Source organism: Gobio gobio (genome assembly GCF_949357685.1).
Source record: "Gobio gobio genome assembly, chromosome: 4".
Lineage (NCBI taxonomy): Eukaryota > Metazoa > Chordata > Actinopteri > Cypriniformes > Gobionidae > Gobio > Gobio gobio.
In genome coordinates, this window is record NC_137100.1 from 59,622,076 (window position 1) to 59,766,254 (window position 144,179).

At 38.5% G+C, this 144,179-nt stretch overlaps 6 protein-coding genes across 8 annotated transcripts; 4 read left to right on the top strand and 2 right to left on the bottom strand.

The window, feature by feature from the left end:
* Positions 1 to 17,731: 17,731 nt before the first annotated feature.
* On the top strand, positions 17,732 to 21,668 carry LOC307125761 (glutathione S-transferase theta-1-like). The gene is made up of 4 exons (XM_079815843.1): positions 17,732 to 19,339; positions 19,801 to 19,951; positions 20,066 to 20,239; positions 20,353 to 21,668. Exons 1-4 carry the CDS (start codon positions 19,290 to 19,292, stop codon positions 20,527 to 20,529), a joined length of 552 nt encoding a protein of 183 aa, XP_079671969.1. The 5' UTR covers positions 17,732 to 19,289; the 3' UTR covers positions 20,530 to 21,668.
* A 791-nt stretch (positions 21,669 to 22,459) lies between these two features.
* On the bottom strand, positions 22,460 to 28,888 carry LOC307125758 (glutathione S-transferase theta-3-like). The gene is made up of 5 exons (XM_079815840.1): positions 28,679 to 28,888; positions 28,377 to 28,464; positions 28,103 to 28,253; positions 24,290 to 24,466; positions 22,460 to 23,460 (listed from the first exon to the last, which is right to left on the bottom strand). The coding sequence occupies exons 1-5, from the start codon at positions 28,800 to 28,802 to the stop codon at positions 23,314 to 23,316; spliced, it is 687 nt and encodes a 228-aa protein (XP_079671966.1). The 5' UTR covers positions 28,803 to 28,888; the 3' UTR covers positions 22,460 to 23,313.
* Positions 28,889 to 29,485: 597 nt separating this feature from the next.
* On the bottom strand, positions 29,486 to 46,615 carry slc2a11b (solute carrier family 2 member 11b). 2 transcript variants are annotated; one of them, XM_079815835.1, is made up of 12 exons: positions 46,302 to 46,615; positions 42,994 to 43,092; positions 42,405 to 42,565; positions 42,191 to 42,315; positions 41,802 to 41,931; positions 36,004 to 36,152; positions 34,638 to 34,825; positions 31,492 to 31,602; positions 31,178 to 31,279; positions 30,900 to 30,975; positions 30,656 to 30,783; positions 29,486 to 30,557 (listed from the first exon to the last, which is right to left on the bottom strand). In XM_079815835.1, exons 1-12 carry the CDS (start codon positions 46,362 to 46,364, stop codon positions 30,369 to 30,371), a joined length of 1,521 nt encoding a protein of 506 aa, XP_079671961.1. In that variant the 5' UTR covers positions 46,365 to 46,615; the 3' UTR covers positions 29,486 to 30,368. The 2 variants fall into 2 exon arrangements, with proteins under 2 accessions (XP_079671961.1, XP_079671960.1); XM_079815834.1 differs by having other exon boundaries at positions 45,852 to 46,419.
* A 3,183-nt stretch (positions 46,616 to 49,798) lies between these two features.
* Positions 49,799 to 72,496, top strand: wdr31 (WD repeat domain 31). Of its 2 annotated transcripts, XM_079815837.1 has the most exons (11): positions 49,799 to 50,028; positions 50,571 to 50,702; positions 50,818 to 50,944; positions 56,588 to 56,647; positions 57,511 to 57,585; positions 59,529 to 59,673; positions 59,765 to 59,865; positions 62,036 to 62,103; positions 64,234 to 64,375; positions 64,462 to 64,624; positions 69,426 to 72,496. In XM_079815837.1, the coding sequence occupies exons 2-11, from the start codon at positions 50,656 to 50,658 to the stop codon at positions 69,584 to 69,586; spliced, it is 1,089 nt and encodes a 362-aa protein (XP_079671963.1). In that variant the 5' UTR covers positions 49,799 to 50,028; positions 50,571 to 50,655; the 3' UTR covers positions 69,587 to 72,496. The 2 variants fall into 2 exon arrangements, with proteins under 2 accessions (XP_079671963.1, XP_079671964.1); XM_079815838.1 differs by lacking the exon at positions 56,588 to 56,647 and having other exon boundaries at positions 49,803 to 50,028.
* A 4,317-nt stretch (positions 72,497 to 76,813) lies between these two features.
* Positions 76,814 to 87,135, top strand: LOC307125760 (E3 ubiquitin-protein ligase RNF183). The gene is made up of 2 exons (XM_079815842.1): positions 76,814 to 77,044; positions 85,628 to 87,135. Exon 2 carries the CDS (start codon positions 85,697 to 85,699, stop codon positions 86,276 to 86,278), a length of 582 nt encoding a protein of 193 aa, XP_079671968.1. The 5' UTR covers positions 76,814 to 77,044; positions 85,628 to 85,696; the 3' UTR covers positions 86,279 to 87,135.
* Positions 87,136 to 103,436: 16,301 nt separating this feature from the next.
* tor4ab (torsin family 4, member Ab) lies at positions 103,437 to 117,811 on the top strand. The gene is made up of 4 exons (XM_079815836.1): positions 103,437 to 103,576; positions 103,664 to 103,702; positions 113,731 to 114,090; positions 115,891 to 117,811. Exons 3-4 carry the CDS (start codon positions 113,767 to 113,769, stop codon positions 116,704 to 116,706), a joined length of 1,140 nt encoding a protein of 379 aa, XP_079671962.1. The 5' UTR covers positions 103,437 to 103,576; positions 103,664 to 103,702; positions 113,731 to 113,766; the 3' UTR covers positions 116,707 to 117,811.
* The last annotated feature ends 26,368 nt before the right edge of the window (positions 117,812 to 144,179 follow it).

Consider the following 144,179-nt stretch of genomic DNA (forward strand, 5'->3'; position numbering starts at 1 on the left):
ATTTACTTCTTTTCCTGGTTCACAACACAGTCATGTCACCCAAGAAGACACAAATACACAAGTTTGGATTTTAATAGTTCTATTGTAATGTTACCTAATTCTTATTATTGTTACTTTTAATCTTGTTTGTGGTGTTTTAGATATTGTTAATTTTGTTTATTTGAAAAGTTAAAACATTTAAATGTTCTATTTATTATTTTATATAATAGTTTATTTAAATGTATTAAATATTACTCTATTTGCTCTATTTCATTTCAATTATATATAGGCTGTTGTTTGTGCCTCTTAAACTCTTGTGTCAATTAAAAATGTTTCTTTGATTGTCAGTGAAAATCACTTTATCAGTCTTTTTATTCAGCAAGTTCAGCAGTGTGTTCATTGCACTGCACTGCCATTCAGCTCAGTGGTATCATAATTTTACTGTTAGACATCAAACATGGAACTCAACTCAAGAACTCAAGGTCTTTTATTGTCATTCTGTACATGTTGCCACATAAGAACGAAATACGTACTCAGGACCAGCAGCGTAAAAAAGAAAATTAGCATACAGTATACATAGAATAATTAAAACATAATTTAATAGACTAAAAAATAAAATAAAAACATAGTAGATATAATATGTACAGTATAGTTATAAGGTAGTCATTGCTTTTCTTTAGGCCTTACTTAAAACAGTCAAAGGGGCCTCCAACCAAATTTTGCTTAGGGCCCCCAAAGGTCTAGGGCCGGCTCTGCGGTGAAGTATCAGGAAAAGATGTTGAAAATTCTGAGATTCAGATGGAATCAGATAATGTTGATGAGTCTCAATCTGCCCCAGAAAGTGGGAGTGATTCTTCAGGATCTGTGAGTTCAGCCTCACAAAAAAGATCTGCTAGAAGTTATTATACGATTGACAGAATAAGAAAATTCTTACAAACAACTAAGGGAATGAAAGGAGTGAGAGTGGAAGATTATTTCCCGGATCGAGAATTGTTTGTCAATTCAGCCAAAATGTCAATGAAAAAGAAGGGTGCAAGCAGTTTGACTGATCAAGAGATTTACAGATTGAAAAAATTTGTGCAAAAGATTAAAATGAATATACTTAATGATGAATTTGAAACAGATTGATTTCTTTATTTTTCTTGTTGTATTTTTGGTTGTTTTGCCCAATTCTGGTCTCTATTCATACATTTATGAGCACGCTAAGATTGGGCACACTCAATGTAAATGGAGTACGAGAAAGTGGGAAGAGAACAAAGCTTTTTGAATTAATAAAACAAAAGAAATATGATGTGATGTTGGTTCAAGAGACCCATAGTGATGCAAAAAATGAGACTGATTGGAAAATGGGATGGGATGGAGAAGTTATTTTAAGTCATAAAAGTTCATCTAGTGGTGGTGTAGCTGTTCTTTTTCAAAAACACATGAAACCTTTATCATATGAAGTTGAACACATTGTTGAAGGGCAACTATTGAAAGTTTGAGCAAAATTTGAAAAATTTGTTTTAGTTTTTTAAAATATTTATGCTCCTGTTTGTGGTCCTGAGAGGGTTTATTTTTTGAAAAAATTGAATGAAGCTCTCTCTAGTTTGGAACAAGAAGAGTATATGTTTATGGGAGGAGACTTTAACTGCACAGCAGATGCTAAAGTTGATAGGAACCATAAAGAGCCTCATATTGCATCTCTGCATGAAATGTTGAAAATCATTGCTGAACATGATCTCTATGATATCTGGAGAATATTGCATAAGAATGAAAGACAATATACATGGGCACAGGAAAGAGAGAATTTAATTACTTTGGCTAGACTTGACAGATTTTATTGTTGTAAGCATCATTTTAAAGTTATAAAGAAAGTGTGATTTTACCTGTAAGTTTTTCTGACCACTGTTTAGTTGAATGTAATATTTATATAGCAAATATAAAACCCAAAAGTGCTTATTGGCACTTTAATGTCTTATTGTTGCAAGATAAGTCTTTTATTGAGACATTTACATATTTTTGGAAGCAGTTTGGGTTGAAAAAGCATGAATATAGATCTTTACGACAGTGGTGGGATTGTGGTAAAGTGGAAATACAGCAACTGTGCCGGCAGTACACACTCAATGTTTCCAGGGACATTTCCAGGTCAATGAAAAACCTGGAGATTGAAATTGTGGAACTGCAGAATTCAACAGCATCCACGGGAAACCGAGGGCATAGTGAGCTCCTCAAATCCAAAAAGAGTAAGTTAGATGAACTGTTAGGTGTTAAAGCACAGGGCGCACTGGCACTGGTCCGCTCTCGATTTCAGAGCATTGAGCAGATGGATGGCCCGACTAAGTTCTTCTTTGGTCTAGAAAAAAAGAATGGTCAAAGTCGCTATATTCACTCGCTATACTCAATAACTGGAACAGACATAACAGAGCCTAATGAGATTAGAAAAAGGGCGGTGTCTTTTTATTCAGAATTGTATAGGAGTGAGAGCCCAGAAGTGGATGAGTCAGTCAATGAGTTTCATACAGGGTTGCCAAAAGTGCCGAATGAAGTGAATGCTGAACTTCAGAAGCCCATTTCCATAGCAGAATTGCAGATTGCACTGCAGAGCATGGAATGTGGCAGGGCACCTGGGATGGATGGTCTCCCCATTGACTTTTACAAGGCTTTTTGGGCAGTAATAGGGGATGACTTACTTGCAGTACTGAGTGAGAGCTTGCTACCACTGAGCTGCAGAAGGGCAGTCATAACCCTGCTGCCAAAGAAGGGAGATTTGAAGGATATGAAGAATTGGCGACCCGTTTCACTTCTGTGCACTGATTTGAAAATTGTATCCAAAGTTTTGGCAATAAGACTGAGGGAGGTAATTGGTCGGGTCATTCATCACGATCAGACATACTGTGTGCCTAAGAGGTCTATCTTTGATAATATATTTTTGATTCGAGATAGTTTGGAAGTCTCTAGGTTATTGGGTTTAAATACTGGTCTTATTTCCATAGATCAGGAAAAGGCGTTTGATCGGGTTGAGCACGGCTATCTCTGGCGTACACTGGAGGAGTTTGGGTTCAACTCAGGTTTTATTGCTGTGATCAAGGTTTTGTATCAGGACATTGAGAGTGTGCTGAAGATAAATGGAGGTTTGTGTGCACCCTTTAAAGTCAAAAGAGGGATCAGACAGGGATGTGCATTGTCAGGTATGTTGTATGCCTTGGCGATTGAACCTTTGTTGGTAAAAATAAGAAATAATGTTGAAGGCTGGTCGATACCACAATCAGGTGAAAAAGTCAAATTATCAGCTTATGCTGATGATATTATTGTTATGATTAAAGATCGAAATGATATATTGATGTTAAAGAAAATTATTGATGATTTTGGCATTATTTCTTCAGCCAAAGTAAACTGGCCTAAAAGTGAGGCATTGGTATGTGGTAAATGGGATGGAGTTCCTCCTAGTTTATCAGGAGGCCTGTCCTGGAGAAACGATGGAATTAAGTATCTGGGAGTTTATCTTGGGAATGAGTCTTTGATAAAAAAAAAGTAAAAGGGAAATTAGACAAATGGAAGTGGCTTTTGCCAAAGATGTCATTTAGAGGGAGAGTTATAGTTATTAACAATTTGGTTGCATCAATGTTATGGCACCGTTTGACTTGTATTGATCCTCCTATTGGGCTTTTGGCAAAACTACAAGCCATTTTAGTAGACTTTTTCTGGAGTGGATTTCACTGGATTGCCCAGAGCGTACTGTTTCTCCCCACGGAGAAGGGCGGACAAGGACTCATACATCTGGCCAGCAGAAGAGCGACTTTTCGATTGTTGTTTATACAGAGATACTTGACTGGACCAGAGAATTTGGTATGGAGGAAAGTAGCTGACATAATCTTTAATCAAGTGAGTGGATTGAATTTGGAATCAGGACTCTTTCTAACAGACTTCGGCAAACTACAGTTGAATACGTCGATTCAATTCTACAAAGGACTTTTTAATGTCTGGCAACTTTTTAAAAAACAGAGGCAATACACAACATCTCTGTACTGGCTGCTTGAGGAACCTCTTGTTCATGGAGCGAGGTTGGATGTGACTTGTGAAGCCACACCAGGACTACCTCAAATACTGTGTTCATCCAAAACATTAAAGTTACATCATTTAATGGACATTGGTGGTCCTGAGCTATGTAACGCTCAAGCAGTGGCATCTCATTTGGGAATTCAATCTGTACGACAAGTTGGAAAAGTGTTAGATTTGTTAATGCAAAGGTTGTCAGTAGAAGAAAAAATGTTGTTGAAAGAATATTATAACGGCAAAGTGGTTTATACTACTACAGATCCATTTCCAATAATGTTAATTACTCCTGATTTAAAGGGTTTAAGTGGCGTTTTTTTGGATTTGAAAAGTCTGGAGAATTTTAATTTTCAAGATGTTCAAAGTAAAGTGTTATATAAATGCTGTGTAAAGGTTTTAAACAAAACAATTCTTAAAGAACGAAAGGATACAGTGTGGAGAGAAAAACTGGGGTTGGAAGATGATGTTAAACCTGTATGGAGAATTCTTTATAAGTCACCATTAGAAAAGCACACTGGTGATCTTCAATAGAAAATATTGCACGGCACAGTTGCTGTTAATGCATTTGTGAGCGTTATTAATTCCAATGTGTCTGATGAATGTCCTTTCTGTAAAATAAGGGAAACGATTTTTCACTGCTTTTTAGAATGTTTAAGATTAATGAATTTGTTTAGTATACTCAAGTTAATGTTTCTTAATTTTGGTGACAACTTCTCCAGTCAGAATTTCATTCTCGGTCCGTGTTATAGAGCGGCACAAAAAAGCAAAGGTCAACTGCTAAATTTCTTGGTTGGACAAGCTAAAAGAGCTATATATATATATCAAGGAAAATAAAACTAGAAGGTATAGTGGGGTAAAAAGTTGAGACTGTTTTTAAAAATTTTGTGAAAAGTCAGGTTCTGATTGATTTTAAGTTTTATAAGTTGGTTAATGATTATGAAGGTTTTTTGCAAAGGTGGGGACATAATGAAGCTATTTGCACAGTTGTGGATGGAATGTTGGTTTTTGATTTGGCATTGCAATAAGTATGTGACAAGAGTGTGATTAGAATGTAACAGTTACAATGTGAAGCTCTGAGAAATAAAAGTTGTTGTGAAAAACTCAAAAAACTCTCTCTCTCTCTCTCTCTCTCTCTCTCTCTCTCTCTCTCTCTCTCTCTCTTCTCTCTCTCTCTCTTCTCTCTGTCCGGGTCGGGTCTCTCTGTGCTGACCGGTGTGTGCTGATTCTCTGTGTCATGAGACTCTGGGGTGGAGGGCAGTGTTTGACCTCAGCCACACAGTTACTCATTAATCTCTCTCTCTCTCTCTCTCTCTTCTCTCTCTCTTCTCTCTCTTCTCTCTCTCTCTCTCTCTCTCTCTCTCTCTCTCTCTCGCTCGCTCGCTGTGTATGGCATACATGACAACTGTCCAGTACTAGTACTAGTACCAGTACAGTACTATTACTAGCTGCTGGGACATCCTGATATTTGGTAAGCAGTTTTGGTGTTCATCCAAGCACACAGAAAGGAACTCTGGCAAATATACACATAAGTCACATGACTACCAAGTTGTCCACATAGCTTGCTTGCCAAAGCTCACATTTGCTTTAAATAAAGAGTTAGTTTGAACACTTTATACCCTGGCACATATGCATTTTGGTCGATCGGATCACAAGTAGTCAATGGAGACACATTCAATCATTTTTGTCCACTTTCATCCATTTCTGTCCTGATTTTTTCGAGGGGAGGGTATGGGCTTTCATCAGCTTTCGTTTCTGCTCTGACAGCCTGAATGCTGTGAGTGTGTGTTAGAAATCAGGAATTGTGAAAGAGCATTGTGCTTGGTACGTTTTTTTATTTTCAAACCAATCTTAGGTCTTCAGCCGACAAAGTTTATATCTAGCACGCCTCTCATATTGTTTACACATTAGGTCAGTAGGCGGAGAGTAGATGGCCGTTTTCGACTACCTCTGGAATTGGTCGAAAGTGGACAAGCTCAAAATGTTTTATACCCCATTTACACCTGTATTTAGCGTCATCCACTTGTGATTGGATTGAAGAAAATATTAAAATTATCTTCATAATTATCTTCATAACTCTGTTCTGAATCCCCAAAAGCGCTATCCTTTTTTAAAAATGTATTTATTTTTTATTTGTATGGCACATTACGTAGACTCCCCTCTCCTCTCTGTCTCTCTCTCTCTCTCTCTCTCTCTCTCTCTGCATACATGGCATACATGACAACTGTCCAGTACTAGCTGCTGGGACATCCTGATATTTGGTGGAATTTTAGACATGTCCTGCACGGAACATCGTGGTCCTGTATCAAACCCGAAGCCCTAAACCCTTAACATATCCCCCTCCCTTCCCAACTTAAATCCCTTCACACGCTGTACGTACACAGTGTTCAAACAAACTCTTTATTTAATCACTGGACTACATAAAAAGAAACAGCAAGGTGTTTTGGTGTTCATCCAAGCACCATCTTCAATTGTAAAAACACAGGAAGGAACTCTGGCAAATATACACATAAGTCACATGACTACCAAGATGTCCACATAGCTTGCTTGCCAAAGCTGATGGTATTCCAACCGCTCACATTTGCTTTAAATAAAGAGTTAGTTTGTTTGTTCAAATCTGTTTCTGGGACAGGGAATCCGTGTTTAGCCCATTCCCATCTGACCCAGGCCTTTCTGTGTGGAGTTTTCTTGTTCTCCTCATGTTCTTGTGGGTTTCCCCCAAAATCTAAACACATGCAGCCAGAAAGGTGAATTGGAGACTGTTAGAATAATGATGAAATTGATTCTTTTATTCCCAATGTATGTACAGGGAGACGGCCTAATGTATGGAGGTCTTGCCCCCAATGTGTAACCAAGGGTGATGCCAAATGTAAAGAGGCATATGTTAACCACACAGATATGTTATGCATGGTTTTATGATGTTGGAAATATATAGAAAATGTAGTGGAGGTTTTATAGAGAACCTTTATACTGGACTTTATAAGAGCCACATGTAGAACAGAAGCAGCAAAGTGAAATAAAGAAGTTGTTTATATGGCCAAGAGACTTTTATAAAAAGTTTTTATTTTACAACTTTTATGTATTAGCTGTTGATAAGGCCGAGGAGCCTAAAGGAGGTTTTTTTTATATACAACTTTCATGAATGATTTTGTAAGCATGGGAAAACATGACAACATGATATTGTAAAAATGTTTTACTTTGATTCATAGCAAGAATGCAGACACATGATTTGGTAAAAATGTTTTATTTGGTTTGATAGTAAAGACATGGAGACAAAGACTTTGTAAAAGTATTTGATTGAATAATTGAAATGAACACGCTGAGATATGTTTTAGGCAATCTGCTTTATTAAAAAGATGAAGAAAAACACTAAGTCATATGTATAAAAGTCATTTATAAATGTAACCAAGTATTGAATGAAGAAACAGGTTTTACCCAGGATGATGTCTTGCAGACGAGACGAAGGAGGAGATTAAGGAAACAAGCCAGAAGAAGAAGAATGAAAGAATACAGAGCGTTATATACTAAAATGTTGAAGGAATTGAGGGAGTGGACAATCGTTCAAAATCTAGGATTGGATGAACTGTGCCTGTGTAATTGAATATGTGATGAAGAGGTGTGATAATGAAATGGTATATAAGGTATTGATCTCTGTATGAACACCAGAAGCTGAGAGCGTTATGCTGCTTCTCCATTGCTTGATGATCCGAGCCTGACATCTGCTGGTGACACTTGTGAACTGCCGCTTTTGTTACTTAAGACTTTTTCTTTTTGTAAACTTTTATTTGATTGTATGTAAAACTTTTTGTTATTGGAAAAATAAATCTACTTATAATTGATTTATAAAAAGAAATCGTTTGCCACGTCTCTGCTTTCTAAACGAGTTGATCTGAACCAGACACGGAGGGGGTCTGTTCTTCTAGAAAGTGAGTATGAATATATATTTATGATCTAGTTAAGGATTTGACCTGCTTTACCTAGCCTGAGGTTGTAAACTAAAAATAGGTAGAAGGTGTGTGGGATCTAGGCAGATTGTACACCGAATAACATGGCGCCCAACTAGCGGGGCACGATTGCTTATTGATTTCTGGCCAAAATCAATAAACAAAAGTGCTAACGAAAAACGTGACTATTGTATAGAAAGTACAAAAGAAAGAAAGCTTAAAAATAGGATTAGTGAAAAATCCTAGAAGGACTTATAAAGTCAAACGAAAATATAATTTAGAAACGAATTATATTAAACCTAATGAAAGGTTAAAACTAACAGTAGTTTTGAAATCTCGAAGAAAGAGATAAAAGTCTAAAAAGGAAGGTATCCTGTAGACGAAAAATAATTCAGGGAAGAATTATTATTATAACCTGGGAATGGGTTATTAAAAAGCCTAAAGATAGGATTAAGGAAAAATCCTAGAAGGACTTATAAAGTCAAACGAAAATATAATTTAGAAACGAATTATATTAAACCTAATGAAAGGTTAAACCAGTAGTGTTGAAATCTCAAAGAGTGAGATGAAAGTCTAAAAAAGGAAGGAATCCTGTAGACGAAAAATAATTCAGGGAAGAATTATTATTATAACCTGGGTAGGGTTATTAAGTGCATGCACGACACTACTAAAATCTCTATAAGTATTGAGTCGGAATATAGAAAAGCGTTGAGAGCTCATATAAGAGAAGCGCGCTCCGATAAATACATTAATAGGCTGAAAAAATAGAGATTGGCTAAATCTTTAGTGAAAGAGATTTAGTATAGACTATGTGAACTGTTCAACGAAGTGCACATCGTTGAATGGGAATCATAGTGAAAAGCAGATCCATATTAGAGTGTAATATTGAAGATATACTAAGTACTGACATGGATAGAGAAAGCTTGATGAAGTAAAATCGACAATAAGAGCAAATTGCGATTTTAGCTGTGACTTCCATCCAGAAAGTTGTTAAACAAAAGTATATGAAATCAATTAAAAAGTTTCTGAAGAAAATGTCCGAAGAACAAACAATTGATGAGAGAAGTAGCTAATACTCCTGAAAGGCAAGGAGCAATAAATAGAGACATGGAAGAAGCTAGGGAAGAAACTGAGCTAGGTGAGCGAAGAAACCTAATTTCTGAAAATAGAACTCCGATTGGAGTAACAGGAAAAAGAACTGACAGAGAAAACAATTCAAGTTCTGAGGAGAGTGAAGATGAGGAATTAGATTCCACAAGGATTAGTACTGATTGTGATATCAGTGAGGAAGAGATAGTGCTCAGAAAAGAGACTAGATTAAAGCACAAAAAAGGTGTGAAAATAACATTACAGAGAGTAACAAAACAAATACAGAATGATTGGCCAGAAGTAGAGTTAAGGGGAACTAAGTATAGAAATCCCAGTGGAAAGAAAAGAGATCAGGAATTGTTAAGTAAATGGAATAAAAGAGTAATACCTGAAAAGGAATTAACTTATGGTCAAATAAAGACTGCCAGTATGTCCCCGTCTGCGACAGAAATAGCCGAACAAGAAGGTTGGTCGAAGGCAGGCAAACAAACTTTATTCCAAGAGGGATATGAGTATAGTAGAAAAATAGTAAAAGAATTAGATAATATGATAAAAATATTGAAGAATCAGAATAAACAATTACAAAGAGATTTAGAAACAACTAGAGCTTTTAGACAAATTGAGAATCTGAACAAAGCCACAGAAGAAATCTGGGAGGAAGAGAGCGAGGAGGCCGTATATCAAGAGAGACGGGAAACCCCCAGTGAAAGGGAAACTCCAGTAAGGCAGCTGCAGTTCAGCACTCCACGGAGAACAGAGGGAGAGAAAAGTGAGGAGCAAAATGTCCAAGCAAAGTTATTAGAGTTAAAATTAACTGACGTTGTGAGAAACCAAATAGGTTCAAAGAAATCAAATGAAGATTACTGCAGTTATATGGATAGAATCATTAAAGCGGCAACGCAGGCTGGCTTAGGTTCTGAGGCAATAACAAGATTAGTGCACACGTGCACAGGACATGCCATAACGGCGAAGGCCTTAGAAAAGGTTAGAGACCTTACAGGAGTTGAAGACAAATACAAACAATGGAAAGATATGTTAGTAAATGCAAGCAGAGAGCAAATGCCCTTACTTAGTGTATGGTTATCAATTGAGGATGAAATCCCAATGTCAGATAAAGTAAGGCTGCTACGAGACGTAGGACATAAAATACCAGGAGGGCAAAAGTTAGGAACCATACTGAATAGCACGACCAAAAAACAGATAGAAGAGAGACTAGCTGAATATGATTTAAATAGTCAGTTTGTGAAAAGAAAGGAACCACAAGGAGCTAGGGTTCAAAAACAACAAAAAGATAAATTAATGAATAAACAGAGAGCCACCGTGGAGAACGCGAGACCATATAACACAAGATTCCAAGCTAGGCATGGTGAGAAAGGTCAGTCTAATAGGCCCAGAACCTGGAATGCAAGGAAGCCAGCATGGCAGAAGAATAGTAGTGCCAGAAAACCCTTTAAGGATGACAGATATGGTAGTGCGCAAAAAACAAGCTATGTTCCAGCAGGAGAGTGGGAGAAGTTAACCTCAGCACAGAAAGATCGAGTGATTCAAAAACGCACAGGCACTGATTCCAGTGTGAAAAGATTTGGCAGAAACAAAGTGACTCATAGTACAGAAGTACAAGAAGCCACGCAAAAAGGACAAAATGTCCGAGATAGAGACAACACAGAAAATAATGAACAATGAAACGAAATTGGCCTGTTAAAGGAGCATATCTGTGATAAGAGAGTTTTGGAAAGAGATGAAGATTTGTTTGTAAAAGTGAAAGGTGTGGAATTCCTGTTAGATACAGGAGCTCAGATATCCTCCACGACAGAGCCAATAAATTACACAGGAAAAGTGCTAGTTCAGACATACAATGGAAATATAGAAGAGGAACCAATGGGAGAAAAGTTTGGTGTAAAAATGATAAAAGGTAATGAGAATTTACTTGCAGGAAGAGATCTTAAAAAGGTGCTGAGATTGAAGGAGGTAGATACGGAACAGGAGTTAACTCGCATCAAAAAGAAGATGATTGGTAGTGAAGAATCAAAGGAAGAATTGATACAAGCATTGAGAGAAACTCCATGTGGAAAATATAAAAACGACACTGGTTTGGTTGACCAAAAATACGCACATGAGATTTTGGGCGGAACACATAAACCACAGAGACAATATCCGATAAACAAATTGGGTAAAGATGAATTGGATCAGACAATAAAAGAATTAGTGGAGCAGGGAGTTATTAGGGAAGTAACTTCAGCTATCACAAACAGTCCCGTCCAATTAGTGGTGAAACCTGGAAATCAAGGATTTCGTATGGTGACAAATTTCAGGGCCCTTAACAAACTGACCCGTCCAGACCGTCGATACCTGATTAATGCAAGAGACACAATTGAGAAAATGAAAGATGGCAAATTTCTAACGAAATTGGATCTGATTAATGGATTCTGGGCTGTCCCAATATCAGAGAATAGTCAAGAGAAAACTGCCTTCACTGTTGGAAATAAACATTATCTATACCAGCGTTTGCCACAAGGGTATGTGAACTCATCAGTTGTGTTTCAGGCAGTAATGATGGAAATATTAAAAGATCTGCCCGTGGAAGTGTACATAGATGACATTTTGATTACGAATGAAAACGAAGAAGAACACGTGAAAACCGTGAAAGAAGTGCTGAAAAGAATAGCAGAGGCAGGACTAAAAATCAACATAAAGAAAAGTGAAGTCATGACAGACCTAGTTGAATTTCTAGGATTCTGGGTGTCTGCAGGGAATCGAGGCATTACACAAACGATGAAGGAAAAAATAGCTGAGATAAAGACACCAGAGAATGTCAAAAACGTACAACAAATGATGGGGCTAATGAATTATGTCAGAGACGTAATTCCTAAATTTAGTCAAATGGCAAAACCAATCTACGCAACGATTAAAGGGGACAGATTGAGCTGGACTGAGGAGGCAGAAAATGCACTGTGTGCTTTAAAGGAAGCAATCTTATGTTCAGGACAGTTGGAAGGCAGAGAAGATGACAAAAATCTCGAGATTGATCTGGACATAGATGAGGCAGGCTACCAACTGATAATGCGAAATGAAAAGAGCTGCATACCAATACGCATTATGACAGGAAACTGGGAAAATCCTGAGAAAAAATTTCTGCCAGTTGAAAAGAAATTAGCAGCAATCAGCAAGAGATATGCAGAGATAAAAGGTCTGGCTAGAGGAAGGCAAATACTGATTAATACAGATGAAATGGTAATGGCTCATCTGAACAAAAACAAGATCAAGGATGCTAAGGCCCAAAATACCAGATGGCAGAGATGGCAAAACATAGTGTTGGATCCCAGTATAACTGTAATAAACAAAGAACGCAAGAAGTGTCAAAAGAAAAGTTTACCATTGTTTAAAGGAATAATGGTATATACTGATGGATCTAAAACTTTGGCAGACAACGAAGCCCATTGGGCGTATATAATCAAAAAGAAAAAAGGTAACGAAGTAACAGACAAGGGATCTTGTCCTGGTACAGCCCAAACAGCGGAAGTAATGGCAGTGCTTAAGGCACTAGAAAAATTGAAAGAAATGAATGCCAAACAAGTTGTTATAGTCACTGACAGTAAATATGTAGAGGCAAGTCTGAATGAAAACTTGGAAGTTTGGGAACAGAATGGTTTCTGTAAGTACAATAAAAAGCCCATTGAACATGAACAGCTGTGGAAGGACATAAATTCTTTAGTGAAAGATTTAGACTTGGTCGTAATCCACCAGAAGGGTCACTCGAAGGAGAAGACAGAATTATCACAAGGGAATGAAGCAGTTGACAAATTAGCCAGGCTAAGGAGAGTGGTTATAATCGAAGATAAGGGAACAGGTGCGCTTCAAAAGCTGCATGACTGTTTAAAACACCCCGGTGTAAATCTAATGGGGAAAATACTGTCAGACAATAACATAAATATTCCTAATTGGAGGAAGAAATATAGAGATATCAAGCTGAAATGCGAGAGCTGCATGAGAAAGGGATATCACAGAACAATCAGGAAAGATTATGGCAGGATACTCCCAGACAAGGCAAATGTAGAGTGGGACTTAGACATAGCTGGTCCACTCAACCCACGCACTAAAAAGGGTAATAAATTCTTTTTAATAGTAGTGGAGGCATATCTGAATAAGATTTGGGCTAAGCCATTAAAAGACCCTAGTGCTAAAAATATAATCAAAGCACTTAGTGAATTAATGTCCGCGTGGAATAGACCAGAATTCATCAGAGTAGATAATGGATCGTACTTTGTAGGAAATCAGCTTGAAAACTGGCTAGCGGAGAAACATATCAAATTGATTAAGTCCGTGCGTTATCGTCCAGAAAGCAATGGATTGAGTGAACGATCAATCGGCAGCTTGAAAAGCTTTTTTCGGGCAAACTATAACAATACGGAATGGGATGAACATATGGAAGAGGCTTTGTACTTCGTTAATATGAATACGGGGATTAGAGAAGCCAAAACAGACATCGAACAACCTGAGGATAGATGTCAGGTGGGAGATTCTGTGTGGATAAAATTAACAAATAAACATCCAACTAAACCATTCAAAGATTTAATTACTAAGAAAGACAGAGTAATGAAAATCATAGATAAACACACGGTCCAGCTGGAGCAGCATGGCGTGTGGAGCAAAAATAACCTCATTTTAACTAAATGATAGTGAGTAACCATGAGATTTCAGTGTGTGAGCTGTAAATTTTCTGGATGGAAGGTGAAGGTTATTAGAATCAAAGAACAAAAGGATATAGCTAAAAGACAGCTATGTAACCAAAGTGTAAAATGAAAGCTATGAAAGAGACTGTGGCTGGCAGAAAAGCCAAAATAGAGAAATACAATTGCAATAGTAATATACTGAAGAGTGGGCAGTAAGAAATGGCTCGGATCATCAAGCAATGTAAGTATGGAACTATATTTTTTATTAACCTTGCAACTGCAATGAAGGGGAATGGATATTGAAGGATTTTTAAGAAGGGGAAATAAGCCCAATTGAAGTATTAAAAATCTCTTCAATACTCCATACACAAGACTTGTAAGGAAGACTAGAGTGGATGAATTTGTGAACCACTTGAGAATTAAAACACCAAGGGAAGCTTGATGTATTACAGGAATGGAGGCAGAAAGCCAGAGTGGGCCTTCAAGGTCAAGAGATCCCAGGAGACAACGAAGGTGGAATCAGCCGTGTGTACAAAGACCTGCTGTGGCGGGATTGGTAATAACCATTGCGATAGCCCTAATTATATTATGGACTAAGACTAAACTAAATGATAAAGACACAGATGAAATAGACACAGTACACATTGATCCAGATTATGAGGTGGACACTACCTTTCTGATAAACGAAGGGCAGAGTGAGAAAGGGAGAGAGCTAGAACAGGCGAAGTCGCCTGAGACAAACGGGAAAAAGATGAAAAGAGTAAAGGACAGAAATATCATAAACGAATGTAAAGAAGAATTCACAGACAAAAAATACACGATGTATGAAACAAGAGAGAAATTAAGCAATCCAATTCCTGGGTTGAAGTGGTATAGCGAAAGTACAAGAATGGCTGAAATAGCATTAGGACGAAATAAATTCGGAGAAAACGAGGAGAAGCTTTATCAGATAAGCATTAATACAAATAAATCCTGGGAAGAGTGTAGTGATAGTGACTTAAAGAAATGCACTGAAACAAGCTATAATTGGAAATTGCACAATATATGGAGAAGAAAAGTAATAGAAAAATTGATTGAACAATTTAATGGTAAAAATTGTAAAGAACATGAGATGAGTTGGATCGGATGTGCATGCATGCAGAAATGGAAATGTGAGGCAGACGAAGACGGAGCAGAAAATAATTACGATGACAGAGAACATTGGTTGTTGTTTAGTAATGCAAATGGAATCATAAGTCAAGGTGTAAAATTAATGACTATGTTGGAGCACTCTCAAAAATGGATAGATATAATCACGGAAGATAGCACAATGACAGATCAGATGATACTTCAGTTTAGATTATTTGACATATTGGAAGATGTAGCCACAAGAGAGAATGAAAAAGTAATTCCGATCAAAATAACAGATATGGAGAAAGGAGAAGGGGTAGTTATCAGTTATGACAACAACCTATTAAGAAAATATTATCCAATTCCAATTGTAAGGGTGAGAGCGAAAAGAGATAAAGAAGTTATGTTGTGGAAAATTCCTAAAGAAATAAAGGAGTACCATGGAAAAGAGAATATCCCTGAGCCCGCATTTATGATGACATGGGGTGATAGGGGAAAACTGTCAAAAGAGGAAAAAATGGTTGACTTCAAAAGATTTTGGACAGTAGTGTGGAGTGCAAGTATCTACCGATGGATGTACACGGGATGGACGTGTAACAATGAAAAGGTAGATGGGAATTGGAGGAGAAATGAGATAAATCAAGGAATATGCAGAATGGTTTCAGAACCAGTAGCAACTGAAAAAACAATTTATGCTGACACCCTAGGAACCTTCAGTTCACAAGAGAATGGTAGATGTATGCCACCATTTCCTTTCTATTTTATGTTGGCTAAAAAACTATTCTTCAACAAACAACTACATGACATAGAGCCCAGAAGAGCAACATTGAGAGAGGGAATTCAAAATATAAATGATAAGGTGAAAAAGAAATTTTTAAAAATGTCCGGAATCGGAGAGAATACCTATGAATCAATAAAGTGGCTGATGAATAACTTTAAACTGATATTGACCATGATGACAGTAGTATTTGTACTGATTCTAATCGAGTGTACAGGATTAGGAAAGGTATTACGATTATGTATGGTAGCTGCGTGGAGATTGGGCAAATATATTAAGTGCTGTGAGCAGGACAGACCGAGATCAAACAGTTTGGCTCAAGGGCCCCGGGACTCCCCTCGGGGAATAGTCAAACCTATAAGGAGTGTGAGCAGAGTATAAGACTGGACTATTGTGAGTATATATGAGTATATATGAACTATTGTGGCCGGAGACAGAAGTTATTCTGTGCATGGGTAGCCTGTGCAACAAATGCTTTGCTAAAAACCAATAATGTAATATGGTACAATGAACGAGATGTGATGGAATACTGTGTTGATGTGTTTAAGATGTTAGAGGTGATTAATGTACAAATGATGGAGAAACTGAAATATATGTTCATGGAGCTCCACCCAGTGGAGAAAGAAGTGTATAGCGACCTATTGGCTCATAGACTGTGGAGTAAGGAAGAGCAATTATTTGTACATAAATTGTATGCAGAAGGAAGGGGCCGTGATTTGAAAGTGATTAAACATAATGGGATATTTTATCTTATAGCTAAAAGAGATGCGGGACTTCCAATTGAGAGAGAGGCCGAATGTCAATCCCCAATTGACCTATTGGAACCCCAGGAAAGTGACGACGGCCCAGAGCGAGGTAGTAATACCGGAGACTTTTATCCCGAAATTCAGCCAGTGTCAAGCTTGTCTGAGTAATGGGAGGGGCCGCACCTTTATCTGTGAAGCTCCTGATGGGCAGTTAATTGGGGCATGTCCGCATGAAATAACTAATGGTAAATGGATGCGTAAGAGATTTGGAGCATACCTGACGATTATTAAGCAGAGTACAAAAAATTGGCCTTCCACAACCAGAATTAACGGAAAAATAATAGGTGGTGAATTAATCAGACCAATGAACAGGAGACCCTGGGTGGCGAGATACATGAACATATCTCAAAGAAATGTTTATACTGAAACTGGACAGGTTTATGCTCAATTAACCAAGTATGATAAGAAAAGGAAGTGTTATGTGAATTATCTTGATTTGGAAATAAAAGACTAAAATTTGCATAAGGGGCATGTTAGAATAATGATGAAATTGATTCTTTTATTCCCAATGTATGTACAGGGAGACGGCCTAATGTATGGAGGTCTTGCCCCCAATGTGTAACCAAGGGTGATGCCAAATGTAAAGAGGCATATGTTAACCACACAGATATGTTATGCATGGTTTTATGATGTTGGAAATATATAGAAAATGTAGTGGAGGTTTTATAGAGAACCTTTATACTGGACTTTATAAGAGCCACATGTAGAACAGAAGCAGCAAAGTGAAATAAAGAAGTTGTTTATATGGCCAAGAGACTTTTATAAAAAGTTTTTATTTTACAACTTTTATGTATTAGCTGTTGATAAGGCCGAGGAGCCTAAAGGAGGTTTTTTTTATATACAACTTTCATGAATGATTTTGTAAGCATGGGAAAACATGACAACATGATATTGTAAAAATGTTTTACTTTGATTCATAGCAAGAATGCAGACACATGATTTGGTAAAAATGTTTTATTTGGTTTGATAGTAAAGACATGGAGACAAAGACTTTGTAAAAGTATTTGATTGAATAATTGAAATGAACACGCTGAGATATGTTTTAGGCAATCTGCTTTATTAAAAAGATGAAGAAAAACACTAAGTCATATGTATAAAAGTCATTTATAAATGTAACCAAGTATTGAATGAAGAAACAGGTTTTACCCAGGATGATGTCTTGCAGACGAGACGAAGGAGGAGATTAAGGAAACAAGCCAGAAGAAGAAGAATGAAAGAATACAGAGCGTTATATACTAAAATGTTGAAGGAATTGAGGGAGTGGACAATCGTTCAAAATCTAGGATTGGATGAACTGTGCCTGTGTAATTGAATATGTGATGAAGAGGTGTGATAATGAAATGGTATATAAGGTATTGATCTCTGTATGAACACCAGAAGCTGAGAGCGTTATGCTGCTTCTCCATTGCTTGATGATCCGAGCCTGACATCTGCTGGTGACACTTGTGAACTGCCGCTTTTGTTACTTAAGACTTTTTCTTTTTGTAAACTTTTATTTGATTGTATGTAAAACTTTTTGTTATTGGAAAAATAAATCTACTTATAATTGATTTATAAAAAGAAATCGTTTGCCACGTCTCTGCTTTCTAAACGAGTTGATCTGAACCAGACACGGAGGGGGTCTGTTCTTCTAGAAAGTGAGTATGAATATATATTTATGATCTAGTTAAGGATTTGACCTGCTTTACCTAGCCTGAGGTTGTAAACTAAAAATAGGTAGAAGGTGTGTGGGATCTAGGCAGATTGTACACCGAATAACAAGACACAACATTTTCTGTCCACCCCTGGATCCAACTATTACGTTATTTGTCAAAGTTTACACAGTTTAAAATCCTGTCATTTTTATTGAAAAAAACCCAAAAAACTGGCAGCTGTGTTTGCCAGAATGATTTTGTACAAATACAGTAAAAATGTAAACATATTTACATAACCTGTACATTTTAAAATATGGCGCCCACAGCTGAATCATCCATTCTCCAAGCCGCTGGTCCAATGCAGGTACAGTGGATTATCATATAGGTCTAAATTCCTTTTAATTGATTATTAAATTGTTTAATGAAGGTTTATACAAGCTGGAGTAGTTTATATTTCATATGTTTGCTAAGTGTCAAACGTATGAAATATAAACTACTCCAGCATGTATAAACTTTGTATAAACTTGATTGCATGATTTGATCCAGGTTTTAATTGGAAGTTTTAATTGGTTAAACCATGATTTTATGGCATAAGTGCCCTCTGGGCCCTCTCATTCAAGGCTTTTACAGCTAGACTAAACCCCCCTAATTCTGAGATCTCAATGCCAGGGGACTGCTACCATAAATGAACTGCTATCTATTTCTCTCCCTCTGCCAACTGTCCTAGCTGAGACGTCCGATGATTTAGTTAAATTTAACAACACCCTGGTCCTGCATCAAACCCAAAATCACGTCACAACCACACACCCCCTTCCACACAGCCAGTGTCCTATTTAAGTGTCAAAATGACTGAGTGGTCCCACCAAACAGGAATACTTGTTCCTATCTAGAAGAACTCACCCTTGCAGTTGACTATGGCTGGCAGACAGGCAGTGAAAGCGTACTTAGATCTCGTGTCTCAGGCCTGCAGGGCTGTACTAATATTCCTCAAAGACAACAAAATCCCACATACGGTGGAAAACATTGCGATACGCAAAGGTGAGCAGCTTTATTGTGTGTGTTGTTCAGTGGAGGAGCTAGAGTTGTCTTGGATGCATTTGTCAACCTGTACAAAAGTTATGCCGCATATACATTAGTCTGTTTATATTCAGACTTAATTTCATTAGTTGAACTTTAACCTTCTCAACTTTAATGTCCTTGAACCTCTAGGGCAGCAGAAGACACCCGAGTTCACCAAACTCAACCCCATGCAGAAACTGCCAGTGCTGGAGGACAATGGATTTGTTCTGACTGAGAGGTAAAGAGAGCGTGAAGATAGAAAAACAGATGAAAGCTTTGGATAAAAGAGCAAATGAAAGTCAGGAGAGAAAGCTGCAGAGATTATAAGGCATTTAAAACTATGAGGACAAGTGTATTATCAGTATTTCTTAGGATTTATTATTTGTATTGGCTATTATTACTAGTAATATTTTACTTTACTCTTATTAACATTTTTGTTATCATTATTAATTTCTCTCTTCTGTCAATGGGACTTCTGGGAAGTGTGATTAGAGCTGGTGAAGTCTGGTTTGCATGTATTCTAATTGCATGTGCAATTAGTCTGTTTGACAAAAAATATTTATTTCAAAGAAAAAAAATATATATATATAATATTTCTCATTCACCATTTACACAGAATGACACGAGGCTGAATAAATGATGACAAAATTGTCATTATTTGGTGAAATGTTTCTCTTAAGCGCTCGTTTTCTGTCACAGTGACGCCATACTGAAGTATCTGGCATCAGCCTATAATGCCCCTGATCACTGGTATCCCAAACTGCCAGAGAAGAGAGCGCGAGTGGATGAATACACAGCCTGGAATCATGCCAACACACGCACACACATTTCCACAGTCTTCTTGCATGAGGTAGGGTTTGATATGTGGCTAGTTGACGTGACATTATCTTTCTCTAAAAGTATTTGAAACAACATTTACCCATTTCATTCTGGCAGCCTTCACAGGTTTTGTATTCCTGTACAGGTTTTACTGCCACGCATGGGACAGCCAACAAATCCAGAGATGCTTAAAAAGGCGCTATCAGACCTGGATGGCACAGTAGACAAGCTGGAAAACATGTTTCTGAAGAGACAGGCCTTCCTGTGCGGGGATGACATCTCATTGGCTGACTTGTTAGCAGTTTGTGAGCTCATGCAGGTAAATACTTAGACATACTGTGAATGTTTCCACAGACCAGTTCAAAAAACCTTCTAAGCTAGTCTAAGTTATAGGCTGAAGATCTTTCAAATACGTTGACTTGTCTCTTTCAGCCCCTGTGCGGCGGGAGGGACATTCTGAAGGACAGACCCAAACTGCTGAGCTGGAGGAGTCGAGTCCAGTCCGCGCTCTCGGACTCCTTCGATGACGCTCACGCCATTGTCTACCGTATAAGAGAGAATCTAAACACCGCTCAACGGTCTCCCTATTCAAACCAATCCCCTCTGTAAATAATTCATAATTAATATGGCAAAATGTTTCTGCAGTTTAGCTTATGGGATCAATGATGTATCTGTCTGACATATGCAGTTTGATTATGTCATGTTTGATTAATATGTGCGATGAAAATGTAAAAACACTATTAGTAGACTCAAACTGTACAAATATGTATATAATAGTGGTACAGTGTCAGACTTTTTTGTTTTTATTAAACAAATGAAAATCTGACTCAAGTGTTGTGGGATTAAATTTCAGTGACTGGAGTGATGTACACTCCAAAAAAAATAAAGGTTCTTTGGCAGTGTGTATGGTTCCATGAAGAACCGTTAATATCCTAATATCCCTTCCATTGCACAAAAGGTTCTTTATTGCATAGAAAGGTTCTTTAGACTATAAAATGGTTAGGAAAATATGGTTCTTTAAAGAACCTTTCACAAAACGGTTCTTCAGGGAACCAAAATGGTTCTTCAAAGGCATCACCATGAAAACCCCTTTTTGGTTCTTCGAGTTTAGATTACATTGCATTGCATCTCATTTCCTGTACAAGGTTCACAAACAAATTGTATATTGGTAACAACACCAATCTTCTAAACTTATTTGGTCTATTTGCCTATAAATTGCCTATAGTCAAGTTATAATCGTTTCACCGTTTTACCTTACATAATATGAATAGCAAAAGAAGTCTAATGTCAGAGTTGCCAAAGTTTTGTATCAGTATTTTAAAATGATCTACATGACAAAACTATCAGCATATAAGATTCAGTACTTAATTGCTCATAAAACATATTTAAAACAGACACAAACACACAACAAGTAATGCATTACAATATTGTAAAAGTAGTATAAAACTAACGCTTTACAATATTGCTGTCACATTTATATTCTGTACGTTTCATTATCATGGACTTTTCGTTTTTTTTATTTTCCATCGCATGTTCCTTTGTTCAGTTTCCCGCCACTCTATCTGTTGTCATGGTTATTCATTTAATGTGCTCAGCTCTCACTGTATCATCATCACTGTGTATTTAAGTTCCTCTTTGTGTTCACTTCAGCGTTCCGGTATTGTTTGTGTATGTGTGCTACATGCTGTTATGCTGCCTTACTGCATTGGATTTACCTAAGTTTGTTTTATTAAAGAACCTTTTCTTTGTAGAAACCTCTTTTAATCTTTTTCATCATGTTTATCTGAACCCAACGGTGACAGAATACCAGACCAGAAAATGGATCTTGTTGAGGAGCAACTCAGATCCCTACATCAAGGAGACCAGCCACTGGAGGATTTTTTAGAGGACTTTCTGGAGCTGTGCCATCAGGTATGTTGGGATGAGTGCACTTTAAAACTGCACTTCTTGAGCGGGGTAAACGACGAACTGCTCCAAATAATGCTCATGGGGAACGAAAACTGCTCATTATTTGAGTACATAGAGTATGCACTGTAATGGGGCTGGTTCTCCACTTGTTGGGGAGGAAGCCCGCTCCGAACCATCTATATTCGTCCCAGCCCAACCTGTCCTCCAGTGGACCACTCGCAGCCCAACCCAGAGCTCAACCCACCATCATACTTCAACACGACGAATATGGAGCCAGAGACAACTGTAGACAGAGACCCAACCATTACCCACCGGCATCGAGCCTGAGCCTAAGCCCGCAACGGAGCCGGAGCCAGCGCCAGCTGCCAAGTCCATCCCGGTATTCTCATTGCTTCATAACATTACAGTTGAACCACCATCTCTTTTCTACTTTTCTGGGCCTTAAAAGTGGTGATTACATTGCAGTCTATCAAGGGTAAGAAAGCTTTTGGATTTCATCAAAAAGATCTTCATTTGTGTTCCGAAGATTAACTGAAAGTCATACGGGTTTGGAACGACATGAGGGTGAGTGATTAATGACAGAATTTTCATTTTTGGGTGAACTATCCCTTTAAAAAAGAAAACACTAAATCGGTTCAAGATTTTATTGATGTGTCAATCTATTTTCATCACATTTTTTGTTTCTTATATTCTCAGAGAGCAGAATTCTTAGTGTCTTTGGAAATATCATTTTTCAATAAGTTATTCTTTACAATTCAGGAAACATGAACATTTTTTGTAGATGGATATTATGCTGCATTCATGTCGTAATTGCCGTAAATAAAGCTCTGCATGCTTTCGAATTGCTCTCGCAGTGATGTCATACACTGATCTGTCTGCACAGCGCCGCTTCAAGTCGAACACACCTTAAACCTGCAATGGTCAGGTGGTACAAGTCGTAGCTCTCAGCTAATGACTCAGAAAAACTTCTAACAGCATGTGAAGGCTTTTTACAGTTCACAATCATTACGGTAATTACGGCACGGCATGAACGCGCCTTTACTGCAGTTTGTGTCATAAGTGAATAAGATGTGCAACTTTAAGTTTATTAACTGATACAGTTTTAATTAGCATTTTCAGTACAGAAAGGTAAGGCACAAGAGAGGACAAATCATTGACAATCATAATTCTTGATGTTCACAAACATTCACTCTTGTAAATACATATTTAAACCATTTCCTGTCAACAATAAAATGTTTTTACAATTTCTTCACCTTAAGATTATAAAAAAAATATTAAATTATCACAAACCATTACATTTAATCATTTAGCAAACCACGCTACCTTTTGTTATATCCAAACTTGTGGATAATATATGCCTCACTTCAAACCATATATGAATCAGACATGACATTGAGCAAACTGCATATCCATGTTAGTCATATAGAATGAATAGTTTTATCAACTGTATAGAATTAATAGCTTTGAATAGAGAGACTTGATTTTTCACAGTTTAGCTGTGAACTTCTCTCTTAAGCGGTAGACAATGGCGTGAGCGTCATCGAAGGAGTCCGAGAGCACGGACTGGACTCGACTCCTCCAGCTCAGCAGTTTGGGTCTGTTCTTCAGAACGTCCCTCCCACTACCGAGGGGCTGAAAGAGACAATCAAATTATATCACGGATTTTAGGCACATGTACAATTGTGTATGAATATTCAATTTCATCTTGATGAATGCTGCATTACTATGGAGGACCACAAGCGTTTCGTAAATAGTAAATATTGAGTCTGGTCATTTTGTATTAACTACAGTATGTTTAACTATTTATTGATGGATTTCTTTTTATTACTCTTTTTATAACCCATTAAAATATCAAGTTTGTTTATAAATTAATATATTCATTTAGAAACAAATTTAGTATGGCTAATGGCTATGTTGTACTTTATTGTACAAATTAGTTATTAATTAATGCTTTATTACTTATTTACTAATGCTTTATTTAAATGCTTTATTACTATTTCTGTGACACTTGTGGTCCTCCATTCATAACAGTCTCTAAATGCAATCAACTAAAGCAGTGATTCACTGTTAAAATTGTTAAAGTTGCCATGAAATCAAATTTGGCTATTATTGTTTTGTTTTTTTAAGGAACACGCCACTATTTTAAAAAATAGGCTCATTTTCCAACTCCCCCACTAAACAGTTGAGTTTCACCGTCTTCAAATCCATTCAGGCGATCTCCGTATCTGGCGGTAGCACTTTTAGCATAGATCATTGAATCTGATTAGACCGTTAGCATCTCGCTCAAAAAATTGTATCATCTTGCTCAAAAAATATTTAAAACTTGAGAAACATTCTTCAAAATATCTTCTTTTGTGTTCAGCAGAACAAAGAAACTCATACAGGTTTGGAACAACTTGAGGGTGAGTAAATGATGACAGAATTAAAATTTTTGGGTGAACGATCCCCCTTAAGTGTTTACCTGCATGAGCTCGCAAACTGCTAACAAATCAGCCAATGAGATGTCATCCCCGCACAGGAAGGCCTGTCTCTTCAGAAACATGTTTTCCAGCTTGTCTAGCGTGCCATCCAGGTCTGATAACGCCTTTTCGAGCTTCGCAGGATTCGTTGGCTGTCCCGTCATGAGAGGCAGTAAAACCTGTACAAGAATACAAAACCTGTGAAGTCTGCCAGAATTAAATGTTTTAGAGGATAAAAGGTAAATTAGGTTAAATCAGGGGTGGCCAATATACCAGTAGGCACTTTTAACCGGTAGAAAATTGTCAACTGTTGGAGATTTTACGGCTCTATATGGCAGTTACGCTCACGTGATGTTCCCGTTTTTGTACCGTCTCAAAAGCTTATCGTTTGAATGCGTTTTAAGCCTTGCCGTTTAAAAACAAGTGACTTTTCTCGGTATATGCATGTTCTGTTTGAGAGACTGTTTTTGAACGTGCACACCTGAAACGTGCGCACATACAAGCTGCTGCTCATACATAACGTGAGTACTGAACTCAGTGCCTCACTGGGCCTGAACAGTCAAATACACACACTCATAGGTCAAAATGCTCGTCTTTGTAAGTTTCCTCATAAACACAGTGGTTTATGTCTTAAGTGAACATAAATGGTTGAGAAAGAAAGCGCATATGTTTCAGTATATTAGATCAGTGCAGTCGCTCTTAAAGTGACAGCAGCCTAATAAAGCTGCTTTGTTCTATTGTAGTTTTTTTGTGCTTGTAATTATTTCCTTTGTTCCTATTTTTTCACTGACTGGTTACTACAGGGGTTTTCAAACTTTATGATGCCAAGGACCCCCAAATGTGATGAACCTTTATGAGGGACCCCCTTCCTAAACTCCATCTATTTTTATGTACAAAAAAAAAACATTTAAACTGTTAGATAAATAGTAAGTGTGACATTATAAATACAACATATTGTTTCCCAACTTAAACTGGATATTAATATTGGATGTATAAACCTGAAGTTAAAATGTATTTGTATAAGCAACTTTCACAATAAATGTATGTAAGCAGCTCACATATTGCGTTAAAGGGTTAGTTCACCCAAAAATTAAAATTCTGTCATTAATTACTTCTCCTCATGTCGTTCGACACCCGTCAGACCTCCGTTCATCTTCAGAACAGAAATTAAGATATTTTAGTTGAAATCTGATGGCTCTGAAAGTCCTCCATTTGCTCAACGGTACTCTACACTCTCAAGACCCTTAAAAGGTACTAAAGACGTCGTTACAAAGTCCATCTCACTACAGTGGTTCTAAAATAACTTTATGAATCGGCAACAATAGTTTTTGTGCGCAAAAAAACCCTAAATAACGACTTACATAGTGATGACGATTTCAAAACAAAGTATCATGAAGCTTCGAAGCGTTATGAATCACTGAGCCGAATGATGATTTGGATCGCGTGTCAAACTGCCAAACTGCTCAAATTTGGCGATTCAAACCGCTGAATCGACTCAGTGATTCATAACGCTTCGAAGCTTCATGATGCTTTGTTTTGAAATCGTCATCACTATGAAAGTCGTTATTTAGGGTTTTTTTGCAAACAAAAAAAAATATTCTCGCCGATTCATAAAGTTATTGTAGAACCACTGTAGTGAGATGGACTTTGTAACGACGTCTTTAGTACCTTTTAAGGGTCTTGAGAGTGAGGAGTACCATTGAGCAAATGGAGGACTTTCAGAGCCATCAGATTTCAACTAAAATATCTTCATTTCTGTTCCGAAGATGAACGGAGGTCTGACGGGTGTCGAACGACATGAGGGTAAGTAATTAAAGACAGAATTTTCATTTTTGGGTGAACTAACCCTTTAAGAAAACTGCTTTACAACCCCAGTGAGCGAGATAAAGAGGACTATAGTCAGAAATACTCACTAAAGATACAAAGCAAACATTTACAATTCTGGAATGTATACAGCAAGAAAGGAGAGAAACATTTAGAAATGAAACTGAATGAATATTCGGTAGACTTTATCCATTTTGCTTTGTCTTTATATTCTCTGAAATTTTCTGGGGACCCCTTAGAACCTTCTGGAGGACCCCTGGGGGTCCCCGGACCCCAGTTTGAAAACCCCTGGGTTACTACTTCAGTGAGCTTTTTTTTTTTAAACTTATGTTAGTTAGGCTAGTATGGTGATGAGATTTATAAAATTTCAATTCAATTTTTATATCATACAAATGTTATTTAAAGCAAAAATAATTATATTGTGATTGATTTAAGGTTTTGGTCATATTGCCCACCCCTAGGTTAAATGGTTTTAAAAGTAAAAATATTCAATGTAGTTTCTCACTGAATTTGATGTCGTCATAACTGCATTTCCAACATGACATCATAACTTTGCGTAAACATACATGCCACTTTCTAAAGCCAAATGGCGTGTTATCTGTACGCATTTTGAGCTATCCGCGTGTATGTGTACATCGTGTGATTCCGCGTGTATGTGTACACTGAAACGAACATCATCTCCGTGAGTATGTGTACGCCGTGTGATTCCGCGTATATGTGTACGCTGTGTGATTCCGCGTATATGTGTACGCTGTGTGATTCCGCGCGTATGTGTACGCCGTGTGATTCCGCGTGTATGTGTACGCCGTGTGATTCCGCGTATATGTGTACGCTGTGTGATTCCGCGTGTATGTGTACGCCGTGTGATTCCGCGTGTATGTGTACGCCGTGTGATTCCGTGTGTATGTGTACGCTGTGTGATTCCGCGTGTATGTGTACGCTGTGTGATTCCGCGTGTATGTGTACGCCGTGTGATTCCGCGTGTATGTGTACGCCGTGTGATTCCGCGTGAATGTAAATGGATTTATAAACATACTAAATGATGCTTTTTTTTAAATGTAAAAATGCAGAATGTTTCTTGTGATGGGTAGGTTTAGGGGCAGGGGCAGTGTATGTGTGTGTATGTGTGTGTGTGTGTGTGTGTGTGTGTGTGTGTGTGATGGGTAGGTTTAGGGGCAGGGGCAGTGTGTGTGTGTGTGTGTGTGTGTGTGTGTGTGTGTGTGTGTGTGTGTGTGTGTGTGTGTGTGTGTGTGTGTGTGTGTGTGTGTGTGTGTGTGTGTGTGTGTGTGTGTGTGTGTGTGTGTGTGTGTGTGTGTGTGATGGGTAGGTTTAGGGGTAGGAGCAGTGTAGGGGGATAGAATGAAACGGCGTTGATAAACACGCTAAAAAGCGATTATGCGTCTTGATAGCACGCCAAAATGGCATAGCGAATTGACGTGTCATACATACGCTATTTCATTAGATCAGTCTGGCATTTCTGTCATGACAACTCTCTGAGTGTTTGGCTGGTAATAGATATGAAAATGTTGATATATTTGGTCTTGGCGGAATAGATCTGCTATTGATCTGATTATTGCTGCTGCAGAGCAAGTACGGGACTTTCTAATGCACGACACGCTGTTGTGAGCAAGTAAGACATGCTGCTGCTCTACAATATAGCGTACATGAGTAGCAGATCTATACAGGTGGAGCTGGGGAAGGTGAGGGGTTTCTGAAAGTGCGCTGCAAACTGCTTCAGAAAATGCTGACCAAATATTTTCAAAGTTGAGCAGCAAGATCATTGGCTACTGATACAGCAGGAACCATTGGCTACTGATACAGCAGGAACCAATCAGCTGTGCCCTGTAGAGAACGGTGTGATTGCAAGAGTTTCACGACTTGAACTTTGCATGTATAATAATGTTGTTAATAATGTTTTTTGATGAAGTATAGCATGTCACCTTGCTGTCACTGCTTTAAAATAATGCCAACTCGCACATATCAAATCCTACCTCCTGCCAGAAGATGGTGGCAGCGTGTAAACGTGTGTTGGCATGATGCCAGGCTGTGTATTCATCCACTCGCGCTCTCTTCTCTGGCAGTTTGGGATACCAGTGATCAGGGACATCATATGTTGTAGCCAGATACTTCAATATGGCGTCACTGTGACAGAGGATGATAAATAATAGTATAGGTTTACAATAGAAAAAATAGTTCAAACTACAGCTACTAATAGTAATACTAATTTCGATTTTAAACTTCCAAATGCTCTTTTTTTCCTACTACCTCTCAGTCAGAACAAATCCATTGTCCTCCAGCACTGGCACTTTCTGCATGGGGTTGAGTTTGGTGAACTCAGGTGTCTTCTGCTGCCCTACAGTTTCGTGGTTAAGGGCATTAAAGTTGTGAATGGTTAATGTAGAATAAAGTTCAGTAAATTAAGTTAACATTAAATGTGTACAACGTTCTGAAATAAATACAGGACTATATAAATCGGCAGGATAACCTTTGCACAGGCTTGGATTCAAGCCAACTGGACTTTACAAATGCATTGCACAGCCTCCACCGAACAAATTCCTCCTGCTCACCTTTGCGTATCGCAATGTTTTCCACCGTATGTGGGATTGTGTTGTGTTTCAGGAATATTAGCACAGCCCTGCATGGCTGCGACATGAGATCCAAATAAGCTTTCACTGCCTGTCTGCCAGCCATAGTCAAATGCAAGTGTATCCTCTTGTAATGTAGTGACAGAAACAACACGTAATCCTGCTTTGCCAGACGTCACTGGTCGATAGTCCAATCACAAGCTGCTAAAAGAAAATGATACAAATGTGTCTTCCAGCAGGGGGCGGATGGTGGCCTATGATGGTGGCTCACAAACGCATCTAACAACCGAGAACGTTGTCTCATTTGATACATTTGTTCACTAAATAGTTTTTAAAATATATTAAGTTCAATTATTACAATTGTCATTCGCCTCCTGTAATCTCTATAAAATAATATTTATAAAAAATAAAAACACAAGTAATTGTAAACGAGTGTTTGGTCAATCTTTATCAGCGTTGAGAAAGGTAACAGATACCACGTGGAATAATTTATATCTGAAAATGACACTGCGAGACTTTTAATTAAACGATATTGATTATTATTGTTCAAAATAATAAAGTTAAATAGGTTAAAAAATAATACATCCCTGATTTGTGGAAAAAATATATATAAACCTTTTTGCATTTTTGAAAACATATTTTATTTAACGTCATAGATTTATATTTAAAAAAAATTGTTGATATTAAAATGAAGTAAATGATTCAGTGAGTTAGTAAAATATCTGCAAACTTTAAGAATGTTGAAAATAAAAGAAAACTGACTGGAAAAAATACAAAGCATTATGTCTTGTGAAAACATTTCCTTTTATTGTCATGTCTTTTATTTGTGTTGACATTCAAATAATTTCAAGCATGATTTATGCAGAGATTTCATGAGATAATTAAACGATATTGATTATTATTGTTCAAAATAATAAAGTTAAATAGGTTAAGAATAATACATCCCTGATTCAGAAAAAAATATATATATAAACCTTTTTTGCATTTGTGAAAACATATTTTATTTAACGTCATAGATTTATATTTTTAAAAATTGTTGACATTAAAATGAAGTAAAAGATTCAGTGAGTTAGTAAAATATCAGCAAACTTTAAGAATGTTGAAAATAAAAGAAAACTGACTGGAAAAAATACAAAGCATTATGTCTTGTGAAAACATTTCCTTTTATTGTCATGTCTTTTATTTGTGTTGACATTCAAATAATTTCAATCATGATTTATGCATAGATTTCATTTGATGTCTGTTTCTCGCAAAAGGCCATAATATGGATCCATTTTACAGAATTAGAGATAAAAGTAATTACAGAAACCTGTACCGTACAAGTACACTGATTCTAAATAGTTAATATTTTTCCATATTCATTTCTTTAAAACACCCAAGATGTACTGATACTATTGAAAGTCCCTCATCATGTGACTCCCATTGATGTAAAAGACAGTATTCATTTTGAAGGCACATGATTTAGTGCAGTCTGTGTGTGAATAACTGATCACATGCTTACAAACCACTATACTATAGTACAGTATTATTACTTGTTTGTTTATTTCAGATATTTGCTGCTCTCACATTTCCATGCATTTTGTCACATTTTATGCATGCAAATACACTGACTTTATAACGCCCTTTCAAATAGCCTATTCAAATGCAGTGCTTTGTGAATGTATTGTGTGTTTCACATTGGTGTGGACAGTAGAGGGCCCTCAGTACCATTGGCAGCCTTGAGCTTCTTTCTAGAGCGAAACTCATTCTGAATCTCCAGAAATGTCTTGTTCTTGGTCTCTGGGACCACAAAGAAGATGTACGTGGCCACCAAGCAACAGACAACGAGGAAAACAAGGAAGCAGTACTGCTTTAGGCCATTCTGGGGGAGATAAAGAAAAATGTAACATTGTTAAAAAAAACTTTTTAGATAACTATGCACTTCTCTAAAACGGATGAAAAAAAGGCATTTGTATATACCACAATAAATGGGAAGATCATGCCGATTAAGAAGAAAGAAGTCCAATTGATAGAACCACTAATCATGTACGCGGCAGGCCGATCGGTTTGGGTAAACAGCTCTGTTGTTAAAATGTTTGTCACACCACCTACAGCACAAAGTACAGATATCACTGATCAAACTAGTGTGTCAATGCACCATAATACAACAATATTTAGAAAAATCTGTCTTTGCTTTCTTTCTTTTTTTTACTAATTCATTCACCTGGTCCGAGGCCAAAACTGAGGATAAAGGCAAAAACACAGATCATACTAAGGTAGGGAACCCAAGGGCTAGACTCCTGTGAGGGAGAAACAAACACACATCAATAACTTGCGTTTTACGATATTACAACATATATTTGATACATGTATGAATTGAATTGAACACAGTTCATTAAATCTGCATACATTCAAATATTGAAACAAATAAGATCACAAACGTTATGCAAGTGGTAGTTTTAGCATATAGAATTGGTTATAAAGTATCAGGTCACTATTAACCTGAAAAGTCAGTGCGATGGTGAAACAGACACAGCACAGGCTCATGAGAGAGTATCCACCGATAATCAGAGCTCTTCTTCCCAAAGACTCAATCAGAAGACCCTGAAACACACACAAACATCTTTAACATCTGGTTCATATAGTGTCATTTTCTAAAATCTTAATACATCTAATTCTAAAGGCTGGAGCACAATTTGTAAGATCAGCCCTATGTGGTCTCTGGATCAACACGCATATGCCAAACTATTTTATGCCAAAAAATGCTTTCTGAGATTAACAAGGACTTTGAGCTGGTATACAAACCCCAGACTTACACACGTCAGTGCAGTGATGCACTCACAAGCTCCGGTTCCCACTGTAGCGTACGGAATCTTGTCAGCTGGAATCCCAGCCTGGGTGAACACGTAGTCTGCATAGAAATAAATCTGAAGGGAGAGAAATCTCTATCAACTGGGGTCACACATGGGCACAGATCTAAAATTGTGTGACTTTGAACAATGACAATACATTTTCAAGAGCAAAATCCAGTCATTTTCAATAGGAAATTTCCTTTTCAAGTTGATCCCGTGAATTTGAACTGTTTTTAACCCTCAGGTTGTGTTTGGGTCATTTTGACCTGGAGTTAGCTAATTAACGTTATCACATTGGACTAAAATTTTACTTTAGACACAGGGTATAACTACTTTTCAGGGCCGTCACAGTATGTGTTAAAGTGGACATAAGGCCGGGGTATTAGGGAGAGCCTATACTATTGCCATAACGAAAGCCACATTTTGAGCAAATACAGCTTTATTAATTATTGTGCATCCATATTCTCGCTTTCTTCATGTGATGCACAAATGAAATAGGTAAATTTCATGTGCGCATGCGAAAGTTTCTTGTGAGCATGCGAAAGTCTGTATATTTTTATTTTTGCAAATGTCCCTTTAGTTTAGGGGTTCCATGTGTTGTTTTATATATATATATATACACACACACAGTTAAAGCAGCCCGAGAAGTACTAATGTTAAAGAGTCAAGGGTCAAGAGCCCAACTAAAGCAAACACATCTCCATCATGGTGACTTCCAACGAAATTATTATTTTCATTAAAGGGTTAGTTCACCCAAAAATGAAAATTCTGTCATTCATGACCTCCCCTCATGTCGTTCGACACCCGTAAGACCTCCGACCTTCGACCTCAGAGCACAAATGAAGATATTTTAGTTGAAATCCGATGGCTCAGAAAGGCCTCCATTGGCACAATGCACTTTACACTCTCAAGACCCATAAAAGGTACTAAAGACGTCGTTACAAAGTCCATCTCACTAACTTTATGAAGCGACAAGAATAGTTTTTGTGCGCAAAAAAACCCCCGAAATAACGACTTATACAGTGATGACCGATTTCAAAACACTGCATCATGAAGCTTCGAAGCGTTATGAATCAGTGAGTCGATTCAGCGGTTTGGATCGCCAAAGTCACGTATTTCCGAATTATGAATTAACTCGCTAATTCATAACGCTTCAAAGCTTCATGATGCTGTGTTTTGAAATCGGTCATCACTAAATCAGTCGTTATTTAGGTTTTTTTTGCACACAAAAACTATCCTCGTCCCTTCATAAAGTTATTGTAGAACCACTGTCTACAATAATGTTTTACGGGTGTCGAACGACATGAGGGTAAGTAATTAATGACAGAATATTCACTTTTGGGTAACTAACCCTTTAAAACAGAATTAAAGTCATCTGGTTAGTTATAAGTTAGTTCACATATTATTGTTAGGTTTAGTAACTTGCGATTTTGTGACATCTGAAGTTTTCTACTCATTTTCTACTCAAAATGACACAGTCATACTAAAATCGATATATCGAATGTTACCGACATTGTGTATTGTGTACCAAGTATTGAAGTCTCTGTGTTCATATGGTGTATTACTTACTTCTATATGGTGTCAACATGATAGCTATTGTATTATTTACTTGTAGATTTTTCAAAGTAAAACTTGCACAAATAAAATCATGGTTTGATTCTATATATATTATTTGAGTTAAGAGTATGTAAATGGTTTTTTTTAAAACTTAACTGTAAATTGCTTTGCAGTACAGTATTATTCTAAAATAAATTTTACATCAATTAACAAATTTTTTTACAGGATTTTTTGCTAGTAAATTCCTGTAAATTGTACAGTACATGTTTTACAGTGTACATACATTATTTCTACTGCAATTTTACAGTAACAACTGTAAAAAAGGGAGTTAATTTTACAGTATGTATTCAGGAGTGTGCTGTATTTTTACAGTACAATTGTAATTAATGATTTACAGTACCCTTGTAAATTTACAGTCTTACTGGCAACCAAAATTGCCAGTAAGTTGCTGTAAATTTACAGTACATTTTTTACAGTGGGTTTTAGTTCATTTATGAAGCCACTGTAAACGTAATAGTTCCACTCTGTGTTGTGCCTAATGCTGCCTTCACATGCTATCGGAATTATCGTAAAAGCTAGTTAAAAAATTGGACAAGAACGCCCTCCCAAGTCAAAATTTGAATGCGATGAGCTGAAGTCATGATTACAAGCTCATTGCATTCAAATTTTACAGGTGACGTTCCTAAAAGGTAAACACTGGAGTGAACGCAGTATGGAGGATGATGACACATCGTCTTGCAAGATAAACGTTCCCAGACAAGCTACAAAGGACATAATATTATATGCATAATACTATATATACATTGTATGAGTTTATCAGCCTCGAGAAACCCAGGTTGGAAACAGTTTGTAATCGTGTTGTGTGGAAATGCAACTGGAACCGTTCGTGCAATGGTGGAAAATCACTGTAAGGTTATAAGTTAAAGTTACATTTAATTTAATAACAAATTATGATTTATAGCCTATTATAACCGTTTGTCGATTATGCTATGATGAACAGTTTTTGGATAAAATGATTTATGCATGCATGGTTTTTCTGTAATTTTAATAATGTGTCTATCATCCGTTTTTCTTTTGAACGGTATATCTTTTTTATATATATAACAAAAGTGTTTCTGAAATGTGCATTCGTGCTCTTTTCTTCTCTATCTCTTGGTTTGATATTTTATCTAATGCAATGACATTCATATATTTCCTTTTCAATAGTGCTTAAAGTGTCTAAATAATGTTTGGGCCCATTGTACATGGTTCAGATTTGACTATCTCACATGACATTCCAGAAAAGCTTTTAAGTATGTGTGCAAAATCACTTTCATGCCCGTTATATGAGCTGAGATAAATGTCAGCCTCAAAGATGAAATCTAAACGATTCATTTGCTCAGAGAAGAAATCAGGGTTTAATCCACAGCAGGCCGGTCACATGCCATTTTGGAGGACGGGTGTGTTATTTTTGTTTTAACAGTGCACATATTTAGCAGTCTAGCCTAATCGTTTTATATTTCGAGCCATTAATGTGAAGTTATTGTTTCTGGGTGTCTGAGTGAGATACACACCGCATTGATGCCGTTGAGTTGCTGGGACGTGTGAATCACGAAGAGGGTCAGTAGCTGCCAGCGAAGACTGCTGTCTTTAAAAAGCTCCCAAGGCTTCTTGGGTTTAATGCCTATCGCACTGTCCCTCTCTCTCTCTATGTCCTCCTTCTCTCCATGGTACTTATCCGACCCATGGAACCACATTAGAGCTGAAAGAAAGTGACAAAGGGCATAACATTCCTTTACTCACAAGATTCTGTTGTTGGTTACGGCTCAACTGGTTTGATTTAGCTTCCTACAGAGTGCTCACATCACAACATCTGCTCAAGAGTGATCAATGAGATTTTTCGCTTCAGTCTTAAAATGTTTAGATTTTTGGGTTATACACGGCTGAGATGAGAACATCATCTTCACTTCAATGGAATCATGCATTTGGAATCACGTCTTATGACCTTGCTTGCCAGCAAAACATGAAAAACAGATTAAAAACAAGCAGGAAACAGACATTTTTGACCAGTCATTTCCTGGCACGAAATCTTACATGCTGATTTTGTGGTTTGTTTACCTGGTTGTTGATTAATATCTACTATATCTTAATACATTCATTCGGTTTTTTTTCAGTTAAATGCAATCTTACCCGGCACTATTTCTGAATTATCACATGAAGCACATTGGGAAAGTTTGTAGAACAGTTGATATTTCATTCTGATATTTTCGAACTTCTTCATTTGGCATATCACTCCCTATTTAGTAAGATTGAGCTTTTTTTAAGAAACTAGTGCATTTGTTAAGCTAGGATGCATTTAATCGATCAAAAGCGACAGTAAAGACATGTATAAAGTTACAAAAGATAATAAAAAAATGCTATTATTTTGAACTGATTAAAAGAAAGTGCCACAAAAATATTAGGCTGCCATTTCGTCAACATTGATAATAATAAGAAATGTTTCTTGAGCAGCAAATAAAACACTGACACTGAAGACTGGCGTATGGATGCTGAAAATTCAGTTCTGCATCAAAGGAATAAATTACATTTTAAAATATATTCAAATAAACAAAACACTTATTTTAAATTGTAATAATATTTCACTATTACTGTTTTTATTTAACTTTTTTTATCAAATAAATGCAGCCTTGCTTACCGCCCCCAGACTTTTGCTATTTCTTTAACTGACCTCAGCAATTCATCAACTGATTCCACAAAAAAGGTATGTTTATTTTGGAGGAAAGCAGACAGACAACAGGAAAACTAAGGACAAATACGTTGAGCTTTATCACTGTCTTTAACAACCAGTAAAAATGTATATTAATGGGTATATCCAATCCAACCACATGCCAATAGCACTACAACGTGCAATTGCAAACACATTATTAAACCATTTTGTACCCTTTGTGCCGGCGACATCATCTCCACGGTCGATGAGCAGATAGCGAGGGCTCTCAGGGAGCCAGGGCAGAATCAGCAGCTGCATTACGGCTGGAATACAGATGGTGGACAAGAGTATGGGCCAGTACTCCTCCTTACCTAACAACTCTCTGACAAACAGACACAAACAGAGAGAGAGAGAGAGAGAGAGAGAGAGAGAGAGAGAGAGAGAGAGAGAGAGAGAGAGAGAGAGAGAGAGAGAGAGAGAGAGAGAGAGAGAGAGAGAGAGAGAGAGAGAGAGAGAGAGAGAGAGAGAGAGAGAGAGAGAGAGAGAGAGAGAGAGAGAGAGAGAGAGAGAGAGAGAGAGAGAGAGAGAGAGAGAGAGAGAGAGAGAGAGAGAGAGAGAGAGAGAGAGAAGAGTCTTAAAACCTTTACTTCATGTCGATTTAGTGAAGAGGAATATTTTTTATGCTACTGTAAAACATAATAAGTTGACTTTACTTAGAAAAAGTGAGGAAACCGATTGCCTTAAAATTTTCAAGTAAAGCAGAGTATTATTTTTTTGTCGGTTAAACTTAACACAATTTGTACAGAAAACTTGTTAATGAAGTATACTTAACTCAAAATTACAGTATTAGTTATGTTAACTTGTTATTAGTGCTCACATTACTAGGAAAATATTAGGAAACCGATTGCCTTAAAATTCTCAAGTAAGCTGAACTTAAAAAAATAAGTGAAGACAAAAGCAACAACTGAACTCCATTCAACACTTATTTATTACTTATCTATAGTCTACAGGTACTAAAAACAATTAAGTAAGCATTACTTAATTAAGCTTAATTAAGCTGCATTAAGCTGTTCTTACTTAAACCGTTTAAGTTTTGTCAACTTAAAGGGTTAGTTCACCCAAAAATGAAAATTCTGTCATTAATTACTTACCCTCATGTCGTTCGACACCCATCAGACCTCCGTTCATCTTCAGAACAGAAATGAAGATATTTTAGTTGAAATCTGATGGCTCTGAAAGGCCTCCATTGGCTCAATTGCACCGTTCACTCTCAAGACCCTTAAAAGACACTAAAGACGTCGTTTCAAAGTCCATCTCACTACAGTAGTTCTAAAATACCTTTATGACTCGGCGACAATAGTTTTTTTGCGCAAAAAAAACCCTAAATAACGACTTACATAGTGATGACGATTTCAAAACACGGCATCATGAAGCTTCGAAGCGTAATGAATCACTGAGTCGATTCAGCAGTTTGAATCGCCAAATTTCAGCAGTTTGGTGGTTTGACACGCGATCCGAATCATCCATTCGGCTCAGTGATTCATAACGCTTCGAAGCTTCATGATGCGGTGTTTTGAAATCGTCATCACTATGTAAGTCGTTATTTAGGGTTTTTTTGCGCACAAAAACTATTGTCGCCGATTCATAAAGTTATTTTAGAACCACTGTAGTGAGATGGACTTTGTAACGACGTCTTTAGTACCTTTTAAGGGTCTTGAGAGTGAACGGTGCAATTGAGCCAATGGAGGCCTTTCAGAGCCATCAGATTTCAACTAAAATATCTTAATTTCTGTTCTGAAGATGAACGGAGGTCTGACGGGTGTCGAACGACATGAGGGTAAGTAATTAATGACAGAATTTTCCTTTTTGGGTGAACTAACCCCTTAATTATATCTGGGATCTGAGGAAGTGTACTCCCAGAGTGCATTGTGGCATGAATAAATTAATTGCTTTGTTTTACTATTTTTAGCTTTATTTTACTATTTGTCTTTTGTCAGTATAACCCAAATAATGACAGCAAGTAAAATAGTAAAGGTCGTATTTTTAATAATAAATAAAAAAATACAAAAATCCTTGTTACCATTGTGTGACACACTCAAGCATGGTCAAATGATATTGTGACAAATATAGAGGGATTATATCAACTCAATTAAAAGGTTATGCCATAAATATTAGTAAAAATAATGTTAAAAGATCATTATTTAACATTAAATATATTTATGTTATACATCATTAATTAACAAATATTATTTATGTGTATATATATATATATATATATATTATTATTTTTTTTTATTTTTTTTTTTATATATATAACTTCCCTTCTTTTGAAATCATACAACTATGATTTCTTGTTGCATTGCTGCATTAGAAAGTTAATTACTATAATATGAATGAAGTTCCAAGTGTCCAACCAAAGGGAACACTAATCACAATTATGGTGAGAGGAAGTGGAGGAAATTAGTGATAAGTCTATACAAAATTGCACCACCTCAAAAACACTTTGCCCGTCCGCCCATCCACCTGCTTGTTTTTTTTGCTTTGGCAAAATGGTACTCAAACCAGTCAAGTAATGTTTACTTGAGTTTTCTAAGTAACGAAGACATAGCATGCAAATAGTTCAGATTACTTAATTGTTTTAAGTAAGTTCAACAAATTATTGGACATTAAGTAAAGTTTACTAAAAAATTCTTAGTAAGAACAACTGTTGGATTTTACGGTTAAAAATTTGATTTAATCAAAAATACAGTAAAAACTAAAATATTTTTATCTGTTTTGAACATGAAAAGCTGAATTTCCCTCCAGTCTTCAATGTACATAAGGCTATTTTTTCTGTCACTTGATCTTGGTAACCCTCCTATTATCAGACATTCTTAGTTGAGGAATACACTAATAATGGGTGGTAAATACTCCTGGGGTATTTTTAGTAAATTAAAATGTTTGCTTTTATGTGATGCTGCATCCACTTTGGCTTGTGGCAGTATAAAGTCAAAGATTGCATGTTTGCTTGATGTGCGAGAACCAATGAGGATCATTCTCGTGTTACGCAGCACGTTTGAGCTCCAGCAAGAACCAATGAGATTCATTCTCGTGTTACACATCATGTTTGAGCTTCAGCAAGAACCAATGAGGTTCATTCTTGTGTTACACATCATGGGCACGTTCAAAGCTCAAACCGGAGCGCAACGTTTTGCTGCGGTTTCCGGCTGAACGTCATGTTTCCTGGAAACGGTGTGCAACAGGTTTGAGATGCGTTTGATCTCGTTTGGTGGGTGTGTCAAAAATGTCACCCCATTCAGCAGCAACATGTATATAAACCACTCGGTATTAAAGAGACAGCTCACACAATGGATCCAAGTAAAGTTTTTTTTACAAATGTGTCAGCTGCAGCTCAGTATGTATATACAACAATTGAAGATATTAGAAGACATGATTGTCGTAAAAAAAAAAAAAAAAATTATACAGTATATATATCAACATGATGATGTATTTATTTATATTTTTAGCTTCATTGCAAGGCAAATTTCATATATGGTAATTAAGTGCTTTACATAAAAATGAGAAAGAAAATACAAGCTATTAAAAAAGTAAGAACTAGAAATAAAATAAAATTAGAATTGATTACCAGGAGATAAAAATGGTTAATTAAATGGGATTGGAATGTTGTCTTTTATTCTCGAAGGCAAGGGCAGTGATTGTATGTATTTTATAGTATTAAACACGTATTTATATCAATTTCATCAGGCTCCGAAAATTCCTCAAAAAGAACACAAAGAATGGCCTTCTCAGCTGCCATAGTTGCAACTCTTGCTTCAACATAACAGGGTGTTCAACGCAGCACCGTTTCCATTTAAAAAAACGTTTTGCAACGTTTTGTCGGGGCTGAACGCAGCCCTCGTTTGAGCTTCAGCAAGAACCAATGAGGTTCATTCTTGTGTTACACAGCACATTTGAGATTCAGCAAGAACCAATGAGGATCATTCTCGTGTTACGCAGAACGTTTGAACATCCGCAAGAACCAATGAGGTTCATTCTCGTGTTACGCAGCACGTTTGAGCTTCAGCAAGAACCAATGAGGTTCATTCTCATGTTACGCAGAACGTTTGAGCGTCCGCAAGAACCAATGAGGTTCATTCTCGTGTTGCGCAGCACGTTTGAGCTTCAGCAAGAACCAATGAGGATCATTCTCATGTTACGCAGAACCTTTGAGTGTCCGCAAGAACCAATGAGGTTCATTCTCGTGTTACGCAGAACCTTTGAGCGTCCACAAGAACCAATGAGGTTCATTCTCGTGTTACGCAGAACCTTTGAGCGTCCACAAGAACCAATGAGGTTCATTCTCGTGTTACGCAGAACCTTTGAGCGTCCGCAAGAACCAATGAGGTTCATTCTCGTGTTATGCAGCACGTTTGAGCTTCAGCAAGAACCAATGAGGATCATTCTCGTGTTACGGAGCACGTTTGAGCTTTAGCAAGAACCAATGAGGTTCATTCTCGTGTTGCGCAGCACGTTTGAGCTTCAGCAAGAACCAATGAGGATCATTCTCATGTTACGCAGAACCTTTGAGCTTCAGCAAGAACCAATGAAGATCATTCTCTTGTTACGCAGCACGTTTGAGCTTCAGCAAGAACCAATGAGGTTCATTCTCGTGTTACACAGCACGTTTAAGCTTCAGCAAGAACCAATGAGGTTCATTCTCGTGTTACGCAGCACGTTTGAGCTTCAGCAAGAACCAATGAAGATCATTCTCATGTTACGCAGCACGTTTGAGCTTCAGCAAGAACCAATGAAGATCATTCTCATGTTACGCAGCACGTTTGAGCTTCAGCAAGAACCAATGAGGTTCATTCTCGTGTTACACAGCACGTTTAAGCTTCAGCAAGAACCAATGAATATCATTCTCTTGTTACGCAGCACGTTTGAGCTTCAGCAAGAACCAATGAATATCATTCTCATGTTACGCAGCACGTTTGAGCTTCAGCAAGAACCAATGAAGATCATTCTCATGTTACGCAGCACGTTTGAGCTTCAGCAAGAACCAATGAGGTTCATTCTCGTGTTACACAGCACGTTTAAGCTTCAGCAAGAACCAATGAATATCATTCTCTTGTTACGCAGCACGTTTGAGCTTCAGCAAGAACCAATGAAGATCATTCTCATGTTACGCAGCACGTTTGAGCTTCAGCAAGAACCAATGAGGTTCATTCTCGTGTTACACAGCACGTTTAAGCTTCAGCAAGAACCAATGAGGTTCATTCTCATGTTACGCATCACGTTTGAGCTTCAGCAAGAACCAATGAATATCATTCTCTTGTTACGCAGCACGTTTGAGCTTCAGCAAGAACCAATGAGGTTCATTCTCGTGTTACACAGCACATTTGAGCTTCAGCAAGAACCAATGAGGATCATTCTCGTGTTACGCAGCACATTTGAGCTTCAGCAAGAACCAATGAGGATCATTCTCATGTTACGCAGCACGTTTGAGCTTCAGCAAGAACCAATGAAGATCATTCTTGTGTTACGCAGCACGTTTGAGCTTCAGCGAGAACCAATGAGGTTCATTTTCATGTTACGCAGCACATTTGAGCTTCAGCGAGAACCAATGAGGTTCATTCTCATGTTACGCAGCACGTTTGAGCTTCAGCAAGAACCAATGAGGTTCATTCTCGTGTTATGCAACACGTTTGAACTTCAGCAAGAACCAATGAGGTTAATTCTTGTGTGTTATGCAGCACGTTTGAGCTTTAGCAAGAACCAATGAGGTTCATTCTCGTGTTATGCAACACGTTTGAACTTCAGCAAGAACCAATGAGGTTAATTCTTGTGTGTTATGCAGCACGTTTGAGCTTCAGCAAGAACCAATGAGGTTCATTCCGTTTTCTTCAGAAAATGTGGACTAAACTGCTCAATTCATATGGATTCGTTTTACAATCTCTTTTCTGCGCTAAAGTGGTAATTGCATAGACTGTCAGCCTCTTGTGCTAGACCTTCCTGTTATGCTTCATATTGTGTTAATGCCTTTGTTTCTTACTTGAGTCCAATCACTTGTCCTGTTAAGATTCCCCCGGTGATGAAGATGGAAGTTCCCATGGCCATGGCTCCACGCAGAGCTCTGGGTGCGATCTCGCCAATATACAGAGGCTGCACACATATCGCGATACCTGCCATTCAAATGAGATGTCAGTTATGGGATCGCAAACAAATGTTCATAATGTTTTGCAACTTATTTAATTCAATAAGCTTCTCGTTTACGTTTAGTCATTTAGAAGATACAAACAAATTAGGAAAAACACATGCAATTTATCATAATGGCACCACCAACAAATTCTTTATCCTTGCTTGATAAAAGTATTAAAAAGTTTTAACTGTATAGTGTATGATATTAATGGTGATTGAATAAAAAATGTGCTTTAAACTTACCTGCGTTTACTCCTGTCAGGAAGCGTCCAATGATTAAAAGCTCAAAAGTGCTAGTAGGATAACTCAAACCCATGAAGAAAGCAGCCAACAGAGCAAAGGTGTTGTTAAACAATAGTGTCCCTTTCCTGAAAAAAAAGAAGGAAAATTAATCTCGAGGCTGTCCCTAAAAACTTAATTTGGTTCACATTCTACAGTATTTCTGTCTTCCGTTCACCTTCCAAATCTAATGGCCAGAGTTCCCCCAACGGACGCTCCCACGAGTCCACCAAGAGTGAATATGGACACTATGGTGGACCAGAGGAGAGTGAGCACCTGTGTGGAGATTTCAGTGTTGTAGCGCTCTGTCCATGTCTGATTGATGAAGTTCTGTATGGCCTGATAGAAAACACACAAGCCAAAGGAATAAATACTGTCTATGTGAAAGGAAAGGGTGCATTTAACATTGCAAAAAGTGACTGAGTTGAAATTGACAACCAAAACAGGGCCCTCTACCCTGTCTTTAACAATATTTTATTAGAATATTTTCTGTCATGTTTCACAGAAGAAAGAATGTCTTAGAATGTCAATTGCTAATCTAGGGTAACATATAAACAATGTGAAACATGGTTAAATTGACCCTGGGTTAACAATTAAAGAGTCCAAAAAGCCCAAATGTGGGTTTTGGATTTTCAGCAAAAATGTGACCAGGACCAAAATCCATATTCACGTAAAATATTAACTAACTACAGATTGGGATGAATTAACTACAGAAAGGGATGAATAATCAGGTAAAGACTTGATGCACAAGCTCACACATTTCTTACCTTGGTAGGTGCATTTATGACAGATATATTGTACCCATACTGAAAGGTTCCACCAAGGCCAGCCGCCCAGACAGCCAGAAGAAGATACTTACTGGGAACCTGGAGTTATTAACACAAAAGGCATGTTCAGAAGCGATTTTGACTTCACTAATGTCATCATTTTATATAAAGTCTAGCCATATATGATTATCTAAAATACTTTTAATAGAAGGAAATGTTTTGTTGCCTCACCAAACTCAAATCTTACAAGCTCCTAATGCCTAACCACTGGCCTAGTTTAGACTCCTCTTCAAATAACAAAAGTGTAGTATCATTGTTAAACTAAGGCCACAATAATTCACAAAAGCAGCATAAATTAAAGGGTAAATTATTATATTATTGTGTGCGTGCGTGTGTGTGTGTGTGTGTGTGTGTGTGTGTGTGTGTGTGTGTGTGTGTGTGTGTGTGTGTGTGTGTGTGTGTGTGTGTGTGTGTGTGTGTGTGTGTGTGTGTGTGTGTGTGTGTGTGTGTGTGTGTGTGTGTGTGTGTGTGTGTGTGTGTGTGTGTGTGTGTGTGTGTGTGTGTGTGTGTGTGTGTGTGTGTGTGTGTGTGTGTGTGTGTGTGTGTGTGTGTGTGTGTGTGTGTGTGTGTGTGTGTGTGTGTGTGTGTGTGTGTGTGTGTGTGTGTGTGTGTGTGTGTGTGTGTGTGTGCGTATTCAGAAGTGATTTTGATCTAAACTTGCTCTTAACAACTAATATTTATATTAAAAAAACTGCAACATTACAAATATAAAATAATATAGTAACACTTTACAATAAGGTCTTATTTGTTAGCATTAATTAATGCTTTAGCTAACATGAACTACATATTTTTAAAGCATTTATTAATCTGTTAAAAATCTAATTGTTCATGTTAGTTCATGGTGCGTTAAATAATGTTAACAAATATGAATTAGTAAATATTGAAATGAACATTAAGATTACTAAAATGCTTTAGAAATATTGTTTATTGTTAGTTCATGTAAACGAAATAATGTTGGAACCTAATTGCAAAGTGTTACCAAATATATGCATATGCAAAAATGCCACATAAATTCAATAATCTAAAAAAAAAATTCTGCAATATGCAAGATAACTTCACATCCTATCCATCACTGTTCATTATAACTAGTGCTGAGTAGTATACCTTAACCTGCTAGTAGTGTTGTATAGTACTCAAGACCGGTCTTGGTCTTGAGACCGGTCTTAAGACCATTTTTTGAAGGTCTTGGTCTTGTCTCTGTCTCGAGCACATTTGACCACGGTCTTGTCTTGGTCTCAGACTAAGAGGACTCGGGATTTTGTTTCAAGACCGGTCAAGACCACAACTGCTGGGATATTACTAAATTGCCAGTGCATTGTCTGATTTAATTATGAATATCATTAATGTGATTGGATGTAAAACATACTGCTCCAGATGCAATCAATAACTTATTTCCACTTTGATTTATTTATTGCGCCGGTTCAGAAATGAGGGATTGTGTCAAAAATGACACCAAAATTAATACAAATGCTCACAAAATTCAAGATATTGTTGCAAAAAAGTATTTGTATGAGATCTGGATTTTTATATTATAACGTGATATAGTTAAACAATATCACAAGAGCAAGAGAGCTGTTTTCACAAATTTGAGCATGACTGCAAACATTATATTGCTTTTATGCAAACATTAAATAAAAACATTTAAACGTTATTCTCAAAATTATTTATGCATTTGTAATTTACCAATTCAGATGCATCTTCTGTACCACCACCGCCAGTGCAAAGATGAATTTTGTTGTTAATGATTTCATTTGATATTATATGTATATATATATATATTCTAATTATGTTTATTGATTAAAAATAAGTCATTTCTCAGCCAGTAATGTGGATCTTTTTGAATTTAAGGAGTGCTGGTCTGATCTTGACTCGGTCTCGCCTAGCCTTGGTCTTGGTCTCAACCCCTCGAAGTCTTGGTCTTGGTCTCAACACACATTTGTCTTGGTCACACATTGGTCTTGGTCTTGACTCGATCTCGCCTTGCCTTGGTCTTGGTCTCAACCCCTCGAAGTCTTGGTCTTGGTCTCAACACACATTTGTCTTGGTCACACATTGGTCTTGGTCTTGACTCGATCTCGCCTTGCCTTGGTCTTGGTCTCAACCCCTCAAAGTCTTGGTCTTGTCTTGGTCTCAACACACATTGGTCTTGGTCTTGACTCGATCTCGCCTTGCCTTGGTCTTGGTCTCAACCCCTCAAAGTCTTGGTCTTGTCTTGGTCTCAACACACATTGGTCTTGGTCTTGACTCGATCTCGCCTTGCCTTGGTCTTGGTCTCAACCCCTCAAAGTCTTGGTCTTGGTTTCAACACACATTGGTCTTGATCTTGACTCGGTCTCGCCTTGCCTTGGTCTTGGTCTCAACCCCTCAAAGTCTTGGTCTTGTCTTGGTCTCAACACACATTGGTCTTGGTCACACATTGGTCTTGGTCTTGACTCGATCTCGCCTTGCCTTGGTCTTGGTCTCAACCCCTCAAAGTCTTGGTCTTGTCTTGGTCTCAACACACATTGGTCTTGGTCTTGACTCGATCTCGCCTTGCCTTGGTCTTGGTCTCAACCCCTCAAAGTCTTGGTCTTGGTCTCAACACACATTAGTCTTGATCTTGACTCGGTCTCGCCTTGCCTTGGTCTTGGTCTCAACCCCTCAAAGTCTTGGTCTCGACTTGGTCTCAGATTAAGTGGTCTTGACTACAACACTACCTGCTAGTACTGAGTATTTTTAATAATAATAATAAATAAATAAAACAATTTGTTATATGTCTTTCAAAAATGAAAAACTTGCAAGAATAATTTTAAGCATACCTTTATTTGTTGAACAGGTTCTTTGAAGTCTTTAAGTAAAGGATGATATTCCTTAAGTTCTTCATTTTCTTTGCCCATTTTTGAAACTCGTCCAAAATATTTTAACATTTCACTGAATATTCCAAACGTCTCTTAATCACGGATTCAGAGTGTCTCTGAAATGTGAACTCATCCTAGGACAGAACTGCTCTTAGAGCTCTAGATGAGGTGCATAACAGATATACTAGCAGAAACACAATCATGCTGTTGTTCGGAGCATGACCAGTGCAAACTGCATGGGTTGAGAGTTGATTCAGGATGAAATTCCCTTTAGAGCCACGGAGAAGTCTTTGGGATATTTTTGTCTTTTAACACATGCATGTCAATTGCTTTTCCACACTCAGTCCTGTGGATAATGCACTGAGAGCCCTTGTGGTGGACCGTAAAATCAAAATTCAAATAAAAGCTTACCTTTCTTCTTAAAGTCGTAGACTCTTCTGGCTCGTTCATTTTAAGTTCGTCCATTAATAGCATCTTTAGAGTGCGAAAGAAAGGAGTTTATTCCATCATGCCTTCTAGGTCTCACTGCAAAGATTAACTTTGAAGGGGCGGTAGGTCTGTGTGCAGTCATTAGGGCAATCATAAGCTCAGTTGACCACTGGATCAACCTAAGGCGCAAGTTCAGAATTCTGCATGTGAGATTACAGTTGGATTGTCCTCTAATGGTTATTTATAATGATGACTAATGAACGACTTCGTGCTAGCTGGCTCTTATTTGTGAGAAGAAACATTTATTCAACTATATCACGCATTGAGTTGTTTGGCCTTTGATCACAAAGAGCACATTGTTGCTGTTTCAGTCAAGTGACCTGCAGAGCCCATAAGCCTCTTTCTGATTCAGAAAACTCAACCGGTTCGGAAGGCTCTGACCACCAGTGTCATCATTTGAAACAAGTGTGCATTTCAATTCTAGGCATACATTTCATATAAAAAGCATGGTAGTGGGTAGGCTTATGTTATAATAAATCATTATCTAAAATGCCTGTGACACCAAACTCAAACCTTACAAGCTCATGCCTAACCACTATTCCTCTAGAAATGTTACAAGGAATTAAATGGCTTTTAATAAAATAGATTTTTTTTATATATAACCTACATTTTAAAAAATATTCTTGCTGAATAGGGGGCATACCAGGAGGCAATATTAGTCTGATTTATATTCTACAGATATTATGTGCCTAAACATTTTCTCCAACTCAGAGCATAATGTCTTGAGCTTATTTATTAGATTGCTTTCCACTGACTGATTCCTTCATTTCTATAAAGAACAACTGTACAGTTTTGAATACATCTTTGTTTTTTGTTTTTAAATTCATGACTGTTTCGCCAAACATTCTTACATATTCGGGTTTTTAGGCCTGTCGCAATGATCAATATATCGATATATCGCACAATATATGTACATGACCTTAATAATTTTTTGTGATGCAATATATCGCCCATTATGTTTACATGATAATGAATGTCACCAACATTTTACTCGATTGTGCTCTCATCTTGTATGTTTTCCGTGACGGAGGCGAAAGTGGTTCTCGGGCAGTTCCTTCACACACAGAGCGGTTATCGACAGGTGAAAAAATGGCGCCATTTGAGGCGTTATAGTGTTTTCCTGACAACTACTGACAGTTTGGAAGAATAAGCCCAAATGGACTCGATTTCAAAGCCGAATCCCCTGTTCCGGTGCACATATAAATGTCAACACAGAATGACGAGTGTTAAAGCCATTATTTACTATTTATTCAATTTTTTTATTTTTTATTTAGGATAATATATTTTTTACCCTTAATTTCCATGATCTAAAGAATTAAAAGGTTATCATTTGAAAATGTGTAGGTCTACTTGCATTATTATGCTGTTATATTAGGATTATATATTCAGTGGCATAAAATAGTCTTAAAATGACAATAATATCGTTTATCGCAATTATTTCTGGGACGATATATCGCGAAACAAAAAGTAGTTATCGTGACAGGCCTACTGGGATCTATATCTAACATGGACAGGTCTCTACCTGTCACGATAATATAAAACTCCTGATATTAGAGTAACAATTACAGAAGAATAAAATAAAACATATTGCGTTACCTTTTGGAGCTTGTAAGGGTTCAGTTTGAGCAGATGTTTTATACCATCACCACTGTCCTTGTCAGAACTCATTTCCCAGTACATTCTGCATCTGGATCATATTTGCGATCTCACGCATATTCTCAAAACTCATTTTCAACGTCTTGAAAATCAATATTTTGATCACTGACAGCTTCCTTCACCAGATCCACCATCAAGTGACAGTGACACTATATGATTGTGTTCAGTAAATCGCTGAGCCATTTCAAGTTTTGCAGATTATAATTATTATTGTTTCGTTTTCAGTCTGCAGTAAGTATGAGTGAAACGTCACTTCATCATTGTGTAGACATTTGACTTTGTGAGTGGTAAATTGCAGTTATTTCGTCATTATAGATTCATTTATTATTGTGCAGAAAAAAAAATACATACAATCTTACAAACCTCGGGTCGTTAGCGACCCTATACAATTTTGACAAAAAACTAGTGGAAAAACAGGCATTCAATTATAATTGTATTATTTTTTCTTGTTATATTGTTTAAAATTGATTTATTGAGGAATACTAAGAAGGTTGATGTCTAACTTTAAAAAATGAACGAGGAGGAGGGTAGTGAAGGACGTCTCGGGTCGCTAAAGACCCGAGGTATGTATTTAAGGGTTTTAATTATGTAATAGTTATTTCTACGAGATATTTCTGTTCCATTATAATGCATATGGATGTAGTTTTGTAACTGTTTCCCCTGTTGAAAATGATAATATGAATAATAATCATGTGGATTAATATTATAATGTCGTAATATTTTTGTTTAATTTAATGTAGTATATTTTCGTTTAGTTTCGTTTAATGTTTATTGTAGCCTATTGTTTGTGTTGTATATAAATTAATAGTTTGTGCATACAGTCAAACCAAAAATTATTCAGACAGATAGCCTATATATATTTTTTACTAATGGGTGCAGGACACTAGTTCATTTATGTAAGTGAGGATAGCAAAATAAAGTAAACTGACATATTATACCCAAAAATTCTTCATACAGTGAATACCAGTAAAATTGATAACAATTTGGGACCAAGATTATTCAGACACTTTGAGCTGAAGTGTTTTTTCTTTAATTGCTAATGTGACCTTTTACACCACAGACTGAACAAAATGAAGCATTGCTTGGCAATTGGTTGACCTAAATTGGTATTATCTAATTGTGACAGCCGATTGGTTGATTGTAATTCATTACATACCTTTCTATCAAAGTTATCTAACATTATCAAGATATATGGAGGTAGTGGGCATTTCTCCTGTTGAAAATCAATAATAATAATAATAATAATAATTTGGATTAATATTATAATGTTGTTATATTTTTGTTTATTTGTTTAGTTACGTTTTCTGATTATTTTATTGTCTGTTTTGTTGTAGCCTATATAAATTAATCGTGTGTGCATATATATGGATTTAGTAGGCGTTTTGTTATACTGTTTCCCCTGTTGAAAATCAATAATATTAAAAATAATTTGGATTAATATTATGTTGTAATATTTTTGTTTAGTTTAATTTAGTATATTTTTGTTTAGTTACGTGTTATGTTTATTTTATTGTCTGTTTTGTTGTATATAAATTAATAGTTGTGCAGATTTATGGACGTAGTAGGCGTTTTGTAACTGTTTTCCCTGTTGAAAAAAAATTTGGATTAATATTATAATGTAAAAATATTTTACTTAGTATATTTCGTTTAGTTCGTTTTCTGTTTGTTGTATATAAATTAATATTTAAAAAAAAAATAGTTTGTTGTACAGAAAATCCAATGACCTGAAGCCCATGTCACCCCGCCCCCTGTGTGTTCACGTCACGTGATCTCCGTGTGCCTGGTAACAGCGAAAGCGTCTCTCACGCCATGGAGAAGCTGTGCGCGAGGAGCCGCGGAAGATTTAGAGCCGAAACGGATCAAGATGCGCGATAAATCCTTTGTTCACGTACTTTCAAAAAGCTCCTATATCACACACACACATGCGAGACGTTCACAATAACACTGGCACACTGATTGGCAGACCCGGCTAAGCGTCGGAAGGCTTGGGACGGTAAGTTTTGTTTTGCTCTCGCGAACTTCACTGAATTTAAAATGCGTCTACGTGTGTCTGATGTAGTTTAATAGTAGATGCACGGGTTAAAAGCCAGGTATGTTGCATGTATGCAGTGCTTGCAGGTTTGCCTTCAAAGGGGCAATGCATTTTGCACCGGCACCTAGCTATAGCCTATATATAGGCTATACACATATATGTGAATGTCTGCATATAGCTGTTTAATTGCATATGAATGTTTATTGCAGAAGATGTGTACTGGAGATTTTGATTTGGCCAAATATTGCCATATTGCATCTTTCTTGTTACCTAATGCGATGAGGAACTAATGCACTTAATAGGATTCAGGTCGCCCTCCCTGTCTTCCTGTAGCTCTCAGAAGCAAGCTGTGCCCATATACATAACTGAACCCAGTACATAACTGATTACCAGCTTATGCTAGAGACAACTTCAGCATCTGTTCTTGGCAGCTAATAGCTCCCTTGTGAGGTTGCCAGGGACTGATGTCTTCATCAACATGTAAAAAACTGTAATTCTCTCAGATCCCGAAAGAGTCTGTAGATGGCTTGCAACGTGGGGAGATGAGAAAGGCCTCCTGATATCAGGTGATCGGACACCCATACAAACATGGGGAAACTACAGAGCAAGTTCCGGCGGCGCTCAGACCTTTACAAGTGAGATATGATGAGTAATAACTATTTGACAGATGCCTGTGATGAGGTTATGGTCATTGAGTCTCTGTTGTTGTTGTTGTTGTTGTTGTTGTTGTTGTTGTTATCACCTTGACAGGGTCAAAGAGGGTGCGGAGACTGCACTTGTGCCCCAGGTAGTGCAGTATGAACCTGCTCACACAGGTGCCATCAACTGTGTCGTCAGCCTGACCTCTGACCTGTGCGTGTCAGGGGGGCATGACCAGGTGAGCTGGAGAAGCATTGAATTGGAGGGAGGTTTTGAGATTAACGGGTGTAGCGGCGTTGAGTGTGGAAATGCAAAAACAATTGACCCTTCACTGCTTTGCCCTGTTGGTTACTGTGGCTGGCGGATAATAAAGCAGTTAAAACTGAATGGAATCCATTTCAAAGTTAAATTATACAGTAGTGTTATAAAACTGCATCATTAGTGTAGTCAGTGTTATTGTAATTTAAACTATTAAAAATTGTTTTTTGAAAACGATTTTTGATCAATTTACAACCATTGGCATATTGGCTGTTGCATGAAAAAGGATGATATAACAAACCTACGGTTTATTTTAGAGGTCGACCGATAGTGGATTTTACCGATAAGTAAGTAAGTAAGTAAGTAAAATGTATTTATATAGCACTTATCACAGATAAAGATCACAAAGTGCTTTACAATGTATATACAATTTAACACATCAGAACAAAACCAAAACAAAACATGAAAGCCCGAGAATTAACTAAAAGCTTGTCTAAATAAAAGTGTCTTCAGCTGCTTTTTAAAGATACCGATAACAAGGTTCGACCGCACTTGCCGATAACCGATTAACCGGCCGATAGTTTTTAAAATGGATACTGGATTTAAAAAAATAACAGTGCTGAACTTTTTTACAAAAAATTAAATAAAAAAACAGTACTGAACCATGAAAATGTGTTAAATTACATATGTAAATATGAACATATCTAACAGAAACAATTTTACAGAAAATAATTTAAACATTCAAATAATATTAGGAATAAATAAATATTTAGCTATAACCTAGAAACATGTATGTAAATGTCATAGGTAACAGACTGCCAGTCCCATTTGTTAACAAGTATGTATTAGCTTATTTAGCTAGCTTACATGAACTAAATGCACTATGCAATATACATTTTACAGCATGTATTAATATTTGAGCAATACAATTGTACCTTGATCATTCATGTTAGTTCATAGTGCATTAACTAAGGTTAACAGATATAATTAACAATGGATAATACCTCTACAGCATTTATTAACCTTAATGTTACAAATGGAATATTATTTTAAAGTGTTAACATTACATATAAATCCAATCTTTTTAGAACACTTTTACTACATAATTATCTAATCAAAATAACACAATAAAAACGCTTGGGACAATTGAACTGTGCAACACTGTCACTGTCCCTACATCTCTGCAAAAGTTTATCCTTTGCATGTGGTTTTAAAGAGCCCCTATTATATGGATTTTTGAAAATTACCTTTCATGTAGTGTGTAACATAGCTCTAAGTGAATGAAAACATCCTGCATCGTTTTAAATCTAAAGTGCACCGTATATTAAAAGTAAGAATCGACTCTGAGTCAATTAAACAAATCGTTTTTAAAAACAAATCCCAAGCCGTTTCGTTGTGACGTCAAGATGAAACATTAGCCTATTGCCCGCATTTTGTTCCCACACGTGCACCTAAATAAATTCGGCAATTAATTTGCTCCGTTACACTGAACTAACAAATGGCGACAGACAGCAAGATTAATCAGATTACAGCACGTCACTTCTCAGACATTCTCACAACGATTCTGCATGTTCAATCGGCCTGAAGTGCCATAAACTACACTGACACTTATCATTGAGAAAGGTCCTGCTCCTTTCTGATTCATCAGCAACTCTAGACGTTTCCTCGTCGGACTCTGGCTCAAATTGGAAAGGCAAAATTGATACCATGTCTGTTCATACACTTTTCAACACTTGACAAGCCGCATATGGAAGTAAAACAATGCCAAATATATTTGTAACAAAAAAGCTTGTTGAATTGCTCTACTTGAAAAAATATGCATTGCATTAACCATGCTTGCATTTTATTGCATTGAATTTTTAGGGCTTGCATTTTTATGGGCTGAAATTCAACATGGTTGTATATTTGAGATGTGAATATTTCAATTCAAAACATTTCACACACATTTTCATTATTAAAAATTAAATAATCCATAATATTCACCTCTCAGATTTCGCTTCCAAAATATTAATTCTGTTTAAAAAATACAGCCCATAATATTCGACAGGCAATTTTCGGTCCATTTTATTTTGCTTTACAAATTTGCTTCCACAGCTTCAGTGGTTCATATGTGACAGAAAATTCAACAGTTACCATCTGGGAATAGTGATGTGTCATTCATGAACGATTTGTTCATTTTGAACGAATCTTTAATATGACTCGAGAACAACGAGTTGTCTCAGAGAGCGATGATTCGTTCATTTTGTGTTGACCACGCATGCGCAACCTCCCATAAGCTCTGTACAGGAAACAGAAAAGATTAGTTCATCTCTCGAGTCTCGTTTCGCGTCGTTCATCAAGTCCCAGCCCCATAGGCAAGGCTATGCAGTCACTGGAAACAGAAAAGATTAGTTCATCTCTCGAGTCTTCTCGTTCGAGTCGTTCGTTCAAGTCCCCATAGGCTGAATGCAGAAACAGTTCAGCTCTCGAGTCTTGTTCTTTTGTCACATGACGTGACAGCCGTGTTGGAGACAGAAATGAATTAATTCATAAACTTCCTTACAAACAAAGGCATAGTTTTTTTGTTGTTTATTTCAGTTTTTTAGCTAGTAAAATTATTTATTTTCCTATGAAACCTGGACATATTGGGTAGGTCAGAATGGATAGGCATAACAAAAGTTTATTGCACATATCTTCTGATGATTTTATAATAATAAATATATTACAACATGCAGTCAATAATACGACTGTTGTATATGTTGCGAGACACTGAACCGGGAAGCGGTCACGTGAAAAAAGAACGAGACATGAGAGATGAACTAATCATTTCTGTTTCTGCATTCAGCCTATGGGGACTTGAACGAACGACTCGAACGAGAAGATTCGAAAGATTAACTAATCTTTTCTGTTTCCGGACGCATGTATTACATATGAGGCTGTCACGGTGACAAAAGAAAGAATGATTTGGATCGGGAGGTGAGGTGAACTAACAGACTGCATACATAGCCTGAAGCAAGATATCGCAATTAATTAATCATTTCTTTCTCAAAGTTTGGCCATGGCTGCATTAGCTTATAGTTTATTTTTTATTCCAAAAGTACTAAATGTGTTGAAAAATGTAACATGTAACATTTTAATTAGATTCTGCTGAAATAAACAAAATTACTTGAAAAAAGATTTTGCTGAACGAGATTCAAAGATCTGGGTCAGTAAAATGATCTGAACTTCCCACTACTATCTGGGAACTGCAGGAATAGCGAATAGCAGTAGATTACCGAGCATAATCTCCATCTGCTGTTATTCGACCTCAACAGCAGGTGGTGCAAGCGACTGTTGACGAAGACCATGTAGAGAGAGCATAGACCGGAAAAATATATGGACATCCGTGACGTCACCCATAGGATTCTGAAGAGCAGTTTTGAAGCGTAAAGTAGGATTGAGCTGGCCATTGCCATCTTGGCAGCGCGTCACTCCCGGATAACAGAAAATGGGCAAAGAGGCGGGATGTGGGCGGAGCTGAGGTGACGTGATGACTGACAGACAGCAGACAAACAGCAATCCACCTGTCACTCAAAGTGGCCACGCCCTTAATTATGCAGGACTTTAAGGCTTTATATAATGTAAACGAATGAGTCAAAAAAAAAAAAATTCACCCCCCTCACAGTTGTCATGAAGGGCAAAATTAGATATATAGACCAAAGCCACAATTTCTACCAGGCTGTAAACATGTTTTTTCTGCTGTAAAGTTGGGCATTTTAACATGGGGCTCAATGAGATTCTGCTCCCTTCTGGAGCCTGTCCCTAGCGGCCAGTCGATGAATTGCAGTTTAAGTCACTTCTGATTGGCTTCAAAAGAAACTGGGGGAAGTTGCCGCTTGAGAATGAGTCATTCATTCATTAAATGGATTTGCAGAAATGGAGCAAGCGATACGTATTTGATATTATTATCAGGGCCTGTATATATGGAAAAGCTGATAAAGACACAAAAGCAGTGTTTACATTTAAGTCTTCACGGTTACTTTTGTACACGTAAGCAGCTTTCTCTACCGCACATAGATAGTCGCACATTTAGGTCTCCGTCTCTAAAGTTACATATGACTTGTGTATAATGCATATTATAAAACATTTTTAAGTGTTTTTTGACCTTGCATGCACGTAAACTTTTTATTGGAGACTCTCAAAACAAAAATTAGGAACCTTTCAAATGCCGTAATAGGGGCACTTTAAGCCTTGTGAATTGAAATATTCAAGCACAAAAAGATGCAAAAGAGAACTCAATTCTTCACACTGTGTGAGAAGTTCGCACACATCAATAATGCGTGCCCGGAAAGCAGCTTCTCAGACAGTGTGCAAATACTGAATAGAGTTGTCTTGCTTCTAATTTACACAGAATATATTAAAATGGCCGTCTTGGATGAACGTAAACAGCTGAGAAATAAAACACTTGTGTAACAGTATATATGATCCGTGCAGCTCTTAAAGTGACAGCAGCCTCATATTCACGCTGCGCTGCTCTCTGCGTTTTAATGTTAATCAAACAAGACAAAAACAAAAACATTTTTACATTTTCTTTACTTAATTTACGTACCTGAAAACTACTGTTAAACCTACCTAAAAGCATTGTTTATTTCATATGTGTCATTGTTCCAATCCAAGTTCATTATAGAAATGTTTTGATGAATATTATTAGTAGTGAGTATCGCTGCAAATGCTTATTATTTGTAGCAATAAACTAGCTAGCATAGCTTAATGCATGTGTTTTTGAACTTTGCTCATTTAAAACATGTTCAAAACACTATCTATTTAAATGAAGTGAACAAATGACAAATATCGGTATTGGAATCGGCCAATAATTGTTTGTTAAAATCGATATTGGCCCAAAATAAATCCTGTCGATGCATTAGCTTTATGCCATTGTTTGAAGCGACTGCAGGCTATATTGTTATATCAAAATAAACAAGCTGAAAACACTCTTCCTGAAAAACTTGTATTGATTTTTCTATAGCATTAAGACTCAGTAAAATATACATTGGTTTCTTTAAGAATGTGCATGGTATTATAATGTTATACTAAAAATAAAAATAAAACAATGGGGAAAAACTTAGATAGAAAGAAAAAACATTAAGCACACTGAATAATATAAGTAGACTTTTATTTTGTAATTGCAGAAAAAAAATTAATTGCAAAAAATGTAATTCGATTAATTGTGCAGCCCTAGTTGAAATAAAATAAAATGCATAAACTTATGTAATGACAACTTTAAAAAACTTTGAGATAATGAAAATTTATGTTTTTAGAGAATCCTGAAATAAGTACTAAAACTGAAATAAAATTATAATAGAAGAGAATAATATAAATATTTAAACAGTTATTAAAACTATATATAAAATTACTAAAACTTAATCTGAAAATTAATGAATAAATACTATAATAATATATAATTAATTCTAAAATAACACTGGTGTAAATGACCTAACCCTTACTAATTTACTGTAAACTCTTTAGTTACTATCAATGCATAAATCAAATCATGTACATTTTTCTCATGGTCTCAATGGACTTCTGTATTTTTGTAAAGCATCATTAACAGTGCTTTATTGCTCATAGTAACAATGAACAAACCTTTAAATCTTGATTATTACAGCTCTGTGGAATACGTGATTCTGATTGGTCAAAAGCATCACGGTCAAAGGCAGCAAGCATGGTCTGTGGTCAAATATATTTGTATATTGACTTTGTGACTGTCTTCATAACTGTATTTGTATTTTTGACTGTTGTCTCTGACGTCTCAATTTCCTACTCTGCGCTATAGCTTCATGTCGCCGCATTCTTTGTTCTCACATAATAAAACAATGTGTCAAATCAATCTTTTTATTGAAATACAACTACTATTAAAAATGTTGGGTTCAGTAAGATTTGTTTTCTTTCAATGAAATGAATACATTTATTCAGCAAGGACACATTCAATTGATCAAAAGTGACAGTAAAGACATTTATAATGTTACAAAAGCTTTCTAATAAATGCTGTTTAAAAATTGGTACTATTTCCACACACAAACGAAGTTTTCCACTTTGATAATAATCAGAAATGTTTATTTAGTAGCAAATCAGCATATTAGAATGATTTCTGAAGGATCACGTGACACTGAAGACTGGAGTAATGATAAATTACATTTTAAAATATAGTCATTTTAATATATTATATGTTTATAATTCAATAATGACATTGAGTTATACACATTCAATTTGGCATGTAACTCCTCCCTCACCGTTTGTGAAATGGACATAAATGATTTCTCAAATCATGCTGCTCATTGAGAAGAGATGTGCTGGAACATTTCTAAGTATTTTTACCTGGGGTGTGTTAAAACTGGGAAGCAGCCACCTAGCAACCACTATAGCAACACGCATAAGCCACTATGAACATCATATCAACATCAGACAACATGCAAGCATGCTCCACATTTAAGGCTTTATATAAACTGGCAATAGTCGTCATAATATCTTGTTCAATGTTTGATCAAAATATGCATTTTAATGTGATTTCTGTTGTTGTTTTGTGGTCAGGCTGTTGTTGTCTATGACTGGAAGGCTGGAAAACTGTGTAAATCATTCCCGGGCCATAGCAGAGAGATTACAAAGGTAATAAAACTACAGTAAGTCTTTCTAATTAGATTCAACGAGCAATGCCGGATCCTGCTTTGACTTGTTTTGGAACAATTTTCATCGGTGGAACAAAAATAAACAAGGTTACACTTGTATATACACACTATGTAACTTTTGGCCCTCTAACAGTTAAAAAAAGAAAACCGCATGCATTTTGCAGAAGAACATTGTTTTGGTTTTTTCTTCGGGTCTGTGTGATGATTATGGTTATCCCACTGCTCATAAAACACTCACTACTAGGCTTAATAGAGACAACCAGTTTAGATGGAAAGGATCTCAAGCTGACTAGCTTTACCCATTAATAGACACGGGACTTCCTTGAAAATGAATTCCAGCACAGCGCTACAACAACCATAATGAAATGAGCCTTCACAATAAATAATACTTTATGCTGTGTTCACACCAAACGCGAATAGAGCGTAAAAATCGCGTCAACCGCGTCTACTTTCACACGGGAACATTTTGAATGCATTCGTAGAAATCGAGCGCTGGAAGCGAAATTGACGCGCGTTCAAGGCACTCCAGGAGAAATATGTCATAAAACACCACTCTGCCTCTTTTCATTTTCATTAAAAATATATATTAAGCATGAAAAGCCACACAAATGTGGTCCAGGCAACTCCTACATTATCTTCACTGCATGTATGTTTAAATATCCTTAAAATATAAAGTTATGAAACTTCTCTTTGCCCTCAGTCAAAACGATTTGGCAGACAACAAATTATAGATTCATGAGAGCAAAGCTCGGCCGTTAGATCTACACAAAACGAACCACTACAGGACATCAGAGCCAGCGGCAGACGCCAGAAGGACTGGCCGAGGAAAGGCTGCCTTCGCCGGGGTTATGAGCAGTGATTGCCCGGTGATCGCCTGGATCTCACAACTCCAAAAACACAAGATTATTTTTTTTAAATAGGCGCTCTCTTTATAAATAAACCACAGATTTGAGCTTTAAACAACTACATTCCCACCTAAAAAAGTCTTAAAACTACATTTTGTGACACAATAGTACTATTTTTAATTTATGCAGGGTTTCTCATACACGTCACTTTACCACGTGACAGCAGCAAGCAGGCTCCTGATTGGTTAACGCGGCGCGAATTGACGCCAAAGTTCAAATTTTTCAACTCGGGCGTCAGACGCGAATTCGCTTCAAACGCGTGAATGCACAACAGCACCATTCGCATGTAACGCGCATATCGCGCAAGACGCTCAATTCGCGTCCAATTTGCGTCATTCGCGCGAACTGGACGCGCCTTTCCATTGACTTAACATTGAAATCACTCGTGCCAGACGCTCTATTTGCGTTTGGTGTGAACGCAGCATTACAATGAACTCTGTTAGAGCTACATATGGCAATTTATCTGTTCATTACAATACCTTACTCACCTGTTAAGTAATAAAAACACCATCTCAGAAAAGCCAAGCCGATGTTGATTCTTGTTTTATTACAAGCTCTGTCGGGTTTTCTTTTTGCCAGACTCCTCTTTTTGCCCATTTATAAAACGGGTGCTTTCCCCGGAGGTTGGAGGTTTAGTTGCTCCATGTCAACCTTTCTCACTCGTTGTGACAACTAGCCTATGCCACTCCCACACCAGACACACATCAAAGAAGCCGGAGCAACTTTTCTCTATTTACGGATATGATGAGACACACGAGTGACGTACAGTATGTACGCAATTTCCTCCAAAAACTATCCCGACAGGTCTAAAAGAAGCACTTATAATTAGCTTAACAGTGAATAAGGGTAAGACAAAAACACGTTTTGGAAGAAGGATTGACGATGTATTATTAATTTTGAACAAAAAAAATTACATAGTGTACCTTTTTATATATTTTGCACACATAGAGATGAAGCAATGAACAAGTATGTTTTTTTATATATATGTACAATATAAATCTCTCTTTTTTTCCTTTAGTTGTGTTGTTTTAAAGGAAGTTCGTTAATCTTCAGTGCGTCCCGGGATAAGACGGTGCTGATGTGGGATCTGGGTCGAGATACAGAACCCGTCCAGGAGTTTTGTGGCCATGAACTCGTAGTTAACGGGGTAGTGGTCAGCCCAGGTGAACAAACGCTCAAACGATTAACATGCAACATGCACAAAATCTCAGACACAATGCTGTAATGTGTTTTTTATTTGATTTTGTCTTTTAGATGGCGCAAAGCTGTGCACGGGCTCTCGGGATAACTCCATGCGCCTCTGGGACATTGAGTCGGGAGAATGTCTGCAGACAAACACCATCTCACGTAACCTGGTTAGAAAAGCCAGTCTTCAGAAATATATTCTTGCGCATAGCTATTACCTAGACTATAAGGTTGTTAAATGCTTGATTCTGATTGGTTGACGAACGTTCAAAGGTGTGAAATTATTTTCCAGTTAACACACAGCTAAAGTAGTTCCAGGCAGGTCTTGACTGCATTACAGTTCCATATCACTTCCAGGGCTCCAGACTAACTTTTTGCCTTGGTTGCACTGGTGCGCCTAACTTTTTTATTTTGGTGCACCCAAAAAATTCCCCGGCTCGCGTCGCCTTTAACACCACAATTTCAAGGTCGCCTTTTTATCACGCTCCCTATACATTCATATATAGATTATGTAAATGACATAATATATGCATTTAAACAGGAATTAAAATCAAGGGAAACAATGCTTTGAACACTACTATTTTAAAACTACAGTGTTATAAATTAATTTAAAAAATAATGAAATAAACAATGAAATACAACTCATAATAAATAAAAAAAAAATATATATATATATATCACGCTTTGATGATTGTCATAATTATGTGGTAACGTTACTATAGTTTTTTTTATTTTTCTTAATAAAATTGTGCCAGCTGGAACAAATGCTATAATGAAATTATGAATTATTACGGGTAGATCACCGCAGGATTAAGAGTGGTTGAAAGTTTTTTCAAAGAGCCAGAAAGTAACTTTGCAGCAGACACAACAAATTAACAATTATACTAATGTAAGCGTTTCGGGTAGGACAGTAGATATATCAGCAAATATCGTTCTCAAAGAAATTTTTTTTGGAATATAATACAACAATGCACAATGAATCACAGTAGTGACGCAGACTGGGTTAAGCATTTACTGTATCTGAGGGAAATGTTGCCGCACGTTCTGCCAGTCTCTTCAAAGGAAGATTACAAACGGCGAACGCCAAATGATTAGACACAACAATTTTGTTTTGTTGGTTTGCTTGACGATGTGAGTACAGGACTCTTTTACTTTAATGGTAACGTTAGATATTTTAAAAAATTTGCCATATGGAGCTATTCCTAGATGTTTTGATTCTCGTGCCGCCTGAGCAGGTGGTTGTCATGACAATGACGTAGTTTAGGGCGGATGCGCGCACTCACTCACTCACTCACACACTCTCACTCTCTCTCACACACACATGCACACCTTCAGTGAAATGGACTCACAAACCGTTTCAGCGTTTAGTTTGCTGATGCTGATTGCCGTAACTGTTTCTCTGGTGCTGCTCAGGTCCCAATTTCAATCACACACACAGCACGGAGCAGGAATATCTGGACCACAGCCAATCAGAGGCAAAGACCCGCCCCATCTCTGTCTCTGATTGGTTTAGACCATGACATGATCCAACCATGAGTGTGTGTGAGTTCAGTCAAAGGAGAACAAACGCTTCGTTCGTGGAGAGGCAGCTGAGCGGATGTAAGGACGTTAGGTGCACTGGTGCGACCTAGGAAAAATTTTAGTCGCACCCTTACAATTTTTGGGCGCATGTGCGACTCTAGAGCCCTGACTTCGCCAAATGATTTCAGCATTTTCAAAGCATTTCCAAAACCCACAGAGACACTGACCAAGCAAGTAACTATAACCAACAATAGAATACAAACACATTCTCTCCCTCCCTTAAGCACACATTCAGCATAGACACACTGACAGAAACATTCACATGCACAGAAACTTGTTGTCTGCGCTGCCCTGCGACTTAATCAATAAAATAGATAAAGTGACGTCAATGACGTTTTTCAGTAGCGAGGTAGTAACGTTGCTGTTTTTGAGGCAGGTAAACTTACAACTTTGCTATTATTAGAGACGCTGCTGTCGAACACTATTGAGAGACACAGATGCAGGTAATTCATCTATCAAACTCTCTCCAATAACCGCTTTAGTCTGCATATCAATGGCTCAACTAGCTCTGAAATGACGTTTTGGTATTAGCAACGGAGGTTTGGGATGAGATGCGTAAGTTTAAGGACAAAAACCTGGCAAATGTTATGAAATAAAACATCTGAACAAGTCTTGAGACATGGTAACCGCTTCATGAACCCGTTACCATAATTTGTCTAATAATTCAACGCCCGGAGTCAATTATTTCTTACTTGGGCCTGAATATTATTGTTAGTCACTGAATATGAATGTGTCTTGTCCTGTTGCCCTCTGTTTCAGGTGACCCATGTGTGCTGGGTACCAGGAAGCTCATCTATTGTCCAAACCTCAGAAGACAAAACTATCAGGTCAGAAGTGATATGTCGTATGATCCATTACGTTGGTGTGCTGTCATTGTTTGCAGAGATCTGTTTCTCTGGAAAAATTACTAAACAAATAAGCTGCGTGGTTGATTATATCATCGTAAAATGTAAACTATATAATTGCAAAATGTAAACTATATCATCACACAGTGTTTATTTTTTTCCACTGAGGTGCATTAATTAAAATTAACTAATAATGAGTTACAGCATTTTTTAATCTTAGTTAATTATTAAAATTCAACTGTTCAATAAAAAATACCTGTTCATTTACAATAAGGTCCCATTTGTTTAATTTAGGTAATGCATTGACTAAAATTAACTAACAATGAGCAAATCACTGGATACAGTATTTTAAATATTTGTTCATCATTAAAATGCAACTGTTCATTGTTAGTTCATGTCTATTGAATAATATTAACGGAAAAAACTTTTGATTTTAATGTGTTAGCAAATGTTGAAATGAACATAACTAAGATTATTAAATACTTTAGAATGATTTTCACTGTACTCATGTAAAGTCAGTGGCGCAAAAAGTGAGTATGCGCTATATGCGGCGCATAGGGGCGCAGCATCTTGGGGGCGCCAAAGCGATGGTATAAAAAAAAATATATATAATTTTTTTGGTATTTTCTATATGTAGCTGCTGTTGTGCGTTCCTAAATCATTTCTGTATTTCCTCAATATTATATAACATTTTAGAGGACTAACAGGCTAGAGTAGGCGCCCTCATAAGATTCCATAATAGGCTTTTGGATAATAATGGAATATCGCGAGTGGGCGCGCCTGGCGGCCAACGTGTTCACGCTTGGGCGGGTGTCTGATTGCGCATTGACACGTCAAAAGCGTGCGATTTGACAGCAAAACAGTTTTGACAGTTTCCGACGCGTGTTTTTATATCAAAGTGCACGTCCTCGATGCGTGATTTGCTATTTTAAAAACCGTGACCCCAGCGCTCATATGGTAAATCACGCGTCGAGGACGAGCGCTATGAGTTGGACAAAACACACGTTATCAACGTGTAGCCTATAGGCTAAACAGGCAAACCAAACAGGCAGTGCAAACTTGTGTTTGAAGTATCCAAACAGACGAAAAGAACGTGCTCTTTCCTTAGTGTTCTCAAAATTGCAAAAATAAAATTGATATTGCATTTTGCAATCGTGCTGATATAGGCTACTCTAGCACTCTTGCTCGTATGATATTGCTTACCTCATAATTTCCTCTTTAATTACTTTCAAACAAATGTTTATTTTTTTGTTCGTTATTAGCCTATTTTTAATTAAAATACAAGAACAAACAATAAACAATAAAAAATATATTAAACTTTTGTTCAAAAAAAAAATAAGACTGATAACATAAAATAGATAGGCTAAATAAAAGATATTTGGAAATTCATGTTACAATTTAGTAGGCACTAAAGAGCGCTCTAGAATGTTTGGTAGCAACATTGTTACTAGTATTGGGCATCGAGAACCGGTTCCTACTTGGAATCGTTATAAAAATTCAGATTATTTTCGTTCGGGGGGGGGATGGGGCGCCGCCAAAATTGTTGCTGCATACCCCTCTGGCATTGGGTAGTTACGCCCCTGTGTAAAGTTATAAATAACTATATAGCAAATCTCAACAGCTTGATTGCTTGTATCATCACAAAATGTTAACTATATTGGGTAACACTTTATTTCGGTGGTCCACTTTAGACATTATACTAACTAACTAACTATAAGTAACTTTTGCAACTACATGTCAACTAACACTCATTGGAGTATTAGTAGACTGTCTGCTTAATATCTGCTAACACTTTATTTGTATGCTTCCCATCAGACTGAATATAAGTAACTACATGTCAACTTATTCTACTAATCCTTACCCTAACTGTCTACTAACAGTATGAGAGTTAGTTGACATTGACGATGTCTAAAGCGGACCATCAAAATAAAGTGTAACCATATATTGTTGCACAGCTCTAATCTGCTAAATACGACTATAAGGCATTAAGATAATATATATCATCATGATTTTAATGTAAAGCTTCTTTGTAAAAATGTGTGAAATATATGCTTTATAACAAAAAAAATTGTTTGACTTTGTTAGTGTGTTGATGTGTATTGTCTGTCGCAGGGTGTGGGATAGTCGTACCTGGCAGGTGACTAACACATTTCCAGCAAAGCAGTACATTCAGACACACTGTGACATCAGCTCCAACTGTTACCACCTGCTGTCGTCCAGCAACGGTTTCGGTGGGCAGGGTTGCGAGGCCACGGTGAGTGTGTGTACGGATACTGCCAGGACACAGCTGTGCATGTGCATAAATGTATATAGTTTTTGTGTGTTTATGCTTGTGTGTAGCTGTGGGACCTCAGACAGCCTGGCTGTAAGGTGGCCGAATACAGAGGACACCTGCAGAGCACCGCGTGCTGCGTGTTTGTGCCTCCCCGTCCCGGGTGTCCTGCCCTTGTGGCATCGTCATCGTATGACAGCTCAGTAAAAATATGGGATCAGAACACTGCAGGTAACAGGCACACATATGCACTTGTATTCTGTTTTTTAAACACAAGAGGATTAACCAGGTGGCTTGTGGGTTAACAGCTTCCTGTCTTTGGAAGACAAGTCAAAAAACTGTTTAGTTAGATAAAAAGGAAACTTTAAGAGGAGACGAACTCAGCTGGAGAAGCCCATCTCTTTTGGATGGCATATATTTAAATAAATATGTAAATATATGCCACCAGAGGTCGACCGATTCATCGGTTTTGCGATTAATCGGCACCGATAGCTGATTGGTGGAACAATAGGTTATCAGCAAAAATCCACAGCGTTGCTGGAGCGGCTGAGTCGGGTGCGCTGTCATTACACAGTACAAGAGCCCTGAGAAGGATCTGCTGGCATTAGATAGCACAAGAGCGGCCTCTAGAGGCCAAATAAAAACTCACTGACGCCTTGTGTTGTTTACATTCACACGTGAGGCTGCGCGCGACGCTGCACGGAGAGCGCTGACACATAAGATGTGCGTTTAAAACATGACAGCGAAACGGTATGAATACAGAACACAACAGTACTTGTTTCCAAATCATTGTAAAGTAATGCATTTCTTGACTAGATGCTGTATTAACAGGTCCATAACAGCAGTGTGTATGTTTGTCAGCGAGGCTGAGAGGACCCTAACATTAGCAGTACCTCAAGCAGTTAAAACAATGTGATAAAAACACACGCAAGTCACACCTAAATGTTTCATATATAAAATTAGTGATGTGAGAATGCAAACTGTATCGCCACGCTGCCGACAGAAACATAAACAAAGCAGAAACGCACTCATTTTTTTTATTAGATAATCTCCTTCTAAAAAAGCAGACTGTTTGGATTTGTATGAAATGGTAACACTACAATAAGATTCCATTTGTAACATTAACTAAGGTTAATAAATGCTGTGGAAGTATTGTTCATTATTAGTATGTTAATTTCAACATTAAGTTGAGTTTGAATTTTTATTTTTATCTGTTAACCTTGGTGAATGCACTATGAACAAACATGAATGATCAAGATACAATTGTATTGCTCATATTAATACATCCTGTAAAAATGTATATTGCATAATGCATATAGTTAATGTAAGCTAATGCATCCTTGTTGCACAGGGACTAGTGTTGTCATCTAGTGTTACCTATGAAATGTACATGCATGTTTCTAGGTTATAGGTAAAGACACAAATTTGACCTGTAATTTTTTAATGTTTAAATTATTTTCAGAAAAATTGTTCTGTTAGAACTTCTTATTTTAATATTCATATTTATGTTTTTAATTGAGCAAATTTTCATGGATCAGTACTGTTTTTAATTTTTTTTATTTCATGTTATAACGTTCAGCACTGTTTTACTTATGTTTTTTCATCCAGTATCCATTAAAAAAATTAATCTGTCGATTAATCGGTTATCGGCAAGTGCGGTCCAACCTAGTTACCGGTATCGGTAAAATCCACTATCGGTCGACCTATATATGCCACACATTACTTTGCTTAGAAATCCAAATAAAAATCATATAGTATATATAAATATATTGGGCCCTATACGGACTACCGGCACATCCGGGAACTTAACTGTCAATTTCGTCAACGCCCCTTTTTAGGGACGTAATAAACTAGACTTCCCATAGACTTCAATACAAAATAGCGGCACAAAACAACGTCCGTACACAGCCGGCAGGCTTGAATAACTTAAGAAATCACTAAGATTAAACATGTCAAGTAATTATATGTCCAGCCTGCCATAGAGCGTGAAAGATACATCCACACACTTAATTTTGTAGTTTTAAAAAACATGTCCCTTCATTCTCCCACAGCTACACAACAATCAAAAGCGAAAATTTATATTTCAAATAAAGGCTGTTTTGAACATTTTGTTTTGAACTTCATGTTTTTGATGATGTGGAATTGAAATGCAAACGTTTTCCAAATATTAAAAAAAGGACACTTCATCTTTAAATAACACTTGCTATGTTTCCATCCAAAGTTGCGAATTTATGCGCAGAATTGGAATAACACATAAATAATTTGCGAATAAATCAGCGTTTCCATTCCATGTGTTCAAGAGAACAAAATCGGTACTTCCTGGGAAATCGGTGCAAAACGTGTAATAAAAATGGAAGTTGAGGCAATTGGGGAAGCCACTGTGGCTCTTTTATGCATCTCGGAGCGTGCAGACGAAACACAACAACGCTGTCATTTTATCTTGCTGTTGGATGCTAGTTTTTGGGAACGCAATTATGTGAGACTCTTCTAGTAATTTAAAAAAAAAATCATTTTGTTGACAGACTTGCTCAGGCATTTCAGAATGATCAACCTATCATTTGAGATGCTGTGCGATGAAATTGGCCCACTGGTTAGTTGAGCCTGGTTTCTCCCAAGGTTTTCTTCTCCATTCTGTCACCTGATGGAGTTTGGGTTCCTTGCCGCTGTCGCCTCTAGCTTGCTTAGTTGGGGAAACTTAATATTCAACAATATTAATGATCTGACTGTACTGATGCTGTTGTATGAGAACTGAACTGAGCTGGACAATGACATACATTTTTGCAGCACTGCTTTATCGATTAAATTAACTATATTTAATAATTGATGATCTTTAGAACGGAACTGAATCAACACTGAACTGACTTCAGATGAACAATGACATTATATTTAGAGCTGCTTTACAGCCAAAATAACTGTTTGCATCATTGAATCATTTTCTTGTTATCACTGTAAAGCTGCTTTGAAACCATTTGTATTTTATAAAGCGCTATATAAATAAAGGTGACTAGTCCGCAGTTGAGGCAAAATCACGTGAGTTTTTTTGTTGAGCTTCGAGGGATTTATTCAGTAAATTTGTTTCCATCATATTTGCTCTTCTTATCAGAAAACTGAAGCAAAAACAAATGTGATGTCCGCACTGATATAACTGCTCCAATTTATTGCAACGTTTCGACCGACAGGTCTTCGTCAGGCACTGATTCTTATCAGATAAAACATTTATCCACCTCACTTGAGCACATCTGTTTTTTAATACAAATTTTTAGAATTTATGCGCATCTTGGCATGTCATCCAGCGTTCATGTCATCCAGCCATACAGTGAGGAAAATAAGTATTTGAACACCCTGCTATTTTGCAAGTTCTCCCACTTAGAAATCATGGAGGGGTCTGAAATTGTCATCGTAGGTGCATGTCCACTTTGAGAGACATAATCTAAAAAAAAAAGTCCAGAAATCACAATGAATGATTTTTACTATATATTTGTATGATACAGCTGCAAATAAGTATTTGAACACCTGTCTATCAGCTAGAATTCTGACCCTCGAAGACCTGTTAGTCTGCCTTTAAAATGTCCACCTCCACTCCATTTATTATCCTAAATTAGATGCACCTGTTTGAGGTCGTTAGCTGCATAAAGACGCCTGTCCACCCCATAGAATCAGTAAGAATCCAACTACTAACATGGCCAAGACCAAAGAGCTGTCCGAAGACACTAGAGACAAAAAAAATGGTCTAAGGATTAATGTGCTACTGGGTTCATGAATATTAATCACGTTGTCAGCACTCATTCAAACTGATTTGCTGAAATCAAAACAGGCAAAGTAATAGTATAGTAAAAGTAATAGTAATAGGTGCGCGCCAGCCAATGAGATTGCGTTTGTGCATTAGTTAATTGCAAACTAACGCCATTATTTTACAGGAAAATACAACAAAGAAGAATATTGTTTACATGTAGCACGTCAATTCTGTGTGGTATAAGACTCTCTCGCTCTCTCTTTGAGTGTGTGTGAAACACTGAGCGCTCGCGCACGCGCGCCTCACACTAGTATTTACTGTGCGTCAAATACACTGTGCATTCATTGAGATGAACTGAAATAGTGTGCTTCACCGATCGATTGAGAAAGAGAGCGAATCTCTTAAGCGCTCAGTCCAAGTGCTCAGCGAGTGAAAATATATCTGTGTGTACAGGTTCCAGATTGTAGAGGTAGCCCCTCTTTTAGCTATGAACTCCTCCGTACCTTCCGCCATAGTTGTTTTCGCTCTGCACGTGAGATGCGAATGGGTTGTGTGCTGCGTCATCAACTAGGCTTAATCGTTAATGAAAAGCTGTTCACTTTTCAACGTAAATGAAATAAAAAAATAACATTATTATTTTTAAACTGGAACTAAATACGTGTTTTAATGGCTACAAGTATAGTAGGCTACAGGACAGAGAAGTCATTTTACCGGTGAGCGGTTTTTGCATACATTTTTATTTCCTGTTGCTGTGCTAGCTCTTTTATTGTATATGACTGTGTAAACAGCTCAGTAAACCTTTTATTTAAATGTGGTGGTTTTATTTAAATAAAAATTTTGCATTTTTGCAGTGAGAGGCACCTTTTTTGAATAGATTTCTGTTGGCAGAGAGCGTCACCGCGTTTTTTTTCTATTGTCCAATCAAATGAATGGAGAGGCGGGCCTTCCGTTGTGGCGACCGTTACCTTGATGAGACTGACAGGACAGCTGATTCGGGGGTTTCCTAGCAACATAAAAAAACCGCAGCGCACTGCTATTTTCTAAATTGAAAAACGTCGACCAATAAAAGGCAGTGCAGTGCGCCTTGCGTTTTCGAACCTGAAAAAAGCGTTCTGTGTGATCGGGGCCTTAGGCTAATTTGCCCTGTTTAGTAAATCTGGCCCTTAGTGTATGTCATGCTTTTGGAAACGAATAGCTTTTACTAAAAATGTCAGGCCATACAACCATGAAAAAAAATGAGCCATATCAGCTTTAAATCCACATGGTTTGATTCTTGTCTCCTCCATATTCTCTCTGCAGCATGTTTGTACACATTAACGCTGGACGGTTCGGGGCCTTTGGTGTCTCTGGCTCCGTGTGACTCCAGCAGTCTCCTGTGTGCCAGTTTTAACACAGGACTGCACCACCTGCATCTGGATCAGGGAACAGTGCCCAGCCTCGCTGAAGTGGCTCGCTTCTGACGTCCATCTGGACCACCTGGAAAATCAAACTGACGAGTTTAAACGAACAACTTTAATAACTGGAACTCCTGGAAATAAAAAAGTACACTACGTCGACAAAAGTATGTGGACACCCTATTCCAAACAGCTTGGACATTTCAGCTACACCTATTACTAACAGGAGCGTGCCATCTGCTCGTGTCTAAATGGGAACAAATCCCTGCTTTTATGTTCCAACATTGTCCGCATGTTTTTGGCCATGTAGTGATCACTTGACTACATGAACCACTAACATGTGTAAAAACGTCCCTAAAGGAAAGAGACTATGGTGGCTGTAAAACTCCCTACCTGCAGGGATGATTTAACTGTATGGGAATTTTTTTTCTCCATTTCCAGATACATCCATGAGATGAGATAGGTGCTGTTGTGTGTGTTATTGTGTAAAAAAAATACAGGCAATAAAATGCCACTCCACTTCTGCTTGGCTGCTGAATATGGTTGGATATATTATTGTAGGCCAGGGGTGTAAAGTACTGGAGTCATTGTACTCAAAAAAGTATTATTTTAGGACATTTAGAGCATCAAATACAAACACGTTTTGCATTAAAATTGGTTTAAATCTTTCCAAAACCATTCTTCCAAAATTCTTCCCCTTTTTTTGTTTTTGTTTATTGAGCTAACAAATCATTTGCCTTAACTTTTTTTTTTGAAACATCCAAATCCATTCCATTGTGAAATATGACCACAACAACATCTGAGGCAGGATTAACTAAAATAAGATATGCCAACATGACTTGAGATGGGTTTCAAAATATACTTTTTGCTTAGTACTGTGTGTACTCAGCCTGTCTTTAGTAATTATTATGTTTCTAGCATTTTATATGTTTGGCAACAGTTCCTCTAACCCTAACTGATGGCGTGTGTAGATTTTCATTTCTTAAATAACCATGTAGGAAGACACATCATGGCCATATTCCAGGATGACCATGTCAAGATTCATCAGGCTCAGATTGTGAAAGAATGGATGGGAGGGAGCATGAAGAATCATTTTCACACGTGAATCGGCTCCTCTGAATCCAGACCTTAAATTCAGTGAAAGTCTTTGGGATGTGCTGGAGGAGACTTTACAGAGTGCTGGACTCTTGACCAAACATTGATGCACCTCTTGATGGAAACAAATTTCCATCAAGAGGTCTATCAATTTTCAAGATCTTGTATTACCTCGCAATCTTACATAACACCCCCGAAGCCTTGACGCCGGGCATGACCTTGAGTACAATTTCTCTGTACATTTACACCCCTGATGGAGAGCTTTTATTTGCACTAGGTAATGGCTAATGGGTCAAAATGGTTCACTTCCAAAATCATGCAGAAAGTAGCGTAGAAGGATATAAAAATCTCAGGCTCTCTCTCTCTCTCTCATATGCACACATATTCACAGCTACATATACACAGACTCAGGGTTTGGCATGAGACAGAAACTGAATTATTTTTCACAGAGAAGCTGCTAGAATTTGCATACACACACACATTTAAACATTTATGTAAACATTCGGCTCTTGCGTTTCCTGAGGCCGGTTTTGAGATGATGTGACCGTTTAGAAAATTAAATACAAAAACAGCAGATCTCAATATTCTTCCAGAGAGTGGCCAGACAATGGAGAATGAAAATCAGTGATGCAATCTGTTTTCTGTTGTTGTTTTTAATATTTCTTTTTCTTTAATATTAGTTCTAGAATATTGCAGCTTTTTTTCAGCGAATACTGTCCTGCCAACACCGGCAGTGTTGATTCCATATGTATTTAAAAATGAGAAACTGTCATTATTTTGAAACTTTTTCAACCAAAGAGTTTTTGTTTTATGTTTTCTTTTATTTCTGCATAATGCACAGTGGCCCCAAAGTATTTTTACACTTAAGTCACACTTAAAACTGCCTGAATGTCATTGCCTTCTTGCACTCTTAAAAATAAAGGTTCTTTATTGACATCTATAGTCCATAAAGAACCTTTGACATCCATGGAACCTTTCGAATGCACAAAAGGTTCTTTAGATTTTTCAAATGTATTTAAACTAAACTAAGAAAATATGATTCTTTTAAGAACTGTTCACTGAAAAGTTATTTGAGAAACCCAGAATGGTAATACATTTTAAGAGTGTAGAGCTTTTCTCAAAACAAACTGCATTACTGAGGCTTTTACTGAGGTACATTTTATTTAGTATTTCATTTTAAGTAGTGTAAAATAACAGGTTCATCACATTGTTGTTTAATGCAATGACATTCATTCAAGTGTCCAAATACATTTTTCAGCCACCATATAACATTAGCAGTATATGAACAAACAGTGGAAAGTCGTGTACTGTGTAATGTTGTTTTAATGATAGGCTGCAGAAGGATGTGAAGGTTACACTGATGTGTTTATTTGACTATTATGTAAATTCTGTGGTGTCGAGATATCAATTTGAAGGAAATGTTAATGTATTTTCAGCATGTTACGTGATAAATTATTTCAGTTCAATGAGGAGAGTCCTTTTTTGGCTCTTTGTTTGCATACAGACACAACAGGACATGGAAACATCTGTGGGATAATACGTGTAGCTTCATATCAGTGCTATAAGAACCATATCAAATGATAGTACAATGATATTTATTAACAGCTCGGAATATATCATAATTAGTCTGTTCACTGTAAAAAGTGACCAGTTGACTTTAAAAAAATGAGGAAAAGTAAATAAACCATACGTAATTGAAAAAAAGATGTGGAATTGTCAAGTTCACATAACTTATTTTTTTCAATTGCGCATTTAGTTTATTTCCCTTATTAATTTTAAGACAACAGGTTTCCTCACTTTTTTTTAAGTTAAGTCAACTTTTCACCCAAATCCAGAAAAGTTGGGACATTTTGTAAAATCCAATAAAGTCAAGAATCTGTGATTTGTTCATTCTCTTTAAGCTTTATTTAACTGACAACAGTTTTCACTGACCAACATAATTGTATTTTCTAAATATAAACACATTTCACACTCCAAAAAAGTTGGGACAGATGCAAAATAAAAGTGAAAAGCTTATAGAATATACACTCACCTAAAGGATTATTAGGAACACCCTACTAATACTGTGTTTGACCCCCTTTCGCCTTCAGAACTGCCTTAATTATACGTGGCATTGATTCAACAAGGTGCTGAAAGCATTCTTTAGAAATGTTGGCCCATATTGATAGGATAGCATCTTGCAGTTGATGGAGATTTGTCGGATGCACATCCAGGGCACGAAGCTCCCGTTCCACCACATCCCAAAGATGCTATTGGGTTGAGATCTAGTGACTGTGGGGGCCATTTTAGTACAGCGAACTCATTGTCATGTTCAAGAAACCAATTTGAAATGATTCGAGCTTTGTGACATGATGCATTATCCTGCTGGAAGTAGCCATCAGAGGATGGGTACATGGTGGTCATAAAGGGATGGACATGGTCAGAAACAATGCTCAGGTAGGCCGTGGCATTTAAACGATGCCCAATTGGCACTAAGGGGCCTAAAGTGTGCCAAGAAAACATCCCCCACACCATTACACCACCACCACCAGCCAGCACAGTGGTAACAAGGCATGATGGATCCATGTTCTCATTCTGTTTATGCCAAATTCTGACTCTACCATCTGAATGTCTCAACAGAAATCGAGACTCATCAGACCAGGCAACATTTTTCCAGTCTTCAACTGTCCAATTTTGTTGAGCTTGTGCAAATTGTAGCCTCTTTTTCCTATTTGTAGTGGAGATGAGTGGTACCCGGTGGGGTCTTCTGCTGTTGTAGCCCATCCGCCTCAAGGTTGTGTGTGTTGTTGCTTCACAAATGCTTTGCTGCATACATCGGTTGTAACGAGTGGTTATTTCAGTCAAAGTTGCTCTTCTATCAGCTTGAATCAGTCGGCCCATTCTCCTCTGACCTCTAGCATCAACAAGGCATTTTCGCCCACAGGACTGCCGCATACTGGATGTTTTTCCCTTTTCACACCATTCTTTGTAAACCCTAGAAATGGTTGTGCGTGAAAATCCCAGTAACTGAGCAGATTGTGAAATACTCAGACCGGCCCGTCTGGCACCAACAACCATGCCACGCTCAAAATGGCTTAAATCACCTTTCTTTCCCATTCTGACATTCAGTTTGGAGTTCAGGAGATTGTCTTGACCAGGACCACACCCCTAAATGCATTGAAGCAACTGCCATGTGATTGGTTGATTAGATAATTGCATTAATGAGAAATTGAACAGGTGTTCCGAATAATCCTTTAGGTGAGTGTATAAGTTAAACTCCTTTAAAAACTCCCAATAATACGTATAGGTGAACTGGTAATAGGTAAGGGTATCATGATTGCACTGTAAAAAAAAATCGTGTCTCCAATTGAAAATTTTGTAGTGAGCGATCACATCTAAAATGTTCGGTTGGCCAAATTGAATTTCTGTGAATTGATGCAATTTAATTCAATTAAAATTCAAGAAATTCAATTTGGCCAACTGAAAATTTTAGATGTGATCGCTCACTACAAAATTTTCAAATTGAGACCTGATTTTTTTTTACAGTGTGGGTGTAAAAGGAGCATCTCAGTCTTTGTAAGCAAAGATGGGTCATAGCACATCACTTTGTGTCCAATATCATGAGGGAATTGTCAAACAATTCAAAAAACACTTTTCTAAATTCAAGATTGCACCATCTTTTACCATCTACCATAAATAATATTGTGAAAAGATTCAGGGAATCCAGACAAATCTTAAGCCGCTTTTCCACCGTCGGGCTGAACGGTTCACATTACATAACCGTTCCATTCCGTGCCGATTCAGGCCAGCTGAGCTGGTACAGTTCTGGTCTCATTTTCCACTATGGGGCTGATAACGGCCGCTCTTTGGAATGTAATTAGTGCTGTCAAACGATTAAAATATTTAATCGCGATTAATCGCATTAATGTCATAGTTAACTCACAATTAATCACAATTAATCGCACATTTTTATTTATTCTAAATGTCCCTTGATTTCTTTTTGTCCCATTATTTTTTCTTATTTTAATGCTCTTATCAACATAGAAAAGTGGATCGGCTTGCTTTGTTCAAATGTTTGTTTTATTGAAAACAACATTGGCATACTTTAGTGTTCGATTTCACACCAACATTCTCACTTGGAGCAAATAATCTCACACAATGTAACACTGCCCATCAATAAAAGGGTGAAACAAATACTTTGTTGCACAAACAGCCCCTTCAACAGCCCTTTCTAAGGGATCAAAACAGGGTGATACAAAATAAAATTACAAAGTGCACATGCAAGGTAAACTAGGACTCCGCCTATAGTGCAGTTAAACCAGGGGTCGCCAACTAGTGAACTCCGGTCCGAATCCGGACCGCGAGATGCGTCCATCCGGACCGCGAAGCCTTTTGACATAATGAAACAGTTAACGTTGCAATGCTCACTGTTACTACGTTCAGACCCAGACGCGCGGTCAAGCATGCAGTGAAGAAGAGACTGATGGTGCGCTCACACCGGACGCGAATGACGCGACATGCACACCGCTTAATCCGCGCCGCAGAATGTCTATTTGCGTCTTTGCATTGACTTAAATCACTCGCGCAAAACGCTTCATTCGCGTCTGGTGTGTAGGCTACGCACCATCAGAGCAGAAAGCAGCGCTCAAGACAAGCACTTTTAGTTGAAGACCCCTGAGTTAAACCATGGCTTAATACGTTTCTCATTTCGGCGTCTCACGCCTGCCATCCACGTCTACTCTTTTAATGGCCCAAACGAGTGCGGGCAGCCAGCCGCAGCGTGCCTGATGTTTTGTTTCCGGTCTAGCTACATCCGGAGTGGTGTTGTAGTTTTTCTAACGTTACTAGTTGTTGCAACAGCATGTGAAAAAACTACAAAGTTTGTTAGACCAAAAAGAACGTTAATCTCGCGATAAAAAAATTGACGCCGTTAAAATAGGTTTGCGTTAACGCCGTTAATAACGCGTTTAACTGACAGCACTAAATGTAATACAAAAGTGTCAGTCGTTGGCTTCATAACACAACTGTTCACTGATGATATGAGATGTAAATAACGACTGCATTATGGAGGATGTTTGTATTATTAATTTGTGTTTTCATCGCTCAAATAGAGCACTTAACCAGCTACAGAGAAACTGGTAGCCAGGCAACAGACAAGTGACCAATCCTGAGTGGCGACGTCACTTCACTGATTCTATCAGCACGGTTAGACAACGGTGGAAAAGCGGCTTTAGTCTGTGTAGGGCAAGGCAGGAGACCTCTGTTGAATGTGCGTGACCTTTGAGCCCTCAGACAGCATTGCATGAGAAACAGTCATTCTACTCTGAACTCTATTCACGCTACTACCAAAATACCGAAATAACATCACAACATTTGTTTCCATCAAGAGGTGCATCAATGTTTGGTCAAGAGTCCAGCGCTCTGTAAAGTCTCCTCCTGCACATCCCAAAGACTTTCAATGAATTTAAGGTCTGGATTCAGAGGAGCCGATTCACATAGGAAAATGATTCTTCATGCTCCCTCACAACCATTCTTTTTTGACAGGGCAGTGTACTTTACAGTGTCCTTGTTACATGTACTTTCCATAGTAATAATGGTAAATTATGCATAATTACATGCAACTAACCCTCAAATCCTAATCCTATAATAGTAAGTAAATGTTCTTAATTATTATTACTAAGTGCTAATAACACTGTAACAACGATGCCTTAAAATAAAGTGTAACCCACTTTTATTATGATTTTTTTTTACGATTATTAAATAAAAAATACTAATATGGTACTATCACTGTACTTTTAAACATATACCAATATGTTCATGGGGTCCGGAACACATTGGGGGTTTTCTGTTTTAATTGAAGATGGTGTTGTTTAAGTTGCACCAAATTAAATAACTTAGCAATCTGTGTTGCAAAAAGCGCCATATAAATGAAGTTGACTTGACTGACTTCTTTTGAAATACCATTAATTGTCATAATTTTACTGTCAGTCCTTTTTTAAAGGTTATTTTAAAAAATATGCTCTTCTGTGAGATGTGGAACGCTTTTCTTCACTTCAGTCTTTAGATCAGGTGTGGTTTCCCTATTCCCTATTTGTTTCTCTGTTTTTCAGGTCAGGGTTGTATAGTTTATACTGCCGATCTGCCTGGCGGCCGTATTTGACTACACGCTGTGCATTTCCTCCTGCCCGATGCTCCAGTATTCAAATGCTGCCATTCTTTACAACACAGTGGTAGAGAGAGACTAAGAAAGAAAGCTGAGCAACAAAAAAAAAAATTGGCAGAGTGACTCTTGGTGTTTTGTTTTTCTATGTAAAACATGTCAGAGGAACCGTGGTAGATGTCCAAAGAGAGACACCAACGCATCTCATTCTCTCTGAAAGGCAACAAAGACGCAAACTACAGCCTCGACTTCCAGGACACAAAAAGAAGAGACATCTTTCCAGAACATGAGTGAGTTATTTTGAATCTACATATGTAATATATTTTTGTATTTGGTTTCACTTTTGATGGTCCCAACATTCTATAAGTAGCGTTGCACCTAATGTCTTCTAACTCTCAGTAGAGTGTTAGTATTAGTAGACTGGTAAGGTTAGGGTTAGAATACGTTGACATGTACTTGCAAAGTTACTTATAGTTAGTAGAATGTCTGTTGGGAAGCATCAAAATAAAGTGTTACTGTGTATTTTTATGTCTACTGTCTTTATACCAAGTAGAACTGGTGATATTAACACATGAGAGTGGCTTTGATAATAGTCAAGCAAAAAATACGGCTCAAAGCCAGTAGTTTATTAATCAACTATTGAAATGCAATGTCTGTGGTGGTTAAATGAGATCATGCAATCAAACTTGTACGCCAACAAAGACGTTGGATCTTATGCCTTCAGTCATAACCTTCAGGTATGTTCTGAAATCATCACATATGTTTTAAAAACCAGGCTTTAGTTCACCCAAAAATTCTGTCATTAAAGCCACAATATGTAATTTTTCGCCGCTAGAGGTCAAAACAAAGGCGTTAATGACGCCTTGCATTTCGCAAGCTTTTATCATGCCGCAGACGACGCTTCCGCTTCTTCTGCTCATGTGTATGTGGGGTAACGCAGTGCTTTTTTATCATATTACATACATTTGAGTGTAAAAGTTATGTTATAATGCTACTCTGTGCGTTTGCTCGGCGGCTACTATGAGACACTTGTTGCACACTGCAGTGAGCTAGATCGATATTAGGCATGGTAAAACATGGTACTCGCGGTAAATCAAGAAAACGAGATTTAAACCATAAGACCCAATTCGCATACTATCCGTTCAAATAGTATTAGAAAATAGAATTAGTATGTCCCAAATCGTAGTATGTTGAAAAGAGTATTCGGTAACACTTTACATTAAGGTTCCCTTCGTAGGTTCATAAAGGTGTTTTTAAATGACTAATAACTCATTTACAAATGCATTATAAATCATTGATAAGCAGTTATAACTGCATGACTAAAAAGGGTGACTTTAATGCAATGCCTGCCAAATAGTGAGCCATTTTTAACTCGCATGTTATAAATGCTTAATAATTGTATTTATTCACACTTGTTTAACTCAAAGATTCCTGTTTTATTTCATGACGCAGCAAAAATAGACTATCATAGTGAGACTGAAGGGTGTTGTATTTGTGGTTTTCTCATTAATATCTCACTCTTAAAACCAAAATGTACTCCCATGATATTCCACAAAAAGCTCATAATGCCTATCAACTTCTTGTTTATCAAAATGAAATTTATACCAAACGTTATTTTGGAAGGGGGGAGCCCTGCCATCTTGTCACAGGCAGGGCTCTGTGGTACCTGATGATCTGCATGAACACAAATACTCTTATCTCACTGAAATCTTAACGTATTTACAAATGGTTTGGTTTCTTACAAACGTTATTAACGTGGCTATAATTATGGATGCTTGAACAAATTATGAATAATTTTTCATAAGTATGCAGTGTCATAACTACATCTCTGACGTTTATAACAAACCAAACAGTTTCAAAATCGGTAGAAAATTGAGCAAGTTATGGTTATTTAAAAAGTGCAAGCACCATGAAAACAGTGTTACGAGTGAGCGAGCTGCCTGTGACAAGATGGCCGCCAGGTGCGGACGTCGACCTCCATTGGCCAGCAGCGCGCACGAGACATCTAGCCTTTATTATGGATATCTATGGTTATAACTGCTTATCAACGATTTATTAGAGTTATTAGTCATTTAAAAACACCTTTATGAACCCTTTACGAAGGGAACCTTAATGTAAAGTGTTACAGAGTATTCCAAAGATGGTCGGATGGTCTACTTTTTCGGGTCAGAATTCGAAGTGCAGATCGACGCGCACTCTAACGTGGATAAAAAGAACTACAAACTAAAAGTATTAAAAAACTACGAACATGACAGATGTGCGAGTCCGACAGTTAAGTAGAGATGTTTAGATAACGGGGCTTGAGTGATCAATTATCAGTATTTAACCTGACGAAAAGATTTGTATTCAATGTTATCCACATTATATTTCACCTTTCATTTTGAACTTTTGTACAGATACGTTTAGACATTAACTTTTAAATGCATCATTATATTTAAACTGCAAACACATGAGGAGAGTCTCTGCATTAAAGACCCACAAATGGCAGATCAACGTGCGTCTACACTTCTCTCCGATACAGTAGGAAATCAAACTAAATGTGGAGGATTTGAACTGTGATGATGATTGACAGGGCAGTTTAAACCGTGATGGGATTTACGTAACTAAGCGACAGAGTCTGTTAAAGATGACGTAGTAGTTTGTCCCAAAGCTTGCATACTCTTCTGCTACACACTCAAAATTATGAACTTTTCCTTCACAAAAAGAGTACATATTTTTAGGTAAGTTAGTAGGCGAATTGGGACGCAGCATAACTGTGTTGAGCTATATAACAACACGTCTAATAAAACACATAAAATATTAAAGCATCTTTGGTGTTTCCATGGTTTCTACTAAATAAAACTGGAAAACGAGGGTAAAGCGGGTATGATGTCATTGATAGGTGATGCATGGACACGGTTCGTGTCCTGGTTAAAAGGGCTTGTTTCTCTGGATTTAAACATTCTGGGAAACATTTGGGATAATGTAAGTACACAAGTCACCGTTCTAATGGTTTTTGGATATTTTAATCCAAAAAATCGTACATTTTGTGCCTTTAATTCCTCACCCTCATGTTGTTCCAACCCCCGTAAGACCCTCGCTCATCTTTGGAACAAAAATTACGATATTTTTTGATGAAATCCGAAAGGTTTCTGAACCATCCATAGACTGCAATGTCATTGCAACTTTCAAGGTCCAGAAAGGCATTGTTAAAATAGTACATGTGATTACAGTGGTTCAACAGCGTCGGCCAATAATGAGCCGGCGTTCTGAGTACAACCTGGAAGCGCTGCACTGTACTATGTGAATAGTGTAGGAGAAAGATGTTGAAGAAAAGAGATTGTTGAATAAAGTCGTTAGTATTCTTGTCGCTTATACCTTTCTGGGCCTTAAAAGTGGTGATTACATTGCAGTCTATCGGGGGTCAGAAAGCTCTCATCAAAAAGATCTTAATTTGTGTTCTGAAGATGAACGAAGGTCTTACTGGTTTGGAACGACATGAGGGTGAGGAATTAATGACTGAATGAATATTAACTTTTGGGTGAACTATCACTTTAAATCTAGTCCCAGACTAAAATGCATGTTGTTTTAAGCATCTTGCACTGGCATATCTTAAAAAATCATTGTTTTGTCTCAAGATGCACACCGGTAATGTTTTTTTTTCTCATGTTTATAATACAACCCCAAATCAGAAAAAGTTGGGACAGTATGGAAAACGCAAATAAAAAATTGATTTCTAAATTTACTTTGACTTGTATTTCATTGCAGACAATATGAACACAAAATATTTCATGTTTTGTCTGGTCAACTTCATGTCATTTGTAAATATGCATCCTTTCCTGTCATTCAGACCTGCAACACATTTAAAAAAAAGTTGGGACAGTAAAGCATTTACCACTTTGTAATGTTGCCATTCCTTTTCACAACACTTAAAAGACGTTTAGGGACTGAAGACACCAAGTGATGAAGTCTTTCAGGTGTAATTTTGTCCCATTCTTCCTGCAAACAAGTCTTAAGGTGGGAAACAGTACGGGGTCTTCGTTGTCGCATTTTGCGCTTCAAAATGCGCCACACATTCTCTATTGGAGACAGGTCGGGACTGCAGGCAGGCCAGTCAAGTACCCGTACTCTCTTCCTCCGCAGCCAGGACTTTGTAATGTGTGCAGAATGTGGTTTTGCATTGTCTTGTTGAAATATGCATGGACGTCCCTGGAAAAGATGTCTTCTTGAAGGCAGCATATTATGCTCCAAAATCTCTATGTACTTTTCAGCATTAATGGTGCCTTCACAGAAGTGCAAGTTACCTTTGCCAAGGGCACTGACACAACCCCATACCATGACAGACCCTGGCTTTTGGACTTGTTGCTGGTAACAGTCTGGATGATCCTTTTCTTCTTTGGTACGGAGCACACGGCGTCCATTCCTCCCAAAAAATACCTGAAATACTGCTTCATCTGACCACAGTACACGTTTCCACTGTGTGATGGTCCATCCCAGATGCCTCAGAGCCCAGAGAAGTCGACGGCGCTTCTGGACACTGTTAACATAGGGCTTCCTTTTGGCACAGTACAGTTTTAACTGGCATTTGTGGATGTAACTACGTATTGTGGTACTTGACAAAGGTTTGCCAAAGTAGTCCTGAGCCCATGTGGTGATATTCTTGATGCAGTGCCGCCTGAGGGATCAGAGATCACGGTTGTTCAGCTTAGGCTTGCGCCCTTGTCCTTTACGCACTGAAATTCCTCCAGATTCCTTGAATCTTTTAATTATGTTATGCACTGTTGAATGTGAAATATCCAAATCTCTTCCTATCTTTCTTTGAGGAACATTGTTTTTAAACATTTCAATAATTTTCTCACATATTTGTTGGCAAACTGGCGATCCTCGGCCCATCTTTGCTCCTGAAGGATTAGACCTTTCTTGGATGCTGCTTTTGTACCAAATCATAATTACAATCACCTGTTGACATCACCTGTTTCAAATCACATCATTATTTAACCATTTTACCTCATTACTAGCCCTAAATTGCTCCTGTCCCAACTTTTTTTTAAATGTGTTGCAGGTCTGAATGACAGGAAAGGATGCATATTTACAAATGACATGAAGTTGACCAGACAAAACATGAAATATTTTGTGTTCATATTGTCTGCAATGAAATATAAGTCAAAGTACATTTAGAAATCACTATTTTTTCTTTTTTTTTACGTTTTCCATACTGTCCCAACTTTTTCTTAATTTGGGGTTGTAGCTACTTAACCCTCTGGGGCTCTTCGGTCATTTCTGACCAGATTTTTTTTTTTAATTGTTAAAAATCGTAGCTTCATCGGAATGGTCCAACACTTGGTGACTTTATTGGTACTTGGTATATGAACACCCAAAAAATTGGGGACAGGATTTGAATCCTGTCACACTCAATTTCACACAAATCAGGACCTTCGGGTCAAAAATGACCCCCATAGGAAATGAATGGGAAATTGCCAAAAATATGAAAATACAGAGTTTTTTTGTGCATACAATCTACAAATCAGCCAGGATGCAGAAAAAAAGGACTCAACAGTGAAGGGGTGAATCTCTAAAACATCAAGAGTGCAAAACAGAAAAAAAAAACTCACACACGCATACACAAAAACACAATTAGCTTTTGGGATGGTACGCGTTAATTTGTGTGTGCGTGTTTTTGTGTATATAAGTTTGTGTGTGTGTGTGTGTGTGTGTGTGTGTGTGTGTGTGTGTGTGTGTGTGTGTGTGTGTGTGTGTGTGTGTGTGTGTGTGTGTGTGTGTGTGTGTGTGTGTGTGTGTGTGTGTGTGTGTGTGTGTGTGTGTGTGTGTGTGTGTGTGTGTGTGTGTGAGTTTATTTTGTCTGTTTTGCACTCTTGATGTTTTAGAGATTCACCCCTTCACTGTTGAGTCCTTTTTTTCTGCATCCTCGCTGATTTGTAGATTGTATGCACACCAAAAAAAAAATCCCATTCATTTTCTATGGGGGTCATTTTTGACCCGAAGGTCCTGAGTGTGACTATTTATTTTTACGACCACTTAGACTTTTCAAATCCTGTCCCCAATTTGTTTGGGTGTTCATATACCAAGTACCAATAAAGTCACCAAGTTTCGGACCATTCCGATGAAGCTACGATTTTTTTATAAAACGCAAGATCCACTATAGTGGTAAAAATGCACCGATCTCATTAAAAAAAATTGCTTTCATGAGGCCTAGGCTTGACTCTAAAATGAAATACAGCTTTAATAAAAAAAAATATATATATTATATATATACATTTTTTATTATATTCAATGGGAAAAAATTGGTCATAATTATTGCATAAATATTCATTATAAATCATAAAATTATCTCAAAACACCAAAAAAGAAAAGTAAAAATATTATTGAACAAAAATATATTTCACTGATTTTACTCAAATCTTTTTTATCTTAATCCCGCCCTCCGGGTCATTTTTGACCCGAAGGTCCTGAGTGTGACCCATAAATGAAGAACCCCAGAGGGTTAAATGTCCTAAATGAACTAAATCCTAATCCTGGTTTAGTCTGTGAAACCAGGCCTTAAGGGGATGATACACGGGGCAACTTTTTTGACCAATGTTGCAGAGCGATGTTGCTTGGGCACTTTCCCATTGAGAATAGGCAAAAAATGTCTGGATGCTTTAGATCGGTCGTGGGCCCTGTGTCTCACCTGGTTGCCCATTGACGGAAACATTGCTCAAAAAGTTGCCCAGTGTATCATCGCCATTAGTCCTGTCTGTTTGAGCATGTGCACATCAAACTAAGACAATAAATTCTCTGCTTTTCTATTTTTTACACTGTGCAGCGATCATCTCAAATCCATTAGAAACCAACACAATCATATTCTGTATGTCTGTAGAATGAGAAACAAATTGTAGGTAAATGCTGAAGCCTTCATCTTCATTTAAACGCGTCATATTTGACTATACTGGCATAATAAATGTAAACTATGATCAGTTGAGGCCAAATGGACCTCTAATGAAGTAACCCAATCGTTTCTACCTGTATTTTGGACGTCAGTAATGGGACACCCTTCTGCTGCTTTGCATATTTGGAGCCGTTCTTTGATGGAAACCTATAATCATTTCCAAGGCAAATCTGTTATTGAGAACAGGTCAACTGCGTTGGTAGAACGACAAACAAGTCTACGTTCTCTGCAAAAGGTATAGATGGGGGACAAGGAGGATCCTTCTGGAGCAACCTGAAGTCAAGAGAGCAAACCAGCGCATGTTATTTCTGTTCAAGCTAGTTGAGCACGAAAGCTTGCTAGCCAGGCTAGTTAAAAAACCTGGTGTGGAATCGAGCACACCTGCATCCAAAACACACATATGCGTAAATCTTCATTTTATTTGATTATTTTAACATTTATGCATCTAGCTGATGCTTTTATCTAAAGTCAAGTCAAGTCAAGACACCTTTATTTATATAGCGCTTTTAACAATGCAGATTGTTTCAAAGCAGCTTCACAGTGTTAAACAGGAAAATAATGCAACAGAATTTGATTCGGCCACACAGTCGCTCCGGGCAAAACAGTGATGTCATCCAGCTCATTTCAATTATCATACAGTGACAATGTGGGCAGATCAGTAATTTAGTTTACTAATCAGATTTATTTGGATATTTAGTTGAAAATTTAGTGTCCCCAACTTAGAAAGCCAAGCCAAAGGTGACAGTGGCAAGGAACCAAAACTCCATCAGGTGGCATAATGGAGAAAAATAAACCATGGGAGAAACCAGGCTTAGTCGGGGGGTGCCAGTTCTCCTCTGGCCAATTAACAAACAGTGTATGATTATTATTCTGGAAACTTTACAGGTCAGAGGTCATAATAGATCGGAATATTCGAAGGGCAAATATGGATCGGGGGCAACATGCCGGAGACGGGTTTATTGAGGATGACATATCGATTAAACAATTATTAAATAGGGATGTTTGAAAGATCGGAGTCATCACGCCAGGGACGGGTTTATTGAGGATGCCGTGTCGATGAGGCAATTTCAGGGGGGTGTCTAATTGGCACGGTCTCTGCAGACATTTCAGGGTCATGCGTTGGTCTTGTCTGGGCGCAGGTCCACCGTCTGATCTGGATACGGCCCGGATCCGGCTGACTGCAGTAAACCTCGGGATAAACAGAGAGACTAACATTAGCGTAGATGCCATTCTTCTGATGATGTAACGAGTACATCAGGTGTACATCCAAAGCAACTTACAATAGAGGAACATAAGCAATTTAACACAGAACCAACAATATTCAAAAGAAATATTGCATTTTTTTTACATTTTGCAGACGCTTTTATCCAAAGCAACTACCAATAAAAGAACATCACCAATGTGCCAAAGAGCCAACAATATTCATACAATGCCAGTGTTTTTGTTGTTGTTTCATTTTACATTTATGCATTTGGCAGGTGCTTTATCCAATGAAAGTATTCGTAGTGTACAATGCCAGGTTTTGTTTTGTTTATTTTATTTATTATTTTACCTATTTACCTCGTTTTATATATATATATATTTTTTTTTTTCTTCACTTTGCAGACGCTTTTATCCAAAGCAACTACCAAAAGCAGAACATAAGCAATGCGTCAAAGAGCCAACAATATTCATAGTGTGCAGTGCCAGTTTTTTTTTATGTTTTGTTTTATTTTATATTCTTTTACATTTATGCATTTGGCAGGCGTTTTTATAAAAAGCAACTAACAAAAGAGCAATTATTCACAGAGCCAACAATATGCATAGTGTACAATGCCAGATATATTGTTTTATTTGATGTATATGTATGTATTGATTGATTGATTTATTTCCTGTGGGTGGTGGTTGAAAATAATAGCACACAAAAAAGAAGAAAAATTCATGAAACAAATCTGTTGTACTTCTCTAGACCTGCCACATCGCCATGGACCTTGAAGATGCCCTTTGACTTCCCTCTCCCTCACATCCCCCCTCTGTCATGGAGTCTGACCCGAAGCATCCCCCTGACCCCTACAAACCCCACGCGGATGACGACGAGCCGCCCGATCTGGAGTGCGCCATCTGTTTCTGCCAGTTCAACAACATCTTCAACACCCCAAAGGTACTCGAATGCAAGCACACCTTCTGCCTGGAGTGTCTTGCGCGGATGAACGTGAAGTCCACCCAACCCAACACCATCCAGTGCGCGCTGTGCCGTGCCTACACCCCGTTACCAGACTTGGGTCTTCCCAAGCTTGCGAATGACTCCACGGTGCTGTCCTACCTCCCGACTGCCATGCAGCACGTCTACAGCATCCGTTTTAACCGCAGCAAAGGCAAACTGCAGGTGAAGAGAGTGCCCAGCTCTGCCCCGGCTCTAACGCAGACCATCAGCCAAAGTCTGGACGTCGGGAACCCCGCAGGCGAGGAGGGAGAGCGCGGCTCAGCCAGAGAGAGGTCTGTACTGAACACCATACTGCGGGCGCCACTGTGCAAAGCTTTTATCATGAGCTCGGTGGCCATAATCACGGTCATATTCATCATTGTGATCATCTTCATCAAAATAAATGGTAAATTTTAAATGGACTGCATTTATAAAGCGCTTTTAACAGACCAATGGCCATCCAAAGCGCTTTACACATTGCCTCACATTCACCCAGTCACACACCGACGGCGGTGTCAGCCATGCAAGGCGCCATCCAGCTCGTCGGGAGCAGCTGGGGTTAGGTGTCTTGCTCATGGACACCTCGACACTTGGTCAGGTGGAACCGGGGATCGAACCACCAACCTTTTTGTAGACAACCTACATGAACCACTGAACCACTGCCGCCCCCTAAATAAGAATTAAAAAAGGTACTTAGATTATCACTGGCACTGACTGCAGCTGCGTCAATACGGCAGCGTAAACAAAAAACAAGCAACACGATGAGCATATTTTTGAATGTTTGCATATGCAAATCAAACTTTCCCTCTCATCATGGACGTCTACTGCTATATTTGACAGCCGAGAAGGACTGAGGTTGTGAAAAAAGTACTGTGAAGCTATCATGGTGTTAGATAGCAGGCCTACTACCTACTGCCTACTACATGTACAAAACACTTTGGCACCTTGTGTCTTTTTATTCATGTCCAATACTGTGGTAGCCTACTTTACAATATACCATATGATACTTTTAGTTACTTTTTTTAATTGTATTTTTTTCATTCTGATTTTCAGGAGGCACTGCACAGTAACCTTACAAAATATCATATGGTAGGGTCATGGTACTGACTATGGTACTACATGTCCAACATATATGTTTTAAAATGTATGTTATATTTTAAAATGTATGTTATGGTATATTATAACTGTTTTTTATTAACATTAATCTCAATTTTCAATTGTAGTCTTTTAAAAAGGCATATGAAATAATAAACTAAGTGCAATGCAGTGTTGTCAAAAAACATAGATGTTTCCATACATATCGATACTGAAACTTCCAATACTAATTGATACATGATACATGATACCAGCTGCGCTTTCTCTCTCTCTCTCTCTCTCTCTCTCTCTCTCTCTCTCTCTCTCTCTCTCTCTCTCTCTCTCTCTCTCTCTCTCTCTCTCTCTCTCTTTCTGACACACAAACCTGCCTCCCCTCACTCACTCGTTTCATTTGCTTGAATTTCAGAGTGGGATTGTGCATATTGAGTGTAATTTTAATCGTTGCCGCTGATTTTGTGCTCACAACCAAAGTGCGCGCACATTAAGCCATCTTGAGTTCGTTTTCGCTGACTTATTGCACTTAACCGGTCAAATACACACAAAATGTCAAAATGCCGGTCTTGGCAAGTGTTCATGTAAACACAGTCAGGTATGTTTTACGTGAACGTAAACAGTTGAGAAAGAAAACACATGTGTAACAGTATAATGGATCCGTGCGTCAGGTCTTAAAGTGACAGCAGCCTAATACACCTGCTGCCACATTAGGAGATAATATTAAAAATATATATATGGCAGTTTTTCCCCATGGTATCGATGTCAAAATTGTGGCCAGTGAAAATGCTGAGTGGCTAATAACTTTGGAAAACCAGCCACAGAGGCTGATGAGTATATATATATATATATATATATATATATATATATATATATATATATATATATATATATATATATATATATATATATATATATATATATATATATATATATATATATATATTTAAAAAAATCTATTTCCAAAACTCTACTTTTCATTGACAATCAACCCAGCTAATCAATAAAATATGTTCTAGAAACATAACGTTTCCATTAAGTTATGAAAACGTTATTTCTGAAAATATTTTTTTTTTGGGCCGAACGTTAAATGAACTTTTCATTTTCCATCATGGGAACGTTACTTTTGAATATTCTCTGAATGTCCTGAAACAAATCGACGCATGTTCAACTAAAATGTTTCAGAAATAAAATGTTCCATGATCGATAATGTTTCTGTGCTCTGGTTTTGAGAACATTATTAAAGACCAGATAACTTTGAACTAATGTTCTATGGAACATCACTGGAAGAAGTTTGTTCATAACTTTGAGAGGACCTTGCCACAACATTAACCAAAGATCTGAGAACGTTCCCTGTTAGCTGTGATAGTGCCGTTGATTCTTCTGATCTTCTGCTGTACATAATAAAAACAATCTACAGCAGGTTGTGCTATACCACAGTAAAGAAGTGTTTTCTTGCTTTATTAACTTTTTTCTCGTCACTGAACTGAACTCCTTGTGTATTGGCCAATGCCCTGGTACATTTGGTACAGTTTTTAAATACCAAATGTACATTAAATACAAATACCCTGATTATGCACTTGTTGGACACTTCATGTCCCCTTGATTTTGACAGAGGGAGTGAGTCTACTCAACATGTACACTTCAGGCAGATCCAGATCACAATGCACCATGATTGTGACGTCACAGCAGGTCACGCTTAATAGAGTGGTGCAGGTTTGACATCACTTTGTTGGCCAACCGGCAGTTAGCATCACGCTGGTTCCCTGGTAGCCAATAGCTTTTGGATTATCGCAAAAAACAAGCTCTAAGTTTACGATACTTACACGTTTTTTCCATCAAGAAAATGATCACAGATGAACACAACTTTTATGAATTTTGACGCCTAAATGCAGTCGCCAGAAGTAAAAACGCTAAAGATGTAAACGAACAACACCACGGTCGCTCTAATTTAACGTCACCATCATTAAGCTTCCGACAACTCTTTCAGTTTTTATCTCAAAACATTTTCACAGAACGTTTGATTTCGAAAATTTTATAAGAGCACAATTAATGAGGCTGTAAAAGCGGACTGAGTTTATTTGACTACGTGATGACGTTTAATCTCCTCGACTGCCTCTGTAGTCCCATTTAGCTACTTGTTAGCAACCACCTTTTTCAAGACACATGACAGCTTAAAAAAATCAAAAGTGGGGTAATACTGATGTATTTTATGTCGTAGAATAAAACGTGAAAGCGTCTTGAGCTTGTGTTCACCACTGACCTTATTTCAGCCATTTAACAAAAATCCCATTAAAAAAAACATTGACTTCGAGGCGATGGAACCGAAAGTGCTAAAATGCTAACTCACTTCCACGTTTTGGCCTACCTGCACCACTGTATTACACCCACCTCACACAATTCTAATGTATGATATTGCCGTTATTTTGACATTTATCCACATTTAATACTTGTTATGCTGACTGTTATAGTTTATTGTATTGTTATCATTTTCGTTTGTGTAATTGTTTTATATTTTTCTCCAACAGCCCAAGCATACATACAGGCCTATAAAATGGTGTGTAAAACGAATTCATTAGGGAAAAAACTAAATAATTGCAGATTCCAAGTGAGCAGGGCTTTCTATTTAAACACATTTCAAGGGTTCCGCCAGTAGTAGGCACTGGTGCAAAGTGAGCCATGACGTACATCAGAGTGAACAGAGGGAAGGGCATAAAAATTTGACTTGTCCAAAATTACATACTTTCTTGAGTTGGTACTTATTTTGAATAAGTACTTCACGACAGCTAAAAAGTATGTTCTATGTAGTATGAGTGTGTGTAGTATGAATGTAATTCAGACGTACTACATCCGCCATGTTGTCATTGTCATGTGGCTTCATGGGATACTCACCGGAAGTAGTAGGTCATCTGGGTAGCCTTTGCCTACTCTTTTATGACGACTGTGAAGTTCTTTTGTCACATACTGTTTTTAGCCTACTATATAGTAGGGAAGTATGCAATTTCAGATGCAGCCATGCACTCGCCGCTTTAATTACGTAGCGAGGGGGAGGGGCTATCAGACTCCAATGATAAATGACAAAATAACCTCTGACTTGTCTTAAAGCGACTTTGTTAATAATCAGTATCTAACCTGATGAAAGGATAAGTATCCAAATGTTGTCCACATTACATGAGACAGTATTGTGTACTTTTGATGCGTAAAGATGCATTTGCTCATTAACTTTTAAATTCATCATTATGCAAATTGCAAACACATGAGAGTCTCCAACCCAGGACTGGCAATTCACCGTGCTACTATATTTCTCTCCGAAAGGGTAGGAAATTAAATGAAATGTGTTGGATTTTAACTGTGACAAGATGATTGACAGGGCCGTTTAAACGGTGACAGGATGCACTTAACTAAGTGACAGAGCTGTATGACAAAGTATGTCCCAAAGCTTGCCTACTATTTTGCTACACTCTTAAAAGTATGTACTTTTTCTTCACAAAAACAGTACACACTTTTAGGGCATAAGTAGGCGACGCAGTGCTTGTAAAATTCATACACTACACACAGCGCATAAGTACATATTGTATAAGTCCCCCTTTTGCAGCCAAAACAGCCCTGACCCGTCGAGGAATGGACTCCACTAGACCCCTGAAGTGCAGTGGTATCTGGCACCAAGAGGTTAGCAGCAGATCCTTTAAGTCCTGTAAGTTGCGAGGTGGGGCCTCCATGCATCGGACTTGTTTGTTCAGCACATGCCACAGATGCTTGACTGGATTGAGATCTGGGGAATTTGGAGGCCATGTCAACACCTCAAACTCGTTTTTGTGCAACAATGCTTTGGTAGGTGGTACGTGTCAAAGTACCATCCACGTGGAGGGCAGGACCCAAGGTTTCCCAGCAGAACATTGCCCAAAGCATCACACTGCCTCCGCTGGCTTGCCTTCTTCCCATAGTGCATCCTGTGCCATGTGTTCCCCAGGTAATCAACGTACATGCACCCGGACATCCATGTGATGTAAAAGAAAACGTGATTCATGAGACCAGGCCACCTTCTTCCATTGCTCCGGTCCAGTTCTGATGCTCACATGCCCACTGTTGGTGCTTTCGGCGGTGGACAGAGGTCAGCATGGGCACCCTGACAGGTCTGCGGCCACATTCGAAACAAACTGTGATGCGCTGTGTATTCTGACACCTCTCTATCAGAACCAGCATTAACTTCTTGAGCGATTTGAGCTCCAGTAGCTCGTCTGTTTGATCGTACCGCACGTTCCAGTTGTCGCTCCCCATGACCCTGTCGCCGGTTCACCACTGTTCCTTCCTTGGACCATTTTTGATACTGACCACTGCAGACCAGAAACACCCGACAAGAGCTGCCGTTTTCGAGATGCTCTGACCCAGTCATCTAGCCATCACAATTTGGCCCTTGTCGAACTCATTTTCCTGCTTCTAACACATCAACTTTGAGGACAAAATGTTCACTTGCTGCCTAATAGGCCTATATCCCATCCACTAACAGGTGCCGTGATAAAGAGATAATCAGTGTTATTCACTTCACCTGTCGTAATGTTATGCCTGATGTAATGTTATGCGGTGTATACAAAACTTGAGACACAACTTGTCTTATTACCCTACATAATGATTGGTTGTAGCCTATTGCATATGCAATGTTGATTATTTCTCTCACACACCAGCACAGCTACTAAAGTCATATCGTCTCATATTGTCTCGATTACACAGCGAGTGCATTATCAAAGTTTATCAGAGTCATGTAAAAAATAATAATAATAATAATAATACTTTAAAGGGTTAGTTCACCCAAAAATGAAAATTCTGTCATTAATTACTTACCCTCATGTCGTTCGACACCCGTAAGACCTCCGTTCATCTTCAGAACACAAATGAAGATAAAAAACCCTAAATAGCGACTTATATAGTGATGACGATTTCAAAACACGGCATCATGAAGCTTCGAAGCGTTATGAATCAGTGAGTCGATTCAGCAGTTTGAATCGCCAAATTTCAGCAGTTTGCCGGTTTGACACGCGATCCCAATCATGATTCGACTCCCTGATTCATAACGCTTCGAAGCTTCATGATGCCGTGTTTTGAAATCGTCATCACTATATAAGTCGCTATTTAGGGGTTTTTTGCGCACAAAAACTATTCTCGTCACAAGTTATTATAGAACCACTGTAGTGAGATGGACTTTGTAACGACGTCTTTAGTACCTTTTAAGGGTCTTGAGAGTGAACCGTGCATTGTGCCAATGGAGGCCTTTCAGAGCCATCAGATTTCAACTAAAATATCTTAATTTGTGTTCTGAAGATGAACGGAGGTCTTACGGGTGTCGAACGACATGATGGTAAGTAATTAATGACAGAATTTTCATTTTTGGGTGAACTAACCCTTTAAGTCTGGTAGCGAGCCGCCACTACCCCGCATGTCCACCAGATGGCGCCTTCTCGCCAGAGTTCATTCACGAATCTGACCCGAACTTCACCGCGCTCCAGTAATGAGCGGCCTACGCAATGGAAAAGTCGTCATGCTGGCCAACTCGCTTGCCTTGTATGGCTGACAAAACCAAACAAACCATTGAGAACATGAGTGCACTCTGCCATCCAACTCTCGAAACCTCAGAAATGGGGAAATCAATTTCTCTGTAACTTCAGTGACTTCCACAAGAAGGATGTGATGGAAAATTGAAGAAGGAAGTAAAGTGATACTTTGCACTAAACGATCTGGACTTTTTCTGAATTTTGAAATCAATACATCAGTAAGCTATGCTATGCAAAAGGTCTAAAAATAGCACACTGCAGAAGCCTTGATAAGGTCTCTTTTGTTAACATTACGTAAACTAACAATGAGCAATACAGCAATTCTATTATGACCCTCATGAAAAAATACTATAGTATAATATAGTAAAATTACTCTAGTAAATACTATGGTGTTTTTGAACCGTACTATAGTAAATATACTACAGTAAATTAACAAAGTGAGTAACACTTTAGAATAATGGTCATTAGTTAACATTAGTTAACGCTTCGAAGCTTCATGATGCCGTGTTTTGAAATCGTCATCACTATATAAGTCGTTATTTAGGGTTTTTTTGCGCACAAAAACTATTCTCGTCACTCCATAAAGTTATTGTAGAACCTGCACTGTAGTGAGATGGACTTTGTAACGACGTCTTTAGTGTCTTTTAAGGGTCTTGAGAGTGAACCGTGCATTGTGCCAATGGAGGCCTTTCAGAGCCATCAGATTTCAACTAAAATATCTTCATTTGTGTTCCGAAGATGAACGGAGGTCTGACGGGTGTCGAACGACATGAGGGTAAGTAATTAATGACAGAATTTTCATTTTTGGGTGAACTAACCCTTTAACTACATTAGTTAACATGAACTAATAATGAACTGCACTTATAAAGCAGTTATTTATCTTTGTTAATTTTAACATTTACTAATGCTTTATCAAAATCTTGTTAACATTAGTTAATGCAGTGTGAACTAACATGAACAAACCATGAACAGCTGGATTTATATTAACTAACGTTTACAAAGACGAACAAATACAGTAACAAATGTATTGCTCATGGTTAGTCCATGTTAGTTAATACATTAACAAATTTTAAGTAATGACCATTATTCTAAAGTGTTACCACAAAGGGTAGTAAATACTATAATATACTACAATTTACTGTAGTATCTTTACTTTAGTATGGTTCAAAAACACTATAGTATTTACTAGAGTAATTTTACTGTAATTTTACTATAATATACTATAGTATTTTTTCATGTGGGTACCCATCTTTGTTAGAGTTGGTTAATTAAAAAAAATAGGCTTCAACATGGTGCATTATGTGTGATCATGTTAAATAATGCAGTTAGATTATTGCACAAATTAGACCTCATTGTAAAGTGTTACAGACAAATCTGGTCTTAAAAATAAATGTTACAGCCTGGACTGATTATAAGGTGTGCTGTTTGTTTCTATGTGGATTTGGATCAGATATCAACAGACATTACCAGTTCTGCTCTAGAGACGGTTTAATTGTACAGTGAGATGATTTTAATGTACCCAAATGTTGGGTTAGACTGATCACCACAGATTCTTCCAGACAGTTGGGCGAGTGGTGATGTCATAATGCATCGTCTCGCTCATGTGACACATCTCTGCCTTTGTATAGTCGCAGCTAATGCTAATGTACGTCAAAAGATGTTTAAACTGGAAGAAAGACTGTGGCCAGACCGGATCAGTCATGTTTGTGTTACTATTCTCGTTCTTGTGTACAGCATGTGAACCACAATGCACGGTTGTGCTTTTGCTTTGAACATGTTACTGAGGTAGAAAGAGATTTTGACAAATTAATTAAAAGTGTGTGTTTGTGTTTGTGTGTGTGTGTGTGTGTGTGTGTGTGTGTGTGTGTGTGTGTGTGTGTGTGTGTGTGTGTGTGTGTGTGTGTGTGTGTGTGTGTGTGTGTGTGTGTGTGTGTGTGTGTGTGTGTGTGTGTGTGTGTGTGTGTGTGGGCTGGTTATGTGTATCCTTCATGGGAACTGGCAAGAGTTTTGTCTGTTCCTTATCTTTGTTTTTGTGGAGGTTGTGTTGAGTCTGCATGTGTAAGTTTTTTGTACTGTATGAATATGACAGTTATTTTGCATCTGTGGCTCACCAAACATAAAGGCCCGGTTTCAAGGACAGGGCTTAGATTAAACCAGGATTAGGCCTTAGTTCAATTAGGACATTAAAACAGCTTTTATAACCATGTATTAGAAAGAAAAAAAAACATTACTGGTGTGCGTCTTGAGACAAAACAATGGAGCCCGCATATTTTAAGATACAGTATGTAGCTCTCTAACAGAGTTATAAATATAAATCATTATCTATTGTGAAAGCTCATTTCCTTATGGTTGTTGTAGCACTGTGCTGGAATTTATTTTCAAGGAAGTATGGTGTCTATTACAGATTTTCTCGATCGATTTGACACATTTCTCCAAATGAATGTATTGCTCTCAATTAACGCAGCAAACTAAACACACTCTTATCCAACACAAACAGTTGAGTATTCGAAGCACTGCAGTTTATTCTAGTAATGCATTTTTTAAAAATAAATAGTAACATCAAAACTACAAGTGTGTTCTCTGTTGATTTGATAACAAATTCAGCTGTAGATGCACAAATACATCAATGAAAGTGCCTGTTATACATGTTATTTAATCGTGTCCTTCAAAGTTCTTTGAGTTTAGTTTTATAACGATGAGTTTTCGCCTAAAAAATATATATAGTAAGCAAATAAATAAATGTACTGCAATCATTGAATCAATGAACGTTATAGATCTTGCCTCTCATTATACTGTAACAAGCACCGTCCTTCGGATGAGACGTTAAACCGAGGTCCTGACTCTCTGTGGTCATTCAAAATCCCAGGATGTCCTTCGAAAAAGAGTAGGGGTGTATCAGGTTTGCCCATTGGCCTCTGTCCATCATGGCCTCCTAATCATCCCCATTCACTGATTGGCTTCATCACTCCGTCTCCTCTCCACCAATCAGCTGGTGTGTGGTGGGTGTTCTGGCGCAATATGGCTGCCGTCGCGTCATCCAGGTGGTGCTGCACATCGGTGGTGGTTGAGGAGATTCCCCCCATGTAAAGCGCTTTGAGTACCCAGAAAAACGCTATATAATTGCAAAAAATTATTATTTATTACTTGGTTGTAAGGGTTGCAATCATATACTTTCCAGGAGAATATGCTGGAAAGAACATCATCCTGAAATTAGAACCACTCTTGAACCAGTGTTGAATGGCGCAAGTGGACATTGTCCCACACAGCTACACAATTTTGCTAAATTTGCTCCTTATCACCCTATGGAAAGTGGATTTCATTGAGGGAGGTGAAAAATATAGAAGCCTTTCTGTGTCGTGCGGCCCCGATTGAGAATTCGGCGAGAAGAGCAACTGAGAATTTAACAAATAATTTTTTTTTTTTTTTTGTAAAAATGGTGCACAAATGATTGTGATTTTTGTAAAAACCAATAAAAAGAGTGCAATAGCTTTTTCCCCTCTGATATATTAAAGTTTTGGTTGGCTGTATGAACTACTGAGAAAATTATACATGTGATTTGTAATTTGCATGAAATGAAGGAAAATGTTTAGGACAATTACAAAGTGTTCAGATTACTGTGTTAACTGTTTTGAGAACAGTGAACTGAGTTTAGAAAAAATGTGTACAGTAACGACTTCAGCTAGTCAGCTTGAGTTCCTTTCCATCTAAACTGATCACATCTCTTAAGACTAGAAGTGAATTCATACACACAGACACGCAGAGCCGAAGCACAACCAAAACAATGTTCGTCTGCAAATTGCATCCAGAGGGCCAAAAGTTACATAGTGTCCCTTTAACCTATAAACCTTTAAAGGGGTGATGAATTGAGTAATCAACTTTTCATTCAGCCTTTGATATATAAAAGTTCATCGTGATATAAGAATATCCTGTAAGTTTCAGAGCTGAAAACTTCCTTGTTGGTCAAAGAAAAGCTTTTATTGGCACCAGGCCCAGAAAACACTCGATCTCAGAATATGTCGACCCGTGACGTCATCGAATGCAGAAGCGCCGCCTCAAGCCCGCCCACCGACTCGTGGAGCTAAACGGGTCACGCTACTGAGCAATAAACATGCCGGTTCCAGCTCACGTGCGTAAGACATTGCACGTTTGTTCGCTTCATTTCACCGCGGCATCGATTGTAAACAAGACACAGGTCGACACTGGATTTGCAGACATATTGAGATTAAAACACAATGCTGTGCCTTCTATATTGGATCCGACAGGAATGGTGCAACACACTTATGTGAGTAAAACATGTTTTGTATATGTGATAGTATTGCATTGTTACAGATCGTAGGGATTATGTGTACGTGTCTAACTGAGCTTACCTTAGCACGCTGTCACAGCCTGGAGAATCCTTTATTTGAGGTGTTATTGGTTCATTCGTGATCAGACGCGGACTTGTAACAGGCCAGGGTTCGCAAAGCCCAACGTCCCGGCGTTATGTGTTTTTCAAAAAAATCTTAAATCGTGAAATAACATTCCTTTCTTGCGCGCGCGTGTGTGTGTATGGTTCACGGTAATATCCACCGATCGGGCAGGCCAAGTAATAAAAAAAAATAACATTCCAATCAATCGCAGGTGGATGAGAGATGAATCATTGTGTTTGTTTGATAACATTTTGCGAGCCCTGTGAGCGTTTCCCCAGACCCTTTAAAGGATTAGTTCACTTTTAAATAAACTTTTGCTGATAATTTACTCACCCCCATGTCATCCAAGATGTCCATGTCTTTCTTTCTGCAGTCGAAAAGAAATTAAGGTTTTGGATGAAAACAGTCCAGGGTTGTTCTCCATATAATGGACTTCAATGGGCTACAAACGGTTCAAGGTCCAAATGACAGTTTCAGTGCAGCTTCAAAGGGCTTTAAACAATACCAGACGATGAATAAGGGTCTTATCTAGGGAAACGATCAGTTTCTGCGAGAAACCGAGCAGTATTTATTATCGTTTCGCTAGATAAGACCCTTATTCATCGTCTGGTATTGTTTAAAGCCCTTTGAAGCTGCACTGAAACTGTCATTTGGACCTTGAACCGTTTGCAGTGATGCTAACGCGTTACTTAGTAACGCGTTACTCTAATTTGACCACTTTTTCCAGTAACGAGTAATCTAACGCGTTACTATTTCCAAACCAGTAATCAGATTAAAGTAACTTATCCAAGTCACTGTGAGTTACTTTTTTTGTCATTTTCCTCAGTAAAAATATTTATTTTTGCTTTCTTGTTTAGTCTCAGCAGGGTTTTTCCTGCATAGAGAATTACGAAGCGGCCGCTCCGTCAAATTTCTTGCCGCCTCCGTCTGTCGACAAAACTCAAGACAGGCAGTCACTTCAGATTAGGCATGTCGTGATAATTAAATAATCATCAGAAATATATATTGTCACATTATCCTTCAGCAATCATTATTAGTATATTATTATTTGCTAGTAGCCTACAAAGTCATCTAAAGCCATTCCATTGCTGAATGTCTTTCCTCCGCTGTAGCTCAATCATTCTCCATTCAGCAAAACTGCGCGTCGTTCGGTTCCAGTCAGCAGTCAGCGGTAAAGCTCACATATGATATATTCCCGTTATAATACTTGATATGTTGATAAAATAATTTATCTTCCTGGAGTTTATCTAGCGGTTTCTGAAAGATGTTGTGCTCGCTACTCGGGTGACAACACAAGGACTATTAATTAGCATCACACGCACAAGAATTAAAAACTGTGAAGAAACAAATAATCAGTGAATGTTTGGACCGATATAGGCTACATAGTAGACTAGGATTTGTGCGCTCAACGCTCATCTTCTCTTTATGCCGTGAACTTTTCAATGTGCACTCGCGCTGCCCTGCACACTCTGATTCAATGTTGCTTTAAGCGCATCATTCTGCACCCGGGATGCGCATAAGCGCTTTGTTGCCGCTCTGTTTTGAACCGTTTCATATATTTTCATAGTTTTGTGCACTTAAAGATTATTAAAAAATATATTGTTCTCACGGATCGATCATATATTTGTTGTCCCTTTACAGAGCTGCACATTACGTTTACAATAAAATATAAATCTTGTAATTTTATATTATTTGTGTAGGCCCATATAATTATTTACATTCATATATAAATATAAATTAAAAATTAAATATAAATTGTTTTTCATAAATGTATTTAATAAGAACACAAAGTAATTTGTACCTTTTCATTAACATGTTTAGGGTTTTATGTTTAGTAACATGTTTTATGTTTAGTGTTGGCAAAAACGGTTGTCATTTTTATGTTGAGGCTGCAGAGGTGTTGTCGGCAACTGATGAATGTAACTAATAAAGTAACTTGTAATCTAACTTAGTTACTTTTAAAATCAAGTAATCTGTAAAGTAACTTAGTTACTTTTAAAATCAAGTAATCTGTAAAGTAACTAAGTTACTTTTTCAAAGTAACTGTGGCAACACTGACCGTTTGTAGCCCATTGAAGTCCATTATATGGAGAACAACCCTGGACTGTTTTCATCCAAAACCTTAATTTCTTTTCGACTGCAGAAAGAAAGACATGGACATCTTGGATGACATGGGGGTGAGTACATTTTCAGCAAAAGTTTATTTAAAAGTGAACTAATCCTTTAAAAACAATCCCTCACGTTGTACTGAGGGGAGCTGAAGCTCATTAAATATGCAAATCTTATCCAATCCTATCCGTGGGCGTTTACTTCCAAGTCTTCAGTGCGGCACGCCCATAGAAACCAAGCGTTTCTTGACAGAGCCTCAAAACCAGGGCAGAAAATAGCCTATTACTTATTCATTATGATGTTTTTGAATGTAAAAACCACACGAACGTCATAAGTTGACCTCAGACAACAGTATACATTTTTTTTTTTTAAAAGCCAGTCCATGACCCATTTAAGATAACACACAACTGTATAAAAGACAAACCTACAATGAGCTCTTGCAATGATATTATGCCAAATGTCACTGTGAGGTCAGAAAGATTTTTATTATGTTTTTGATAGAAGTCTCTTATGCTCAGGTGCCATCTAAAACACAGTAAGACAGTAATATTGTGAAATATTATATTTGCAATTTAAGCTTAGTGTTTTCTGTTTGAATATATTTTAAAATGCAATTTATTCCAGTGATGTCATAGCTAAATGTATCAGTATGATTATGTCAACGTTTGTAGTTTTGCAGTTAACTCAGAACTGCTTAGTATGATTATTTAGAAACACTTTACAATAAGGTTGTATTAGTTAACATTGGTTAACATGAACTAACCATAAACAACACCTCTGTTCTACATTAGTTAATCTTTGTTAACGTTAGTTCATAAAAATCCAGCTGTTCATGGTTTGTTCATGTTAGTTCGCAGTGCATTAACCAATGTTAACAAGATTTGAATAAAGTATTAGTAAGTGTTGAAATGAACATTAACAAAGATAAATAAATGCTTTATAAGCGCAGTTCATTATTAGTTCCTGTTAACTAATGTTGTTAACTAATGAAGTGTTACCGATTATTGTTTTAAAACATTTTATTGAAGACTGTTGAAGAAAAAATGAAATCCCTGAATCTGCTGAAAAAGTGGGCGGTCCCTGGTCCAGCAGAAACAAAGACGTATTCTGTGAAGTGTATGGAAATGGCATAGAAAGCACGCTTCCTCCCACCATGTTGTAAATATCACCGCTCTTTCAGGCAGATGAAAGAGTCGCTCTTGTCGCTCAGAGGTCAAGGCCAATATAATTTACAAACAAGCAGTGTTACTCACCAGCCCTCCCACGTACAGAGTGATTTCCTGAAGGCTCCTCCACATGAGTAATCAGTAGCAGTCCCCTTCCTTTCTGATGTCAAATATGGACAGGAAACACACTCTAGTAAACGGATAACTAAAGGAATTACTTATGATTTAATGATATATTTGATCAATAATTTGCCTACATTTTTCTGCTTAATATTATATATTATAAAATTAATTTACTAACAATAATATATATATATATATAAATATTATTATTTTATAAACATTCATAGTGCATGTTAGTTTTAATTGTTGTCTAATTATTTATTAAAAGAACTAAGTATTTTGTTTCTGGGTTAAATTACACAGTGTGTTGTTCCCAGTGGTGTAGTGGTGCCTGGAGAAGTGGGTATACTCTTAATTTATGCCCCCAATTTTTTTTTTAAAGTGGCCCAGTAATAGATGAACATCCTGTGTTATAAACAGTGACATGTAAGACTAGTCTTGCACATTTAGTTCACCTGAAAATGAGCCAGTAGTATTTGCACATTGTCTCTTGACTTTTGCTGCTCGACTTCACGGAGTAAGGATATGACATTAATATTAGCCACGGAAGAGGTGCAGATTTTGCAATCAATACTGGCATACAGACAATAGAGACAGCATAATTATACATTTTGACTATTCCTTATTCCAGGGGCAAGTAGTCTCTGCCAGTAGTTTATTTTGTGAACTATCTCTTGGAATGGCTCATTTGCAACAGATAGTGTAGGCCTGAGTGTGCCAACATTATAAGTTTAAGTTGCAATTTGCAAATATTACTGCTCCTACGCAGGCCTAATGAATGAATACATAGTACATAGAAAAAGTCTTAGATCTTTGAGTTCAGCTCATGAAAAATGGGGGCAAAAATCAAAAGTGTTGCGTTAAAAATTTTGTCTGTTTCTGTCACTTTGACTTGGAGAACCTACTGTTCATTATTTATTTTGTGAGGAAAGTTGCTCCTCCAGCAAAACTACCCTAATTGAATAATTAGTGAATCAGACCGCAAATAATCCAAAATAATACCGCTTTCTGTTCCACCCACAGATCAGTTATGTAAATGTTATTTAGATCATTTATGAACAATGTAGGAATACGCCAGGGTCATTCCTCAAGCATGGTGGCATCTGATTTATTTATTTGTCCATCCATCCAAAATTTAAACTCATCCATCTTAATATACTGTAATTGTTCTATGAATTAATTCATATAAGATTATGCTAAAGATTAGGGATAGAAAAGGGTTATTTTAGATGGCATGCATTTTGTCAGTGGTGTTACACTAAATTAAATATTTTGGAAACCAGTAACACTACTGTATCTCCAAGTTTAACCCTACAGAGTCTATCATATTTAATAAACACATTTCCAAGGCCTCTGAATTATTAACATGATCAAAACTTTGCTGTAAAACCTGTCTACTACAGGCCTTCTGTGGTCTGATTGATATAATTGACTTTTTAGCAAGTAAAAGGCCTTTTAGTTTAATTGGGAATAACTTGTATATTGTTACTTAATATTTCAAGATGAACATTTACTGAATTGAAACAGCTTAGGTTTACTTGGTTATCCATACATATTTTTTTCAGAAAAATCCTGTTAAAATATGAGTATCAAATATGATCCATAAGGCTTTTGATGAACGTTTATTTGTTAATCTCTTAATCATCATTGCATTATATGTTTTGATCATACAACTAAGCATTTAAATATCATCTTACTAAGACATATTATTTCGAGATACAGTGTTGACTGGTATTTATATGCATTTTATGTACACTATTTTGCCAAAAGATTTGGGACGCCTGCCTTTACATACACATGAACAACTTTAACATGACATCCCATTCTTAATCCGTAGGGTTTAATATGGAGTTGGCCCACCCTTTGCAGCTATAACAGCTTCAACTCTTCTGGGAAGGCTTTTCACAAGGTTTAGGAGTACGTTTATGGAAATTCTTGACCATTCTTCTAGAAGCGCATTTGTGTGGTCAGGCACTGATGTTGGATGAGAAGGCCTGGCTCGCAGTCTCCGCTCTAATTCATCCCAAAGGTGTTCTATCGGGTTGAGGTCAGGACTCTGTGCAGGCCAGTCAAGTTCCTCCACACAAAACTCGCTCATCCATGTCTTTATGGGCCGACGCTTTGTGCACTGGTGCGCAGGAAGGGGCCATCCCAAAACTGTTCCAACAAAGTTGGGAGCATGAAATTGTCCAAAATGTCTTGCAATGCTAAAGCATTAAGAGTTAATTTCACTGGAACTAAGGGGCCAACCCAACCCCTGAAAAACAACCCCCACACCATAACCCCCCCTCCACCAAACTTTACACTTGGCACAATGCAGTCAGGCAAGTATCGTTCTCCCGGCAGACTTGCCAGACAGAGAAGCGTGATTCGTCACTCCAGAGAACACGTCTCCACTGCTCTAGAGTCCAGTGGCTGTGTGCTTTACACCACTGCATCCGACACTGCATTGCACTTGGTGATGTAAGGCTTGGACGCAGCTGCTCCATTCCAATGAGCTCTCTACGCACTGTTCTTTAGCTAATCTGAAGGCCACACAAGGTTTGAGGTCTGTAGCTCTTGACTCTGCAGAAAGTTGGTGACTTCTGCGCACTGTGCTCCTCAGCATGCGCTGAGCCCGCTCTGGTGTTTTCCCTCCTCAGATATTAGCTCTATATTCTCACTATATGAGACATAAAAGCCTGATGTATCAAATATAATATACTCAACTTCTAACTATTACTTCACATGGCAGGCTTTGCATGGTTAAGAGATTTTGATTAACAGTCATAAATGGCATACTAGCATCACTGACTGCAAACTAGCTTTTGTGATTAACATTATTTGAGAATACAGCTATAACTTTCCTTATATAATAGGTGGAATTAAAAAATAAGACTTATTTTGGGGGCCTTAAAAGGGTTAGTTTACCCAAAAACGATCCCATAATTTACTCACCCTCAAGCCATCCTAGGTGTATGTGACTTTCCTCTTTCAGCCAGACAGAAATGTGTGACTTTTTCCTTGATCAATTATCCAATTACACTGATATAGGATATTGTTTGTGGTTCGTGGGACAAGGAAAGGAAAATGGAAAGAGAGACGTGAAGTGACAGTGGAACGAGAGGGTGGAGCTCAAACACAGGGATGGTTTGATGGAAATAGGAGTGAGCAGATAGCCGAAAGGTGTGCATGTGTGTTTGGAACATCATATCAATCATCATCGTCAAAATCACCATCTTTGAGGACAAGAATTAAAACCAAGGGAGCAAGTAGACGCCTCATGCAGCTTTGAAGGTAACCGTCTCTGTTTTCTGTCTCACCTTCTTGTTTTTGTTTTTTGTTTAACCATGTCTATCTGTCATGTATTTCTCTTTATCACAGTGATATCGTTGCAGGTGATACCAGACTCATCCATGCAAGGTAAAGGCCCATTTTGTATTTCATATCCATACAATCAGGCAAGCTCAGGCATATGACCCTGATGTTGACAGAAAAGACAACCATAACATGTTTTTTGTAATCTCCATTTCTAGACAATTTGCTGTCTTCATTTTCAGTTTTAACATTAGCGCTTCTGTGCAACACAACCATTTGCATGGTAAAGTTTGCATAACTGCCCTCACATAGCTGTGTGCAAACAAACACCATTCTCCAACCATCCCTTGAAAGATGTAAATATACAGTTATGTTTTCATATATGCATCTACAGTGGCTTCAGATTATTTGGACACTCAAGTCACACTTAAAAATGTCTGAATGCCGTTGCATTAGATATCAAAATATCAGTATCAGGTGGATATCACCATACTTTCACATTGATTACATTATTATTGGGGGGGGGGGGGGGTCAGTTTCCTGAAAGGTTACGTTTAAATGTACAAATGAGGCAGTCTAATTAAATATGCTCTAATTTGCATACATTTCCAGAAATGAAATCTGAACCTTGAATGAAGCCAGGTTCAAAAATGTTGTTTCATTTTGTCAACTTCTTTGAGTCAAAGGCTTTTGCAAAAGTGTACATTTAGATTTGTTATGCTTGTAGATGATTTTTATTTAATTTTATCTTATTTTATTGGTTTGTGTGTGTTCGTGTTTCTGCTGTAACACCATAATTTCCTTTCGGGGGTTAATAAAGTAGTATTGCATCGTTGAAGATAATATCCACACAAAAAAAAAAATCATATCGAATAAATATATATTTTGTAATTTTCAGTATTTTCTGATATATTTATCACTCCGTATATAAGAAAACATTGCCAACAGCCAGAAAAAAATTCAGTGTTTTTAGGAACAAAATGTTAAAATCAGGCAAATTATATATGAACAAACCCCTCTGTAAAAAACCTCAGAATTGGAGTAAATCTTTAAAGTTTGGTGTATGTAAGTGCTACTGAAGTGGAGATTTCTGACTCTTCTGAAATTATTTTGAGAAAACTGCCTTTAAAGATATGTTTTGTAATTGAAATCTACAGACGAAGGTACAAAGTAATAAACATTTATTTGTCTTTGTAAGCTTTCTAAGCTTTCTTGAAAAAAAAAACGAGTTGTCAGTAATTCCAGTCTCACTTCCTGCTCAAATCTACTTTGTGACAAGTTTGCATGATTCCAGCCTATGGTTTTCATTGGCTGCCTGCTAACAACATCTACTTTGACCCGCCCTCAAACAATGTAGTTATAACTGAGAGACTGGAAGAGTCGGATTCTTGTTCGACATATTGAGTAGACACTCCACTTTGCAGTACTTCCAAAGGATGAGGACTTGCGCTCGAATTGATCTGGTAAAACCAACGCCATCGTTACTGTTCATATCACTTGGTATATGAGTGCTGAGGAAGATCCGAAGCTAAAATTCAGATATGGTAATGGGCGTTAGACATGTGCGGGTAAACGGTAATACGATATACCGCAATAATGAACATGCACAATATTGTTATCGTGGGCACTTCAAAATACCGTGAATAATTATTTATTACGAATTATTCCGATTTTTAGAATGAATTTTAAGAATACTTTACCCATCAACCGTTTAAAATGAAAAACATGTCAAAAAGGAACGCACTGATGTAAATAGACCGTGCATGAGCCGAGCACATGGCGGAATGAGGAGACACGCTGAAGTGCACATTCACTCTTCGACAGCAGAGGGCGCTGACGGAACAGCAGAAATGCAGCCGTTTCCCCAGTAATCACATAATCTAATACATAATACTTAAAGACTTAAGGCTATTCATTTTCAAACTTGCATTTTATATTTTAATCTGGACTAAATTACATGCCCTAGATATTGTTTGAATATGTTCTGACTGTTGTTCAATCACACACTCTACGGCTCCAGTATTTAACATTAGTTCCTTCATAACAAACTGACAATGAAAAATACTTCTAAAGCATGTATTAATCTTAGTTAAATGTACATTTCAGCATACCTACTGTTCTTTATAATTCTTTTGCACTTTAATCTGTTTTAAATATTTGTTTACTTTATACATTTTTGTGTATTGCTTTATTGTATTTAAATGTTTGGTTCTTTTGTTATGAGAAAGTGATTTAACCTGTTATAGTATGACAACACTTTTTTTGCAACTTATTTCAATATCGTGATAATACCGTATACCGTGATAAAAGCTTCAGCAATTAATCGCAACATGAAAATTTGATACCGGCACATGCCTAGCGTTAAGTTTCCGACACAAGTTGTAAGAGGTAGACCAATCACAACAGACTGGGCCATCTGACCAATCAGAGCAGAGCAGACCAATCACAACAGACTGGGCCATCTGACCAATCAGAGCAGAGCAGACCAATCACAACAGACTGGGCCATCTGACCAATCAGAGCAGAGTAGACCAATCTCAACAGACTGGGCCATCTGACCAATCAGAGCAATCCTTTATCAAACTGTTTCAGGCACTGTGAGAAAAAGGTGATGCTGCAATATAGGCCTATATTATGAGAAAATTTAAATGATTTTTGAATTGGATGCATGTAAACCTTTTTTAGAAGACCTCCAAAACAAAATTAGGAACATTTAAAATAGCATAATACACTCTCAAAAAAATGGTGCTATATGGCACTAAAAGTGGTTCTTTGGCTCGTACTCATATAGGGGAACCACTTTAAGTGCTGTATAGCACCAAATCTTGGTGCTTCAGTGGTTCTTCAGCGGTTCTATGGGATGACTGAGGTGCTATACTGTAGCACCATATCTTAACAGATTCTGTAAACACTCACCTAAAGGATTATTAGGAACACCTGTTAAATTACTCATTAATGCAATTATCTAATCCAACCAATCACATGGCAGTTGCTTCAATGCATTTAGGGGTGTGGTCCTGGTCAAGACAATCTCCTGAACTCCAAACTGAATGTCAGAACGGGAAAGAAAGGTGATTTAAGCAATTTTGAGCGTGGCATGGTTGTTGGTGCCAGACGGGCCGGTCTGAGTATTTCATAATCTGCTCAGTTACTGGGATTTTCACGCACAACCATTTCTAGGGTTTACAAAGAATGGTGTGAAAAGGGAAAAGCATCCAGTATGCGGCAGTCCTGTGGGCGAAAATGCCTTGTTGATGCTAGAGGTCAGAGGGGAATGGGCCGACTGATTCAAGCTGATAGAGAAGCAACTTTGACTGAAATAACCACTCGTTACAACCGAGGTATGCAGCAAAGCATTTGTGAAGCCACAACACACACAACCTTGAGGCGGATGGGCTACAACAGCAGAAGACCCCACCGGGTACCACTCATCTCCACTACAAATAGGAAAAAGAGGCTACAATTTGCACAAGCTCACCAAAATTGGACAGTTGAAGTTCACTGTACTAAAATGGCCCCCACAGTCACCAGATCTCAACCCAATAGAGCATCTTTGGGATGTGGTGGAACGGGAGCTTCTTGCCCTGGTTGTGCATCCCACAAATCTCCATCAACTGCAAGATGCTATCCTATCAATATGGGCCAACATTTCTAAAGAATGCTTTCAGCACCTTGTTGAATCAATTCCACGTAGAATTAAGGCAGTTCTGAAGGCGAAAGGGGATCAAACACAGTATTAGTATGGTGTTCCTAATAATCCTTTAGGTGAGTGTATGGTAGCGGTGCTATATAGCACCTCAGTCATCCCAAAGAATCACTGAAGAACCGCTGAAGCACCAAGTTTTGAGTGGTTAATCATAGTGGTTCCCCTATGATTAAGAGCCACAGAACCACTTTTAGTGCCATATAGCACCTTTTTTTTTTTTGAGTGAAGGGGTACTTTAAAATTGACAAGTGCATGAAAAATAAGATAGATAGCACATGCACTCGAGCATGCATCTAATGCATATCTAATGCAATGACATTCAATGAGCCAGAAATCTCCACTTCAGTAGCATTTTTACATACACCAAACTTTTACAGTTTTAAGTAATCATTCTAATAATTTTTGGGCCCATTGGTATATTGTTATACAGATGGAACCAAAGGCTCTGTCTCTAATTTCAATGTCATTGTGTGTTATACATCAACTTCCTCGTTGTGCATTTGTTGTAATGCAAAACAGCTGTGTGAGTGTAGACAGTTATGCAAAATGGTGAAGTCATCACACACACACACATGAGAACACATCCCTCTCTCTTTCTCTGCCCGGACATGTGGAGCTTAGGATGATGTGATTGTGCTTAGGATAATACACATGAGAGAGCACTGCGTCTACTAATACTTTAGTGAGAAACACATGTGGACTTTCCCTGCATGAATCTTGAGTAACAGAATCTATATTTCATTTTCTGAAGTAAATGTGATAAGCTATACATTTTTCTTTGGTAGCACTTTATTTTACAGCCCTGTTCCGCATGCACATAGAGGGAATTCAGAGTGATTGGGACCCTTTTTGCCATTGAGATGACTTTGAAAAAGTGTCCAAACCAACCTGAATTCACCCTACTTATTATAGTAATTACAATAGCTAATAACCGTGAACCTACCCCTTAACCTAACCTTAACCCTTAACCTTATATTACCCTGTACTTACATTATTACAAAATGTAAGTGGTGTTGCTCATGCAAAAGATGCCACCATGATATTATGGCCCGGTTTCACAGACAGGGCTTAGGCTAAACTAGGATTAGGCATTAGTTCAATTAGGACATTTAAGTAACTTTTATAAACTTGCCCTAGAAAAAAAAAACATTACTGGTGTGCATCTTAAGACAAAACAATAGCACGGACATATTTCAAGATATATCCGTGCAAGTTTCTTTCAGTTAAAACAACTTAAACATGCATTTTAGTCTAGGACTATCTTAAGCCTTGTCTGTGAAACTGGGGGTTAGTGTTGTTGGTGATTTCCAGGGTGTGGTTGTGCGGTAGCTAAGAGGTTTTGAGTAGATTTAGCTTGTTACACAATTGCTAGGGTGCTCTGATTGATTGCCAGGTGGTTTGCCAAGTCAAATGAGTAATAATATAATATATATATATATATATATATATATATATATATATATATATATATATATATATATTATTACTCATTTGACTTGGCAAACCACCTGGCAATCAATCAGAGCACCCTAGCAATTGTGTAACAAGCTAAATGCAGCTGTATATATATATATATATATATATCTTGTTACGACCCCGTCTAGGGTGAGGCCGCAACATAAACTGGTATTGGAAAACCGGAGATCCTTTGTACACTTTTATTTACAGGACCACAAAAGAAAGCACAACTTCAGGGATGAGCTAAGGCCAAAATAACAAACAAACACCAGCTAAACTCCTAACAGGAAAAACTAAATTCCCTAACAAAAGAAAACAAATAAAAATACAACAAATTAACCTATCTACCTATCTGATGAAAAACAGGAGAAAACAGTATTTACAAAATAATTGGCACTCACCCCCTACAGCTTCCAAGAGTGGAAAAATATTTACAATAATCTACAAAATATACAAAGAAAGGAAATGAGATTGACAGCCACTTATCAACTCAAAACCAAAATTCACACTGCACACAACAGGCAGGTCAACAGATTAGCTAGCAGTAGCAACACACTGTAGCAAACACACAACAGCACATGTGCAATTGAACAACAGGAAATCACAGGTTGAGCAGAGCTCCCTCTTCAGGCACTGCAGATCCTTTTATTGCCTCTTGGTCCCATTAGCACCAATCAGATCTGGAGTTCACTTCGATAGGATCCAATCCTGTGAAAGAAAAGGGCGGGACAAAAGAGAAAAAGAGCATAGCAACACATACACAATACGTCTCAGGACGTAACAATATATATATATATATATATATATATATATATATATATATATATATATATATATATATATATATATATATATATATATATATATATATATATATATATATATATACAGCTGCAAGCAGCAATTAAGGGGCCAGGCACCACAAAAAAGCTAAAAATCAAGGTAGCGAGCATCAGGCCAACTGCAAAAAATTGTAAAGACATTTAGAGGCGATTTTAAGCGAAATGGTTGAAAGCCCATAAAAATAATAGTGTTGGGTGACAATTACACACAAGTTTGGTATCAATATGTCAAATCTTTCCAGAGATAGAGCCTCAGATGCAGTTTATTGGCATTATGCCATCAAATTCGTAAATGAAAACAGTTCCGTCTGTCAACACGAAATCCATTATTTTTTGCTGGCATGGGCTGAAGATGATCTCACTCGAATTTGGTGAAAATCGTACAAATGGTCAAGGAATTTGAAAAGGGGCTGACAGGAAGATCGGGCGAATATGGCAAAATTTGTATCTTTGTTCTTGGCATAACCCAAGGAATCTACAGAGACCAGCCGCTCTCTGTTTCCTTACAAGTATATGAAAAATTAATCAAAAGCTATTAGAATTTTTTTTTTATTTCATTATAATTCTTGACCACAAGGTGGGGCAGCCCAGACACTTTTTAAGTACCGTCAGGCCGAGGTGCCGATGACACTTACTAAGTTTCTTAACAATGCACCAATGCATTCGATAAATATAGCATTTTACAGCTAAATTCAAAATGGCCGACGCCTAAAATGGCCGATATGGGAAAATTGGGAATCAAGTTTTAAGAGTCCAGTTTTGTGATTTTTGTCCAAACCGTTCTGAAGTTATAAGCAAAAATATCAATTTTCATATCTCCTGACCACTAGGTGACAATGCACAGAAACTGTGCAGGTGCCATCAGTTGTCATAACGCATTCTCTCTCTCGATAAGTAATTAAAAAAAATGCTATAATTCATTAATTGTAATAAATGTAATCTTACCGCATTTACCACACGTCTGATTTAAAGCGGGCAGAATGCTAAATCTAAAACATTTTTTGTACCCTTCCTGTCAAATATTGCTGTATTTCAATGTTGGCAAATGACCATGGCTTCACGTTGGGTGGTCCTTTTTTTAATTCAGAGCTAGCTGTGGATTACCCCTTACTTATAGCCTGTATCAGAAAGGTGCTTTTAATATAAGCATAATTCAATATCAGAACTTTCGTAAAGGGGGGGTGAAACAATCAGTTTCAGTCAATCTCATGTCAATCTTGAGTACCTATAGAGTAGTATTGCATCCTTCATATCTCCGAAAAGTCTTTAGTTTTATTATATTTATAAAAGAAAGATACGCTGTACTTTCCAAAAAAATAACAGAGTGGCTGGGGGCGTATCGTGTGGGCGGAACTAAAGAATGACGAGCACGCGCAGCGTTTGCGTTGAGAGCTGAGAAAGCTGTGACATCCTTAAACGTGGAGAAAAAAAACCTTATCCTAAATAAACCATTGAGATCAATCAGATTTAGCCATACATATATGATCCAGAATCTGATCTAGAGGCTGAAATTGAACAGGAGAAGCAGCAACAACAACTACAGCAGGACGTCTCTATGGTATGAACTGTAACTATAACTTATATACTTGCTTAGCGGCTTATCATGCGCGAGTTTTACAACATGTGTGTGTGTTTACTCATGGTTTATGAGGACATAATTTGGTTTATCGACTGTATGCGATTTAATGTTAGCAGTAGCAAGCGGAACGGCTTTGCACGTCAGACTAGTGCGTGTTTACATAGAAAAACAATGGAATTATTGCGCATTTGAATGACAGAGTCGATAGCTAACAACACAAAGACATTTGAAGCAGTTTTACTCACTGCCTGCTTCCAATGCACGGCCGTGAATCTTAATCGCTGGGACTGCTCCATCTTTCAGGATTAGACGAGCTACAAATCCGGAGTTGATCTGTACCTTGTTTATAAACCATCGTCGCCGAAATTCAGGGAACAAACTAAAACACTTGCACAACTCCGTTGCTGCTCCGGAAAAACAAACTCCATCCACTGTCCCATTAACGCTGGGTTCTTTGGGAAGCTGTACAGGGTTGTCTTGCCCTGACAACCAAAAACAAACTTCTTTGGTGACATTGTTGATTTCGTGAAGTCCTGTGACTGCAGCGCAGCCGGCTTCCCTAAAGCTTTTGCTCTCTCGCTCTAGTCGCGCGCGCGCCCTTCCGGGAGAAGAGTGCGTACAGCCCGTACAACGACATTCCGCCCTATCTGACGTCAGATATACCCATACTCGAAAAAAAACTTTCAGAAACTTATGAGAAACAGGAAGGAGTATTTTTGGCACAGAAATACTCCATCAAACGTCCAACTTTTTTTTTTTAAACTTTGTCCATGTTTAGGATGGGAATCCAAATCTTTAACAGTGTAAAAAGCTCAGTATGCATGAAACAGCATTTCACAAACACCCCCCCCCCCCCCCCCCCCCCCATTTGGAAATGTGAAATCCATTTGAACTGCTATTTAGACTTTTAAAAAAGCAGTGAGGTTGATTTGGGGTCAAATTCTCTTTAGAATCAGTTTTCTTACCTTATACTTTCCTTGCCTGAGGTTCATGCTTTGAAATTTACAGCCACACTCACACACACACACATCTCTATGGCTGCCAAATCCAGCCTCTTATTTAGCCTTCCAATCTTAATTAACTCTAATTATCACGCTTTTGTCAAGGCACAGCAAAATGTAAGACTGTTCAAAACCAGTCACGCTAACTACCTCGACCTGTAGCAGAACTGCATGGGCTAGTGGTTATATGAAACATCTCTTCGGTCTTCGTGATTTTGCCAAGTAAGGCATGTTACTGCTTCAACATATTTTGTTGATCCTGCAACAACATTCCTGTCTGAAAATGTAGTCCTATCCCTACCCCTAAACCTAACCCTACCCATAAGTTATCTATTGGATAGTGCATAAGTGCACTATCCAAACTTGAAAGGGAAATGATAGGTGAATAACACTGATGTAGAAGCACCTAACCCTGGTTGTAAGCCTTAACTGGACATAAACTGTCCCTCAAATCTGATTGGTTGATTGGAATGTTGATCGTGTTGTACTTGGAATGGTGAAATCACGTTCACCATTGAATACACACCTCATTTGTTGAAAATCAAAAGTTGTAAATCAAACAAATTATAAATACCTTTAAGTTTTTCTACTAAAAAATATCAAGTGTAATTCTGTTTTCCTTGCTGTTCCTTTGTAATTATTTGTGAAATTTTCTGGCAATTTCTGAGTGAAAATTGTTTCAAAGTAAATCCTAAACCATTTTTTTTTCAGTGTGTATGCTTTTATATTTCCTCTAGATCAACTGCAACACTGAGTTCAATACAATAAATGTATACTTTGGGTGTGTTCACACTTGACATGTTTGGTGCGATTAAAACAAACCCTGGTGTGATTGCTCTGTTAGAGCGGTTCATTTGAATAAGTGTGATCGCTGCCATCCGAACCCTGGCACGCACCAAATAAGCGAACCGAGACCGCTGAAAAGATGGGTATCTATTCACTTCCAAACGAACTCTGGTGTGATTCCAGTGAAATATGAACGCAACACGGACCAAAGACATGTAAACGAACCTAAAAACGGGATATGATGTCACAAGATGCGACCCTAAAAAGGACAGAATGCTCAAGCGAACCAGTTTTTTCTCGTCATAGTCGTGATGTTGCCCATCATAGTTCGGTCCAGGCGTCAGAACCGCGTCTCCTCACAGCAGATCTTCATTTGTGTGTGTGACGGAGGGATTCCTGCCACTGCTTTGACTCCTTTACACATTTTATAAGCTCTTCACGAGTTCTCAGCTGGTCACAATATGTAGCTACGCACATACAGCGAACACATTTAGCCTAGAAGACAGCGTTGTTTTGGATGTTCGGTAAGTTCCGTCACGAAATGTTCATCATAAAATATTCCAATCAGTTTGTGAACATATCCGTATGCCTTTAGGTTCGGTGTTAAAATCCCAATGTGAACGCTAAGTGGACCAGGACTAAACAAAACAAGCGAACTGAACTACAAGTGTGAACACACCCTTTGAAGGCACTGTAAGATTCGGATTAAAGCATTTGCCAAGTGAATTAATGCAAATATTTTAAATGTTTGTTACTCTCAGTATTCCAGACCGGTGGTGGACTGTGAAGGGGTTTCAATGGATGTTCAAGTGGAAAAAGAGAGAGGAGATGAGGAGAAGGAAGTTGTGCAAAGCATGTCAATGATCTCCCCACAGCTGAAAGCCATGATCCGAATCAAGAAAAAGTACCTAAAGAGATCTAATTCAGTCAGGTTGGCTCATAGCACTAACTCAGCTGCCTCTGATGGGAGTTTGCATCCTAAGAACCCCCAAACCAGAAAGCCCAAGCGAAGGAAGTCCCGCGTGCTGTTCCCTAACCACACTCTGACGTTCAAGCCAAAGAAAGAGCGCAGCCGAGCGAAACCTTTCCTAGTGCTCTTTAGCGTGATCGTCTTCGTCCAGGTAATTCTGCCTGTTCTTTCCCTTGGGTGTCATTTCTTTTGTGCCAGAATTGAAAAAACAATTAATTGAAAACACACACACACACACACACACACATTGGATTTGGTACAGGTTTTATGCCGAATCCCCTTCCGGATGCAACCAAGCAGTGCTGAGAGTACTAATACTCTAATTAGAGTTATCTGACATGTAGTTGTAAAAGTACTTAATATGTCTAAAGTGGACCATCGAAATAAAGTATAGCCAAAGCTTTATTAAAGGTTTAGTTCACTTCAAAATGAAAATTTAATTTCAATCTCACCCAAGATGTTCATGTCTTTCTTTCTCAGTAAAAAAGAATTATTTATTTTTTTGATGAAAACATTCCAGGAATTGTCTCCGCATCATTGACTTCTATGGCAACCAAAATGTTGAAGGTCCAAATCAATGCAGTTTCAAATCGCATTGCTCATCTTGCGCTGCTCTGTGACGTGCCAATGATTGCACAATCACATCGGAAAGGTCACGAGACGTAGGCGGAAATACCGCCCCAAGAGAACGTGCGAGGACTAATACAAGCGCCCTTTACCAAAAAAACACTCCATCTTCAACTTTGTATTAGACTTTGCACGTGTGCTTTGTAAACACGGGGGTGGTAGTTCTGTCTGCGTCTAGCGTGAGCTTTCCGACATGATTGTGCAATCCGTGGCGAGTCGCAGAGCAGCGCAAGATGAGCAATTTAGGTTAAAAAGTATATTCCTTTTAGATTCCTTCTAGATAAGACCCTATTCCTCATCTGGGATCGCGCAGAGCCTCTGAAGCCCTTCAAATCGCTTTGAAACTGTATTGATTTGGACCTTAAACATTTTGGTTGTCATGGAAGTCTATGATGGGGAGAAAAATCCTGCAATGTTGTCCTCAAAAAACTGAATTTCTTTTTGACCGAAGAAAGAAAGACATGAACATCTTGGATGAGATGGGGGTGAGTAAAATATCAGGACATTTTCATTTTGAAGTCAACTAATCCTTTAATCCCCCCTTTATGAGAATAGGTGTGACTTAAATATCCAAACTTAAATGGTTGTAATTCAAGGATGCTTTGGAATCTAGACCTATGTTTGGTCTTGTTTTAAAGAAGACACTCAGCAGATTATTGGTGAAAGCACTGAAGTGAAAGCACTTCAAAAAATGGAAATATGAAAAAGTTATGGAAGTTTACATTTACTGTACACTTTTTTTATATTATTTTTTATAATTTTTACTCTAAAATGACTATATAATCAAAGCCATATGTCTAACCAAGTTGTGTTCCAAATTTGATATCAAAAATGTAAGAAAAATATCCACCGGGTGTCACACATTCCATTTAATTTTTTTTTTTTTTTATGCATTCTCCTGTAACAAATTAATACATTTATGTCCAAATATCACTTCTATCACAAAACAGTCACCGAATATGGAACCTTTCCGATGATATGTGTTTTGTCAAGATTAGAAAAGGCTTTGTTTATAAAGTAGTTAAAATACATTTTGTAATATGAAACCTGACACCGCCCACAAGGGGAGGAGCCCACTAGAAGAAATTAGAGTAGAGTAGAGCATTTCCATGGTAAAGCAACGTCCAATTTCATAACGGTTTTCACAGGATGAATTTTGAGTTCGTAAGCTTTCGAATGATACCTAATGACGATTACTAAAATATGTGATATGAAAAAAGCCAATAAAAAAATAGCGCCAAGTATCCCGCCTGCAGGACGGTGACAGTTATGGGGTTAAAGGTGGCTTCCCGTTCCCTTTTTTTATTTGTTCCTGTTCTCCCAGGTCTACAACGCCATTGAAAATCTGGATGACCATGTTGTGAAGTACGATCTTGAGGGTTTGGAGAGGGCGTTGCACAGGGAGGTGTTTGGCCAGATGGAGGCGCTAGAGGAGCTAATGGACCAGCTGAATGATTACCTGTCCACTTATGCCCACCAGCAGCCCCTCGCCCTGTCTTTGCACGGCGCGTCTGGTGTCGGGAAGAGCCATCTGGGCCGCCTACTGGTACGGCACTTCCGCTCCGTGGTAGACGACAAGCTAGTGGTGCATTATTTATCCAAACACCGCTGCCCCCAACAGGAAGCAGCGCAGCACTGCGCCTCCGCACTGGCTCAGCGTATAACTGAGGTAGTGACTCGGGCCGAGGAAGAGGAGCAGATTCCCTTCTTCATTCTGGATGAGGTGGAACTAATGTCGCCTCTGCTGCTGGACACCTTGCAGACGTTTCTTCAGTCAGATCAGACAAATGAGTTTCTCAACGTGGTTTACGTTTTCCTCAGCAGTCTGGGGCAAAGGGAGATCACAGCTCACATTCTTCAAAACGCCTCCACCGCCGGAGCCCATAAACCGCTCCGACGGGCCCTGTCTCTCATCCATCCTCTATGGACGGAGCCAGCAGTCGAGTTTATACCTCTTTCCCTGCTGGAGCGGGAACACGTCATACAATGCTTTCTAGAGGAAATGACCCTGGAAGGGTTCTACCCTGAACTCAGTCATGTAGAGAGACTGGCGGATGAACTGGCCTATCACAGAGCGGCTGGAAGACAGTACGCAAAAACTGGATGCAAACAAGTAGTGGGAAAAGTTAACCTGCTTTGAGAGATTGGAGAGATATCTTTCAGTTACACAAATACAGACTTACATTTACAGCCAAACTTTACATTTCAAATACACTACCATTCAAAAGTTTGGGGACAGTAAAGAAATCGATATTTTTTTATTCAGCAAGGATGCATTCAATTGATCAAAAGTGACAATAAAGACATTTATAATGCTACAAAAGACTGAATGAATGCTGTTCTTTTCAACTTTCTATTCATCAAAGAATTCTGAAAAAAAGTATACGTTTCCAAAAAAATTGATACAAATCTGAAATGTTTTTTGAGCTTCAAATCAGCATATTAGTATGATTTCTGAAGGATCATGTGACACTGAAGACTGGAGTAATGATGCTGAACATTCATCTTTACCATCGCTAAATTTTAAAATATATTACAATTGGCTCTTTTATTTGGAAGACAGGACTTACTTTATCAGTTTAGTAAGTAAAAGTGTGGGTAAAACCTTAAAACCTACATGACAAGTTTAGCTGTAGTGACAAATAAAACTTTTTTAATTCAAATGATGTCTCTCTGTGAAGTATTTCTCAAAAAAGTAACAGAAATATGTAAGAAATTCATCAGGCTGAATGGAAGTATCTTAAAAGAGTGTTCAGTAATACAAATATCTTCAATATTTGTGTCAGAATGTTGATTTCCGTAGAAAATAATTTTGATGACCCTCAAAATCATCACCAGAGAAATGTTCTTTTTTCTTGTGAGAACATTAAATTGACGTCCAGAAAAATTCAATGACTGCATGACCTTTGGGGCTTTCGTATAAATTCTTATGAGGTTGCACTACTTTTCTCGGTGGATGAACTTCTGGTCTCATGTTACTGATGTAATTCCTATGGGCGGAGTTTGTTCCATGTAAACAGCTTTCTGGGAAATCTGGTATGTTTTTTTTACTAAAAGTTTAGCAATTTAGCAGCTGAAGCAGCATTACATCACCAAGTTGAAAGATTGGATATCATTTCACATAGTGGTACCAGGTAAGCACACTTCAATCACAGTATGTCTTATGTTAAGTCTTGTGGCTGTATTTTTCATTTTGTTTAGTTTTTTGGAAACTGTGTATTTCAATATTAACTTACTGCCATTCTTAAGTGTGCCTTACAGTATTTGTCATTTAAGGGATGAGTGAAGATTATTTTTGTTCAACAAATCAACATTATGCCACAAATGTTGCCTTTTTTAAAGTAAATTATACCTTGAGTTTCAAAATGAATTGTGACTAATGACAACACAGGACAACAAACAAACAAAATAACTATATCTGTGCTTCGCTAATAACCTTGTGGGAGGAGTGTTTGTGAAGGGACTCAGAAAACAAACAAATCGTATTTAATCTTGCTTATTGCAACTTTGAAAGTTTTGCTTATTTTTGTGTTTTACCTCATATACTGTGTGTGTGTATATTTATATATATATACCAGTAACTTAATTCAAAGGGAAAACAAGATTATTTTCCTGACCCAATGGCAGTTGTTTTTTCTCACTTTAAGCAAAAAACAATTAAATAAATGTTTTAGAAAACAATATATAATATATTTAAAACTTAAAGGGGATATATAATGCTATTTCATGCATTCTGACTTATTTACACTGTTAAAGAGTTAGCTTCTCATGCTAAACGTGGCCAAAGTAAAAAAAAAAAAAAAAAAAAGTTGGACGTATGACGGAGTATTTCTGTTCCAAATACACAAGTTTTTTTTTTTTTTTTGTATGGCCCTGTATGTCATCATAACGCGTGCGCTCATCATCCAGAGCAAGAGCAAGAGCGCACCCATCAACAAGCTTCGTTCGGGTTACGGGAGCAGCGCTGTCATTTTGTTTTTAGACCAACAATTTCACTAAAGAAGTGTGTTTTTGGCAGTGAGGGAAAGATAACGGATCCCAAATAACCCAGCGTTAAGGGAACAGTGGATGCAGTTTTTCCGGAGCAGAAAAGGAGTTGTGCAGGTGTGTTTCGGTGACGAATGTTTTTTAAACAAGGCCCAGTTCGGCGCTGGATTTGCAGATCGTGTGAAACTGAAAGATGTAATGGTCCCAGCATGAAAAAAATCAAACAATTATCCAGAGATAATGCGATGATGTGTGTGTGTGTGTGTGTGTGTGTGTGTGTGTGTGTGTGTGTGTGTGTGTGTGTGTGTGTGTGTGTGTGTGTGTGTGTGTGTGTGTGTGTGTGTGTGTGTGTGTGTGTGTGTGTGTGTGTGTGTGTGTGTGTGTGTGTGTGTGTGTGATAGACTGTAAATGTAATTGTCTTGTATGCAAATATATTGGTGTTTGGTGGTGTGCGCTGCTGTTTTCACTTGGTTGAGGTTTGGGTTTGTTTCCTCTGTTGTTATTGGCAGGTTGATCTTGATTTCATCCTTGTGTGTATATGTGTGTGAGACCGAAGCCTGGTTACCACCACAAATAATTTCAAACCCCAATTACACACCCCGAACCTGCCTACAGCCCTCTGTCTGAGAATGCTGAACAAGATTCACTTTTAATCACATCGAGACACGGCCGAAAAGTGTATGTCACGCGATCACCACACATGCAAACACTTTCCATGCGAAATGCCTTCAATTTGGGAAAAAAAATCCAATAAAATATGAGAACTTTTGGCTGTAGTAGCAAAAGATTTGCGATATAAAAAATGTATATTTAGATATTCACACTGCAAAAAATGATGCTCATCTTCAGTATATTTGTCTTTTTTTCCCAGAACAAAAATTCTTAAATCAAGATACATTTACAAGCAAAATGACAAGATATTAAGTATTGTTTTCTGTAAAAAAAAAAAAAAAATTATATATATATATATATATATATATATATATATATATATATATATATATATATATATATATATATATATATATATATATATATATATATATATATATATATATATATATATATATATATATATATATATATATATATATAAAATAAATGAGAACAAAAAATAAAAAATCTGCAATCGGGGTCAGAAAAATAAACTTGACCTTTTTTCTTTCTTTTTTTCCTTTTAATGCATTTTTTAGAAATCAAGACCTAATATCATAAGTCATTTTGCTTCTCAAGTAAATCTTGATTTAAGAATGTTTAGATTTTACACTAGAAAATATGTTTCCACTTAAAATTATCCAAGAGTAATATTTAACTTTCATTTTAATTCAATCCTTGCTTATTCCATAATTCACACTGTTCATGCTTACATTTTGTTCATAATTTTATTTATAGGTGTAATATATATATATATATATATATATATATATATATATATATATATATATATATATATATATATATTCATTATGTATATAATCATTATGTTTTTGTCATAAAACCCTGCTCTAATTCTGCTCAAGTTACTTTCACTTTTTCACTGCACACGTTCCCATCTTATTACAAATAAAGCACGTGCCGTGGGGAGGTTTAATAATATCAGTAACAATGTTGAGACATGCATAATGTTGACAGATGCATTTACAGACAGTTTAATTATGTGCTTTAAACTTTCTGGTAAATCAGTGTAATTCAAAATAGTTACACGGGTGGAAAAGGGCACTGGAGGTGCTGGCGGGGTCAAATTTCCATGCCTCACACAAACTAGCAATACAGTACTGAAAAGTACAATTTAGAGAAGCTAGAGTTTGCACTTAATAAAGAGAAGATGTAAAAATGTATCAGGTCAAGCATGAAGGGGCTTCTGATCTCAGTGTTGCATGCAGCTATTGTGAACAAAGAGTTAATTTCAGAGTACATTCCTCCGTGTTGTGCTTCAGCCCAACGCCAGACTAACTTTGTATAGCTGCCAGCAATTTTACTGCAACAGGATCTTTCAAGGCAGAACACACCAGAACTTCCCACTGCTCCGCTACTTTTATGCATTATACAATGGATTTGCACATTTACAGCTTTATTCATTTGATTTTAAATACAAAGTTGTTAAAAAATTGTGGATTGCATCACTGGTGGAAACTAAGTGGAGCAACCCTGATAAGAACTTACAAAACTTCCGATTAAATCAGGAACTGAAAACACACTCCTCTGAAAAAAGAACAAAAAAACATACAAATTAATTTTTTTGGAGACATAGTTTCACTCAGAGGGACATAAATCACATTTGACCTCCGGTTTGGAAATTAAATCAGTTTCCTGGCATACACTTAGAATGAACTCTATCATTTTCCTAAGGCAAGCGTCACTATTATAATGTCTTATACTTAGGGATAGTGGTTTTCATTTTGTAACATCCTGCACCGTATGTGCTGTAGAAGTGAATGATTTGTGAAGTGGATTTGATTTTCATCTGCCAGACTATAAAACAGGTGAAGAAAAAAGTGCCACATACACTCTTAAAAATAAAGGTTATTTATTGGCATCTATGGTTCCACGAAGAACCTTTAACAACAACACAAAAAAGGTTCTTTATATCGGAAAAAAAACCTTTTTTAGATCATTCAAATGTTCTTCACACTAATATGGGTTAGTGGTTATTTTAAGAACCGTTCACTGAAAGGTTCTTTGTCCCTGTTTACACCTACATTGTGGTCAACGCTAAATGTGTAAATGGGGTCTAAAAAGTTTTGAGCTTGGCCACCTTCGACCACTTCCAGAGGTAGTCGAATAGTGTAAACGCTCATGTGGTCGAATGCGTTCGAACAGCCACAAAATACGCCTTCTCTCCAACTACAGACCTAATGTGTCAACATTATGGGAAGCGCAATAGCCAGACGAGATTTAAACTTTGTCGGCTGCAGACACAAGTTTGGTTTGAAGATGAAAAACGTACCAAGCAAGCACAATGTTCTCTCACCGTTCCTGATTTCTAACACACACTCTCAGCATTCGACGTGGTCTTGCGGCTGTCAGAGCAGAAATGAAAGCTGCTGCTCTATGTTTTTCTGTTTTCTCCGGTTGTGAAAGATCAGAAAAAGCCCATACATTTACCCGTCCATAGACCCTCCCCTCGAAGAAATCAGGACAGAAGTGGTTCAAAGAGGACAAAAGAGATGGATATAAACACCAGGTGTAAACGGGAATGTCTACTTGTGATCCGATCGACCAAAAAGCATCGTAATACCAGGGCTGAATCCGAAATCGCCCCCTATACCCTCAAATGGGGCATTATTTAAAGGGACAGCCATTTGTAGTGGTGTCCGAAACCATAGTGGACGTTATTGAGTGCACTCATTCAATCCTACATTGCACCGCAATAACGAGTGTACAGCTGATGTACACTCAACGGCTGTCCGAATTCACTCACTCGCTTTCATTCACTCCTTCAAGTGAACTGGATTAGTGTACTAACAAAGGTAATCGTGATTGCGGGAGGGTTTAAGGTGCGATTTTGGATTCAGCCCAGGTGTAAACAGGGCCTTTGAGTAACTAAAAATTGTTCTTCTATGGCACGGATGTCCAAACTCCATTCTGGAGGGAATTTAGCTCCAACTTGCCTCAACATACCTGCCTCGAAGTTTCTAGTGTCACACATCTGTCTGGTCTGTGTTAGCACATGTGGTGTTTTGGGTTAATTCTGTGTCATGTGTGCCTGTCGTGACCCCACCCCTCTTGTTATCTGATTATTGGTTGATTTGCCCCACCTGTTGAGTGATTTGTAGCCCCTCTTTCTCTGTCCATGGAACCCGTCACCCACTTGCAGCCAATGTGGTATGTCAACTCTCACTACATTCGTCAGCAGGGAGCAGATGTGAGGAGGTTTGCTCGTGTCTTCCTCATCAAGACTGAACACTTGGACCTGGCAGAGAGCAAGGAGGTTTTTAATCTGTGCCTTGACATGAACCTCAATCCAGAGGAGATGAAGAGGATGGGGAGTCTAGGGTTCTGGGAGTTGGTCGACCATCTGGACCCCAGCCCTCCAATGACCATGGTCCCAGTTCCGGTGGTCCAGAGTCCAGAGATCATCCCGGAGGTTGCTGCCGTTCCTGACACGCCACCCAGGCTCCTTGCTCTGCCCGCTCAGCCCAGGCCTCCCGATCGCTGCGGGCCGCCCTGGCCTGTCCCTCCCGTCCCACCCTGGTCTGTCCCACCCTGGTCGGTTCCTCCCGTTCTGGGTATGTCTGGTGGAACTTCTGGAAGCCGCTCCTTAAGGAGGGGTTAGTATCACACCTCTGTCTGGTCTGTGTTAGCATATGTGGTGTTTTGGGTTAATTCTGTGTAAGTGTGCCCCAGTCTTCTGTCGTGACCCCACCCCTCTTGTTATCTGATCATTGGTTGATTTGCCCCACCTGTTGTCTCTCGTTACCTGCCTTGTTTGTCTACGATTTAATCTCCTTCCGTTTTCAGTCCTGTGCGGTTATGTCGTCTATGTTACGTGCTTATGTTTCCTGTTTCTGACTCTCGTTCCTGATCCTGGTTTGTCTGTTTTCATGTTTGATTTTTTTAAAAATTCCCTCGTGGGTTTTTGTTTTGTTTCCTGTTATTTTTTTGTCAATAAATCATTTCATCCTGCATTTTGAGTCCTCACCCCTTTGTCCCATATCGAGTCTGTGACATCTAGTATGCTTAGTAAGACCCTAATTAGCTGATTCAGGTGTGTTTAATTGGGGTTTCAGCTAAACTCTGCAGGACAGCGGCTCTATAGAAGCAGGACAATCCTTTTCTATGGCATTGCTGCAAAAACCCCTTTTTTGAAACTATTTTTAAGTGTACTGACACTAAAAGAGGGTCCTAAGCCAATATTTATAAACCTGAATATCAAATAGGCTGCATTTACACTGGCACAACAAATCAGATTTTTTTTACTCACATCTGAGGCCCTGTCCACACAAACGCAGCTTTTTCTATGCGGTTTGGCCATTCGTCTACACGCAAACGCAGTATCCGGACACTGAAACCAAACTTTTTTGAAAACTGCTGCCAGGGTGAACATTTTTAGTTGCAGTGGTGTCGTGTGGACTGTGAAACTGGATATTTTGGCTTGTTGCGTCAGAACCGGAACCGGCAATAAAAACATTTCCAGGCTTCTGATTGGCCAACATGGCTTTACGGTTAGGGTTATATTGCCACCTGTTGGTTTGGTATGCTCTTGACAGCGCTTCATAGCGTGTTTTGCGTTTTCATGTGGACGCTTTTTTTTTTTTTACGGAGGGAAAAACTCTGTTTATAAAAATACCAGTGTAGCTACATGTGGCCTGACTTGAATTTGTTGCACAGAGTATAAACACAAAAGTCATCATGAGTTTTGCATCCGATCTGAGCCGCTTCCAAATGTGGTTTTAAATCAGATAAATATCCAATATCTGGACATCTGACCTACGTCTAAACATGTCTATCCAATTCCCCTTTGGTATTCCAAGCCATCATAAGGCAAGTGCGACATGTTTGCCCACAAATATAGTTTTTAATGTTGTGTTATGAAGCAGATGTGTCTGTGTGCGCTTGCTCACAGCTTTTTTATTGACATGGGAACTTCATAAAGGAAAGAAATTGCACGCACAGAAATATTCAGGAGCCGGTTTTCAACCTCTGCCTGTGAGTTTTATAAATAAAACAGCTTCACTACTGAAAGCTACATTATATTTCTCACCGAGCTGTAGATTTAAATAGCCTAACAAATTAAAATTACAGTTATTTTCCGGTCATATCCATTCTGTCATATTTTACGCTGCAAAACATCCATGGCAGCTGTTATCTTGTCCGTTCTGGCAGAATATCATGGCCACCTGACATGAATTAGGCTGTATTAATAATTTTAACAGCACTGCCATTCAAAACCAGAGGGCCTACCTTGTGCATAGTAAAGCGATCACTGACAATCATTGAGGACGGGAATTAATGTAAACACAGATATTGGATAGCAGTTGTGTCTAAAGTGAATATAAATGGGCGGGCCAAAAAATATGGTCAAAAGATCGGATCAGAGCATTAAGACGCAGCCATAGAGACGTAGGGATGGGCTCTTTTAAGTTGGGCCATGAAGCAACCACCCAGAACCGCATAGCAACACATGGAAAACTGCTAAGAGCACCTTAGCAACTGCATGCAATGTCTTGACAACCACAAACAACACCATAGCAGTGGGGTTTTGCCTGGGCTAGCACCACTTACTTGTTCAAAGAAGATGTAAACATCTAGTATCCTGTTTTGTGATTGATCTTGAACCGAGCTCATTCTGTTATACAACAGCCTATTTATAAGACCAGCTTCTTGACACGCCAGTACCGCACTTTGATCTTAAGAAGTACATTCTGAATATGATTCAATTTCTGTGTAAATTACAAATTATATATATATATATATATATATATGATTGGACAATGAATCTGAAACACTGGCAAAATAGTGTTGGGGGTTTAACGTCTATATATGCGCTGATCTTCACTGGTTTTACATTCCATTAGTAAGAGTGTGATGGTTGAATTAGGAGAGCAATTGCACAGAGTCGTCTGTGACCAGCAAGTCTTTGTGGTGTATCGAGAGCTATGGGATCCAGGGTAATGTCGGCATACCTCCACGTAGGACGAACCACATCCAACAGGACTAACTGTTGACGCAAGAGGAAGCTGTCTGAAAGGGACGTCCAGATATTAACCCGGATTGTATCCAAAAAACATAAAACCACAGCTGCTCAACTCACTGCAGAATTAAATGCCCACCTCGACTCTCCTGTTTCCACCTAAAATGTTAGTCAGGACCTCCACAGAGTCAGTATTCATGGTCTGGATGCTATAGCCAAACCAAATGTTGGTTTCATTGGTGCCAACAGTGCAAATCTTGGACTGTGGAGCATGTGAAACATGTATTGTTCTCTAATGAGTCCACCATCACTGTCTTTCGCACATCCGTGGGAGTTACGGTGTGGAGAATCCCCAAAGAGGCTCAACACCTGGACTGTTGCTGCCCAGAGTGAAGCACAGCGGTGGATCAGTGATGTTTGGGCTGTAATATCATGGCATTCCCTACTGTGCTGGATGGGCGTCACTGCCAAGGACTAGCGAACCATTCTGGAGGACCATGTGCAGCTAATGGTTCAAACGTACCCTGAAGCGGGTGTCATCTATCAGTATGATAATGCACCGATACACACAGCAAGACTTGTGATAGAATGGATTGATGAACATTAAAGTGAAGTTGAAGATTTTCCATGGCCTGCACAATAACCAGAAGTCAGAAAACGTTTACCTCAACCAACATCACATAGTGGCCTGGCCACTGTCCTGGAAGAGGAATGTCTCAAAACCCCATGGCCACTGTGAAGAACTTGTATCTGTCAAAGATAAAGTCTGCCAAGTATTGTAACCCATATCATATAACTGTAGACGGTTTAATATATATTGATTTTGAGGTCGGGTAGTTTGGTACATCCATCTCTAAGAGATTTTTTTACGACTTTAAAGTTTGTACTTGACTTATATGTTAGTTAATTTGAGAGTGATGCAGCTGCTGCTATATAAACACGCCTCCACAAACATCCAGTCACGAAGTGGAAATCATTCACAACTACGACATCATTTAAAAGCTAACGTGACCCCATCACTCACCCTGAAACTACATCCTGGAAAACACTAATAGCACATTTCGGATGGTTTTTTTAATGTGTGGGAGTGATTATTATAAGGACGGTTGTAAAGCTCAAAGAGCCTATAATCTGTGACTCCACACAAGTCATCAATGTGATCTGCAAGCTTTTGTGTAGGAGTTTTTTTTCTTTCTAATTGAGTTTAATATTAGCAACCATAAAGACGTGAGTAAATTGTCAAAGTTCCTTAGCAACAGAGGAACAAATGAGCATCCAAGAGGAGTTCTTTGATGGCCTCTATAATCCTGTGTGGAATGAAAAGACAGAACATTCTGCTTCAGGTGTCTCCCTGACATCTCAGAAACGCCCATGATTTTCTGTCTGCTTTCGTTGTGCCTCAGGCCGCTCACTACCATTTAGAGGTCGGTAACATCATCACTGGGGACTTTAAGAAACATTTTCTGAGAAATGTCTCATTATTACCCAAAATAGCAACAGCAGCACATGCGGATACTGTTTCTTCTCATGCATCACTTTCACGTCACCAAACGGATTAAAATACTAAAAGGTAAAAAAAAAAAAAAAAAATATTGCAAAAGAATGCAATACTGTTCAAAAGTTTGGGGTTAGTAAGATTTTATTTGAAAATAAAAATGAATTCCGCAATTACTTAAATTGATCAAAAGTGACTAACTATTAAATTGTCACAAAAGATTTCTGACAAATAAATGCTGTTCTTTTGAACTTTCTATCCATCAAATAACCCTAAAAAAAAGCAGCACAACTGTTTTCAACACTGATAATAAAAATAAATGTTTCATGAGCAGCAAATCATCATATTAGAATGATTTCTGAACGATCATGTGACACTGAAGACTGGAGTAATGATGCTGAAAATTCAGCTTTGATCACAGAAATAATAATGTAATAATATTTCACAATATTACTGTTTTTACTGTATTTTTAATCAAATAAATGCAGCCTTGGTGAACATTAGAGACGTCTTTCAAAAGCATTAAAAATCACACACACACACACACACACACACACACACACACACACACAAAGTCGGTGTTTGGATTAAAATAGGCAAATGCTTAAAGGGAAAGTTCACCCTGAAATGAAAAAAGCCATCTTTTACTCACGCTGCTGTTGTTCCAAGTGAGACTCTTTGCTTGTTATGATACGGAAGATCCGCAGAAGTGTTACTAGTATCTCATTTCACAGATACTTTGTTTCTGTATTGATTCTATATAAAAATGCAGATACAATGTAAAGTATTTGCTCTGGCTCTTGTTTTAAATTATTTTGTTTCGTTATTATGCTGCTTGTTTTCATCTGTTGACGTTGTAAAAGCAGAATGTGGCGGTTGGTCGGTGTTGTATTTGTCCTGCCCCTCCTCCACTGTGATTGGATGGCTGGGTGAAAAGTGACAGTGATGAGTGCTGCGTTTTACTAAGTTGAAAATTCTTCAACTCTTGGCGACCGGTAAAAAACGCAGAGCGTTCAGCGCTTGAGCGTGAAATACTCGCTCAGCGCCTCGTTACGCTCATGGCGTTCTAAAAACGCGGCGCTCCCATTGAAAACAATTGAATACGCCATTCAGCCGCGCGAAAAAAAAACGCTTTGGTGGACACACGGCCTTAGACTCAATGATTGGATCATTATTGTAGTGATTTTTATGTTTCTAGCATGTTATATGTTTTGCAACAGTTCTTCTAACCCTAAAGGCCTGTTCACACAGGGACAATTTTCACGAGCGTTTAACGCCTCGTGACTAAACAAAGGGCGCAAATGTGAGTGTGCACACCGACGCGCAAAACAGCAGGAGTAAAAGCGCCATTTTAAAAAAAAAACGCCTCGAGTTAGTTTTTTTATTTTGACGTGGCGCGTTAAAAACTGGCCGACCAATGAGATCAGCGCTTTTGTTCACGTGCCTGGAGCTGCTGAAGAGACAGTAAAACAGCACTTGGTGGCGCTCAAGCACAAAACGGTCTTGCCGAGCACACATTGATACGACAAAGAAGTAGTAAGTAGACAAAGAAGAAGATGAGCTGCTAATGCTGCTTGCAAGTTAGCAAAAAGTGTGTGAATGGTTTTGGCCATAGACATAATAATAATATAATAATAGCCTACTTCTGGCGATTGTACTTAGGCTTTAAAATTCATAAAAGTTGTTTTCATTTGTGAAGATTATCTTGATAAAAAAAAACATCATTAAGAATCATAAACGTTTGTTGGTCACAGAGCTTATTTTCTGCAATAATCCAGCGAGTGTCAGAAGCGTAAAGTGCTGCAGCACCACCTTGTGTATGCGCCGAAAAACGTCACGAAAAGCGCGCGCGATATTCGTCCTGGAGCGTACAAGCCCTAATTGATGGAGTGTGTTGCTTTTCATTTCTTAAACAACCATGTAGGAAGACACATCATGGCCATATTCCAGGATGACCATGTCAAGATTCATCAGGCTCAGATTGTGAAAGAACGGTTGTGAGGGAGTATGAAGAATCATTTTCCCACGTGAATCGGCTCCTCTGAGTCCAGACCTTAAATTCATTGAAAGTTTTTGGGATGTGCTGGAAGAGACTTTACAGAGTGCTGGACTCTTGACCAAACATTGATGCACCTCTTGATGGAAATAAATGTTTTTTGGTCAAGTTCAAGTTAATTTTATTTAAATGGCACATTTACAACAGCCACTAGGCTGATCAAAGTGCTTTACAAAAGAACAAGATTAAAAGAAAATATAACACGCATAAAACAATTAAAAATAAGAGCAACAGTTACCATAAAACAGGAAGACCACAACCAGATCGAAGTAAAACAAAATTTGGCAACAGTTCATAACATGCTAGAAACACAATAATCACTGCAATAATGATCCAATCATTAACTCTTAAGCATTTGCCTATTTAAATCCAAACAGCGACTTCTTTTTGGCCAGGCAGTGTACATTATATACGCACACACACACACATGTGGTTTACGGGGACTCTCCATAGGTGTAATGTTTTTATACTGTACAAACCTATCCCCTATACTAACCCTACCCATCACACACACAAAAAACACAGTTTAGTTTGTTTTTAAACCATTTGGTTTACGAGTTATTACGTTGTAATACCCATGTCATTATACACATTTGTGTCCTCATAAACCACACACACACACACAGAGACATTATTTATTTATGGATATTTTAAGTTATGCCACACTGTAGGACACTGTTTGAAGAATTTATCACACCTTGAAATATAAAAAAAAAAAAAATCAAGCATGATGTACTGGACCCCGCCTGGCTGTTGCACATTTTGTTTCAGCACAGAACCCAACTTGCTTCATGATCATGCAAAAAGCAGAGACTCTAACTTAGACCGTGTGTATAGAATGTGTTTGTCCCCTTAGGGTAACAAGCCAAGGCGTTCTTCAAAACACACTAATTTGAAAAGCCACAAAAATGTTGCGATATTGTGATATTAATCGGCATGTGAACCAACATGCTTAAGTAGTCTATTGTACGAGGCAATAAATTAAACAAAAAAATGAGTAAGCAAGTATGCGAGGCATGTCACGAAGCATGAGGGCTTCCCTTGTCAAAGGTGGAGGGGAGGTCGTAAGGGTAAACAGACATGTGCACCTCTAAAAATAACCCAAGGAACCAATCAACCGCACACAAGGCGGGCCCAGAAATCTCAGGTGTGCAGGTTACACCCATGCATGTATAAAAGGAGAAATGTAATAAGCGGAGGAGAAAGAATAGACAGTAACCAGTGTGAAAAACAACTGGTTTGTTGAAAAACCTCAAAGCAAAAGGACACTTAGAGAAGAGTCAAGGAGACACGTTTCGGCTCCAAAGATGTGCTCGAAACATCCTCATTCTGGTGTGGAAAGGTTTGGAGATGGAGAAAAGGCATCAACGTCGCCTTCAATCTCCCCGAAACCTCAACGACCTCGTGCTCGACGGGTCCTTTACCCTCCAGGAGTGAGGAAGATCATGCCAAAAGAGGAGACCGATCCTGCCAGACGTTGGCTGTTCTTGCTTTCAGCTCTGCTCTTCCTGCAGATCTACATGGAGGAAGGGCTGTGTGACACCCAGGGCGTCCCAGACCGACCGCAGGCCCAGGATGATTGCTGCACGCTTGAGGAGAACCCCTTCACGCAGGGGACTTCGGAGGCAGACGTGGCTCAGTGTTGGGGCATTGAGCAGTCATGCAGCTTGTACTGGGAAATGAGGAGCTGTTTCTGAGACTGGTGCCAAATACAACAGCGGTATGTGAATGTGAACGCGCATGCTGAGCTGTGCTTCCTGTACGGTGGGCTGCAGGGATTAGTCTATTCGCTGAATGAGCTTTTCCATCCGCACTTGGCTATGAGACAGGCGGAGACGAGCAGCCTGACTGAATAAACTGGTCTTAGCTGGACTGGATTTCCCGCATTTACTGAAACGTGGCCATGCAAGCTCTGCGCTGGAGACCCCGACTGCAACCTGATATGCACGTACGTCAGCGTAGGGGAAAGTGATGATTCATAGAGTGAAAAAAAACCTCACACACTGCGCGAAACGCTCGACAGAGCTGAGACTCGGCTGTGTGTGTGTCTGGGAATGCTTCTGTCATTGACGGCAAAATATGTGTAATACTATTGAACGTGTTTCCGGGGGATATTCATAAGGGTAAAAAACGGTGGAAAACTGATTGTGTGATGATGTGTTGAGTCTTTGTCTATTTAAAAACCACTGTATAATACTGTATATAACCAGCCTCAATATGCATCATTAATCAAATAAATATGTAAATTATATATTTCTTTGTGAGTGCCTGATTCATTTTGAGGTGAAACATTTCTGGGTGGAAATATTAGTCCATGGAAAGCTATACTGTATATGTCTAATCTTGATGTACATTAATTGGAGATAAATGAGCTTGTAAAAAAGAACATTATGGAGAAGAAAGATATAATGAGGAATGAAAAAGTATGATGGATTTCAATTCCGTTTCAAATTAAAGTTTCGTTTTCATTAACTTATAGTTGCATGTAACATCATGTAGCAAAAATAATTAATATTCAAATTAAAGAAGAAATTATAAATAGATGAGCATTTCAGGAAGGAATGAAGGTAGAATAATCCAAGAGATCCGAAAGAAAGTCTAAATCTACCCATCCACCCATCCATCTATCTATCTATCTATCTATCTATCTATCTATCTATCTATCTATCTATCTATCTATCTATCTATCTATCTATCTATCTATCTATCTATCTATCTATCTATCTATCTATCTATCTATCTATCTATCTATCTATCTATCTATCTATCTATCTATCTATCTATCTATCTCTATCCCCATCTATCTATCTCTATCCCCATCTATCTATCTCTATCCCCATCTATCTATCTCTATCTCTATCTCTATCTCTATCTCTATCTCTATCTCTATCTCTATCTCTATCTCTATCTCTATCTCTATCTCTATCTCTATCTACCTGATCTCATACAGAGCAGACGTGCCTTCTATATGCTCCCCGCTCTGCTTTGGCGCTGATCTTTTTGTCTTTTTTTCTTGACTCCCTGCTTGCTGGACTCCTGAAAATACTGAAATGGAATTAATTAACTGGTCTCTCAGCGCGATTGACAAGATTTTCTCACTGAGGAAAGGTGCTCCGGGAGAACCCACCTGCCCGGACGGGACCTTCCCCGCGGGCTACACGCGGGACGCCTGGAACAACTGGCAAGGCCTGTGCCTGGAAGTCCTGTCCGTGGAGGATATTGAGGATTTATTCATAATTGGCATTATGATAGTGGGGTTCCTATTTCTCGGCCTTGGGATTGCCCTGACCTATCGTAAAATTGGTAAGACAGCTGCCAGTAAATTCACCCAGCCGCTGTCTGTGGAAATTAAAGAGTGCTTCGTGGATGTGTGTGACCGACTGAAGGTATTAGATCAAAGAATGGCATTGATTGAGGAGCTGTATCGTAACATCTCAGCCCGGACTGCGGAGACGCAGGGAAGAGTGGGCTCCATCGGGGGTCAGGCTAGTGAACTGCTACGCAGTATGTCTGGTCTGACCATGAAATTGGATGAAATGTCCAGGTCCATTCATGAACCGGACGCTCGCCACTGACGCTGAGGATCAGAACGGATTGATTGATTATGGTCCGGAAAATTACCGAAGATCAGCTAAATGGATTAAGATATTTTCCCTCATCCCAACGTCCAGCTTGTCCCTATCTCTCGGTTGGGAGGTCAGCTTGACAGCTGGGTCCTGCTATCTTGCTTTCGTTCCCTGTGCACGGCCATATCTCCTTTCAAGGACAAGCCACAGAACTGAACTTTGAAAACATCTTAAGTTATGGCTAACATTCTCACACAACACAGGAAGCTTCAAGACTCTTACTCGCATCACACACACCTCACCCCATCCCTGCCCCCATCCAACCGTCTGCCTCCCCTTTCCTCCTTCCTATCTCCCTTACTATTCCCAACAAAAAATCCCATCACGTGACCACGTGTACTGTGTGTACTATGTATGTAATGTTTGCATGTATGCTTAGCAATCTGCATTTCTTTATTTCCGGAGAGCGTGTGGCGGCGCTTTAAATAGCTGCGGCTCGGAGGCTTGCTCCAAACTTTATTTCGTTGCATTGTACTTGTACATGTGTAATAACAATAAACTTGAATCTCTATCTCTATCTCTATCTCTATCTCTATCTTTGATCTAATACCAGAATATTGTTATATTCTGTTGTGATTTTATGTTCTTATGTACAGCGCTTTGAGAAGTTGCCTTTAAAGGCGCTATATAAAATAAAGTTATTATTATTATTATTATTATTATTATTATTATTATTATTATTATTATTATTATTATCTCTATCTCTGTCTGTCTGTCTGTCTGTCTGTCATACATACATCTCTCTGTCCGTCCATCCATCCATCCATCTAATATCTATCCGTCCATCTGTACATCCATCAATCCATCCATCTAACATCTATCCGTCCATCTGTCCATCCATCCATCCAACCATCTAACATCTATCCGTCCATCTGTCTGTCCATCCATCCGTCCAGTCCATCCATCCAGTCCATCCAATCATCCATCCATCCATCCATTTAACATCTATCCATCCGTCTGTTGATCAATCCATCCATCCATCCATCCATCCATCTATCTATCTAACATCTATCCATCCATCTGTTGATCTATCTATCTATCTATCTATCTATCTGTCTGTCTGTCTGTCTGTCTGTCATACATCTCTCTGTCCGTCCATCCGTCCATCCAATCCATCCATCCATCCATCCATCTAACATCTATCCGTCCATCTGTCAATCCATCCATCCATCTAACATCTATCCGTCCATCTGTCCATCCATCCATCCATCTAACATCTATCCGTCCATCTCTCCATCCATCCATCTAACATCTATCCGTCCATCTGTCCATCCATCCATCCATCCAACCATCTAACACCTATCCGTCCATCTATCTGTCCAGTCCATCCATCCATCCATCCATCGAACTTCTATCCATCCATCCATCCGTCCAGTCCATCCATCCATCCGTCCATCCGTCTAACATCTATCCATCCAATCATCCATCCATCCATCCATCTAACATCTATCTATCCATCCGTCTGTTGATCAATCCATCCATCTGTCCAGTCCATCCATCCATCCATCCGTCCATCCGTCCATCATCTATCCATCCATCTAACATCTATCCATCCATCTGTTGATCGATCGATCCATCCATCCATCATCCATCCATCCATCTATCTAACATCTATCCATCCATCTGTTGATCTATCTATCTGTCTATCTGTCTATCTGTCTATCTATCTATCTATCTATCTGTCTATTTGTCTGTCTGTCTGTCTGTCTGTCTGTCATACATCTCTCTGTCCATCCATCCATCCATCCATACATCACATACATCCATCCATACATCACATTTAAGCTTTTACTGTGTGTTCCATAATTTGTTGACAGACCATGTCATTGCGATACAGAAACGACAGCACTGAGACAGCACAAAAGACAGCACTGCATAGCACAAAGAAAAAACCAAAGTAGAAATGTCAACATAGGACAATCTCCTTAGGGAAAACTATTTGTGTACAAGCAGAGCTGTAGGAATTACAGTGCAGTCTTCCTGCACCACCTGAGGTTCCTGTTGGGCCACAAATTCTCATCCACATCACAATGAATATCTTTAGAAAAGAAGTCTAATGGAAATAAATATGCTTGACATATTGTGACAACTTGTTCAACATGTAAAGACTTATGCTATGAACTAATGCCATGTTGTGGGGGGTGAGACTATTCAGCAGAGACCCATTATAATACATTTTGATCAACATGACATAAGCAATTGATAATGTAGGAAACAGCAGAGAATTGTACATAATCGTTTGCATGGATGTACCAAAGCATTTGCAACTTGTTCAAAGAAATGAGAAACTGCTTTTGTGATGTGATTGAACAGGTAGTTTTGAGAATTTCAATTCTGATCTGAGAAATGTACCAAAGCGACTGACAAAAAAACTGTAAAATCAAGGCATTCACATTTTTTAAAAACCAAGAACCCCCCCCCCCCCTTATAGCATTGCTGTTATAGTATCACTAGACCGACAGCACAATGACTATGCATTCAGACATTATCTCATCAGAATGACACAGTGACACCACGGACACGTACACACACATTCTGAAAAACATAATCTTTTTATCTGCCGGAAAAAGACACCCGATCTGAGATCCCTTAGGTATCTGTGATGAAAGATGTTCTTCTATTTTAATGACAAGTCCCTCAGTAAATCGACCTGCCCCTCCTATATCTGAGCTAATGCATTATGACTTCTCTGTTAATGATGACTGTCACTGTGTCATTATGGTGAGACCGCTGTCTGACTGTGGGAATCTGCACAGCTTACGGAACTCTCCATGAAACTGTTTTACATACACAGTAAGCTAAATAATAATACAAATCATTTTTACATAGAAAAATATGTAAATATATTTACATTTTCTATAGATATATAGTATATAAAGTTATACTATATATATATATATATATGTATATATATGTATATATAAATAATTGCTTTATATAATTTTACCAGGGTTATTATTATAAACTAAAACTATTAAACATTTTGTTAATTGAAATTTACTGAAATAAAATATTAATCTGAAATGAATAAATGAAAATTGGAAATGATGTCTTGACAACTAACTGAAATAAGTTTGAAGCACTAATATACAAACAACAAAAATACAGTCTAAATAGTAATATTTAAAAATATTTACTAAAGTATGTACTTTATACTAAAATATCTATATTAACTAAATATGACAAAAATTGTAATATTATAAACTAAACATATATAATATAAAACCGATAATGCTATAAGTAATACTAAAATAATGCAAATTAAATATTATTTAAATCAAATTAAATTACATTCAATTTTTTATTAATTTATTAAAACTCAGTTGCACATTACACTCCCTAAAACCCATTAGTCAGCATTACATCATTGTGACAACACCATGAACCAAGAACACCTGTCTAAAATATACAACGACAAAATGTATCACCTGCTGAGGGTGAATATTAAAATGTGTACGTGTGTTTTTTAGCGTATATTATAGCCTAGACCTAGAGGAGCAGATCCTGACCTGCAATGACTTCATGCTTTCACATGAAATTTTCACATCTCTCATATAGACAGCAGGTGTGATGCATTACATCTGCTCATCACCACCACCATCCATTTCCTCACCACCACCACCACCACCATCATGAATGATTTCATGATCAAAGACCCGTCGTTGCATTGATTTCTTTGTGCATCACAACAATTAGTCATTTGGTCCATGACATAGCCTGTTATAATGGTTGTTTTCTACAGAATGCCACAGTCTAGTTCCTGAAATATTCATTCATTTCCTTACAGAGAAAAGTGATAATGTGATAATAAGGCTTTCAGTACCAACCAACCATGAGCTCTGAGCTTACTCAATAGTATACACTTTTAGAATAGTTAATGATTTAAAGGGTAACTCAACCCCAGTTCACAGCCTAACTCCACCCACTGGCAATATTTGAAAAATGTTGGAAAAGTGGGCAGAGCGGAGACAGTGGGGATGATCCGAGGGCGGGGCTGAGCGGGGGGCGTGCACCGGAGACCCACAGTGACGGATTGATTGACAGCTGTCTTACTCGCAAAGATGGAGAATGACTGGGGTGACGCCAGTAGCTTTGCAACAGAGCGATTGAGGACTTTTCTCCCCCACCTTCACCTGAAGTGGAGGAGGGTGAATTGTCTGTAGACACAGGGTCAGAGCCTTATCAATTCCAGCCGCTGGCTCAAACTGCGTTAACTCCCGATGCTAGCGAAGTAGCAGCGCAAGAGAGAATGAACAGTCAAATCCTTATACTGAATGCCACTAAAAATAGATCAGATACATGCAATGTATTTTAATTAAAATTAACTGAATCAATAAGCAGCGCAGGACCAATAAGTTCAAACATAATAGCCTATTATAAACAGATTTCCTCAAATAAAAGTTAGACTGTATGCCAGCACGTTACGGTATTGTTGTTCGCTACCACGACAACCACTTGCGTGTCAGGGTTTGAAAGCGCGTCTCATGTATGAAAAGTATCTGTACACATGACGGGCGGCAAAAATTTCGCAAGAAAAGCCTGACGTGTACTGACAACAGCATTATTTAACCGTATTTTCTTCATTAGAATGTTGATAGCTAGTGTCAAGTGAGTTTCATTCATAATGTTTCTACTTCATGTAACATGAGAGTTAATTCTGGAGTGAAGCCATTCTCATCATGTGATTGGGGAAAACATTTCTTAGGGCGTGGTGAGCTCGTGCCAGGGGCGCGGATAGTGAGCCGTTGGAAGAACCATCATACGACACGATGACCTACAATGTCCAATAGGAAAATTCAACTGCAGTAGCCACCGTTCAACCTTAAGAGGGCAGCACTCAGACGTTTTTACACCATATATTGTAGAATTAAAACACTTTATACCCAAATGTCAAAACATTTACTCGAATCAATGAACAGCACTAATAAAGGCGCAGTCTAGCAGATCATTAACTAAAAAAAATTATTTTAGGGTTTAGTTACCCTTCAAAGTCATTAATGAACCGGCAGTATAGCCTACTTTCGAAAATGGAGTTGAAAGTGACCCTGCAACTCAACTGGTAGAGCATTGCATTTGCAACACTAAGGTCGCAGGTTTGATTCCCAGACCCATTCTCACTCCCAAGGCGTCAAAATCTGAAGCATGGTCAAGTGCCTTCCGTGTCACAATGACGCTAAAGGTACCCCTAGGCATCATTTTTCGACGCACAGGGTGCTCCATTGATTTCAATGAGAAACCTTTGCCGTAATACACAGACGTGTTGGGCATGGGAGCGTTATCGTCATGATGAAATTATATATTGGGTTATGATTTTGCCATTATGACATGTTGGAGTGTGATTGTCAATTTAATCAGCCAGCATAATTTTATTTACATTTATTTTATTTATATTTAGACATATTGAACATAGCCTGACGTTGTCATACTCAACTCTAGTCAGAATATGAGTCTGATTCTGCTCCGTTGGCCTGTGATAATGGGGCGTGTTTCAACCGAACAAGGAAAGATCTCAATTGGATAGACCTACAACCAATCAGAGCAACGGAGCGACGCATAACGTTAGTTGTCAAATGTCAACAACACACAGTGTTGCCAAGTCCGCGGTTTTCCCGCGGGATGTTTTTCCATGTCCGTGGGTTGAAGCGACCCCAATTGATATTCCCAGGAATGCGAATTTTAGCAGGCAACCATGCTCAAAAAAACATATATTTTACCCCCCAAACGCCATTTTTTCCAGAGAACAACAGATATAACAGGCAGATACGACTGCATGCACAATTATTCAAAAAGCACAAATTTTCCAAGTTTTCAAAGCGATTGATTTGTGTGAATAAAATCCCCAAAAGCGATCAGCGTCTCCATCCGCCGAAGATCATGAACACATTCACATTTCAAAAATTGCCGCCCGAAGAAACGCTACGTCAGATTTCATCGTGAAATGTCATTGGATCTCGTATGTCTCGTGACCAATTGCGTCATTACGTCAGCTTTGATTGTAAAATGTAATTGGCTCTTGTGTGTCTCGTGACCGATCGCGTCATGCTAAAGGCAAGGCACTGCAGCGGGTGGTGAAAACTGCCCAGCGCATCACAGGGACTCCACTACCTGCCATCGAGCACATCCAGAGGAAACGCTGCCTGCATCGAGCTCGCAGCATCCTCAAGGACTCCTCTCACCCAGCCCACAGACTGTTTTCTCTCTTGCCCTCCGGCAGGCGTTTCAGGATCCACCGGACCAGGACCAGCAGACTAAAGAACAGTTTTTTCCCCAGAGCTGTCTCCTTACTGAACTCTAACCCCCGTTGATCCACTTCCCTCATAAACTGATAACTCTCCTACCTCACATCTGCCTTCACTTTGTTATTTGCACTACCGACTGTTTATCACAGTAACAACTGTTTACTTATTCATTTTGCACTACCACACCGTAACTGGATTATGCTCATTTGCACTGCCGACTGTTTACAGTACCTACTGTTTACATTTGTATTTTGCACTGTACTTCTAACTGTAATATGCAACCACTTTCCACTGCACTTTTACACTTTTTTCGGATAGCTTCTGTCCATAATTTATTGCACTACCTTAATCCACTGCCATATTCCTCATTTTAGCCTAACATATCGTTGTATACCTCTATCTGTAAAATGTATATTATATTATATTCATAGTACATATCCACCTGTAAATTCTGTTTATAGTATTAACCATCTGTATATTATTCACCTGTAAATTCTGTTTATAGTAATAACCATCTCTCTATTTATAGATATATTTATATATACTCAGTACATATCCATGTCCTGCACTTATGCAAACGTTGTATATCCTGCACTTGCTGCTATTGCACTTCTGGTTAGACCTAAACTGCATTTCGTTGCCTTGTACTTGTACTTGTGTAATGACAATAAAGTTGAATCTAATCTAATCTAATCTAATCTAATCTAAAGAGTCGTGCGTATTATTTGAATGACACATGACTGAGTGCGTTCACTCCTCCATGAACTGCCACCTTAACGTGGTGGAGGGGTTTGAGTACCCGAATGACCCTAGGAGCTACGTTGTCCGGGGCTATATGCCCCTGGTAGGGTCTCCCAAGGCAAACAGGTCCTAGGTGACGGGTCAGACTAAGAGCAGTTCAAAAACCCTTATGATGCCAAATAAAAGGAGGACCGTTACGTCGCCCGGTATGGCGCAGCCGGGGCCCCACCCTGGAGCCAGGCCTGGGGTTGGGGCTCGTATGCGAGCGCCTGGTGGCCGGGCCTTCCCCCACGGGGTCCGGCCGGGCTCAGCCCGAAGGAGCGACGTGGGGACACCTTCCCGTGGGCCCACCACTCACGGGAGGGACCGTAAGGGGCCGGTGCAAAGCAAATCGGGCAGCAGTCGAAGGCGGGGGCCTAGACGACCCGATCCCTGGACACGGAAACTGGCTCTTGGGACATGGAATGTCACCTCGCTGGCGGGGAAAGAGCCTGAGCTTGTGCGTGAGGTTGAGAGGTTCCGACTAGAGATAGTCGGAATCACCTCCACGCACGGCTTGGGCTCTGGAACCACACTTCTCGAGAGGGGATGGACTCTTCACCACTCTGGAGTTGCCCATGGTGAGAGGCGGCGGGCTGGTGTGGGTTTGCTTATAGCCCCCCAGCTCTGCCGCCATGTGTTGGAGTTTACCCCGGTGAACGAGAGGGTCGTTTCCCTGCGGCTTCGGCTCGGGGATAGGTCTCTCACTGTTGTGTGTGCCTACGGGCCAAACAGCAGTGCAGAGTACCCGACCTTCTTGGTGTCCCTGGGAGGGGTGCTGGAGAGTGCTCCGACTGGGGACTCCGTCGTTCTACTGGGGGACTTCAACGCCCACGTGGGCAATGACAGTGAAACCTGGAGGGGCGTGATTGGGAGGAACGGCCCCCCTGATCTGAACCCGAGTGGTGTTCAGTTATTGGACTTCTGTGCTAGTTACAGTTTGTCCATAACGAACACCATGTTCAAGCATAAGGGTGTCCATCAGTGCACATGGCACCAGGACACCCTAGGTCGTAGGTCAATGATCGACTTCGTGGTCGTTTCATCTGACCTGCGGCCGTATGTCTTGGACACTCGGGTGAAGAGAGGGGCGGAGCTGTCAACTGATCACCACCTGGTGGTGAGTTGGATCCGATGGCGGGGGAGGAAGCTGGATAGACTCGGTAGACCCAAACGTACTGTGAGGGTCTGCTGGGAACGTTTGGCCGAGTCTCCTGTCAGAGAGATCTTCAACTCCTGCCTCCGGCAGAGCTTCGACCGGATCCCGAGGGAGGCTGGAGATATTGAGTCCGAGTGGACCATGTTCTCCACCTCCATTGTCAAAGCGGCTGCTCGGAGCTGTGGACGCAAGGTCTCCGGTGCCTGTCGAGGCGGCAATCCCCGAACCCGGTGGTGGACACCGGAAGTAAGGGATGCCGTCAAGCTGAAGAAGGAGTCCTATCGGGCCTGGCTGGCTTGTGGGACTCCTGAGGCAGCTGACAGGTACCTTCAGGCTAAACGGACTGCAGCCCGGGTGGTTGTGGAGGCAAAAACTCGGGCCTGGGAGGAGTTCGGTGAGGCCATGGAAAAGGACTATCGGCTGGCCTCGAAGAGATTCTGGCAAACCGTCCGGCGCCTCAGGAGGGGGAAGCAGTGCCCTACCAACGCTGTTTACAGTGGCGATGGGCGGCTGTTGACCTCAACTGGGGATGTTGTCGGACGGTGGAAGGAATACTTCGAGGATCTCCTCAATCCCGCCGTCACGTCTTCCATTGAGGAAGCAGAGGCTGGGGGCTCAGAGGAGGACTCGTCCATCACCCGGGCTGAAGTCACCGAGGTGGTCAAGAAACTCCTCGGTGGCAAGGCACCGGGGGTGGATGAGATCCGCCCTGAGTACCTTAAGTCTCTGGATGTTGTGGGGCTGTCTTGGCTGACACGCCTCTGCAGCATCGCGTGGCGGTCGGGGACAGTGCCTCTGGGATGGCAGACCGGGGTGGTGGTTCCTCTTTTTAAAAAGGGGGACCGGAGGGTGTGTTCCAACTATAGGGGGATCACACTTCTCAGCCTCCCCGGGAAAGTCTATGCCAGGGTACTGGAGAGGAGAATTCGGCCGATAGTTGAACCTCGGATTCAGGAGGAACAGTGTGGTTTTCGTTCTGGTCGTGGAACACTGGACCAGCTCTATACCCTCTACAGGGTGCTGGAGGGTTCATGGGAGTTTGCCCAACCAGTCCACATTTGTTTTGTGGATTTGGAGAAGGCATTCGACTGTGTCCCTCGCGGCGTCCTGTGGAGGGTGCTGGGGGAATATGGGGTCCGGGGTCCTTTGCTGAGGGCTGTCCGGTCCCTGTATGACCGAAGCAGGAGTTTGGTCCGCATTGCCGGCAGTAAGTCAGACTTGTTCCCGGTGCATGTTGGACTCCGGCAGGGCTGCCCTTTGTCGCCGGTTCTGTTCATAATTTTTATGGACAGAATTTCTAGGCGCAGCCAAGGGCCGGAGGGTGTCAGGTTTGGGGACCACACGGTTTCGTCTCTGCTCTTTGCGGATGACGTTGTCGTGTTGGCCCCTTCTAACCAGGACCTTCAGCATGCACTGGGACGGTTTGCAGCCGAGTGTGAAGCGGCTGGGATGGGGATCAGCACCTCCAAATCCGAGGCCATGGTCCTCAGTCGGAAAAGGGTGGCTTGCCCACTTCAGGTTGGTGGAGAGTTCCTGCCTCAAGTGGAGGAGTTCAAGTATCTAGGGGTCTTGTTCACGAGTGAGGGGAGGATGGAACGGGAGATTGACAGACGGATCGGTGCAGCTTCTGCAGTAATGCGGTCGATGTACCGGTCTGTCGTGGTGAAGAAAGAGCTAAGCCGTAAGGCGAAGCTCTCGATTTACCGGTCAATCTACGTTCCTACTCTCACCTATGGTCATGAGCTTTGGGTCATGACCGAAAGGACAAGATCCCGGATACAGGCGGCCGAAATGAGCTTTCTCCGCAGGGTGGCTGGGCGCTCCCTTAGAGATAGGGTGAGAAGCTCAGTCACTCGGGAGGAACTCGGAGTAGAGCCGCTGCTCCTCCACATCGAGAGGGGACAGCTGAGGTGGCTCGGGCATCTGTTCCGGATGCCTCCTGAACGCCTTCCCGGGAAGGTGTTTCGGGCATGTCCAACCGGGAGGAGGCCCCGGGGAAGACCAAGGACACGCTGGAGGGACTATGTCTCCCGGCTGGCCTTGGAACGCCTCGGTGTCCCCCCGGAAGAGCTAGAGGAAGTGTCTAGGGAGAGGGAAGTCTGGGCATCTCTGCTTAGACTGCTGCCCCCGCGACCCGGCTCCGGATAAGCGGAAGAAGATGGATGGATGGATGAGTGCGTTCACGGAGCAGCGGGATCATCATTTCAGCGATTAAAACATTGAGATCAAGTCTGTTATTTACATGAAGACATCGTATGACTTCAGAAGACTTGGAGTTAATACTTGTATACTGTTTTTGGTCAGTTTTTGCAATAAAGTGTACCTGTGACCAGGGCCGGCCCGTGGCATAGGCGGAATAGGCAAATGCTAGGGGCGCCACTCATCCATAGGGGCGCCAAAATGTATTACTGATACTATTTTATTAATATTAATTTGAAATATTACTAAATAAAGCGCAAAAAACTTAACCAAGTCCCCCGCCTCTTCCCGGTCCGCCTCATCAATCTCCCCCGCCGAGCTACTTGAAGGGCGTCAGAAATATAACGCGCGATCAGTTTAATGTTGGGAATTTGTTGTGTCGCGTCGCCTCTCGCCGCATCTAATGTAGACAGGATTACTTTCATTTTTTTAGGGTGCTTGGCCGCTCGCTCCAGGTGTAGACCCGGTGAAAGTTGCCTGATAATTTATGACGGATGGCCGAATTGTAGTGTCTTAAAAAACAGAAGCCCTCTGATGCAGGCAAGATAAGGGAAACGCTGCAAAAATGCTCTTCTTATTTAGTATTTGTGTCTTGTTTCTAGTCTAAATATCTAAAAATTCTTAAACCAAGATGCATTTACTAGATAAGTAAAATAATATTTTTTCTTAAGTGAGTTTATGCTTAAAACAAGCTAAATTATCTGCCAATGGGGTGAGAAAAATAATCTTGTTTCTGATTGAAATCTTGTTTCTTGTTTCTGTCCCAAACAGAAATAAGATAATTTTTCTCACCCCATTTGGCAGATAATTGTGCTAGTTTTAAGCTAAAACTCACTTCATTTAGATTTTTTCCCCCAGAAAACAAGGAAAAAATATCTAATGTCATTTTACTAGTAAATACATCTTGATTTAAGAATTTTTTGATGTTTGGACTGGACACAAGAAAAAAAATACTATAAGAAGAGCATTTTTTGCAGTGTAAAAGTGATGTAATGAATGAACAGTTTATTTAATTGCATAGTAGTAAAATACTAATGTACGCTAATTAATTCCAGTTTTACCTTAAACTATATGCAAGCAGCTGTTCTGGGTTCTCCAGAGGCCACAGACAGTGTATTTTGTAAAAAAAAAAAAAAAAAAATCATATCTGTTTTTTTTAAACGCATGTAATATCACTTTTTTAATAGCCTAATGTTTTTACTCTACAGTTGTGCAGTTTTAAGGGGACATATGGACATTTTAATTATATTTATATACAGGTTTATATAAAATAGCTAAATTTTATGTAAATTTCACATTAAATATCTAAATTTCTCCAAAGTTTAATTCATGGTGAAAACATGAATGTGCATATTAGTCAAAGTTTGCTGCCATCTACTGGAAAACAAACACTTTTGCTAGTTCTCAATTGTTTGTGCATGAATGCTGGATGCAATTA

What these genes read in the sequence shown, in the direction of transcription:
- LOC307125761 (XM_079815843.1), top strand. Translation starts at nt 19,290, where the DNA reads ATGCAGAAACTGCCAGTGCTGGAGGACAATGGATTTGTTCTGACTGAG. An exon ending in CCACAGTCTTCTTGCATGAG is followed by an intron (nt 19,952 to 20,065) that starts GTAGGGTTTGAT and finishes ATTCCTGTACAG; the next exon opens with GTTTTACTGCCACGCATGGG. An exon ending in CAGTTTGTGAGCTCATGCAG is followed by an intron (nt 20,240 to 20,352) that starts GTAAATACTTAG and finishes TGTCTCTTTCAG; the next exon opens with CCCCTGTGCGGCGGGAGGGA.
- LOC307125758 (XM_079815840.1), bottom strand. Translation starts at nt 28,802, where the DNA reads ATGGCTGGCAGACAGGCAGTGAAAGCTTATTTGGATCTCATGTCGCAG. An exon ending in AAACATTGCGATACGCAAAG is followed by an intron (nt 28,465 to 28,678) that starts GTGAGCAGGAGG and finishes ACGAAACTGTAG; the next exon opens with GGCAGCAGAAGACACCTGAG. An exon ending in GGATTTGTTCTGACTGAGAG is followed by an intron (nt 28,254 to 28,376) that starts GTAGTAGGAAAA and finishes CCTCTGTCACAG; the next exon opens with TGACGCCATATTGAAGTATC.
- slc2a11b (XM_079815834.1), bottom strand. Translation starts at nt 45,959, where the DNA reads ATGTTAAAATATTTTGGACGAGTTTCAAAAATGGGCAAAGAAAATGAA. An exon ending in GGACAAGTGATTGGACTCAA is followed by an intron (nt 36,153 to 41,801) that starts GTAAGAAACAAA and finishes TCTGTTTGTCAG; the next exon opens with AGAGTTGTTAGGTAAGGAGG. An exon ending in AACTCAACGGCATCAATGCG is followed by an intron (nt 31,603 to 34,637) that starts GTGTGTATCTCA and finishes CTCTCCCTTCAG; the next exon opens with ATTTATTTCTATGCAGACTA.
- wdr31 (XM_079815837.1), top strand. Translation starts at nt 50,656, where the DNA reads ATGGGGAAACTACAGAGCAAGTTCCGGCGGCGCTCAGACCTTTACAA. An exon ending in ATAGCAGAGAGATTACAAAG is followed by an intron (nt 57,586 to 59,528) that starts GTAATAAAACTA and finishes TTTTTCCTTTAG; the next exon opens with TTGTGTTGTTTTAAAGGAAG. An exon ending in ATGGGATCAGAACACTGCAG is followed by an intron (nt 64,625 to 69,425) that starts GTAACAGGCACA and finishes TTCTCTCTGCAG; the next exon opens with CATGTTTGTACACATTAACG.
- LOC307125760 (XM_079815842.1), top strand. Translation starts at nt 85,697, where the DNA reads ATGGAGTCTGACCCGAAGCATCCCCCTGACCCCTACAAACCCCACGCG.
- tor4ab (XM_079815836.1), top strand. Translation starts at nt 113,767, where the DNA reads ATGGATGTTCAAGTGGAAAAAGAGAGAGGAGATGAGGAGAAGGAAGTT. An exon ending in GCGTGATCGTCTTCGTCCAG is followed by an intron (nt 114,091 to 115,890) that starts GTAATTCTGCCT and finishes CTGTTCTCCCAG; the next exon opens with GTCTACAACGCCATTGAAAA.